This window comes from Ruditapes philippinarum, unplaced genomic scaffold (genome assembly GCF_026571515.1).
Source record: "Ruditapes philippinarum isolate M1 unplaced genomic scaffold, ASM2657151v2 ctg2780_1_1_1_1, whole genome shotgun sequence".
Taxonomy (NCBI): Eukaryota; Metazoa; Mollusca; class Bivalvia; order Venerida; family Veneridae; genus Ruditapes; species Ruditapes philippinarum.
In genome coordinates this window covers 1-135,420 of record NW_026859087.1, presented here as the reverse complement: position 1 = coordinate 135,420, position 135,420 = coordinate 1, and the positions used below count along the sequence as shown (strand labels likewise).

Genomic DNA, 135,420 nt, shown 5'->3' with positions numbered 1-135,420 from the left:
ACTTCCTTCTTACATTTAACATATTTTTAATGAGTTTCGATCGCGACTCTGTTAAAAATCGTGTTAAAAATCGTTCTCTTTCGTCCAATTACATTATTTTGAAACTGGACAATTTGCAAATTATATTTACTTATATTCTTATAGATATTCTAACATTATAGAATAAAAACATCTATGTAAAACCCATTGTAATGCTTAAGGAGTGGGAACATTTTGGAGAAAAAACGTTATCCAGTATTCAGGATTAAACCTGGCTGTAAAACTTTCAATGATTTTAAATTTATATCAAATACTAATGTCAGTATTTGGTGCGCTACATCATGCTTTTGATATTTTTACGATTTCTTAGAATAAAAACATATTTTATTTTCGAGTCGATTGAGAGCATTTTGCAGGTGCGCGAAAACGTATTATCCTATACCATTGATTTTATACGCTGATATAAATAGCAAATGTCGGGCGGGAATACTGCAGGATGACAGAAATCACGAGGACAGAAATATCAACATCTTCATCAATACAGGCTAATTATCAAGAACTGTTTTAAGATAATTATGTGCTGACGAGATATCAGTATCACCATGGAAATAAGATTATCGTAAGAAAACACTTGTCTTTACCTACATGTACATGTACTGCAATCAGGACATGCGACGACCTTGTAACAACTTGGGAAAACATCGGCGTCTATGTATGTATGTACGTACGTACATATGAAATAGATATTGTTTAAACTAAAGCATCATATACGAGACAATTTGTTTCTGAATTTTCAAGAATGTTTTCATACTTGAGACATTATTATTCAATGCTGGATCTATTTTTAGATGTTAAGATTATTACTTTCATAACATGCTATTTACACGGTCGAAAACCGCTAAATTTGTTTTTTGCATATTTCACTCTGAATAAGTTTCTGTCCTGCCATTTGTTGAAAACAATATATTTAAAATAAATCAGAAAAATATGAGCCTTCAACTATGTTTATTGCTAAATAATCATTGCAAAATGAAAACAGTACCATAGTGAATGGTCTTCAAATGTTCAGATGTTTATAAGGTAAAGTTTTAATATAGTCTCTTTGTCCATGTCATAATGAGTTAGATGCTTGAAACGATATTGGCTGAAAAATGTACAAATATAAATTGGCTTAGATTAAAAGTGATGAAAGATTTGCTAAGCCCTGGGTATAATTGTGTCTCCGTTACAATTGCACGTCCAGAGATTTAACACGGGCTTTGTGAGAGGAACCAATAAGGCTCAACACCAGTCCTCTTACGGTTGATTTTAGTAGAAAAATTTTGAGATCGAAAGAGGAAAAAGTTTATTTGTCCACTAACATCAACATATTCAGACTTTACATCAAAATTTTCACAGGTTTTACATCAACATTTTCAGATTTTACATCAACATTTTCAGATTTTACACTAAAATTTTCAGATTTGTATCAACATTTTCAGATTTTACATTAACATTTTCAGATTTGACATCGCCATCCTTTAATCGTCGGCTTTTCTGAATTTCAAATAAAATGTGGCTGATGAAGGTAATTTTATTCATAGTCGTTAATAATGGCCTCGGAGTCTGACAACCTGTAATACCGTAGTGGGTCATCCATTTATCAACATGTAAATAACCTGACACTCGGGACGTTTGTGTAGATTAATAAGTACGTGTATAAGTTAAAACAATTTCAGAAAATAACAATAGAAATTCTCTTCAAAAGAAAGTTTCGTTTAGTTGTATATGTTATTTTTACCATATGGCTGTAAGGTGTTAGTGTGTGAGGGGGGATGTTGAAGGTTAAACATCGTGTTTGTATGCTTTAGAAAATTTGACCTTTGTTTAGATGAAACATTAGTTGTCTTTGTCTTTAAAAATCAATCTTTATTTTTTCCTTGCATATTTCATTACCGTGATTTTCATTAAATTTTAGTTTTTTTTTATAAAGAATCTAAAGTGTAGTTAGTTAAAAGGATTTCTTCTATTTGTAGACCGTTTGATTAAAAAAACCGTTTAATTATATGATGTTTATAAGGCATAGTCATGCGGCTTCCGTAACTTTAAATAAAAAAATACATGTTTCCAAAAAGTTTTTTTTAATGTTCGACATGAAAATGAACACATTTTAATTTTAAACATGGTATTTTAACTCAATTATATTAGTTTAGTTTATACACATTTAGTTTAGTTCGATAATGTTGGCAGCTATAAGCCTATTGAAACACTATCGAATCCGTTTCTGGAACCAACCAGTACTAACCAATGAATGTAAAAATTCTTACTCAAGGAAACAACGGCTTGACCCACGCGGTCAGCAATCCTAAGAACACTCGCCACTCATTTATGTTCGTACGCGTATACTCAAACAAACCGTCTCGTGTCCATGAAGACATTGAATACTTTATGTCCAAAATATACTGTACTGTGTAATGTATCCATTTCAAAGGCTAATGAAGATTTCGTTACCAAAGGCGCAAAACAACATTATGATAAAATGAGTTCTTCACGATCATTACAACAAGAAGAACAGCCACAAAAGACAAGCTGTACAAATGATTATTACTTATTCCGACATGAAAAAGTGGACAAACATTTTCAGGAAGACAGTAAGACAATCTTTATTTATAGTCAGTTATAGTTAACAGTACAAGACATAATCATAATGGAAAAGTATTACTAAAGAATTTGGACATGAGAATGACTTATTCCCTGCGGTCTGGAGACCGCAGGGTATTGGTCAAGTTTAACTTTTGAGGCATGGAGGAGCACGTGACCTGTTTTCGGTACATGGAGGAGCATGTGATCTGTTAACCGTACATGATTGGTTAATTGACCTTTTCGAAAACCTAGCTAAATAACGTTTGCCGGTACGTTACGGATTTGCCTGTAGGGAATTAGTCCGAATTACACCTAATTAAGAACAAAAAACTATTGCGTGATATTTCTAATATTCTATAATTATTTTACCGTTTAAGGTGGAAAAACTTGAATGATGTGTTTGAAAATAATCAATGTTTCTTTAATATCTATCTCAAATTTTACAAACAATAAATTGTTTACACTGAAAATCTACAAAATTAAAATATTCGTAGTGGCATCTGCCATAATAAATAGATATTTTCTGCCTAAACTTGTGTGTTTACTTTATTTATTTTTAGCTCGGAATAATTCATAAAATGGTAGGCCTATTTAATCATTTTCTTAAAAAGAAATAATTGTTTTATGTTCGACCTTCTCCGGTCTTCAACGGTCACCAGTTTCCAAAGACCTTCTTCTATATTGATCGTTTATTCAATTGTCAACTTTATTCCTGATACAAACGTTTATTTATCCCCCCACCCCCAAATAATGTTGAAAATAGTTAAATGAAATATCTTTTTATCATTAAAATGTTCACCGCAGGAAACCATTTTACTTCTTACTCTACTTTATGTGGGTTATACAAACGTGCATGCACAGGCGCTAGTCACATAATCAAATATTTTACATAATCGGTCTATATATGTATATAAAGATATAAGGCCCCCAACGAAACAAAAACATCATGCAGAACAAACAAGAACACTACTGAAAGAAACGACCAGATCACGGTTATCTCTTTCTGGTCGCCATCTGAAAGGATCAATCCAAGCGTTAAAGCTTTTTATTTCATTAAAATTCTTCAAATAGCAAAGAAATGAGTAAAAGTTTCAGAAAATGCCAATATTTTCAATCCATGTCGTTTTCGACGTCCAATCTATTCATGTATACAAACACGATTTCTAGTCGATTTCTACGAAATAAATAGAAAACATCTAAAATTTCCTCATAAAATTCATAAACAAACTCTTTTTCTATCTATCTGCGAAGTCTAAATTGAACTAGAGCCCTCTTTGTACTCAAATATTTAAAAAATATTGGTTGTAGAAGCGGAGGTCAAGTAAAGTGCGCCATTTGTAATTTGAAGTGACAGATAAATGAAGCAAAGAAATAGTATTATACGATTGGTCAATAGTATTCCGGTAATTATCTTAACCAATCAAATCCTTATATAATATTCAGAGCGGAACAGTATATACATGCGCTATACATGGCGATAAAGTACTGTCACAAGCGAGATCCTTGTGTATTTTTTAATGAAATACATACGAAGAGGGCATTTGATCAGTGAAGACTTTGCAGATCGATAGGAAAAGAGTTTGTTTATGGAACGTACGTGGAAATTCTAGCCGTTTTTTGTTTTTTCCGTAAAAATCGATCAGAAATCGTGTTTGTATACATGAATGGACTGGACGTCGAAAACGACATGAATTGAAAATATTGGCATTTTGCGAAACTTTTCCCAATTTCTTTGCTATTTGAGGGATTTTAATGAAATAAAAAGCGTTGGCACTTGGATTGATCCTTTCAGATGGCGACCAGAAAGAGATAACCGTGATCTGGTCGTTTCTTTCAGTAGTGTTCTTGTTTGTTCTGCATGATGTTTTTGTTTCGTTGGGGGCCTTATATCTTTATATACATATATAGACCGATTATGTAAAATATTTGATTATGTGACTAGCGCCTGTGCGTGCATGTAAACGATTTATTACACCGCTTTCCGTTAGAACTGTCATTAATGGGGAATTTTGTATCGGTAGATCATCAATGAATAGTTTGTACACTGGAATGTTTATGAATATGTGCACGTATGAATAAAATTTATAAACACAACACACAAAAAAGTATGTTATTTTCTTTGTTTTATATCTTACAGACATTTGAACTTCAATCCAGGGTTCAAAATAATAATGGAAGCTGGCATTGTCCCCATTTTCATAAATTAGAGATATTTTCACCACATAAAATAAAAGTGTTTTGGACCGATATTCTAAATTGTGAATCCGTATTGTATTTTTTGATAAAATCGATGATATGTCTATATCGCAATATTCAAAGACAGCCCTACTTTCTGGGTTATAAATAAGGGCATGGACTAAATCTATGTTGTTAAAAATAAGGGCATGGAAATGATTTATTACACTGCTTTCTGGGTTATACACACGGGTAGAGAAATGATTTATTACACTGTGTTCGGGGCTATTCATACCGGTATGAAAATGATTTATTACACTGTTTTCTGGGTTAAGCATACGAGCAGGGAAATGATTTATTACACTGTGTTCGGGGTTATACATACAGGTATGAAAAGGATTTATTACACTCTTTTTCTGGGTTATACATACGAGCAGGGAAATGATTTAGTACACTGTGTTCGGGGTTATACATACGGGCATGGACATGATCTATTACACTGTTTTCTAGATTATACATACGGGTAGAGAAATAATTTATTTCACCGTGTTCATGGTTATACATACAGGTATGAAAATGATTTATTACACTGTCTTCGGGGTTATACATTCCGGTATGAAAATGATTTATTACACTGTTTTTCTGGGTTATACATACGGGTATGAAAATGATTTATTACACTGTGTTCGGGGTTATACATACGGTTATGAAAATGATTTATTACACTGTGTTTGGGGTTATACATACCGGTATGAAAATGATTAATTACACTGTTTTCTGGGTTATACATACCAGTATGAAAATGATTTATTACACTGTTTCCTGGGTTATACATACCAGTATGAAAATGATTGATTACACTTTGTTCGGGGTAAGAAAATGATTTATAACACTGTGTTCGGGGTTATACATACCGATACGAAAATGATTTATTACACTGTTTTCTGGGTTATACATATCGGTATGAAAATGATTTATTACACTGTGTTCGGGGTTATACATACCGGTATGAAAATGATTTTTTACACTGTTTTCTAGGTTATACATACGGGTATGGGAAAGATTTATAACACTGTTTTCTGGGTTATACATACTGGTATGGACATGATCTATAACAATGTGTTCGTGGTTATACATACGGGTATGAAATTGATTTATAACACTGTTTTCAGGGTTATACATACCGGTATGAAAATGATTTTTTACACTGTTTTCTAGGTTATACATACGGGTATGGGAAAGATTTATAACACTGTTTTCTTGGTTATACATACTGGTATGGACATGATCTATTACAATGTGTTCGTGGTTATACATACCGGTATGGAAATGATTTATTACACTGTTTTCTCGTTTGCTTGAAGTTTGTGTGTGTGTGTGTGTATGTGTGTGCGCCTGTGTGTGTGTGTTTTTTTTTTATGTATAACCTGTCAAGAATCTTTATAACTTATAAAATAATTTCGATATACATGAACATGTATACGGTTGCAAAAGGTTATGTCGTTTTCTGTACATGTAACCAATTATTGGAACAAAATTGAATCGCAAATTTATGGCACTATGTCGAAAATGTGAAAACTCCGAAGTATTTATTCACAAAATAAACAATTTATTTGTCTCACTTTATCTTAATGTCTGATAAAACACACTGACACAAACAAAACAGAATAAAATGTATAAAACACATAATAAATTACAAACAAGACAATTGGTTTATTATATTCTATACCTCAAAGTTAACTATATATATCTGACTGTTCTACATCAAATACAGGTAAGGTATGTGTAACAAGTGCATTTTTTTTTATTAAATTTATAACACATGAGTACGGTGTTTCATTAGGGCCATCACCTATGAATGAAAAAATATGAAATTCGAAAAGTCGAAAACACGAAGGAACGAAGAAGAAAACACGAAATCGCGAACGGATGATGACGAAAAAGCCAAGACACGATGACGAAAACGCGAAATCTCAATAAATTGAAGTCGATGATTATCGCAATTTTATGACCGTGTCTTAGCGTTTTTGTCATCGTCTCCTCTCGCATTCGTCGTCAACTAATGGTATGTTTATCCTTTCGTTTTATTCAAGGTTTTGTTCTTTCGCGTTGTCGTCATCGAACTTTTTCGCGTTTTCGTGTTTTCGCGTTTTCGTTTGCAGGGCGCCGACACGAAGTAACGACGAAACGATAAAATCAGGGCGCCAAAACGAGAATTTATATTTTTGTCGTCATTTCATTGTTTCGTGTTGTCGCCAAGACGAAGTAACGACATGGCAGAAATCAGCCACCATAGATATGTCATTTAGTCCAAATATTTCGGAAACTCGAAATAAGCTTGAAATAAATTAACAACTGTAGCCGCCACGCTGCTATTATAAATGTTACCCCTAACTTACTTGCTACAAGTCATTTACACAGAAATTGATTTCTTTTATAGGAAGTTGATATTTACTATATTTTATTTATTATTTATCGTTTTTGCCCATCAGAATTAATTTAGAGTTTAATTAATATGACACCAAGCCTTATCACGAAAATGGCTGACTAACAAATTGATATTCGAAACATCTGCTATATTTAGAAATACATTTAAATTGTCTTGTTTTTATAGTGATTAGCTTTGAATAATTTAGTGTGGTAGAATTCATAAAACATGAAACAAATACATTTACGCTGCTACATTACAATTAAAATGACACTTGGTAAGATCATATGATTGCACAGTGATGCATCTACGGCCCTCTTGAACTTCATCGAAAATAAGTCAGTACTGAGTATTTAAGCAGAACTCTGTTAACATCTTCAGAACGCTGAAACCAACTTTGTCGATTTTGAAAACAAAGTACGTTTGACCCCAAGGTGATATATTACACCGCTCAATTTAATAGAAATAGTTAGGCAGTATCTTTAGGCCGATTTTTATTTTATCATGAACATTTTCCAGTCAATCGCTATTATAAACTCAAACTTTTGAAATATATAGTCGACTCAACTTGATAACGAAAAAAAAAATATAAAAAAAAATAATGTCACTTTAAAGTTCTGTCGTGTAAATGAATGAAAAGTAAGTCTATTTACACGTTCAATTCGGATCACCTTTCCGATAAATCTTAATCAGCCCAGAGAGCAACACAATAAAATGAAAAAAGGAATGCGGTAATTTTGCCTTGTGACTCTGCATTTGATAACAAGGTACTTTAAGTTATAACCAAACTTTGGCGGAAATGATCGGAAGTTGCAAGTGTTAACAAAACAGGAAAACATAAAAGCCACATGTTACAAACAAACATTTTTTTTTGTATAAATACAAATACCACATTGACCACATATAAGTTAACATATAATACAAAACTAAAACTTAGCCAATGATATTTCCCTTTTTACATTCGAAGGAAAGAAGTTGACACATTTGATTAAAAAATGTATGGAAACTTGAAATTTATTTATGAGTTTGGTGTTTCCATTTACACTTCAATTCCATTGTAACGTTAACCATTCTGTCACTTTTGCACCATGTCTTTGAAATATCCGTAGAATAAACACTTTGATAGAAGTATTGTGCAATAAATCTTTATTTGACGTTAATGAGTTTAATAGTGTTTCTGTTTTCTTACTTAGTCTGTTTACATAACACTGTTAGTTATGCATGTACAAAGAGCCTCGCCATTTGCCTCCGCATATTTCACTTTGATTCCCCTTACATGGCGTGTTACATTCATGTTCCGGTTGTCGAGGGTAGTCTTTAAGCGTGTCACCACAGAAACACGCATAGCCGGCCTTTAAACAAGTAAATCAAATCTGATCAATTAACATAAATAGCAATTCATGAATAAATTATTTTTAAAAGGTATTAAGCAGTATCTTATGAAATATTCTAATACAATTTAGAAATCATGGTGAATTTATATTATTTCGATAATGTTATGGTCGTTCCTGAAAAGTAGTGTAATATAGAATTTAACACATATTAAAACTGTGTGTAAACAGAATAAGATGTTCCGAATCAAAATATTATGGTGCTATTTTATTAGGTTTTTTAACCTTTTCGCAATAATATTGTGCAATTACTATTCGCTCTTAAGGGAATATATAAAACATATTTCTTTCATACAGGAATATTTGAATTGTTATTTTTCAAAATTCAAACACAAATTTTGTGAATTACATGAATTACATGCATGTAAACTTGCAGGCAGCAGAAATATATCTTTATACACTTTCACCAATGATTTTGACGTGATTTTCTACAGCAATTTAATCAACAACAGATATGTGAAATTGAACCTATTGTTTGATTATTTGTACAGTTGTTGCTCTCTATGTATCGTATGAACTTTAGAGAATAAACTCATGGCTTGACCTCGCCAATACCAGATTTAATGTATGGTTAGGTTGCTGGTTGCCTAGTAAATTTGAGTTGGACTCACTCACTCACTCACTCACTCACTCACTCACTCACCAACTCACTCACTCACTCACTCACTCACTCACTCACTCACTCACCAACTCACTCACTAACTCACTCACTCACTTACTCTTCTCACTAACTCACTCACTCACTTACTCTTTCTTTCATTCATTCATTCATTCATTCATTCATTCATTCATTCATTCATTCATTCATTCATTCATTCATTTATTTATTTATTAATTAATTTATTCATTCATTCATTCATTCATTCATTCATTCATTCATTCATTCATTCATTCATTCATTATTCAATAACTCCCATACAAAACACTATTTAGATAACAGAAACTTAGTTATAGCTGGTCTTATTGACCTGTCAATTATGAAAACATTATATCACACCTTCGTTAAATATAACGGAAACAACCGTTCATATATATTCAAAAATTACCTCTGTTAATGAATATTTATGATCATATTCAATACACATCCTGACACACATGTCTGTTGTCAATAATGGCGGCCTAATATCGCGTTCATCTAGAATCCGGTCTTCTCGATCTTCAAAGCAACCCATGTATTCGTAATCTGTAATCAAAATATATCTATATTAATATATATTGATCCTTCATCATAACGTTGAGGACACTGAGAAAAAATGTATTAATTCAAGAGTTCAAAGAAATATGATAAAAGATAAAAGAACAAATACTTGGCATTGCCAACATACTGACGCACACGTTCGCACTAATTTCCCTTGTTCTCCATGTAATACATGTATATGATTAACTTATTTCTTTGTTTTTATTTCACACTTTATAAAATGTAACCTAAAATGAACTTCCAGCAATTGGGTCACGTGATCTTTGAATACAAATAATCATTGGATCCATTCTTTTTCAATTAAGCCTCGTTTTTATTTCCCGAGTCTTAAATCCGTAAACACCATCTTGCCTCGTTTTTATTTAATTCCAAAATATCCACATCAAATTCATCACATCCACATCATACTCGAAGTAAATGTATATTTAATATTAAATAAATAAACACACACGCACACACGCATGCACGAACGCACACACGCACGCACGTACGCAATAGTACGTGCCACCATTTGTTCAGTACGAAAATAGCATATGAACACGTGCAGCTTGACAGGCTCAAAACTATTTAATTCAAATTGTGTTGGAAGATAAAAACTTATAAACCTCAAGTCAAACCCGTCCCTGGAACTAATCAGTACTTAATAATGATTGTCAAGTTTTGCTCCGACCAGAATTAAAACGCAATTTTATTTCATGCCCAAAATGGTATTTTCAAAAATTTTACTTACGAAAAAAAAAATAACCACCCGATAATCCTTTTAAAGCGAGGTAAAACACAAAATTAAAATTTATATTTAGCAGCAAAGTCAATTCTCCATTAAATATAATGCCATTGTGCCATAAATGAAACTGAATTCGGTATGTTGAAGCTGATAAAGGAATACATGTACAAACATTTGTCTCTTAAATAAAATAAAAAATGTAAAATAGTTACTTGGAATGCAATTGGGATAGTGTGACCATGACCCATTATTCTGACAGATCGAGTGCGTCTTTCCTGACACTTCCTTGAAATATTTGTGACACGTGATTTCTACACGTGAACCAACTGCTTTCATATTGCCTTGAATAGCACCATCCTTAATATCTAGAGCAGCGCAAACTAAAAATAGCAAAAAATAAAGACATGCAAACGTTTTCATAGCAATATCAATAATTTAAATAGCATACACTTTTACAATAATCATTATGTACATGATAAATAATTACATGTATTTAGAATTTTGTTGAAACCATATATGACGTAAAGTACACGGACATATCATCAAGAATGAAATGTTTAAAAAAAATCTTTTAAATATCAAGATAAGCATGATTGTAGATCTTTTACCACAGCGTATTAAACCCTGATTGTTATTTAATTACTAAATTTTGAAGACAAAAATTGCAAATCTATGAACATGATTACCGAAGTTTTACATGAAAAGACTCAATCAAACACAGCTCGCAACATTTTTACATTTGTCATTTTGGGCGTTCTATAGGGATTCTTAATTTTGCAATCATAGTCTGCATGGTTGTTGATGAATTGATAGTAATTTCTTCAATTTTTAACCTCGGGTTCGAGTGAACTGAGTGCAATCAGCTACGTTATAATACTGGACAATACATCTACTTGGTTATATGTAAGACATTCCAATCTGTGACAACAGACGGTGTTGGTTCCTTTTCTTGCATATTAAATATAAATCATTTTTGGAAAGAAATTACGGGAACTTATATTTTCATGCCGCACCCTTTTCTTATATCAGCGTATGAATTTCCAACTTCATTCATAACCGTAACGGTTATGAATGAAGTTACGATTATGAATGAAGTTGGAAATTCATACGCTGCTATAAGAAAAAAGTGTTACATGAAAATGTAAGTTATATCATGAAAAAGAACCAGACACCGGCTGTCGTCACAGATGGGAATACCTGGCTCTCGGGTAACATTGTAGCGGAAAATCGAGCTAGATATTCCTGTCTGTACCTGCAGCCGGTGTAATATTCATATAAGACCCATTAAACCTCGAAGGTACAAATAATTTTATTGTACTAAAGCTGTCCTGTTAAGTTTTCACAGAGTTATTGGTCATAAAACTGATCATTTGCTTCTTTTTGCATTTTGGCAATTAGTACAGTTATAGTGGTATGTTGAATGGAAGTTAAAATGCCACTTTATTTACACCTTGCTTTCTATATCACAAATTAGCACATTCAGCGCTATTTTCAATTCTTCTTCGCATGATAACCATATTACATGCTTTAAATCTATTACTACAATACAATATTATGAAACGCATGCCTGCACTTTAAATGGACAATAGATAATAAAACTGAATATTCATGAGGCTTAATGAACCTTTAAAGATGATATTTTGATTTCCCTTCAACGAATCATAAAGAGGTTACACAATATGTAAAAAATATCGATGACAATAGTTTAATACTTATGGAAATATTAGCTGTATTTAAACTTACATTTTGAGTCACAAAGATTAGTTCCACAGTTTCCATCCCCACAAGTTTGACATACGTCAGTAGAGGACTTCAACTGCAAATGTATCTAATATTAGCTTTACGTTTCGTTCTTATTACAAATTAAATGTTTCTAATCTAGTAAAAATATTCTAGTTTAGTAAAAATAACAAATGATGAGAATTTACTTAATATAATGGAACTTCAATTCTCAGTTAAGGAAACTGTTCAAAATTAATGTCTGAGATGCAATAAGCCTAATTCACACGGAAACCGAATGGGATTATCATTTGCCAACAATGTAGAACCAGTCTAGTTCTTGCACTCTGACCAAGTACCACAGCCAGGAAAACGGCCAGGTACCACGGCCAAGTACCACAGTCAAGTACCACAGCCAGGTAATGTACCACGGCCAGGTACCAAGGCCAGATACCACGGTAATGTACCACGGCCAAGTGCCATAGCCAGGTACTATGTTAATGTACCACAGCCAAGTACCATAGCCAGGTACCACAGTAATGTACCACGGCCAAGTACCATAGCCAGGTACCACGGTAATGTACCACGGCCAAGTACCAAGGCCAGATACCACGAACAGGTACCATAGTCAGGTGCCACAATCAAGTACAACAACCAGATACCACAACCAGGAACCAGCCAAGTCCCACAACCAGGTACCACGGTCATGTACCACAACCAGGTACCACGGTCATGTACCTCGGACAGGTACCACGGCTAAGTACCAAAACTAGATAGCACGGTCATGTACCACAGCCAGGTTCCACAGCCAGGTTCCACGACCAGGTACCACGCCCAAGTACCACGGCCAGGTACCACGACCAGGTACTACAGCCAGGTATCAGACCAGGTACTACAGCCAGGTACCCACGGCCATGTACCACAACAAGGTACCAAAGCCAGATACCACAACCAGATACCACGGTCATGTACCACAACCAGGGACCACGGCCAGGTACCACGGGCAGGTACCACAACCAACCAGGTACAAAGGGCAGGTACCACGGGCAGGTACCACAACCAGATACCAAGGCCAGGTAACACGGCCAGGTACCACAGCTAAGTACCACAACCAGGATCCCACAACCAGATACCACAACCAGGTACCACGGCCCGGTACAACAACCAGGTACCACGGCCAGGTACCACACCGTTCTTTACTAACTCACTAGGTTTTTATTGCAATCTTCCCATAATTGGTATTTAATTAACAAAAAAAATTATGATTCTTAACTTCATTCACCTCTTCATTATGTATATCTGATCTTTTTATATATAAACAAGATTCACCGGAACGAGCCACGCGCGTTTCGTGCAGAATTGAGTGCAGTTCACATAGTTTATAAAGCCGTTTGTAGTTGACAGCTGAACATTTTGGAAGTATCGCACATTCCTCCACACATTGTTTGACAGAGATTCCGTTGATGATATATAAAGTAGTATCAGAAGATAAACATGTATGATGACTCGTTATCCTATAATGTACTAAAGCATTTTCTCCATATATTGTAAGTAAATAATCAGACACATAGAACAGAATTGTAAAAATATATGAAATTATATCCTTTTTTGCCATTTTCGGAATCACTCACAGCACCGAAGTCGAATGCTATTTGAAAGACTTGACTGATATGCTTTATTATTTTACTCTGCTGTTGTTAATAATTCATATATCTAAGCGTGTCGACATTGAGTTACAAACTGGCTTACCAAACATGTAAAGTCTATAGCCATGCATTTGGGAGAATGTCAATAAACATAATCAAATACAAATAAGCTATATTTTTTCAAGAATGTTAAATATACCCATATATTAAGATTCAATAGTTACAATATTTGTTTTGTGACGTAACTTTGTTAATAAACTCATATTTCATTTAACATCTTCTACAAATAGAATTGTAGTAAAAGAGATCAAACATGCATTGTATCAAACAAGACCGACTGGAATTGTTCCCGCTCTGAGAATAAAATTCCCGAGTGTCGTCCTTAATTGTTTTCGCAAAAGTGCGCAAAGTTTGTCTAAACAATGACAACTTACGCCAAATTAATTATTTATTGCTTCAGATATATACTCAGCACGTTTTTTGTTCAATAAAAAAAAAATCAGTAGACATCTAGTAAAGCAAGTCATTGTTGAAATTCAACAATCCCAAACATCAATAATATTACGTTCTTGATTTGAGCCGCGTCACGACAAAACAAACGTAATGCGTTTGCGACCAGCATGTATCCAGACCAGCCTGCGCATCCGCGCAGTTTGATCAGGATCAATGCTGTTCGCTAACAAACCCTATAACAAGTAGAGAAACTGATAGCGAACAGCATGGATCCTGATCAGACTGCGCGGATGCGCAGGCTGGTCTGGATCCATGCTGGTCGCAAACCCACTATGTTGGTTTTGTCATGACGCGGCTCATTTGATGTTGATTAATGTTATTTAGCATTTTTAATTTGCTATAGATGTTATAACGATGATTATATTTGAAGATCAGTCAGTTAAAGTTTCTCAATTCTCATATTATTATCAAAAATAATTTAATGAAGACGTGCGTAAACAATGTAATGAAATAGACTTGTATTCGGCCATTTGAATGACCCAATACCAGAGAATGGTTAATGAAACTATTATGTTAAAGTGACTACAGGACTGTATTAGACTTAAGATAGGTCTGTTAATTTAAATCCTTAGAACCGAACTTGTTGGCGGAATCATCATTAATTTGATTGATATTGCATTTGTCACAATGGAACATAATATATATCAGATGAACAGTAATGCATTGAATGACCACAAAGAACCGTTAATATACATAGTATCGTTACTCTTTAATGTATGTAACTTAGCCGCGTCACGACAAAACCAACACAGTGGGTCTGCGACCAGCATGGATCCAGACCAGCCTACGCATCCGCACAGTCTGATCAGGATTCATGCTGTTCGCTATCATATTCTCTACTTGTAAAAGGATTGGTAAGCGAACAGCATGGATCCTGATCAGACTGCGCGGATGCGCAGGCTGGTCTGGATCCATGCTGGTCGCAGACCCATTACGTTTGTTTTGTCGTGACGCGGCTCAGTTTATCATTTCCTAAACGGATTTATTGCTCTGGTGTTCAATTCATTGGCTAAAATTCATGTCAATATTAATTCTAAGGGACGCCATCTTTTGGTTGAAGGACTGAGTTATTGTAAGGATGAAAGTTAGACGTTGATGTTGTACTTAAATATTTAATGTATACATCTGTGTGTATATAAATGTAAGACATCCAATAGGATATTAAATAATTATTTTCATATAATAATAACAACGACATATTTTTGATGTAAGCAATTATATTACATGATATTTGTGGTAACTGGGTATGACCCAACATGAGTACAGGTGCCAATGTCTACATGTAGAACAAAAGTGAACAAAAATAACAAAATACAAGAAAAAGGAAACCAATATACAGCTATCCATGCATATTTTTCAGTCGGAACACCTCGGCTATTAATTATAATATTCTTCTCTGAGTTTCGATAAGATGTGATTGATTTTTTTTATCTGCTTTGTCCTATATACCATACCATGCTGTGAATTATCACAAGCGGCATTTTACAAACTTTGCATTAATGTTAAGGAATGTAGTAGTATAGGAATGGATGTATAACACCGCATCCAGTGATCATTATATCAAATAATCAAATTTATAATTCATTTAATCAATATGTTAAAAAATAAAAATAGTGATTTCGTGATGAAATGATTAATTCATAAACTTTATGGTAAACTGTCTATATCTGTTTTTCCTATTAACGATTGCTACAGCTTTCATGATAGATGTCTGTTCTCTGTTGTCATGTAAAATAATATATTATACTTTTTTATGTAATGAGATAACAGATTTCACGTGCATTTACACATGTTTCATACAATACGATGGTTAATGTTCGTGACTGATTTATTCGGTCGGATATGAACTGGTATGTACTAAGTGACATGACAATGCTATTTCAATTCGGTAATGACGTAACAATGCTAGTTTGTCGGTAATAACGTGGTTATGATAGTTTATGTCGATAATGACATAGTAATGCTAGTTTATGTCGGTAATGACGTGGTAAAGCTAGTTTATGTCGGTAATGTAATGGTAATGCTAGTTTATGTCGGTAATTACATAACAATGATAGTTTATGTCGGTAAAAACATAACAATGCTAGTTTATGTCGGTAATGACATAAAAATGCTAGTTTATCGGTAATTACGTGGATATGATAGATTAGGTCGGTAATGACATGGTTATGTTTGTTAATGTCGGTAATGACATGGTAATGCTAGTTTATGTCGGTTATGACGTGGTAATGCTAGTTCATGGCGGTAGTGACGTGGTAATGCTAGTTTATGTTGGTTATGACGCGGTAATGCTAGGTTATGTCGGTAATGACGTGGTAATGCTAGGTTATGTCGGTAATGACGTGGTCATGCTTGTTTATGTTGGTAATGACGTGGTAAAGCTAGTTTATCATGTTTATGTCGATAATGACGTGGTTATGCTTGTTTATGTAGGTAATGACATAACAATGATAGTTTATGTCGTTTATAACAAAACAATACTAGTAAATGTCGGTAATGACGTGTTAATGCTAGTTTATGTCGGTAAAAAACATGCATCATATTGAATCGCCGGTATTTTAAAAATTTTCAAATGGGGTTTAGTTGAACTGGAACGTGGAGAAAAATCAAAATGATATACGTTTAAACTTATTTTATCCAAAGTATATACAGAATAACATTAATTTACAAATATAATATAAATCATCTCATACAGTCAAGAAAATGACTTGGAAAAGTAGACATAGTCTTATATTGATCCTTTTTAAAAAAAATGATATTCCTTACTATATCAAATGCATTTTATATGTACATGTATATCAATTAACTAATGATATATGGAGTAAATGCTATAGTATATTTTATTATAAGATGTATGTTTTATTATGATGCTATTTTATATAGCTCTATCATAATAAACGGAATCTCTGTCAAATAATGTGTGTATGAATGTGCGATACTTGCCGACTGCTCAACTGTCACTGCACGAGAATCGAGTGTTTCGTTCCGTAAAATCTTGTTTATATATTTAAATATCATATTTGTGAAGGGAAAGAAAAAATGCTGTTTTATTGTTGTTGTTGTTGTTGCTGCTGCTGCTGCTTCTGCTGCTGCTTCTGCTGCTGTTGTTGTTCAATGACTTCTTCATCTTATCTTCATCTTCATCTTTCGTATCCGGAAAGTTTCATTTGGTATCGATTTCAAAGAATTGTTGATTCTTTTATGGTTCTTTTCTGTGTGAATAATTATCGCAAAGCATATATATATAAAGCTTTTTATTCATGAAAACAGGGTAATAGATACAATGTAAAAAGGATTCCGAACACTGTTCTTGAATGGTTTACAGTTGGTTTGTTTGTATAAATACATGTCAGATCCGGAACAATAGTTGTCTCTTTTTAAAAATTTAAACTGTGCTTTAGGCTTATTGGAATTACAAATATTGTATATAGCCTTAATACATATTCACGAAAGCGTTAGTATGTATCTGTATTGATAGATATCATTGTATAAATAAACTGCTAAGGAATAATGTTTCATGATTTATTTACTGAAAATAACGCTATTTCAAGATTAGATATATGGATTGGAACCACAATGTAGTTCAAATTAGGTTGTAGATCTTTATTCGCGAGTTATGAAATGAATAATAAATTGGGGAAAAAAGAGGCTTCAAAATTGTTGTTGCGGGCATAGTTCAGGCAGCAGTGTGTTTCATATATTCATTTGTTCGTTTGTTCGTAGTCCGTCCGTTTAGTAGTTCGTTCGTTTATTCATTCATTCATTCATTCATTCATTCATTCATTCATTTTCTGACTGATTGAGCAATTGGTTTATTGATTTGTGATCAAACTTTTCATCTTGCGACAGCTAACAAATCATCTTTTATTTATAGATTCTAAATCATATTACCTCTAGTACATTCACATTATTCAGGAAGACAATAAAATGTACATCAGCGTCCTTGTAACCCTTGGCAACAATGTTCTAAAAGTGTTTATACAACAACAATTTTAACTTTATCAGCCTTTTCGCATAGTAATGTCCTGTTCTGTTTCTTTGTATTAAATACCAATGTTTATATAGTCAACATTGGCATTATATTTTATTGAATATATTTGGTAGCTAATACATGAAAGATAACTTATACCATAATACTAACTTATGGTTTTACGAGTTTCTTCCCCTACAATGAACGTGTGTGTGAATCAAATGTGTATATGTCAAGTGATAATATGTCTTAAGTACTTGATTGTTGATTCATCGATTATGTTTATACTTTACACTTCATAATGACATGTTTTTTTTCTCAAGTGAAAAAGACACATATGAGCTGCGTCACGACAAAACCAACATAATGGGTTTGCGACCAGGATGGATTCAGACCAGGCTGTGCATCCGCGATCCATGCTGTTCGCTATCACTTACTCTACTTGTTATAGGGTTTGTAAGCGAACATCATGGATCCTGATCAGACTGCGCGAATGCGCAGGCTGGTCTGGATCTATGCTGGTCGCAAACGCACAATGTTGGTTTTGTCGTGACGCGGCTCATATGATATTCCGGATAATGTAATATTATATTCATTTGTATAACTACTACGACGGATGTTGATTATTACGCGGAAAAGTGTCGCTATTTCCTTATCTTTTAAGTAGACTGAATTAAACTTTATTTTATTAACACACATATTTTGTAAATAAACTGAATGTTCAGTCATGTATCATATGTTAGCAACGGTAGCTATGGAAACCATACATTACGATTTTTTGCTCACTTTCGTTTATTTATATGAATACATGTTTTATAATTTTGCTACTGCTACTGCTGTGCCACTGGTCCTGCCAATTTCACGTTTTATAATTTTGCTACTGCTACCTTCACGTTTTCTACTGCTACTACTGCTACTTTCTACTTCCCATACAAGTAGATTCATATTGAATCAACACTCATTTAATATCCTCTATTCTTCACATGTTTTTAAACCGTCTTGGAGAGACATTGGGTCTTTTACTGTTTGATATTTTCCCCATATTATGAGCTCTAGCTGTTTCATATTGACTCAAATATGGCTGTTTTAAGTCGCGGGATAAGTCAACCATTTTGAGTGTTTACAAGAATAGGCGAAATTCGACGAACTACCCTTTTATTGGGTGCCAACTTGTCGCACTTGGATGTGGTAGGCCTACGATGCGATGATTAATTCGTAAATGCAGTTAATATCCACTTTGGAAAGACAAGCCTTATTTGTTTTATTTTGCTTTATCTTATATTGGAGGATTTTCTTTTCTTATTTCTTATTTTCAAGACCGATTTTTTTACCTAATATTTTATTTACTTTTATACCATATGCGCATATATTCTCTTACAAATATTAACCGAGGCAATTGCCTCAGTTTACCTCAGTGTGGCTATGCGCTGCACAATCATTTGATTTAAGTTATGCATTTGATAAAAACAAACTCCCGTCAAACATTTTTTCAAAAACCAGAGAAAGTAATGAATTTCTGCTTTAAATATAAGCATTGCAAAAACTTGAATATGACGTGAACATAAACATGATATTCACAAACAATGTTAACATGCATTGACAGTTTATAAGTTTTAAACTAAAATTTTATGATGGAAATTGAACAAAATCTAGAAAACAAAACTTTTCCAAACAAAACTGACTTGTAATGGGAGGTAACTACTGTTAATATGTACATAATGCCAGGGTTGTCTCCCTTTTAATAAATAGCATTAATGAAATACAAGATTTATTATAATTCTTATAATTTACATTAATTTAAAACATTTCGAACCTTATAGGTATTTATTTCAAAATGCCCTACGGAAGATACGAATCTTGGCAAGTTTGCTCAATTCACAAACCTAATTGTACAGTAACCAGTGACAAAAATGAAAGGTGGTTGCTCCAAAAAGGACTGTTTGGTGCGACACAAAAGTCCTACCTTATAGACCGTCTATCTGTGTAAGGGGCGCACCGTCCTCGTCGGCCGCATATCTTCCGGCAATGCTCTGTGTCTTCTAAACGACGTGCGCGCATCGAGGGGAAGTGAGAAGTATGTCTTCTAATGGATTAGAAAATCTGTAATCACATTATGTCATAATTCTGTATTTGCTTGTTCTCTCATCATTATTTATCAAAGGCATCAAATAACTTTATATTGAAGACATACATTCAGGAAACATGTTACTGGTAAAGACAAACACTTCTGACATGTCTAGAATTACTTTGCAAGCAGTTGTACTCTTCCAAAAAGATTTTCTGAACTCCAATTGGGTTTAAAAAAACAAATATGATTTTCTGAAAAATATTCCTGCACTCTTTTAATGTGAAATGAGATTTAAAAACATTAATTTATTAGTGTTTTAATTACTTTCTAAAAAATAACTGAGTAAAAGCTGAATTCCAAATTTCTTAGGTCAAGATATTTTCCAGCAATATTTCTATAAAGAATGTACGAACATCCAGTTTTCCCAGGTTTTCCTATGTTCCCCTGAAACGTGTTGTAACTATAGCAATGTTGATGTGTTCTGAAACATTCAGGGACGTAACTTGGAGTCATACTTTCAGACAAATGAAACGTACGATGTAACTTTTCTGTTCTAGAAAGAAGAAGATGAATAATGCCTATATATAGTTTTACTGTGTAGTTTCCTACTGGAAAATTTTGACCTATAAAGATATAATAATGAAGTAAAAGAAGAGGGGTAGATTCCGTATTTTCAAGATATTGGTCTATGATTTTTATCCTCGAAATTGTGCACTTGACTTTTCAGTTCATTGTCTTCTAGCTTGCTTTCAATATTTTCATTGCAGTAAGCTTTAACTGTCTTGCATTGCCTTTGTTCAGTTTAACTAGCTTTCAGTTGTAGTTGTTAAGATTATATACTTTTCACGTGCATATCTATGTGGAATACGTTTAGGAAGTCTTGAACAATTGCTTTCACGATAGGTCCATTCATCAAGTAGTCCATCTAATACAACAAAGCATGTTTTAAACTTCAAAATGTCACCGGGAAGATTTTTGTATGAGTTCTTCTTCAATCATTTCATGATAATTACATATTTTAAATCTGAAACTCTCACTTATCACAAGAAACAAAAACCGAAAGTTAGATAAAGCATTTAACTCTACTTAAAATGCTTATAATTTTCATCCTTCTGATGAGCTTGACACCGCGTCCAGGCGGGATATTTTCAAAATGCTGTTTTCCCAAATTCAGCGACCGCTGATACATATATTTTACTGTGGAACCTTTTTACCCTAAACAGGTCCTGTAACTATTTGACTCTAGTTGTTTCTTTCGTAGGACTTCAAAGTTAAGCAGACTTCAACATTTAAACAAGAAAGCGGTAAAAATGAATTTCGAAACATGTGTTTATACTGCGGATAACATGGAACTGTCAATGTGATACGTATATTCCATTCGTTGAAAAGGGGCATATGATCCCCAAGTAAATGAATGCGTGTGCCCTAAGCGAGGAATAAATTTTTGTTACTGAATCAAATGGAATTGCGCCTATTGATGAAATGTATACGGCGGGAACTAGCATTATGGCCTATTATAATCCATATCATTTTTTTTATATTAAATACATGTTTATTCAATAAGGAAATAGAGTTAAATTTTGATTGTGTTCTTTAGGTAGGAGATATCAATTTTGAATGCGTTGTTGTAGAATAGTTCACTTTTACAGTTCCAATGCGCAATAATAAAATCACGAAGGCCAATAGGTCTGAGCGTTTAAATAATTTTGTTCATCTGGCGGGCGCAGTCGAGTTTTAAGGACAACATTTTTTTATCGAGCGATTGATTTTTGAAACATCAAAGGCACTCTGGCAGACATCGTCCGGGGCCCATTCGTCGTCCGAATGGACCAAGTTTGCGAACGATTATCGCCTAGTAACCATACGATATATGTACAGACACTGGGCAAGAATCGTGTTGCCGACCGGCGGCGGCCTAGCAAATTAAATGTCAAGGGTTTTCAGCCCTGCGCGGCGACCCTCCGATCCATTTATGAGGAGCATTTCATCGGGCAACTTTTGCCCGATCCTTTGAATGCTTTCTGATAATTCAGTTCCGTAGAAATTGTCCTGCGACCGTTCCTTTCATATGGTATCAGATTTAAACTCGCTCGGCGTCCGCGATACCGGCAAACCCATCGTTCAAATAAAAATTGTTAAATCGGGCGGTACCGTTTTATTTGTGAAAGCCAAAAATCATTCCCACTTAAGTAAGGTACAAATTGGGGATCAAATTCTTCCACTTTACTGAAATTATACAGAAGTCTTTTCCGATCAAAATTAGATTATGGTTCTGTAGTATATCGGTCTGCAAGAATATCATATCTTCAAATACTAGATACCATACATCACCAGGGTTTACGTTTAGCTTTATGTACTAACACCTCACATATAGAAAGTCTATTTGCGGAAGCTGGGGAACCATCGCTTCATCTTCGTCGAAAACAGCTATCACTTCAATATGCAACTAGAATTTCATCTAACAGCAAAAATCAAGCTAAAATATTATTTTCAAACCAAGTTATACTGAAAGATTTGTTAACAAACCAAAGGAAATTAAACCATTAGGCCTTCGTTTAAAAGATTTAGATAAACTTAAAATTAATCCAGACAGTTACCTTTAAACTGACGATGAGGATATTCCACCTTGGACTTATAATTCCCCGAAAATAAATATTAACCTGCATGTATCAAAAGTCATCAAGTTTACCTGAACATTTCAAAGAGAAGTTTCTAGCAATTAAGGAAGAACATGAAGATTTTATACATGTTTATACGGACAGTTCAAAAGAAGGTTACAAAGTATAGAAAATAATTTTACATCTAGTATGAGGTTACAAGATAATGCATCAATTTTTACTGCTGAAGCAAAATCTTTAAGTATAGCATTGTCATACTAAGTACAGCATACCCATGATTAATTTGTAATATTTTCTGATTCGCTTTCTGTTTTGATATCCATTAAAATAAAACATCTGACAATATCATGATAAGGAAACTTCTTTTACGATTCATGATATACTTAAAACAAAATCTGTTAAATTATATTGGATTTCAAGTCATGTAGGTATACGAAGAAATGAAAAAGTAGATGCGTTAGCTTAACAATCATTAAATTTTCAAAAACGTGACTTATTATTACCTGCTTGTGATTTTAGACCGGCAATAAATAAACTCGTATCAACTGAATGGAAAGCAAATTGGCCAAATGCCGTTTTTAATAAATTTCACGAAATAAACCCATCTCTTGATGTGTCACCATCGCTATCTCTGTCAAATCGCCATGATCAAACAGTTTTTCTTCGATGCCGAATTGGAAGCACTAAAATTACCCACCCTTATCTCCTCACAAATGACAATGCCCCTTTCTGTATAGCGTGTAATGAAAATTTTACTGTCAAGCATTTTCTTCTTGAATGTCATGACTTTTCACAGGCCCATAATAGATTTTATTGTGTAAATTCGCCCAGAGACCTCATTAATACAATTCCATCAAAAAACATCATTTATTTTTTTGAAAGAGATAAACTCGTATTCTAGGGTCTAATTGGCTCATTTTCAATGTCATTTACAAAATTTAACATAACATTTTAAGCCAATTATATCATTCGGCACGATATGGCCAGGTATGTGTGGAGTGCCGTAAAAATCCAATTCAAAAAAACAAAACTAAATTTGTACATAAGGTACTGATCAATCCTGTAAAGTGTCACTTATATTGGTGTGTAGAAAAGGAAATTGCTTGATATTATTTTTAATTACCATCGTACCTGACGTCTTATCACGTGAAAGTTTTCATTTTTTGTTTCGTGCATGTATAGTATCATTATGCACTGGACCTACCTTTCTGATATATAGGAGATTTATTTGAAGCATGTTAGAATTATGCTTTTATCACATTAACCCATATTTCTAATGAAAGCTTAGATCAACTGCCACAGAATGTACACACACCTGAGATTTGAGACAACACTACTAATATCTTGAGATTTAAGAAAGAGATTTAAGATATACATACGAATATCCTGAAACTTGAGACATACCTATGAATATCTTGAAACTTGATACATACCTATGAATTTCCTGAAATTTCAGACAGACCTATGAATATCCTTAGATTTTAGACATGTCTTTGAATATTTTGAGATTTAAGACAGACTTATGGATGTCCTTTTATTTAAGAGAGACCTATGAATAACTTGAGATATCGGACAGAACTATGAATATCCTGAAATTTGAGACAGACCTGAAAATATGTCCGGGTAAGTTTATAATTTCAATAAACATTTAACAAAAGTGATACTGATAACATTATATTACCATATTACCGACTATAAGAAAGTCACAGAACTTGTCACAAATTTTCCAATGAACATTGTTTGCAGGCCTATAAATATCTTAAAAGTTTAGACAGCTCTATGGATATCCTTTTATTTGAGACATACCTATAAATATCCTTTTATTTGAGGCAGACATATGAATATCCTGAGATTTTAGACAGATCTATGGATATTCTGAGATTTGGGACAGAACTAAAAAAATGTTATCTACCGTGCCATTCAATATGATTTGATGTGAACAGATGACACATTGACCGAGGCGATAGTCTGTCAATTATCAACACACTTTTCGTTCATGCTTCGGTGATATTCGTTTACTTGCAAGAAGTAATTCTGGAATAAACAGCCACCTGAAAATCTTTGCACCACCGGGAAATATAATAAGTCGATATGAGGGTCATCTGATACGGCGTTATGTGCGTAAATAGTAACGAATAACATTGGATAAAGAAAGCTTTTGATACGAGATATACGATTACGCTGTGGACGACACGTGCTCGATTTACTCACTTTTGCTCAAAGAAATAGTCAGCATTAACATTGCATTGGAACAGCATAAATCTGAACTTTACAAAGATATGAGCGTTCATTATCTTCCCAGTTTAGAAGTTGTATATTGCCACTAAGAATAGACACAAGTCGCTATATAGCAGAAACGATTCAGCAGAGATAAGTAGACTTCGACTTCAAACAACATAGAAAACGAAATGCATTTCTTCTTACAGTGTGTCATAGCTCTTGAAGAATAAATATATTTGGTTACATATTCGCAAGGCTTTGTTAACTTAAAAGACGATTGCAAATTAAAACATTTAATATGCGAATTTCCTAGAAAATGTTCTAAATTTGTTGGACTCTTTAAATTGAGCACCTTATTGACCTATTATTTTTTACTTCCTTTTTATGATTTTGCTACTTAAAGATGTTGATATTTAAGATCCTGGGACAACTTTATTCATATGTGATAATATAACCACAATAATAGAAAGCGAAACATACTCGTTAAACTATAATCAAGATGCATACATCTTACTTACTTAACGCTTTTATTAATTATTATTATTATTATTATTATTATTATTATTATTATTATTATTATTATATGAGTTCTGGTTACTTATATGCCAAAAAGGCCGGGTGTCATGAAATGATCTCTGGTAGCAATATATTGTAATTATATATATGCACGATAATAAAATAATGACTGACTTACCTGTACTGACTTACTGACTGATTTACCTATTTACTTACTTACTAAGTCACAAACAAAGAAAGAATGTGCGTGTTTTGAACAAATATGGTATGTTATTATAGAATCTATAAATACTATTAGCTTTGATATGCATTTCTCTCATTGGCTAAGAAATATTTTTTTGTAAAAAAAAACAGGTCAATATCGGAGTATATTAATTAATTTTCTTCATAAAATTAAAAAGTATATTCACTGTTTTTTCCTGGATAATGATTTTCTTAAAATCACCCAAACGATAAGGATATGACGTGACGTCATGCCAATTTTATTGTAATTGTTCTATTCAAAGTTTGGTGCCACGTAAATGAAAGTCTATTTTAGTTACAGTTTTTACATTTTTAAGAACATAACGAATTGATGTGTCTATGAACTCTTTTAAAAGACAGGGTCAAATTACGGAAAAAAAGTAGACAAGCTGAAAAATGTTGATTTGAATCATCTTAATATCTAACTGTAGATCTAGATCTGATAAGCCATTTATAAGTTCTATAATGTAACACATATATACTTTTTAGCTATCACAACTTTCAATATATTTGTTCAGTACATATCTCATCTTATTATATAATAAAAATGAATTATTGAGAAATATATATGAAATAAAATGCGTTTTAAATAAAACAATATTTTTACTGTAATGAAACATATTTTACCTATTTCAAATGGTGGCTTGCCGGACTATATTCTAATATTCTTCTAACTTCAGCCAATATACAGAATTTAAGGGGAAGTCGTTTCAACTGTAATGTTAAAAAAGTAAATGTATACAATAAACAGAAAATTCAAGTTTCATTTCTATATAACATGATTCATTTTCAATTTGTGGTAAGAAAAGTACCATATTTCACTTGTGGCTACAGCCACTTATGAACTATTTATTTTCCTACCACACAATGAAAATTAACTCTCTTTTTATAGAAACAAAAATCTTGAATATCCTCTAAATATTCACCAGCTAAAAAGTCTATATTTTTTATAATATATCACACTGAAAAAGTGAGAATATTTCTAAATTGTTTACGGTGAACATATTGATGTTTTATCACGTCGTTTTGTGATCAGATTAAGCAAATAAAAATTATGTTTTCATGCATAATAACGGAAGCCAATTAAGATCGCATTGAGTTAGAAGTTGAAAGACAACAATTCAAACTTAAGTAAGTTCTTATAACTGAGTTCTTGGTTCTTAGAACTAGAGTTTCCGTAAAGGCGTGAAAATGCCATATTGACTGCAATAAACAGATTTATGAGAGATAAACTTCTTATTATACGAGTGTTTATCCACAATTCGTGAAGAATTAATACATATAAAACACAGAAAAATTCATGTTAGTAGCTTCTTATATTACAACACTATTTAATTTTACATGAATAAAAATAATTTATTTATTTCAAATAATTAATTTTTCCTATTGCAGACTTTTCTTTATTCCTATTCTGGACGGCGTAAATGGTCTCTACATGGGTATGGATGTTTGAAATTTGGCTGTAACAATTAAAACACCAGTATCTAGTGTTATGATCATGGATTCATTCTCAGAGTGGTGCTTTACTAAGAATGAAAGTGACTAAGAATTACTTGTTTGTAGTTTACATATAAGGATATTAAACATATTGTGAAAGCTCACAATATGATCCAACGCAAAACACGTACGCCTGAAGACGAAGAAAGGGACCCCCTTATAGTAGAAATCCAGAGGAGTACAAAGTGTATTTGATCGATGTGGCAAAATTTGGTTAATTACTACCCGTTGCAACGTCTAGAAATTCTGAAATGAGGCTTATACCACAACTCGATCCGGGAGGAACTAATAAACGCAAAACATACCCATTATCTTGGAGAATATATGTCTCGAAAGTTCCCACTGTGTGTTGACAAAAAGTTAAAGCCATACAGATCCGACATCCACGGAGAGATCGACGGGTACAGTCGAAACATCTTATGTAAGCAACAACTCACCCGCAGTGATAGCGTCATACTACCTGGACACATTAAACGAATTAGGCAATTTACGTAAATATGCATCCCGGTTCTAAGATTACCATTCTAGTTTAATTTTCAAGTTCATGTGCATCTATATCTATGTTTTGAAAATAACTGACGGGTTAAACGCTATTTTCTTAAACTTTTAACATAACGAAACAAAAGTATTATTTTAATTCCTTTTTTTCGGTTTTGTAATTGATCTTAAGCATGTTAATAATAACATCCATCGTACACTTATCAGCCTTGATTTGGAGTTTCTTCTATATGACAGAAAATTGTTAGAAATGCAAAACATGTTTAAAATGTTTATTTTATTAAGATTTCATGTTTAAAATGTCTTGAATTACAGGTTCACAAACTGTGTATGATGTGATTTTGAGGTAAAATCTTTTTACAATGTAGATAATATTTGCCCGTTTCAATTTTGTGTTCATATAATTTGTCTGGTGGCACATTGTATTTTTGTGGTTTAGAAAACTTCATGAAGATTTCGTAAGAAAGCAATATTATTTCTTAACCTAGTAAACATAGAACTTTTCAACTACGATTCGTTGTTTGTGCCGTTATATATCTGAAAAACTTACAGAAGTAATGCTAGCGTTGAATTCTAAGTTCCTCAATCGCAACGTAGGACAATGCGTTATTCGTTAATGATTGTGTATGGGTAACTTATGACGCTTTCACTGCAGGCTAGTTGTCGCTGTTTGAAACTTTGAGCCACGAAAATGCGTCGACTGTATAGATCGTTCCGTGGATGCAAAATTCATCTAGCTTTAACTTGTCGTAAGCATTCACATGCCACACAAAGTTAATCAGTTCTAGTCTTGTTAAATACGCCTCTCTGTGAGTAACAGCTAAATCCGTGATATCAACACTAGCTACTGGTGTAATAAAAAACAGCCTAATTCCAAACCTCGATGCATATTAAAAGATCATTTTCGTCGTCCGAAAAAGAGATGAATTGGACAATAAATCATCAAATAATATAAATACACATAAGCAAATCGAGGTTTTATAAATTATTTTAAGACAAACAGTTCCACAATTTTTAATACTGTTCGAACTTTCATAATTGGAAAATACACAAAGACAGACAACAGTCATCAGTTTTTGACGTTTGTGTCTGTCATCGTATAATCTTTTCGGTAGCCAGGTTTGGCTAAAATATCTAGAACTGGCTAAATAACCACTTATGGAGTTTGTCCCAGCTTCTTGAAGATAGCATGGTCGACCTTTGTCTCCTATTGAAATTCGTTATTTTTTACTCGGCCCTCTAAGTGATACAGATATACTACTCAAAGGATCATTTTTTCTACGGTTCGTTACTTTTGTGTATTTGTAATAAATGTGAAAATTGATTAAAAGAAATTAAATATAATTAGTAAGGAAATGATTTATATGAAAATAATGACAATGGAAGTGTCTGACGTGTGCCTGTAGCGGAAAGAGTCTGCTGGACGAAAATCAACATTATGGAGATCAGATAGTGGAATAAAAAAATCTTGCAAATCAGGTAATGGTTGGCGTAGGCAGTTTAATCTGCAGATATTAATTACGGTCTGGCATCGCCGCCGGATGCTGCTAATGAGTCTGCGGACTTGGGATGAGGAATCTAGGCCCATTTCACTATGATTGCATGTCCTGGCTTCTGAACTGTTGTTGGTTGGACGTGGCGTGAAGAAATGGCTTCCTGCATATTCCAAGCATGCTCAATTGAATTAAAATTCGGGGACCTCGCTGGCCAATCCATGTGGACTATAGTTTCATTTTCGAGATATCGGTTTGTGATGTGGGCTCTGTGTACACGGGCGTTGTCCTCCATAAGAATGAAATCAGGGCCGACTGCGCCAGCGTACGTGCGTACATGGAAGTCTAAGATTTCATTGACATACCTTACTGCCTTCAGTGTACCGTTTTCAATGACGTGTATGTCCGTTTACCCCTGAGAGCTTATTCCCACACACCCACGCCAAAACGGTTGTGTTATGCAACGCATGCTTGAGCTTAACATTTATTTGGACTTCTCCAAACCCTAGCCTGTCTGTCCTCGAAGTCCAAACAAAACCTTTCCTCATCAGTGAAGATCCAGTGAGGGTCCAATCATTAACTGTCCATGTGACATGCGCCCATTGTAAACGCTCTTGAATATGGCGTTGTGTCAAAGGAATGCAAATTGCTGGCCTCCGTGACCTCAACCCAGCATCACGAAACCTTTTTTTTAAAGTTTGTGTGCTTACACGCACACCGTTGCATTCTGGAAGTCATAACGTAAGGTTGTAGCGTTCAAGAACCGTTTGCGCCTGGCCTGAAGGACATAAATCGGTCCTTGGCTAGTCGTTGAACGTTCCTTCCTCCGGCGTGGTCTAGCAAGTCATTTGAAATCGGATCCACATCCTGGAGACAACGCTCTGGGATACCCCAAGGACATGGATAAAGTGCCTTTGTGAACGGCCAGCTTCCAACATACCAATACCCCTGTTCATCTCATTTTCACTACGACAATATCTAACCTGTCGACTTGCTATAGTTTGTAAATTTCGAACACAGTTTTACAATAAAACGAGAGATTGTACACGTTAAAGTGAAAGCACATGGCCATGAAACACCAAATTTCCATGGGTATGCTTTTCCACGTGCTTTTCGTGCAAGGTGTACATTTAAGTACACGATTATGAGGTCCCATACAGGTGTATCGTTAGCGTTAAGGCCGGTATTCCATTCTACGGGAGCTCGACGTGAACCTTTAGCTTGAGCGTGAAACTTGAACGTGAGGCGTGATTTTTTACGCTCATACTATTCCATTTATACGGGTTAGCGTGAAAACAATTGTTTCGTCCATTTTTGTTGGACAGAAAATATGTCATTAGATGAGTGGTCGCAATTTATTACTCTCTTGGGTGGTTTTGCTTTGTCATGTCATAAGCATGCTTGCAAAAACTACACAAACTTAAATTAACATTGTTTTGCAACTGAAATTAATTTATGTTAGGTAGGAATGTTGAGAGAGTCAGCAATTATCTGCAACCTCTGGTCTTTGATGTCTGTGTCCCTGTTCTCCTTTAGGGACTGGTCGTACAGAATAGGGCATTTTCTAATTGCTTCAATAAGTTTTTCTTTTGCATCTGGCATAGACAGAGGACCTTTTATGGTGGCTTCTCGTCCATGAATGCAGTGCGTAAACGTGAAAAATCACTACATGTAGCGATCGGTTCAAAGCTCTCGTTACACGGTCACAAGTCATAAACTCGCGTTTCACGCTGACGTCACGCTCACGCCGATAAGGAATATATACAGTAGAAAATCGTTTGTTTGATTTTTCACGTTTGCGCTTCACGTTCAAGCTACACGTTCCCGTATAAAAGAATACCGGCCTAATATGCTTTTAATATGATGATAATAGGACTGAAATATGCAATGTCAAAAAGGTGATCCTTATCAAATTTTGAGTAGTTTATAATCACTTAAGGCATTAGATGTCTAATTGACACATTTTCAAAAGGCTTTTAAAAGTTAATATTATTAATGTTTATTATATTATGGACAACAAATTAAAAGAGCTTACCATCTTGAAGTTCAACTTTTGTATCTGTTTTAGAGAACAACAACAATAACAGCAATTATGTTTTCATTTTCTGTAGAAAGGGATGGGGTAAGAAAACCCGTAAGTTGTTACAAATGTAATCGGGACATAAAAAATATTTGATAAAATTTGATTATTTAGAAACAGTTACAATTCTTGACATTTTTGCAACATATAAAGAGAGTTTACCATGCTAATTTTAAATTATAATCATTTTAATTGGTTATGCCATCCAATTTCACACATTTTACAGAAAAAAATATACATGAACTATTAAACAAAATATATTACAAATTTTAGATGTAAATTAAAAAAAATCTTAATCTGACAAAACTAAAAGAGGAAAAAGGACAAAAATTGAAGAAAACAATATTGCATCTTCTGGTTTCTATCGAAACTCTGTCCCTTCACTGAAAAGAAAGGAGATACTACATTAGGCATCTAATACCTTAATAGTTTAACGTACTAACTATTTTTGCGCAATTCTTAAAATTAAAAGAATGATTAAAGAAAATTAATAATATTGATTAATAAGAAGTTTATCTCACTTACATCTTCTTAAAGTCAATATGGCGTGCTCCCGCCTTTACGGAACCTCTTAGTTCTAAGAGCTAAGAATAAGTTCAAATTGTTGACTTCTAACTTCTAACTCAAAAAGGTCTCAATTGGCTTCCGTGCATAAGTGATAAATTCATTAATGCACGGAAAACGGCTACGCGTAGGCTGCGCAAAACAAAAGACGCTGCAGGTTAGAGTAAGAATTGCGGTGATTTTTTATTATTATTTTACTACAGTTGAAACACAATCTTACTTATTAGCAATTATTATTACAACCATTTCACAGAGTATATCTAAAATAACAACGCAATATATTGCCATAATAAATCTCGCCATATTTCTACTGCGTGACTAATGAAGTAGGGGCTATTTGTCACCTCTTTTTTTTTGGTTACTTGCGTGGATTGTAAGTGCCGTTTTAAATTTTCACTTCACAATATCTACAGTAACTGTAAAATACGTTTTCCAAGTTGTTATGTGCCATAGCAAGGATCTTGAGGCATGATGTTTGAACGATATTATAGCATTATGTTTGATGATGTAATTTCAATGAAATTAAGATAACTTTCTCTCATTATCATATGAAGTCAGCATCACTCAATTTTTACTCACTATTTACATGATTATCACCCATTTCCCGCTTCTGATAACTACTTTAGATGTCAAATACTCAGTGCCAACAGTAACCGAAACTGTCATTTTAAATTACGAATTTTACACAAATATTTCGGTTCATTTATTTATTTGTCTTATTATTATAATTTGATATAAAGCGAGACGTCAAGCGTTTTACCCATCCACTTCACAGAACAATGCTCACTTAACTATATCCATTTAATTGAAGTGTCTTACATTAAAGTATTTATTCTAGTTTATATATCAGCCGGACATGTTACAATTGATATTGAGAAATACTTAGAAAAACGCCATAAAATAGGTTAAGTAAGTATTTCCTTTGCAAGGACAATACATAAACTGTCATTTGTAATAGTTACCGTACCAGGAATATGTGTGCATAGTATTTACAGATCCGGGTGGCGATTTGAAGACCGAGAGAGCGTAGCGATCCAGGTTTTTAAAAGGCCATCGGGTCTGTAAATTCTTTGCAGACCTATTCCGAGTGCGGTAACTATCTTACCTACATGCTCTTTTGTTTTTCTATCCATACACCAGTTTTTAACTCAGTATTTATTAATATTACACACAAGAAAAATATTATTTGTGTACATTATTATGTTTAAGAAAGCATTCCAAAGCCATGCAAAGATACCATCCGCTACGCTCTTGTAATTCATTCGTTCACAAATCAGGTGTTATTTGAATATTCTCGTGTTAATCGTGGGGTTTCATTATGTAATAAAGTCAGGTAATGTACTTGTTGAGTTGAGTCACAGAAAATGAATACAGAACTTGTCGAGTACACTTGGATTTTTTGATATATGAATACATAACACATTAATAATATAAAAGAAATATTGAGGAAGATAAAAAAGTTCTCTTATCATAAAAACGGAACACTTTATCTTAATATATAATAAATTTCATGGTATATAGATGATCAGGCTATTTCTAATATTATAATAAAGATATACTAGTAATATACTATACTAGACGGATAAGCCATGTCCAGGAGCTTCAAAGTCGAAGGTGGGCGTGACTTTGATTGAGAATAAGAAAAACCGGATAGAAAATGATCCCAATGTTTCTGTTCGTGAAAATAGTATCGAAAATAGTATCGAGTTTGATATTTCTTTTGATACTGTCTATGAAGTGCTACATGAAGAATCCGGTTTGGGAAAGATTTCCGCAGGATGTTTAACCCATTTCTCGACTCAATAACAAAAGACAAAACTGGTTTCTTGTGCCAGACAACTATTTGACATGTTTGAACAAATAGACCTAAACGTATAACAGATGTAGACGAAGGGTGGAAATGTATTTATGGGATCCCAAACAAACGCTCTCACATAATGTGGCTGACAAAATATACCCCGGTTCCGGAGTTTGTACAGTTGGAAGGGTCTTTTACAATATATCTAAACCATGCAGCTCCGTAGGCTGTTGATTTTCTACCAGAAAAAGCAACTATGACTGGTTGATATTAGAAAGAAAATGTACTCCTTTGTAAGGAGTTTATGAATAGTTGTATTCTAAACATATTTCTTATTATTCAAGTATGGAGTTATGGAACATTATTACGTTAGAAATAATGAATGCTACAAGTCTAATTGTTAAAATCACATTTTAAATATTTATTTTTATCATAAGATGAATTATAGACAATATACTTGTATCATATAAACAATCATGTATGTCTATCTATCTCTTTATTCGATAAAATATACAGAGTTTTATTATGTTTATAGTTACTTGTAATAATTCTTTTTTTGTTTATTAAAGGCATCGTGAAAATAAAATTTTGCATTTATTTTGGCAGAAAGCCATCTAAAATTTGTTTGATTTCATGTAGAACTCATTGGGAAGAACTGAATATACGCAGAATTTTGATTGGTCATTTTAAATTTCAAATTCAAATCTGGACATCTCATTGGCCATTCTAAAATACAATGTAAAGGGCAGTTTGTGCCACAAAGAAAAAAACAACAAAAAACAACAACAACAACAACAACACGCACTTATCATGTACCCTTAGGTTGTGATATATAATGAATGCCCAATCTATGATCATTGTTGTGTTCCATTGATATAATGTTTATAATTTGTATATATTTTGCATATCAATCAAGAATCGATAAATATAATTGCCTACCGACTGTTTGCATTAAATTAGAGATAAAAGTTTTTCAAGTAGTGTGTTGATTTTATAGTATCTATATCCTTTTATTTCTATTTGCTATATCCTTAGTGGTGATTCTTTGATGTACTGTCAATTTTGCATGAATAGAAAATTTATAACAATCACACGTAAAACAAGTAAAAGGGAATGCAAAATATTAATATCAATATGCTTATTAAGTTATTATTCAATTTCTGTTTACAAAATGTTTTTCCTTTAGCTAAAAGAAATGAGCGATATGTTCAGGTTACATATTTATTTGATGTTCGGTACAGTTTTATCGTATTTTGATTTACGTAAATTCTGAAAGGAAATTTGGACTACTTTATACAACGTTAGATCAGGAAATCTATAATTATCTTTTATTGAATAAACCCGTATTTTTTGTTTAACACATATATATGCATCATAAAGGTCTTTGAACTTAAAGTAGGCCGTTGCCAAATTACGCGCGTAACCTTTTGGGTTATTTAGGGATTCTTTGATTTGCAAAAAAGGGTTTTTTTAAATTAAACCCCTTGGGCTTGCTTTTAAACCTTTAATAAGTTTTTTGACTTTGGGCGCCAAAAAATTTTGGGGATAAATGGAAGGGTACGGGAAATTGCCCATTGAACTAATTCAGATCTCTAAAAACTCGACACATTTTTTAAATTTCCCTTTTCTAACTAATCCGGGGGTTTACAAAAATAAAATCGGAAAAATTTTATCGATATTAGCTTTAAAAAAAGGGGGAAGTCGTTCTGTAAACCCACTATTTTGCCACGGTCATTTTTGCTTTAAAACCTTTGCTCGGGGTTTTAAAAAAAAGGGTTCCTTCAGAAAGCGAGGGCAGCTTTGTTACGTTCATGTGGAATGCTGCTTAACGAGAACATGGATAGAATGGGCTGTGTACTGTGCCATAGTGAAATGCTTTAATGTGGCTAACTGTCTGTTATTTCGAGTGTAAATTCAAATCAATGACACCACCGAGGTTCAATGCCTGTGAAAATTCAATTTCTAGGTCATAGTATATAACTGTAGGTGAAAATGTTACCTTATATAATGTTAAATTATGAATGCATTTCTTATGGTTGTCAATTCGTTTTCTTATTAAAATTTATTTCATGCTTATACTAGATTACTGATTTGTCCGTGAAAATGACAAACAATAAAGCAATGACAGTCATCAGTCCGAAAAATAAGTAAACAACCCAGCGTTTGTAAGACAGCCTTTCAACAATACTATGTTTTTCAAATTCCTAGCCGCTTTTTCAATATTTCCTGTCAACAATTATTTATTGTCTCTTACATCCATATATAAGTTTTCTTTCTTATAAAAAGATGTATGACTAACAAATCAAAATGATATACCTCTGAATCAAACACAATTACTTTCCTTCCGTGAATACTTTTAAAAATGGCGACCGCTTACATAACACAAAGCCTGGTCTACTATAAAGTCGCCGTAAGTAACGGATATAGGCTCAAATGGCTATTAGCATTGTTAATTTTTATTGTTTAAAACAAGCGATTATTCATATTTTTTTAATAGAATGAATACTATCATCGCTATCTTGCGTTGATTGTGGAACTTATTTGTCAGCTCAAGACATGTAATATGTTATGAGAAATTCCACTAACATGAGGCTATCAGTGGGGAAAACAAATTTTAATATTAAAGTTGATGTTCAGGAAATGTCATTTAAACTTGTTTTAAGCATAAAACAGGAGCCATGTTAACATGGCCATCCCCAGCCGAATGTGTTTGTTCATTGGAAGAATATATGTATGTAGTAAGGCAAACTAATTCAATTTTAAGAGGTCTTTTGGTAATGAAAACTGATGGCTGAAGTGAGTACATTTTTGAAACTCATATGAATACTGATGGCTGAAAAATAACGAATGGCAATAACTGAAAAGTAATGCAGGGTAGGTTATCATTCTTGTGTGCTGCACCCCCCCCCCCTCAATGTGATATATCCAGCTATGAAAGCTTCAAGTTGATACCTCTAACAGTTTTTGGATTAGCTCCGGACAAAAAGTATGAAAAAAAGGCAATAACTCAAAAATTATAAAAAGTAGAGTTATCATTCTTGTGCACAGCATTCCTCCTCAATAAGATCTATCCACCTATGAAGTTCCATGTAGACAACTCAAAGAATTTTGAGTTATGTTCCACTCTGGTGAAACATTAAGTATGAAAAATTACAAAGGGCAAAAACTCAAAAATTATGAAGCGTAGATTTATCACTTTGTGCACTTCACACCTCCTGAGTGAGATCTATCCATTATGAAGTTACATGTTGTTATCTGAAAGGTTTTTTGAGTTATGCTTTGGTCAGAAAAAACAACAACAAAGGACATTTACTGAAAATCATGCAGGGTATAATTACCATTCTTGTGCACTGTACTCGTCCTCAATATGATATATCTACCTATAACATTTCAAGTTGATATCTCAAACAATTTTTGAGATATGCTCCGGACAAAAATGTGTGACGGAGGACGGACAGGCAGACGGACGGACGTTCCAACATTTTGGGTTTAGGGGCTATTTTCTTTGTTATTTTCTTTGTTTTCTTAAGGGCTACTAGCCCATAAACCCTTTGATCACGGACTGAACCTATTGTTCACTTTTGTTTCTCTTTACTGTTATATAGCCCCTAAACCCAAAATGTTTGCTCGGAAGGACGGATTTTCTAACGGGATAGTAATAATGTGGCTACTCTATTGTTCTCTCAATTGTTCTTTTAAGCCATACAAAAGAAAATAGCCACATAAAAGCATTACGAATGAATGAAATCAAAGAGAAAGAACAGTTACCTATTGTCCCTCTAGCCACATTATTACTGACCCTTGAGAGCGGAAGGACAAACGGAGGGAGACTATTCTATATCTCCCGCCGCCTTTTCGGCGGGGCATAATAAAAAGAAAATGTGTTTGTTTGTTGTGTAAAATGTAATCTTAATTCATCACATGAGCTTTGAAAATAAAATTCTCACTGGTGGCTACGCCATTCATGAGAATACTGTTAAAACCTCACTTCATGATATAAAATTTCATCTTACACACAAACAAACAACTATCCTCTATATAAACTGCATCATTTACTTTTTTTCAATTTGTCTTGTTAAGTGCTTAATAAGGTATGTTTACTAACATATACAAAGACCTTGTTCAACGATTGTTTCGAGAAGTGATATACAAGTACATCATGGGTGTGCATGACAGTAAAACAAATGAGTATTCTGAATCTAAATGATATTTTTAAGTCAGTGTCAAACCTAATGGGTTTGTGTTTTTGGAAAAATCATAAGATTCTTATTATTAAGTGGCATTTAATTAAGTTAACATGCATCAAATTAATTTCTGTCCAATCAATGGAGGTTTCTTGTATCGTCATGTTTGTTATTTATTTTACATACCGTCTATATATATTTTTACTCATACATTGATAAAAACATTGACTGAAGAGTTACAGTTTTCCTGGTATGTCATTGTTTCAACAAGTGACTTTGATTATATTAAGATGATACTCCTCTGAACCTATTTTGTTTCCTGTACAAAACTTCAAAAAGGTCAAGTGAGAAATATTTCATTTCCGGTTTCACATCCATGACATCAAGCATTTATTATTAAATTTATAGTTATACTAGTATCCACAACCAATTATGCCATATACGGTAAAAGTTGCATAGCAACAAAGTAGGCACGTGATCAATTGCGTGTAATATTTTAAAGCTGCATGATCACAAAACCATCCAAAATGTTTCGAGGAAACTAAGATTTTTAAGAAAATTAAAAATATTCAAAATTCAAGTTATAATTTACATGTTATTTGCGATAACTAACTGACTGCAGTATTTATCATCACATTTTTACTTCGTTACTGACGCAGAAATGTTAACGTTTGCATAATTATTTTGATCTCTTTTTAGTAATTTACATGGGATTGAAAGATTCTTTTGCATTGTATAAATTACTTTTTTTGTTCACTATGGTGGCAAATTTATAACCAAGGAGTTAGAACATATAATGTTGCGTTAACAAGTCTGACTAAAGCCTTAAGTTAGGTTTTCCGTGTTAACAAGAAAAGTAAAACAAGAAAATGTAGCAGACTTAAATAGAACATTTTATGTAAGATAAATAAAAAGCAAATAAGAATCTAACTTCAAAAAACACTATTTAGTGTCAAGAACTGCCAACACTAACCAGTTAAATAACAGATAATTATTTGGTTATCTATAAAACGTTTGTGTTTGTTAGATGAAGTATTTTAGAGTTTTTATAAGTTATATAACAGTCACCTATCTAACAGAAAAGAAAACTAAATAAGTCTGAGACATTCTGTTATTTGTCGTGTTAACACGAAAACTAACTAGTTAGTCAGATAGTTAACGTGATAAATATACGATTAACTGTTGGCAGAAATTGTTCACTTCACAATGTTTTATTCTTAAAACATTTTCAATCAATCTAGGTGCATGCTGCTTTAAACCCATCTTTTAAAGTTTATAAAATAACAATACCAAGTAATTTATATAGACTAGTTAATGTGTATACGTACAAGATGTGTTATAAATTGTGTATATCATAATGATGATTTATAACGCATAACTAGTTATCAAAATGACTATTTTCCAAAGTGAAAATATAATTTTCAAGACTGTTCGAGTGTGATTATTAGTGGATATTGCAGAAGTAAGAGGGTATTCATTGTAAAACAGGTACGTATTTTTTAACGTTTCTATCTTAAAGTCACAAGACTCTAGAAGAAAACAGATAAAAAATCTATTGTCATACTAATATTCAAAATCTCTCGATAAAAGCATAAAACTGAGGAAAGTATAAAAGTGTCGCTTTAATATAACGTGTCATTATGACATTAAGCTTCGAAATAATCGTGTTTTTTAAATCGGGATATCTTTTGCTTTACTTGACGAATGTCAAATAGGCCTTAATTGTAATATACATCGACATTTATTTACCTCGTGCAAAAGTTCATAGTTGGATTTCAAACAGAATTCAAGATTGCTCGGGTAGATCCAGCAAAAGTTGCAAGTACGATTGTCGTAGCTGTGGATATTTAGTTTATGGCTAGGGAGTATACTCTCCTACGACAGTATGAAGGCGATATTTTATATTGCCTCTGTATATATAGAAGTAGACAAAGAATTCGTTGATTCAACGTGATTATTATGTCACGTGACCGAATTATGAACTTGCGGTCCCGCTGAACAAAGGAAACAATGGACAAATTGTACAACTGTAGAGTAAAAAAACATATATCTATCTCTTTTGACTAAAACAGTTGCTACTGTCAAATCAGTATTATGTTTCACTAAAAATTGATTTAACACACATTAAATCTTTGAACCGAATATGACTGTCTCGAAATGGCAAACAAGTGTCGATATCGCCGTTCCTGGGCGGCGATGTATACAATTAACAATATCTAGAAGGTTCTATCTGTATACCGTCTGCCTTTAGCCAATCAAAACGAATACGTTGATATCACATGATAAAAAAATAAACGTAAAAGACTTCGATAAGGGATGTGTACATTGGCTCGCCTAACCGCCATTCACACAACCGAAAAATACCATTATCAATTTACAAACACAATACCAGTCTTTAGGCTCCTGCAGGATAAACACAACAAATTAAATTGTTTTGTTTTTTGTTATTGCTGCTGTTGTTGTTGTTGCTACATGTCATTTCCCATTAAAAATGTAGTCTAAATTAGAATACTTTTTTTTCTACTTAAAATGGTTTCTGCCGGTCGAATTTAATACTATGAGGAATTTTATTGCATCATACCTTTAATATAGCAGGCTAGTATAAGACCGTTTGAAAAGAATTTAAAAAAAGAAAACACACAAAAAAAAACCCCAAAAAAAACAAGAACAACACCTAAAAACACTCGACAGAATGCTTTACAAACATCAGTTTTTATGTGAAGCAAGATAGTGTTGTAGCTAATTATTTTTGCCGATTGATGCGATAATTTGACGCCGCGTACACGCGGCGGCTAGTACATTTTGTAGATATGCATTCGGGTAAAATTTTAGTCTTGCCTTAAATTATTTTCTTATTCATTTATTCATTTGTTTTGTTCATTTTTAATTTTTTGATTTTTGAAATTTAACAAAATTCCACTGTTTCCAGATTCTTTAATGAAAAAAGCTTTTCTAATGCACAGCACAGTCAGAGCTTAAGGACTTCAAATAAACGATTAAGTTAAGTGATAGTGTCATCTTTGAATATCATTTTCTTTTTACTTTTATCTTTTTTTTATTTAACCTATTAAATAAATTGCCAATGGCCAGTCCATATTCCTATAATGGGAACCAAATTTGGACAGAGATCCAGGGGTATGACTAAAATACGCAACGGAGTACATATTTTGCATACTTACAGGCACAACTTATTCATGAAAAGAGTTAACATGTAAGTGATAAAACAGATTAACTGAGTGAAAAAGTAAGCTTGTTTTATAATGTATCACAGATATATTCAATAGGTTATTTTTAAGGATTCTATGGCCACAAGATGGACATACTTTTTTGAATTTAAGTAAATTACTTGATAATATCTGCATAAATGCATTCAGGGTCAAATACGAAAGACCCTTAATGATGCATTCGATTACGGCATAAAAGCCTTTATAAAATTGCATTAGGATTTAACCATATATTGTATTTTAAGTGTGTTGAAATGCGTCAGATGAATATATCTTCCTTTAAGAATACTCTGTAAAGGTGCACGAAGTTTTGTTAGTGACATTATTAAATCACTGAACTCCTAAATATGAGATCGTGAATAAAAATTATTTTGGCAATCTTCTTTGGTTACTGATTTGGTACGCGTTTGTGAGTCTAGTTGGCGCTAAGGACAACACGATAAGCGCCAAACAGCGCGTTGGTGCATTGTCGTCTTGTTGTCCTGTCGCTAGCGTCAACACGTCAAAGAGCCAAACGGCGCAATGTCGCACTGTCGTCTTGTCGTCCTGTCTCTAGCGCGGCAAACTAAACCGCCCGTTGTCTTGCAGTGCGTTGTCGCGATGTTGCCCTGTCGCTTGGCTTATAAGCCAATCCTTAAACTTGAACCGAGCAACAATGTGACATCGCGACAACACGTCGCACGACAACGTGCCGTTTGGCGTGCCGCGCTAGAGACAGGAGGAGAAGACGACAGCGCGACAACGCGCTAAACGGCAATGTGACAATGTGACAGCGCGACAACACGCCGCACAACAACGTGTCGTTTGGCGTGCAACGCTAGAGACATGACGACAGGAAGACAGCGCGTTGTCGTGTTGTCGCTAGCGCCAACGAGACGCACAAAAGCGTTTCAAATCAGCTACCATAATATTCTATTTTATTATCATACTTTAAGGCTTTAATAAACGTAATTTAAAGTTATGTCATCCGGAAAAAAGGAATTTTTGTATGACTTCAAGCAGTAAATACGTAAAACTTGTTTTGATATCTATAACAGATACAGGAAAGTATGCGGAAATAACAACTTAATGATCCAAAAGTACATACATAAGTCTCCTGTTTAAAGTAAGTTTCTTTATACGGCTATTTCACAAGTGATTTAACTTGAAAATATAACAATAATCCGGACTTTGCATTTACCATCAATAAACAATTTCTTCATAATGCTAATTTAAAAACTAAACGGTATTTATATTACCAGTCATTGCAAACTAAACTTTATGTTAATAATGTATTTATTTAAATTTTCAAAATAACATTGCAAATCATTTTTAACTTATATGAAAAATCGATAGTAAATGAGCTTAAATAGCATGTTGAGAAAACCGGATGTATGTATGTATGCGTACGTGTGTATGTGTGTGTTGTTGTCATGAGTTTTTGTTTTTATTTGTTTGTTGTTTTTTTGTTGTTTTTTTGTATTTTTTTGTTCTTCGAAAATTCATGCGCATGACTTTACGGGATCCACACTCTTTTTGGTGGTATCGTTATTTTTAGACAACAGTTTTAACTCGATAATTAGATTTTAAAAGCGAGGTGAAACATCATTGTTGGAGGATATTTAAACAGATAAAAAAGAGAAAGAACTTAAAAGTCTAAGTAACTTCAGAGGAAAGTTCATTTCCGGAACTACTTTTGATTAATTAAAAAAGCAAGTGTAAACCATTTAAGAAAGATCTTTTATATTGTTTTGCTAATAATGATTTCGCTTTGTATTTTTAAAATGACCAATGGAAATTATATATACAGATAAACTTCGTTCGCTCGAACTCGAATCGCTCGAATACCTCCCTTCACTCGAACTCATCGCAAACTTCCTATATTATATATTGTTCTACCTCGGATCGCTCAAACACCGATCGCTCGAACTCTCGAACCCGATCGCTGGTCCCATGGGCAGAAATGTAGTTAAAATCACACATTTTCGGTCAAACACAAATAGAGAACAAAAGTTGCTAAATGACAGCCGGCGACACATGATTTTAACAACTTTTGATCGTGATAAAGGCGATTAAGGTTAATTGATACAAAATTAGAGGTGTTGTTACCAATTTGTTTGTTATGATAATATTGTTTATTTGTCGTCTGTAGTAACGATAAAAAGAAAATAACTTGTGAAATAAGAAAAATGTACAAGTCAATAAATAGATGACGTATACCCAGACGGCTTTAATAACAGCCGTGGTGCATGTAACGTGAATATCTATAGAATGTCCCTTGAACGTGTGTTATTTTTAGTAAATGACTACAAGTAAATGCTACTGTTAATTTTGTTTAAATAGTTAATTAAATTATTGTTTAAAATTCATTTTATCCCATAATACACATATTAATATATTTTGAATATTGTTCAACAAGATTGGAAAATAATGACCCAATCGAACTCAACCATTCACAATATGCATAAATATAGATTTACACAGTTTTCCGTTAATACACATTTGAAAACACTGGGATAGCAATTCGTAATATTTAAAAGAAATGATGTATCCGACGAACTGATGTACTAACAAACAATTATACTGACGTATGTATCATTCGGCCGGTGTAAGCTGGAGAAGATTTAGGCCTATGTCCTACCTGGTAATTTTGCAACCTCCGTTGGCTCGAACTACCGATCTCTTGAACACATTTGCACAGACCCTCCGAGTTCGAGCGAACGATTTTCGACTGTATATTTAGTTCTTCACAGCAAATTTTTATAGGAAATCGAACAGGTTTTAGACGATTTTCGGCCGAAAAAATTCAAAAGCTAAGTTGAGGATACTATGTGAGTCATTAATTTATTTCTTTTATCGGACAAGAAATGTGGTTGTTATGGTTACGGAAATGGCAAAACTAATAAAAAAATAAACAAAAAAAAAAAAACAAAAAAAAAAGATAAATAAAAAAAAACTTAAGATGAGTTTAAGCGGATCCTGTATCAAAATATATTTATCTTCTCGAGCTAAATTTTCGAAACAGACACAATTTTCATTTCTTCTATTTGAATTTTCTTTCAATATACTATAAAAGTCCTCGCAATGAAATCACAAAGCACTCAGAGGAACAAAACTTTTCTCTTTATAAAGAATAAAATGGTGGTTTCCAAATTTGACCGTCGTGGGTCAGGTTAGGGCATTTAGATTTCACAAAAATTGTTTAAGAGAACTATGGAAACTTTAAAGTATCTGTCAAATGAACGACTAATCCTCGCATGTATCAGTGCTATACACTTGGCATGTAAAAAAACCAAGGAATCTTTTCAATAAGAGCTAGGGACTGGTTCCCGGATTTCCTTGTATCTCATAGCTGTCTCTACAGTCTGCTGAGGTAAGGACCCTACTGGAAATAAGTGCTTGCACTTTCGTAGGTTATTCTTGACCGCCCGGTCTAATGAAAATCAATCAATCAATCTGTCGGCGTTTTAATTTTGTTTAACATAGAAAGATATAATTACGCTTCAATCCAAATATACATGTATATAGCATTTAATGTATAAAAATTCATGCTACGACTTTACAAATGTCATTTTAGTATGTTTTGAGTAAGATCAATTAAATATTTTTGGTATTTAATTGCCTGAATATCCCTTTAAAACATTGCACTACTATCGGACATTATGCACAAACAGGCTAGCTTCCTTATTTTTTATTGTCCTGTACCAGTTAATAACTATCTTCTAGGAAACGGAAGTTATGCGTCACTTTTAACGACGGCTTAAAGTTTTTATAATGATCTATCAAAGAAGAGTTAATTAATTGCATGTTTGAAAAGTTATTGTTCCCTAACCCAGAAACTATAAAGTTGTACATCTGCTTTTCATAGTGCAATGAATGTCATGTTTTTCGGCAAAATGATGTCTAAAATCACTTTAACTTCCTGTAAAATGTAAGATATTGATTGAATATAAGTAGAAATTCAATTGGTATTTTGTAAAAAAAAACTACTAACTGAAATATGGGAATCACATTGGTCACTCTAAAATAAGTGATGATATATGCAGGATCTTTCGGAAATGGTTTACGCGTCCATTGCTTTCAAATGCTCATAAATGAGTTTTAATTTTTGTCCAAACTAGACCACTAGTAATATTGACTTATGGCCAGGAAAATATTGGGGGTTGGGGACACACAAGAAAAACAAAAAGTGCCAAATACGTGATTTATGCGTTCAATTTATAAAAAAGCTATATGATTATACATTTTTGCCTTTAAATAAATATTTGTTAAACCAAACTATTAAATGGTTTGTCATTTAGATTACAAATTGAATTTACTTGGGTTTCTTCCGGATGTTTAAGTGTTATTCGGTATTTTGTCGGTGTTATACATAAGTGGAATTTAGTATCGACAAAACGTTCTCATTCATAAACTTCCTTTTAAATTTTGATTTGATTAAACTTCAATTAATTAAGTAGTTATCTTCAAATCTAAATTATAAGACTAAGTATTGCTAAATAACTACAACCAACCGAAACCGACATTCATAATTTAAAAACAATATACACGGAGGTAAAGATATGAAGCGAAATATTTGAGTATGAATAAAATTATGTGTACATGATAGATAGATAGATTTATTTCGGTATATAATACATATACGAGTACATCGACATTTAAAACAAAATGAAAGGTACAAATATTTAACATACATGAAAATAAATAATGACATGCAAATCAGCACAAAGGATCTTACACAAAATAGAGACTCTTATTTCCATTGTGGTCCTCTGTGTTGGTAGCGTAACATAAGGAGCCTTTATCTAGTGCAGATAAATACTTTCAATTAAATAATATCACAGTAAAGTTTAATTGTTTACCACGGTTAGTACTGGATTGTAATGTTACACATTATTCAGGAAAAAAAACAAACAAACAAAAAAACAACAAATATATTTGTGTGTGTGTGCGTGCGTGCGTGTGTGTGTGTGTGTGCGCTTGTGTGTGTGTATGTGCCCGCGCTATGAACTAAATGATAAAATTAATAAGAATTAGATATTTTACTTTATGATAAACTACAATTAAACAAATTATCATTATGTCACAGTCAAAAAGTAAACTTATTGCAAACTATTTGGAAAGATACCAAGAAGCAACAATACAAAAGTAGGAATGAGATTCTAAAGATGATTATAACTAAGACTAAAGAAACACATCGTTGCATATCAAATGTGTTAAATTGTTCAAACAATTCCTATACCGAAACAACATTATTTAAATTTAAAACACTCATATAAACATATTGAAAACTAGAAATGTGTCCATAGGACACGGGTGCCCCCATCGCGCAAATGTTCTGTCATTCTTATGACTCTAGGTCAAATAATTTTGAAAACTAAAAATATTTTACTAAGTAAAGGGCAAGAACTTTACAAATACTGAATAAATCCACAGGCAAACCCAAGGTGCATAAGTACACATGCTGGCCAACATTCTTGTTAACTTTCAGGCCTACAAGTGAAATACTTTTTGAGCTATGCATGAACAAGTTGAAAATTGCAAATTTATACTACTGTAAGTCAAGGGCAATAACTCTAACAAAACGGAAAAAAATCCACATGCAAAGTCCGAGGTGCATAGCTTCACAGTGATGTGAATCATTATTCCTGTAATTTCATGATTTTGATCATTATTCCTGCATAGTTCGTTTATTCTATGTCAAGCACCCAAGGAACAAATAACAACATAATGAAAAGGTTTTTACTAAGTCAAGGGAAATAACTCTACAAATACTGGATAAATCCACAAGCGAAACCCCAGGTGCAAAACTAAATATGCTGAGCAACCTTCCCATAAGGTTTTAATGACTCTAGGTCAAATTCTTTTTGAATTACATGCGACACAAGTTAAAAATTGCAAAAATCTTATAAGTCAAGGGCAATAACTCTAAAAATACTAAATAAATTCAGATGAAAATACCCGGTGCACAACTACACATGCTGATCAATATCCCTGTAAAGTACTTTTCGAGTTACATGCGACACAAGTTGAAAATTGCAAAATTTTACTAAGTCAAGGGCAATAACTCTCAAAATACTAAATAAATCCAGACGAAAATACCCAGGTGCACAACTACACATGCTGATCAACATTCGTGTAAAGTTTCATGACTCTATGTCAAATACTTTTGAGTTACATGCGACACAAGTTGAAAATTGCAAATGTTTACTAAGTCAAGGGCAATAACTCTAACAATACTAAGAATATCCAGTCAAAAATACCAAGATGCACAACTTCACATGCTGATCAACATTCCTGTAAAGTTTCATGACTCTAAGTAAAATACTTTTTGACACAAAAGGGAACGGACGGACGGAAGTTCTTACCAGAGCTACATTATGGTATTTCTTTTGTTCGTTTTAACCCCGCAATGCAGAAAATAACCCCACAAGAGAAACGGAATGAATGACATCAAAGACATCTATTGTTATGAGAACAATAAATCAAACCCCATAATGTAGCTCTGGTTTGAACGGACGGACGGACGGAAGGACATGGGTAAATCTAAATGCCCGCCACTAAAGTGGGGGCACAGGTACTTCTTAACTGATATTTTTAACGAAGGTAACATGCCAATGCTAGATAATGCAGCTGGCAAACTGTTCCGTAACAAACATCCCACAAAACAGAACGACTTGGAACAACACACTCTGACCTTTGGAATTGCAAGTGTACCCTTGTTACTTAACCTGGTCTTGAAAGAATGAACAATGTCCTTGGGGATGAAATATTGTTCCATGTTATATGGCGTCATACCAGTTTACTTTAAAACATGACGATAGATGATCTAATCTTCACGTTTATTGAGTAAGTAGAAGTGATTTGAGCCAATATATGACCTGGCAAAAACATGACCTGGCAAAAACCTAATCAGCTTATTCTGTGTTACTTTTAGTTTATTTTTAAGGAACTGGGACAGACTGTTATACCATATTGAACATCAGTAATCAATATGACATTGTATTAAGGTCATAGCCAGAAGTCTCTTAACATGCTGAGAAAGTAATACTTTTTGCGATCTAAATATTTCAAATGAGCCTTCTGCGACACTGATCTTGCCATTGCATGATTAAAAGATAATTGATTTATCAATGTTTGCTCCGAGCCATTTCATCGAAGAAATTGGTTTAATAGATGTGTCATTACATTTAATATTAAAGGATCTATTTGACCTAAGTCTATGTTTACACCCAAGTAAGATTATCCCAGTCTTGCCTAAATGTTATGATAACTTATCCACAGGCCACTGGCTTACAAGATGCAAATCTTTTTCTAGGGCATATTCAACATCAGCTTCACATTAACCTGAAGCCAGAATTCATGTGTCATCTGCATATAATAGCAACTTATTTTGATTACAGCTGACATGCTATTAAAATAAACGCGGTATTAAAAATAAAAGTGGACCAATAAGTGACCCTTGTGTAACACCACATAATTATAATCCTGTAATCCGAGCGGCAGATAAATGTGTAACTGAAACATCAACAAGCTGTTTCTAAACTTATCACCAAGACCAGCTCTAAATTTTATAAGAAGAATTAGGTAGTCTACAGTATCAAATGCCTTTTGGAGATCTAACAGAATCATTCCATCAAAAACACCTTTATCCATTTGAATTTCTTTATAGTCTGTCAAATGAATAAGACACGTTCTGTAGAAAACACATGTCGGAAATTTGATTGAAACTTATTTGATTTATAATAGGACTCAGGGTCTGCTCAAGATATAAACTATGTGATAATTGCCAACTGCATTTTTTTCATTTTTCTTACAAATAGGAATAACTTTACAGACTAGAGCTGATCTGGAACCTCCCCCTGTGTAGGAGACCAGCTTATTACATGTGTAAATAAATAGTTACTACCTTTGAAACCAAAATGTCCAACTTGTTTCCAGAAACCCTTTTTCATTTTTTTTTATTCTTAATTGTAATTTTAAATTGTAAATTGAAGTGTTAAAGAAATTTCCTTCTAAAAGGTAAGGAGACCTTCTATATACAAGTTTCATAACCTCTGGCTCCATTTTATCAAGTTCTCGTTTTGGGCACACACATGTTTTTACGTGGGGACCATATGCAGCTTTTCATGGAATGGCAAACGAGACAACAATGGGCGGAACTAAATAAAATTAAATTTTGAATGGGGATCAGAGGTTATGAAGCCTGCTCACGCAATATCCGGGTAACGTAAGATTGTCACCATATGGAGTTTTCCAACTTTCAACACCTGGTCTGTTGTGCTAAAACTGACAAAATAATTTTAAGATATAAAGGATATTGCATGAGTGTAGGTTTAGTACTTAACTTATGGAACGAATTGAATAAAATCATATAATGCGGACCTCTGGCGAGCTAAATTTTATTTTATTAAACGAATTTAGTTCATGGACCAAAATGCATGATATATTCTTTTTATCACATACCCAAATTTAAGTGCAGAATATTATAGTGTAACGTTTACATTTAAAGCAACTTTATACTATGTTTGAATTACATAAATAACGCCACGTCAAAATATGCACGGATGTGCAATACCGTTTTTTTATGGAGTCGCAAAAATTTCGAAGTAATGATATTATATTTTGACGAAAAAAAAACAAACTTATATGAACATTTATCTCATTCAGTTCATTTCATACTGTAGGCAATTAATATTGAATGAAGAAAATCAGCAAATCTGTAAAACCTATATCAGAATATCAAACCCTGAAAATAGAGGTAGCAATTGAAATTATTGTTGCTTCACTGCCTCATGTTCAGTTGAATAAAGCATAATCATAATTGCCTCTAACGAAGAAAGCCACACAAAATAAACAGATTTTGGAAATATTAATTTAAACTTCCTACCTTTACGACCATTAATGAAGCTTGTACAGTCAACCGTATTGATTTAAGCTGTCTTGTTTTCATTATATTTTACCTTAAATATTTTACATGTTACATTTTGATTTATAACCATACCCGTGTAGAGTAACTGTGATACATATGAAACGAACTGAATATTAGAGAAAAACACGCATATGAAACATGTTTTTTTTTAACGGTATAAAAATTTTTCGAATTGATGATTTCCTTCTAATGAAGTTAAAGAATTAGTAAACAAACCTGTACAGTATCGTATAATGTGCACATCAAGCATCTACTCATTTATTTTTTTATTTAAAGTTATCATTGCGGTGAAAATTGCTTAATATTTTAGCGCAATTATTGTCTTTGAAGCACATTTTAAGGACATTCGAGGCATCATAAAACAAAGAGGCCACACAAACAGTTTGACAAAGCTTTGTTCACAACGCCATGAGTGATATGAACCCAGTGATATTGGTTTAATCTCGCGAAATAAAAATAAACAACACATACTTTCCTTTATTAGCATGAACTATTAAAACGACTTGACAGAATACATCTAAACTATCAACGCAACTCGTAAATTACAAAATAAGATATCACTACATGCCTATTGCGGCACTAATGCAGTAGGGGCTATTTTGACTATTTTGACAACTGTTTTGTAATTTACTTGCAATTTAAGTGCCGTATGCAAAGTGTTATTTACTTCCTTTGTACACACTATTTTACTTCAAAATACATTTCCCTAATTGTTATGAGATAAGTATGGATCTTGAGCCATGCTGCGTTCATTATGATTAATAATGAAATTTCAAGGTAAATTTGTTGTCCCCTTAGTTTCATATAAAGGAGGAAGTGATTTCGATAATTTCAAGCGTATAACGTACTCACCCACTTCACTAAACAATTTTTTTTTCTCAATAGTATACTCCTGTTTGGAAGTGTCCGTTATATAAAACAATGATACCAAAATGATGTGATATCTTCCTTGTTACATCTACATTAAAGTGTTTATTCCAATTGAATACATACAAGGTTAGCTTTTTAAAAAGCAAGAAGTGACTCGCGTTGTCATTTCAATTTCCTGCTGTGTGTTTAAATGTCAAATTGACAGCTTCCTCAGTTTAACAGCAACCTGGATAATGATTGAATTAGCAACGAGGAAGGTGGCAATTGGCCTCAATGCGATCACCTGAGGACCAGGAAAGAATGAAGCCCTATGTATATCGAGGTTTGATCTCAAAATAGTCAAAAAAGCCTTCTTTATTCCATTTAAGATATTGCAGTTTTGCAGTCAACTCTCGATATGCACTTTAACTTTATTGCCCGTTGTATGTTTGTGATATATCAGGTCCCAGTGAACTTGACCTTTTGACCTGAAAATGTGCGTGGTAGTTAAAACTCATCAAGGTGACTCCACATATGAAGTTTAATTGTTATAGGTAAATTAGTATTGGAATGAGTGACAGCAAGCACAAGTCCTATACAAAAATCTGGATAAAGTGTGACTCCTCGGAATCATTAATCACACCAGCTTTACATGAAAATTGCACGGTCGGTTTGATTGAGTATGTACATTAGGGATAATGCAAAAAAGTGCAACATCCCACACGCCGTCTAACACCGACTTGAGCGGTTACCAATTTTTAACACTTAATAGTGTTGGAATCCATGACCCGAAGGGCCAGAAAAAAAGTCCATATTAATCAAGTACCCCCATAGGCTGGGCAAATATTTACTCATGGGTTATGAGTAACATTTGTTTGTAAAAGTTCACAAGCAATGCTTCATATCCAATGTTTCATGTTCAGGCATTAAAGTTTCATACAATAAGACTTTAATATATTTTCCCTATGAAGGTTAATATAAATCATGACCCCCTTAGACGCGGAATATTTTGACATGATTTAGATGCGTGTATATCTTGTTAGGGTCCACAAGGTAATGCCAAATAGTTAAGCTTTGGACATTTTAATTTGAGAAAATAGGGTTTAAATATATGTTTTTCCTAATATAAGTCCAGACGTTCCCTTGACCTACCGGACACATTTAAAAAAAAACTTTGAAAGGGGACCAACGAAGGATCATTCCTGCAAGGTTTGGTTAGAGGAGCTGTTCTTTAAAGCAAAATAAGACGGTATTTTATTGATAATTGGATCAAGAAAAAGATCATGAATAATGAAAATACATTTGAAAATAAACCAAAACTATCTAAACATTTAGTGGTATGTGCCTACATGTAAACTTGAACTGAACATGTATTAAATGATATGACATCATTGTACAATCCTTTGACTCTTTAAGTTACATGTATCATTTGAAAAAAATCCCTTTGATATTTTACATATTGTAATATCTAGGTAATTATTTGAATCTGAATCCAAATTAAAATTAAACCTGTATTTTATTTGTTGCAGTCGTGTTCTGAAAATTATCTTAAATCAAGTGACTCCTAAAAAGATAAATGTGAAAACCAAGTATTTGCCAAAATTTGGTGAAGAGGAGCAAAAACTATGTTAAAAATAAAGTGGTCTGACCCCAAATTTAAACTCAACCTGAAAGATGTATTTCAATCCATTGACTATATACAGAGTAATCAAGTGAAATTAACATTTTTCTTTGCTTAATTGAAGTTCAAAATGGGCCCAAACTGTGTAAAAATGTAGTAGAGTAAATCCATATTTGATCGTGATATGTATTTTATAATGTTTCAACAAACTGCTAAAAAATCTAATTGAAGTGAATTGACTCCCTTAAAGAAAACCATTTAAAAACATTATTTTGTGCAAACTTGAAGATAAAAAGGGAACATAACTATGTAAAATTGTAGTGGTCTAAACACGAATTCGAACTTTACGTGTATTTTTAAACTCCTCACAGTGATTTGATTGGCCACGTTTTGTGAAGCGAGGCGAAGGGATACTTCTTCGTCGGAATTTGCAGTACCGGTATTTTATGATATTATATAAAAACAGTAACAGTCCATGTTTATTTCAGTTGTTATTATTTGGAAACCTATTTGTTAAAAATGCTCTTTTTGGCTGCTATATAAGATTAAATTTGATTTGTCAAATAAATTTTTCAGTCCAGCTAAGACAGAAAGTTTTAACCGCTACAATATAGAAAAATACTTTGAAAACGTACTGACACTTGAAATAAAACAACAATCAAAATGGTACGTGTAATTGTTACTGAAGTATTTAAAGTAAGTAAGCCCTGAAAGTGTTTCCTGTTGCAAGGACAATATGTCAAGTGTGGTTTGAATACATGAAATTAGATTTTTCAATTCATATCTTCATTAAAATTTGTTTGCTTGGTACTTAAGATACGATTCAGCAAGTGTTTTGTCAGGGGTTCAAGGTTACCCACTTAATATTTACGCTGTAAAAATGAGTCGATTTAAAATGCGGAAAACGGTCATCAAGCGGTGATGATTTATATTACTACATGTATAGTGCAGTGACGAATTGTTTTTTCTTCTTTTTCTTTTTTTTGCTTACATACAACTGATGCACGTTCTGTTTAAAAACTGCACAATTCTGATTAGAAAAGCGCGACATATTATTTAAAAATGACATCAACTTTGACGTCACGTTTCTATAATTACGTCATCTGACCACTTTGTTGAAAATGTGATTTCACCGCACAATATTATATGAATTGCGATAGAAAAATAATTAAACTATAATACAATAATAATTATAACTGAACTCATAATGTTTATAGTAACTAAAAACAATAAGGAAGTTTTTTATGGTCAACACTGCTGAAGTTAGAAGCACTTGTCAAGCAAAAATATCAAAACATCTAATAACTGTCATATGTATTCAAAGTAAATGCCTAGTTAAAGATTATACATGATTATGCACACGCGTATAACTTAAAGGGAGAAAACTTCAATTATAATATGCAAAGTTCGTACAACAGTAATGTCATCTTAGTAAAAATGATATTCTTTGTGGTGAAATAATGTTTACAAATATATTCTATGTCTGAAATACATGTATAGTTTTTGTCATGTCTTTTTTGTCAGCTTTGTAATACTTTTGCTATATTGTTACAAATAAATTCTGCTTGAAAAGGTCCATAATCTAGTGTACCAAATGTACTTACCAACAAAACTTATCAGCTAACTAACTGTTAAAAATGCTACTTTATAACAATTTACACCACATTACATTTGAACTGTTTGACTATAATTGTATATCTACAATTGTATGCTGCATAAAGTAAAATGTTTCGTCAACTGTGTTAGAATGATATGCTACGTTATGCTTCACTAGACTATGCTGTTTTAGTTGCGCAGGGCTATGCTGTGCCTTGCTGTGCCGTGATAAAGACTTATCGCACAACATACTCTCCCCTTTTTACCTCTTAATCAAATATGACCAAAGTGAAAAATAAATAGAAAAAAAAGTGTTTGGAAATATGTGGTTTTGTTTCTCATGGCATATAATATAATTATAAAAGTTAATGAATATAAATGTGTCAGTTTCAGTTTGAATACACTTGCATGATTAAAATGTCGATCTTGTAACATTAAGAAACATTGTATTATCATTTATAAATATATTTTCATTCAGACTGACCTGTTTCAAAAATGCTATAATGGAAAGTGAGGAACTGGATTCAGATCTGTTTACGAATTGGGTTCGAGGCTCAAAAGGACTAGAATACTTACAAGAAGGTCTTCAAGAATTTGTTGGAGAAAAGGTACTGCAATGTCGTGACAATACCCTTCAAAAGATAATATTGACATTACCATCTGGATCACCACAGCAGTGCAACCAGTGTACGTCACATAATCTGTCTCCTGATCATTTCAACACTACAAAGGCATGTAACAGACGCACATGTACCCAAAAGAATCCGACCAACTGTTTTGGAAGCAGACCTGTCGGGCGTAGGAAATGCCCTGATGGCATTTGTAGTAAATTCTACGACTCAATTATAGACGAGCATGTATTTAAAGACCCCTTATGGAAAAACACTGACCCAAGTACGTGGTGTTCGGATCCTAATGGGTGGAGTTATGCAAAATGTTTCCAAACAACTAAAGGTCCAGGGACATCAGCTAAAGGTACAGATGCTGCTGGTCTCCTAAGCATTATTATAAACAACACGTCAATGCAAAACTTTGTGACCAGTATTAATCCTCATAACAATACTAGTTCGTTTCATTTGGTAAGTACAGAAAACCGCCAAAAATTAATAAATAATTTTATATCATCAAACATTTTCTTTAATTATTGAATAGACTAATTGTATAGCCATTTTATTTAAAAAAATAACCGCAAAACAAAATCAGTGTGTTGTATATTCAGAAAATTAATGTAAACATTCAACTGAAATATGAATTCGAAATGCAAGCTTTCTTCAGTTCTTCAGTAAAACATTAGAAGTATAAACACATTAAAGTACTTATTAAAACCAAATATTCCTTTACCATAAGTAGAAAAATAATGTTCTTTATGTTGATACATGTATTACAAAAATCAAAACAAAAACACACAAAAACAGGATATTATTATAGAAATTATGTGATTCCCCTTCTACATGAATGTATTTTAAAACTTCTTTCAGGCGAGAGATATCCGTAATAAAATCTTACATAGCTCAAAGCTAGAAATCGACGCAACAACTGTGTGTTCCTATTTGGACGCGTTCATTGTAGTTCTTCAAGATCCAAAGTGTCTGATTAACGATGAGGCATCAAAGAAAGCGGTTCATAAACTAACACAGGTACATAATTTTATTATAGAAATACAAATATGATATATTAATGTGATAAGTGAGTATATGCTTTGATTTCAAGTGCTCGTTGAACTTCTGAAGGGATGACATCCGGTTGTATTTGACTTAATTTGGTACATTACATTTAAATAATGACTAAATACAAAGGCCAAAGGAAATATTTTATTAATTACATTAAGCTTATTAAATCAATTTTCACCTTATCTTATACTCGGTACTTGGTTGTGCATGCACATTTTTTTCAAAACTGATCATTTAACATTGTACTACAAATGTTTTGATCAAAGGACAAGACAAAAGAAAAAAAATATGAGGAAAGAACAATCAGGGGTCAATGTCAATGTTGCTGAAATAGAAAATAAAAAAGTTCCAGGCTGATAATTTAATTTGTAGGAATATGACATGATAAGACCATAAAGTGCATAGCTTATTTGAAAAAAGGTATATGACTGCTATTTGACTCCATGGGGTTACGTTTAGGGTCACTGTTACTAAAACAGAACAATAATGTTTCAGATTAATAGCTATAGTTAGGGACTAAGTATGTAGCCAGCAGTTTGTATATTTAATCGATATAATGGAATATAGAAGTTGAATGAAGAACAATATAAATGACTTATACTGTGGGATATTTGACTGACAAATTGATATTCCGAATATATATTATTGTGATAAAGTGATTTTTTCTCTTGATTGATTAATAAACTTCTTTAAGAGCCATATCAAAATTGTTCAAAATAAAGTTATGGAAAACAATTAATTAAGTTTTCTTTTGTTGGGAAAAAGTATTGTTCACACTGGAGTTATTCAGTTTTTTATTGTGTAGTATGTTCTTGGCTACGGATAAAGGCAAAATATGGAGATAAGTAAATTTGCAAATGATAAATACTTAAATAATATGATAATACTTGATGTTTGCCAATAAAAAATACATCATATTACAATAGAATTAACTATTGTAACTATCATGACATACCTTATTTACAGAACAGTATGTTCTTTGTTTCCTTAATCACGAACACATACTATTACATAAGCATTTCCCGGGGGACTATTTTATGGCTGCATACATTTATCACAGCAATATATAATTATGTCAAATATGTTTAAAGCGTTTATGTTCCAGTTTTAATTATAAAAACCGATAGTTATTTGACTGATAGAATAAAGAAATGAGTATCATATTATAAGAGAAAACATCATAAATTGCACTTTATCCCGACCGAACTAAGCCAAATACGTTTTTTCATGAATCAAAGCCGTGAGCAAGAAAGTAAAACGGCAAATAATATATTTAATTTGGGTAATATTTTTTAAATATAGAACAAAAGTGCCAGTAATGAGGAAAACAATTATGTGGAAAATATGTGCTAATATATCTGTGTTGTGATGACTGAAATACTTTTCAAAATAAGGATTCCTCCTAAAAAGAAGCACTATAATTATCAATTAGATTGTAGTATAGTAATGTCTGACCGACCTTGTTTCTCAATAGCAGTGTATTTTTATGAACAAAAAATGTACTTATTTATTTACGAGTGCTGTTCGAAAAGAATTGCTAATTGTCCTCTATCTCATGATCCACATGGGACACGGTAAAAACCAATACATACCTGTATAGGGTAATTCAATACCTACACAACGGTGTATAAATGTACATGTTAGACTAAGTGTAAGACATACAATTTGCCATTTAAATACACGCAGTCATTGACCACTGTAGTAAAAATGGTTGGTAGAAGCGACGACAAAAAAAGATGAAATACGCGCTTACATCAAAGCTCGCTCAAAACTGGGTTGCTTTTTGAAGCAGTTGATTATTGAACTCTCAACAGCTTATGGGCATTCTTGTGTGTCTTATGGCACAATTAGGCCATGGAAAAGGAAATTTGAGACTGGTGCAGAGTGCATCAAAATGCACCAAAATCAGGTAGGCCAAAAACTGCATCTGGTAACGAAATCGTTTCTAAAATAAAGGATATCATTGAAGGAGATGCCAGATTTACTGTTCGTGATATTGCACGAAAGGTAGACATATCAATATCAACGGTTCACTTATTTTGAAAAAGCATTTGAAAGTCAGAAAGATTTCTACTAGATGGGTGCAACATCTGTTGACCGATGAACAAGAGAGGCGACGGGTTAAGTTGGCCAAAAAGCTGCTTCAAATGTTTCCAAAATATGACAAAAACAGTTTGCCAATGTCGTCACAGGTGATAAAACTTGGGTCCATTATTTTGAGCCTGTCAGAAAAGTAAGCAACACAATCTGGGCCACAAAACACAACAAACGCCCAATAATTGCTAAACGGTCTTTGAGTGCAAAGAGGGTTTTGTATGCAATTTTCTTCTCTGGTGAAGGAATCGCAATAAAAGTACCGGTGAAAAAGGGCAAAAGTATCATTGGGAAGTACTACAAAGACGTAATACTTAAGAAACTGAAAAAGTATTATAAGAAACGACGCCCTGTCACTGGTTTAAAGCATATCCTTCTTCTACATGGCAATGCCCCCGCTCATACCTCCGCAATAGTTTCGGCGTTTTTGAAAAAAGAAAAAGTAACTATTTTGCCTCACTCCCCCGTATTCTCCAGACCTTGCCACATGTGATTTCGTTTTGTTTCCGAAATTGAAATCCTTCCTTGTTGGGCGGAAATACAAGTCATGACAGGCACTTGGATCTACCATTCATCAGTATCTTACTACTGTGCCCAAATCAGCGAACCGTGACGCCTTCAAGAAGTGATAACATCGGCTGAAACTTTGAATTTTTAGCCACGGGGAGTAATTCGAGGGCATGAAATGAACACTTTCGAGCTAACTTGAAATTTAAAGTCTCCAGGTAGAAATAAGCAATACATTTCGAACAGCCCTCGTATAGCATGTATAAACTATTTATTCAGCGAAATATTAACTATTAAAATTCGACCCATACATTGAAATCGAATATTGTTTATTTCTTTGATTAAGAAATTATTCATTTAAAACCGTTCAATAACAAACATTATTAGCGAAAAGAAAAGCTACGACACAAGTCTGTTTTATTTTTTGGCATCATGAATTCTGTCATACTGGACTTCGTTCTATATTCTACACATATACGATCCGTACAAGTTATTAAACAAGATATTCAGGTTCTGCTAAGGTATGTCTCAAAATAAAGAGAAATAAAATTGTGACCATTATTTATGTGATTTTTCCATATTAACATACTTATGTGATACTAACAGGCAAGGATCCACCTTTGGGGCTAAAGATGCTGAAGCCACTCCCCCCCCCCGACAACCTGGCCTGTTTTTTGTTCTTTCGAAAAAGGCACACTGAGAGTAAAATGTTAGTAAAAACTAGCAGGGGGGGGGGGGGGCATTTTCTAAATCAGTATTTTACATATTTACTTCTCTCGCTCAAGCGATTGTTTAAGCGGACCATGGTGTATATACTGTGATAGTTCTATTAAAATTGTTAAATTAGGAACAATAAACAATGTTTAATATAGCATTTATGTATGCCTTTTTCATTACAGTTAAGAAACAACACAATACACATAAGCCAAGGAGACACAGTGTCACTTCTTGTGAACAGAAATAAGGCGTTAACCGAACTTGACGAAAGAACAGCAGAATCATTGCGTAAACTTGATGAGAAAGCATTAGCTGTACGTAATACATTAAAAAAAGATGTTGATGAATTTAAGAATGCCGCTTTAGTTGATGTTGAAAACGTTGGAACATCGGTTAAGCAAACAATTGTGGCAGAGGTTACCGCAGCCGGGGATCAGGCATTACAAGACATTGCTGGTAATACTACTGATGGTATATCTAAAATAAACACAGCCGGAAAACAGGCATTGCAAGACATATCCGAGGCAAAATGCGATATTGATGGACAGAAAAGTGAAGCTATCTCCGATATTTATAATGCAAAGGACGATGTTTTATCTGCAATCACCAAGGCTGGTAAAGAAGCAAAAGCAGAAGTTTTAATGGGAGCTAGTGCTGCTTCGTCTGATATTAGCGGACATGCTGTTACAAGAAAGTCACTTTTCCAAAAAGGTCTTATGAAGCTCAAAAATGTGTTCAGCTCTTCAAGTCCAAAGTCCAAAGTTAAGGTTCGTTTTCAACACTTCATAACATCTTTTATAACTTTCTCAATCAAGTACATTGTCTATGTGCCTCAATAGCTTCCAGTTACTCTTTTTTGTATTCTTTGTTTGTAAATTTGTTTGATTTGGTTATGGTTTTGTCGCACAGTAGAATAGAGGTGGTCATATAGTGTCTTTACAGCTTAAATGGTGGATTAAGACTTCAGGTTGACCTTTCGTGCAGTTTTGTCAGGCATATGCGGACACTTTAGTAAAATCACCAACGTTCTGAAAACTATCAATTTATCCAAAGTCCGTAGTTGAATTCGAACCTGAACTGTGATGGGCATTTATTTTAAAGTCAACGACATGAAGAAAGACTATTGTAATTGTGAATAAATGTGATGTAAGACCTATCACCTATAAGTGAGACTTCTGTTTCAATTTCTGTGATAAATTCATCTATATCGATACTTCATTAAATATATTCATGTGAGTATTTTTATAGGGGTTTAGTTCTGTAACGATATCTTTATTATTATTCAAAATTCTCTGAAAGTTTAAGTCTAAATGCATCGATGATGACATTGGTATTATATCAATATGTGGGCTATAACGTGCTTAAAATATATTGTGGGTGTTATAAACAAACAAGACAACGACGCCGTTACCCAGATCATTTTTCTCATTTGTACTGGAAAAGAATAGGATCAGTGATCATGCCTAATATTTACATTTTTGAATAAATATTTTTTTTATCCCTTTCTCTTTGCTAACTCGGCAATGTTTTATCAGTTTTAATTGCTTTGTAATCTTCTTCTTACTAATATTTTGTTTAAAAAAGAAAAAGTGTGATCATCCAAGTTTCAAGTTAACATCTCTTCTAGTTCCGGAGATGGAATATAACTCAACAGAATGATTCCTATATAAAAGCGCCCTCAAGTATGTTTGGAATATAATTAAGCAACCGAAAATAGCTTTAAAATATACAACTCTATGTAAAATAAGTGACCCCCAGGGCGGGGCCATTTTTAACCAAAATGTATACTTCTGTTATATAGGTCCACTATGCAATGCTACATTCAAAATATCAAGGATTTTGGCCAGAGCTGCATTACTGGTACTGGGACTGGTACTGCAGTACGTACTGCAGCGATTTTGCAAGTACTGGTACTGATACTGAATTACTCTAACAAAATTTTTCTACTACTGGTACTGGTACTGCATTACTGTCTTAAAAAGTGGTACTGCTACTGCATTACTCAGTACTTTTGGTTTTGATAAAAATTAAAAATAGCATCAATTTTTCTCATAAAATAAAGCTGTAAATTACATTAACTATATTTTATTTTTGTGAAAAAGTAAGTTATCAAATCTAAAGATAATTTGCTGCAATATTCCTTCAAATGTTAACATAGATTTCATCATAAAAAGCACCAAAGACTTTAAGTAAAAATTAAACTAAGATAAACAGACTCAATAACTCTTTACCCTAAAATATCCTTATTAAAATCTTTTATTACTTTGTATTTACTAGTAAAAGAGCAAAATAAACACTAATTAATTTCTTCTATTCTAAATAATCCCATTTCAAGTGAAAAAAGTGATATTGTTAGCACCATAAAAAGTTGTTATTTACCTTGGTATATATTGAACAGAGATGTGAAGGTGTGAAAGGCAACAAAAGACTGTTGTGTTTTAAATGAAAGACGTTTGCATTGTATTTATACAGTTGACTGGTTACTAAACAATTAGATATGACATGAATATATGTTGTAAATATTTTTTGTTAAACGTATGTTTAAACTATAAAGTTGTAAATATGTTATGTTAACTTTAAAGTACACTTTAAAGTACATTATGATTTTATTTCTTTGCTGATTAATATTTGCAATTATTTGTTTGACACTGTATTTATTCATACTTTGATGAATATATAAAAGTAATGGTACTGATACTTAATTACTTCACCAAAAAAAGTACTGGTACTGCAGTACCAAGCTAAAATCTAGTACTGGTACTGGTAATGGTACTGCATAATTTGCCAAGTACTGGTACTGGTACTTAAGTACTACACCCTTAGTACTGATGCAGCTCTGATTTTGGCTATGCAGTTTCTTAAATGAATACTACAATTTGTTTACGTTTATAAGTATAAAGACACTAAGTATACAAAGGAACTGATCAGTTTTGACTTGAACCAAGTCTGCAATGTGTATGCAATTCTGTTGTGATTAATGCTTCCGAGGGATCATTTTTGTTTCCAGATTCTATATAACTGTTGGCTTTCCATTTTCCAAAAAGAAGTTTTTAAGACTTATCTTTTTAATTTATAAGTCTATGTGTACTGAATAGTCAAAAAGACTGGGATTTTTTTATCAAAATGACATGAATTATAACAATTCTGTAGAGGTTCACTAGCCATTGTTGCATGTCAAATATTCAAGCTCCAAGCATTGTAGTTTTACAAAAAGACCTACATTAATTTTCCTATGTTTGTCCTTATAAATTAAGTGATCCTAGGGGCGGGGCAAAGATTGACTGAATTGGCATACTTAATATAACCTCTGTAGAGGGCCTCAATACAATGCAAAACCATACACTGCCTATTAAACAACCAATTTTCTAGCTCGCGACCACATTAACGTCTTGCCCTGGTCGCTGTCCCCCCGGATATTGATGTGATTTTACATGACTTGGATGATTTTGGGCAAAGAGTGAGGACACGTTACCAGATATATAACGTTAACGACCTCGTTCCGGTACTGCATGTAGAATGGCAGACCCTGTCTAACGCCTTAATCAGGAGTTACGTTCACTCGATGAGGCGGATAATTCGAACATGTACTGCCAGTTACGTGGGCGGCCACACACGTGACTGAGTTCTTCTGATAACCAATATTGGATTTAATTCAACGAATCAGAATATCTAATGTCTCGTTTACTATCGCCTTTCATTCCTAGATTTTTTGGAACCCTAGGTCAGAATTTGTTATAATGTGTATACATTGTTTCTTTTGGTTAGGTCAGTGTGAGTAAATCGAAGCAAAATCTCAAAGGAATAAATTGTTACCAGATACATTCGGAAATACCAATAAGAAATTGAAATATGACCATTTTCAGCCCATGTAAAGTGTTTATTATTTTGCTGAGTCCAAAGCTTTTGGGCCATTGTAATTTCATTTTAGAACACTATTTAAAAGATTTCATTTATAAAGACTAGTTTTAGATTTTGCAACCTTCTTATGTATAAAACTGGAAAAAATACATTTTATGTAAGTGGGTCATCTAAGGATAACATTGTATGTTTATGTCAAAATCAATATAATGGTTGAGTATGAAAACCGGCTGGCGACAAAAAACATACATTTTCATTACAAAAATTACCCTTTTTTGTACAATGTACTCTGGTGAACTTTAATGTTATCCCAACATCCAAATAACCTTTGTGTTGTTATCATCTACTTCGAATTTGGACAAACAAATCCTATTTAAAATATAAAAGGAATACTCCTATAACTTAAACGTATAATTTATTTACTTTACATCAGTCAAATTCGAGATATGAACTTGAAACTTCATAGATCTTAATAAGGAGGAGTGCCGTTTGCAAGAATAGTATCTGTACCTTACTATTTTTTATTTTTTCTGCAATGCTTATTATGTTTCTTTTAATGCTTTATTTTGTCCAGAGCGTATTTTGAAACGTGTTGAATCTTTCAAGCTATATAGACATGTTAAAGAAAGAGCGCAATGCACAGATATGAAAACTGTACCCATCATAATTTTGAGCAATTACCTTTGATAATTTTTATTCTTTATTTTTTCTGGACTTTAACTCGACAATTACGAGACAAATCAGTTTGAAATTTTATAGATATATACATCTTAATTAGACGGTGTGCTATGCACAAGAATGATAACTCTCCGAACTATTATTTACTTGTATCATAGTTTGGGGACCTTTCTGTTTAAAAAAATGTGACAGACTTAAATCGTATACATATACATGCACAGTGCGTTAACTGGAGTGCAGGTATTAATTACCCGCACTCTAGAGCATGCCCATCGATTGATTCATTTTGTCCGGGGTTTACATATTGTGACGACAGAGAAAGGGAAAGCGATAGAAATATCATATTCAGATGCTCGTTCATTGGTTACTTTTTTGTGGGGTTTGATATTGTGGTATCAGGGAACGTGTTTTTATGATTTGACTATGATACAAAAGAGAAAGAACATCAAAACACTCGGCAATCTGATTTATACTCGGGGGCTACGCCCCCTCGTACAAATCGTATAGCCTCGTGTTTCGATGCTCTTTCTTCTACTTATTTCCCTAAACCATGCTTATTTTTTGTCCAGAGAAGTTTTTAAGATATTTATTTCAAAGTTTTATGAAATGTGCCTTATTCGAGTGTTATAACGTTTAATATTATTTAGTTTTTCCCCTTTTTATGATGAATACTTGTTAGGAGCATGTCTGGGAATATCAGTTTGAACATTCATATGAAGCTCACTTTTTCATATTTGTTTCATATTCTTAGTTATTGCTCATGCTATTTTCTTGCTTAATGTTTGGACAAAACTCGATTAGTTTTGTTTTCTCAGGTATGTAATAGTTGAACTGTTCATCAGTTAACATAATCCTGCAAGTGGAATATATTATTACGTTCTAGCAGTACCAATGCCAATGGTTTCATTCTTTTCACACTTTTCAGTACAAAGTGTTTGATCGTGCCAAGTTATATAATTATTGCTGTCATTGTTTCGAAGTTTAAATATCAATCACAGTTCATGCTATAGGCAAGTTATATAACAGTGCTATCCATTTATTACATGTTATTCCCCTTTTACAAAATATAGGACCTGGTATGGTTAACCTATTCCGGCAAGTTGTTTTTATCTTAAATTTCTCCTAGTAAATTTATTAATTTATGATATCTCTCATAATTGGTATTGGTCCCCTAGCTTTAAGACAGTGCAATTTTGGATCACTTGTATCAATGTCCACGTTACTGTTGTAAATTTAACAATAAATTCCAAACAGTTATTCCTCAAGTTTAGGTTGAATTGGGGGACTGGGGTCAAGGTCAAATCCTTGCATGTGTGCATACTTGATTCATTTTTTGTTCTAAGCTAAATATTTTTATCAAATAGCAATGACATGGCAATTTACAAAAGATCATGACCTTCTCAAGTAGTATTACTGCCTACACTATCTTAACAATTTCCGTCCATAACTAAGTGAATGGGGAATTGTTTTGAAAAATGTGTTACTGACAAGAATTTAACCGGACAAATCATCATAATAATCATATAATAGATACAATAAAGTGGATTTATGGCCTTGTTTTTAGGTCAGTCCTATCAGAATCGATATCAATAATTTATTATAATTTTCAATGACAATATAATAATTGCTTTACATTTTGTAATATATAGCGCTTAAACAGTTTATCAACCATTATCATAAATATCATAATTTTATCTTTCATTCTTTTCACAGGGATCGCCAAGCCGATCAGAGGAAGTTACAAGTAAGTGAATTTATCTTTTATCGTTTTAATTTTAGAAGGAAGAAAATAGATAAGCCCTTGTCCGTCCGGTCATGCGTCCGTCCGTTCTCATATTGTGTCATAACATCTAAATCTACAAGTATTTGACCTATAGTCAAGAATCTTTACAGAAAGGTTTATCAGCATGTGTAGTTGTGTACGTATGGTTTCGCATGTGAATTTGTTCAGTATTTGTAGAGCTTTTGTCCTTGACTGAGTAAAGTTTACAATGTACAGCTTGTGTCGTGCTTTCTTATCAACAAATGAAAGAAAAATAGCCAAGCTTGACACACATGATCTTTTGGTGGGATTTGATGGTCATAATGCAAATTATTTCGGTTGACGTCAAAACAAGGTCACAGGGCATAAAATAGATTTATCAGATGAGCAATTTAGTGTCCTCTGGACCCTCTTGTTTTCTATTTTTTGTAGTTATTGAGGTCAAAGGTCACAATTCCTTGCTCTTGAGTTTCGTAAAGTTTAAATAATGCTTTAGAGCATGCACATAGTAGAACTGAGTAAGAGAATATATGTCATCAAAGAAGCAATACTTTATTAAGCAGTATTTTGCCTGTGTATGTCTTTAAACTGTCAAGATGCAACGAAGAAAAAGATGGTTGAGGTAATTGGACTGTGAGTAACGTTTTGGAAACTATATCACCACTTCAAGAAAAATAATATGCTTTTGAGAAACTGAAATAAAAGGCATTTCTGGGACATAATGTGCCTTTTAATGAACTTAAACTAAAGTTTTACATTATAGTGTGTATTGGGATATCAGCCGGAAATTCAAGTTTTGTTTTTATATTTGTTTTGGTTTTATGGTGGAAACGATATCAACAGCAGATCTGGTGATAACATGAACATGTGATGACAATAAGCAGATCATAACCACAAAAGGATCAGATGTTCTGAACAATAAACCAATAGTAGAAAGTAGTAGAATATCTCCATGTACACATGCAGAAGCAGGTAGAAGGCCTTTACTTTATGTTGCTCATGCTGCAAGGCTGAACAATATAAAAATCCTTGTACGCACTGTTGATACTGATGTTGTTGTCATAGCTACAATTAACAGCCTTTCAACATATGAATGTACAAGAGCTATGGATAGCATTTGGCACTGGAACACAATTATTTAGATATGTACCTGTACATACACTCTGTATCTCTGGTAAGGATATTGTAAGTGGTTTATTGGCATTCCATGCGTTTACTGGATGTAACCAAACTTCATCATTCCCTGACAAAGGTTAAAAGACAGCATAGAGGACCTTAAAAGCATTTAGTGTAGCTGTCGAAGCATTTAACGTTCTTAGTCAAACTCCATCAGATGAGTCTATTGCCACTGTTATTCCAACGTTGGAGCGATTTGTATTACTTTTACGAGCGATCAAATGCTGCTTAAAGAGTCAACAAAGCGCGAAAAAACCTCTTCTCACGAAAAAGGAGATCTATTGATGGAATTCCACCGACACATGCTGCCCTTTTAAAACACACTAGACCAACAGTATACCAAGCTGAGTGCTTCTGAGGAAAAGGGTTTTTGCCCTCCCAAGAACTACCTTGTCCAAATAACTAAGGTCAGGATAATACTCGGGAGCCATTCTGGACAACACTAAAACAGGCATCCGAGTCTTGCCAGGAGTTACTGAAGTGTAGCTGTAGTCTCGAGATTGGTTGTCGTGAGAGGTGCAAATGCTCTTTGTCTGTGTGGTGGAGACTATGACCGAGGGTAAACTTACAGGCGAGGTTCAGGGTCGGTGTAATTTTTGGTTTAGTAAAAAGTTAGTAATATTGGTATATCTTTGTTAGTTAAACCTATCAAGTGATACACAATCAAAATACAGTAAAAACCCTCAATTAAGACCTCCATCGGGACTGGACCGAAGTGGTCTTAAATGAAGGGTGATCTTAATTGTGAATATTGTTATCATTGCTTACACACGTTATGACCAGGGCCTATTTTACTCATTTTGTATGAACAAACAATATGTATATTAACCTGCAAATACAATATGAAAGTATGTTATAATGTTACATCTTATTTCTGAAGAAATTTTTTAATATCAAATTTTCTTTGCTCTGATTTCAATATTAATTATGTATGATGTACATTATTCACATATCATGTAAGACATTATTTCTTCACAAAATAAATGTGCATAAAGTAACATTAAACCACTCTGAAATTAACTTTCTCACCTTTTCATGAAATATCCCATAAATAACAGTTTTTGACACATTGTGTAATCAAGGGTCATGCCTAAGAGCAATCAAGCAGATAATAATAACATAACAACACATCTAACATAGATAAATACAGAATCCCCAAAGAAAGCCCAACACGGCAAAATTGAAAATGTTGCAGGCTCGGTTTGATTGAGCCTGTTCATGGACGGTAGTGGAAAATGCACGTTACCGTCCACGCCCCCTAGCACCGACTTAAGCAGAATTCAACATTTAAACGTGAAATAGTAAAATTTTGAATTTAGAAACATCCGCAGATCTGTTCATACGGCGGTTATCATGGAACCTTCAATGTGACACAGTAGTGCCATTCCATGAAAAACGGCGTATGGTCCCCAAGTAATAAAAAGCGTGTGCCCTAAAAAGATCGATCTAGGGAGGTGTTGATTTTAATATCAGTGGTCTCAATAGTGAGGTCAAATAAAGAACAAAATAATGAATTGGTACTGAATTTGGTAGTCTTAAAAGTGGATAAGTGAGGTGGTCTTAATTCTGGATCATGTAACCATTGACATAAAGAACAGAAAATTCCGTTCTTTTAAACACTGGTCTTAAAAGCGAGGTGGTCTTAATTCCGAGGTGGTCTTTAGTAGGGATTCTACTGTAGAAGTAATAAACACATCAATTATACCTGAAACACAAAAAACACTTTTTGTGCATTTGGCGGCCATTTTGGAAGCCATTTTCAAATAAATGCAGCTCTTGAATTTAAATCATATGAGAGGTAAACACGTATTTATATGTGTGCAACATGAAATTAATAAATTTGATAACCCTTTATGGATTTATTGAACATTATTCATATAGCCAGTAATTATTTCATCTTATGGAAGCACTCTTGGCGGCTATCTTGAAAATGGCGTGCATTTTGAAAATTGAAGATGGGTTCTTAGCAAAAGTTAAACAAACTTAGTTCATCAACAACGTGACAAGTTTGTAACTTTTATCACAAAGTAAACAATTATTTCACCATATGATTCCACAATAATTAAAGGAATAGTCAAACACAATGCCACTTGCGTCGAGCCTAACGCGCTTATACGCGAGAATTTGAAAGGCTATTCACTGTGCAGTACAATGAGCAGGAATCCAATAAGAGCACTCATTTCGAGTGTTCAGAACTTTTGGCTACTTCAAACACAAACCACAAGGTTGATTGAAATGTTATTCAACGTTCTAGTCAGTGTTCTCATTCCAAGTTTTCAGAACTTTAAACTACTTCAAAAACAAACAACAATTTGATTATAACGCAAGTCAACGTTCTAGTCAGTTTTTTGTTTCAAACATTCAACTCATTCAGAAACAAACCACAAGGTTGATTATAATGTTACTGATCGTTCTTGTCAGTTTTCTTCCTCCAAGTGTTCAGAACTTTTAACTACCACGAGTTTTATTATAATGTTATTCAACGTTCTAGTCAAGGTTCTCATTACAAGTGTTCAGATCTTTAAACTACTTCAGACTCTATCCTTTAGGATGATAAAAGTGTAAAAAATTAACATTCTTGTTCTATTAATATGAGCTTACTTTATTAAATTGATAGTTCATCACATGTTTCTGATAGTGATCCTGTTAATATGTTACATGAATCAAGATGCAAAGTATTCCAAATAGGTTGAAGCATCAAATTCTATTTATTATATAACGATTGTCACATATCACATATGTTACATAAACACGTTTGTAAACTTTATTTCAAACCGCATTTGTTTCTTCAAACCGTCCGCCAGGCTGCTGTCAAATGAAATGGAAAGTTTTCATATGCTAACTCAATGCGAATGCCGTAATGGTGGCAATATGTACACATACAAGAATGTGATAAAATTGCTTTTAATTGCATAATTGAGAGACGGCATATTTCAGTTGAAATTCAATTTTTTAGCCTGCTTGGAATACTTTCTTACGAATGACAAGCAGCTAAATGTATGTTTACCTGTGGTAATTTTGAAAATGTGTTGGCACAAAACATGTCGAACAAGTAAGTTTAAGGTATTTTTTCACGTTTGATAATCCATTTATCGTAAAGAAACATAGATGACTCAATATTTTAAAGGTTACTCAAAGATATGTCTATTGTGCTATGTTTGCAAGTGTAAGTATGAAAATATGTCTGATATTAAAAATTGTGACAGTAAAATGTTGACTGTGTCGGGTAAACACGCTACGTCGAGATATATACTTTTTATAAATTGTATATAGTAAACGGGTGGTGGATAGTAATTTTGTTCTTGATGACCAAGGGGTCATTATTTTATGATAATTTGATCATTTTTGACAAGGCAAATGTGCCGAACGCCTGTGCCTAGAGGTTGGAGATACCAGGTTCGAACACCGTTCTCGGTAAATGGTTTGCCTGCCTGACGGTACTGATAATTATTTTAGTTGCATGATGGTTGCCTCTGCAGTTTAAGACTTTGCGGAAAGTTATTTAGACTTCGATGATAGCAAACTAAAAAGTTTTATAAATGTGTATAAATAAATTAAACACTTTTGTGGATTTTTTAGTGATCCTTTTATGTTTTTCAAGGAATGTCTTAACGTTAAATCGGCATAAATACCCAAAAGCTTGGAGCACACTATTTTGTGTAAAATTCCAAAGATGTATGCCACCAACTACATCAACTGGAAATGGGATTGGTTGTCCCAAATTAATTTCATTAATTTTGTTGCGATCTTTATTAAAAAAGTTACTACGGCCTAAGTTAACGTGTGAAAATATCTATAACCTCAAATGCTATTATTGATTAAGTGCTTAAATGTTCAGCACATGTTAGGAAGATCATTGCATTTAATGATATAAAAATGAAATATTTGCAGAAAAATGCCAATACGATTGCTTTTCGAATGGTACTTCTCACATCATATACTTTTATATCAAGATATACAATGTAAACACTTATGAAATGATAATGTTTGTCCATGATTTACTGCATATTTAACCACAATTGCATGTTAAGATGCATATGAAAAAATCAACAAAGGCCAAATTGACCAATTGAGATTGGTGCATTGATGTTAGTATTTCCAAAACGTTTAAGTCTCATAGTTTTCTTCGAGGAAAACGAAATTATTAGTGTTGCAAATTCATTGGAAGTTGTCTGTGTCAGCCAACAGCAAGTTTCAGCTCAAGTCCGATGCGAAGCTTAGAAAACAAAGATGGCGTCGAATATGGCCGCAAAATCCGTTAATATCCTAAAATATCAATGTTGGCTTATATTTTTTTTCCACATATGTATTTTAAAGTGAAATTTTGCACGGAAGATGTCATTTAAAGCGTTTTATATTATACAGATAAGATTAATTTGAGAAAACAAATTGTTTTTTTTTAAATAAATAAGCAAAATATTGCTAAGCATAAGGGTTTTTGCTACGATTCACTGTTCTATGTTTAAAGAGATAAATATGTATTACTTATTCTGTTATTCAGCTAAGGCAACTCATGAGAATAATGCTTTATTGTATTCATATAATATCAGTAGAAAGACATATAAATTAGGAGGCGCTACTATAAAATATCTTTAAAATGTAAGGTTGTTACTCGTACTAATTTGTTCTATCAAATATTTGCATCTAGTAAAATATTATATGCATCCATGTAACATATTAACACAATTAACAAGGAATATGGTAATTTGTTACTGGTTATTCGGGGTCTTTCAAATAAATTGGTCTGGAGTCGGACCAAATTTACGAAAAAAGATGCCTCGGCTGAGTCACGTGATGGTTCACGATTTATGATGATTATAATCCATCAAAAAATACTGAAAACTAGTCCTAGCTACATTACATTATCAGTTGTTACTTAAAAAGATACAATTTCATAGATTTCGATGAAATAAGGAATTTGTGTTCCCGGTGTAAAGATCAAAGTCTACTCCTCATTTTTGAAAATAGGTTCGAGTTTCATAAGATTTATTTTAATCTATGCATTGTTCAATGACAAAAAAAGAAATATTTCACAAAGACAAATGTTATTTAATCCGCATCCTGTAAAGATTGTATGATATTTTTAGATGTAATATACAAATACTTAATCTTATATTCGATCAAATTAAAACCACGGAACAAGTGAAAGACTTATAAGGGTGAATCTTTATCATTTTTTATATTTGAAGCGTATGCCACACAAATACAACCTAATGGTTTTATACTTTAAGTTTAGAAAATAGTGACAATATGATATAAAATGCATTACTAATCGTTTGTCATTGGAGGCAAGCTATCACACTTATATGTCACTGACTGTTTTGAAGGAAATGATTTACAACTGTCCATGCCAGTAGTGTGCATGTGTGTTTGCTCAATGCAGAGTCCCACTTTTTTTTCAGATGACACAATTATTTTACTGGTGCGGAAAGATTTGTCATATACGACACAAAACTTCGACCAGCAATTTTAACCATTGATGCAAATTGAAAATGACAAAAGAGCATGAAAAGATTTATTTTTGTACATGATTTCTTTGTTAAGTAGTGTACTAATATACTCAATGATTCTCTCTATTTTTTCCTTTGGCGGTCTTGCTTCAACTTTTGAAGAATCAAAAATGAAGCCTAAATACTCAAGACATGTTGTATGTCCAACGGTATTCAAAAATGATATTATTGTTGCAATCCAACAAATAGCAATTGATAGTTTGTCATTTTTTTGGCGAGAAACGACTTATAAACACTAACTGTGTATACACGTTTTTTTTGCTCCCCAAGGGATAGCCTTAATTTGCCACTGTGTCCGTCTGTCCGTCCGTCTGGTGGCCCGTCATTGCTTCGCTTTTCTTGTCTGGATAGATCTTATTTGGTACAAGAGCAATGCAAAATAACCATACCCTTGCCTTGCTTAATTTTTGAGTTATTGCCCTTTGTTTATTTTTACTCTTTGAACTTTATCCGAGACATAGCTCTGATACTATATGTCAACATGAAACGTTGTAGGAAGATAGATCTCAATTGTTAGAAGTGCAGTGAAAAAACCTAACACTGCCTTGCTTAATTGTGAAGTTATTTCCCAGTGTTCATATTTGCATTTTGACAATTGCCCGGGACATAACTCGGACACTATAAGAGATATAAATAAGAAACTTTGTAGGTGGATAGATCATTTGGTGTATGAACAGTGCAAAGAACAGTAAATCTGTCTTGCCTAAGTTTGAAACTATTGCACTTTGAACTTTGTCCGGGATATAACTCTGAAACTACAAGAGGTATACTTTTCTGTGTACAAAACCTATTCGGGGATCATCACCCGATTCAACCGGTTCTTGTCAGTATAGATAATACTGCATCGTCAATTTTAACATATGAAAGACGGCACTGATCGTTTTCTATTAGTTCATTTATACTCGAATGACTTTAATCATTATGAATTGATGATAAATCTACGATTAGTATTTTCTTGACAGAATATTCTTAATGCTATTCAAATTGGTGAAACTCTATAATGGTCCATGAGATAGTTTTAAAAGGGCCTTGGAAAATGTTGTTATCTTGCTCTGACTTTAAAGTTGTCCACTTGCTCTGCCTGTTTTTGCAGTTCTTACATATTAAATACTTGACAAAAAAATTGTTGGGATGACTCCTTAGTTCTTCTCTTAAGCTATTAATGTTAACTGGTGTAGATGCTCTAAAAAGTAGTAAGTCTGATTTCGCTGGATGTTTGTAGCATTTTTTGTATTCAAATTTCTGGCAAGACGTTTTTGAATGGCTATCTGATTTACTATTTAAACATTAGAAGTCTGGGTCAGTCTCGTCTATATCAGCCCTTTTTGTTCCTATTAATGTTACATATCAGTTCCTCTTTGTGTCACGATTCGCCTGCCGATTTTGAATTCGTTGTGTTCCATGTAGGAGAGTTGGGAATGACCTTGTAGTTGTCGTTCTTGATTATGATTGAGCACGAAAATTTGAATCGTGATGTACGGACTGGCAGTGAAACATTGTTAAGTCCGGGTAGCTCACAGTATCAGCTGAAAATTTTCTTTATCACGGATTGCCCAATTGATAGGTTTGCGTGTCTGACTGCTTCCGAGGCGATTCTAGAGTGGTATTTGTAAAACTGTTTCCCATAAAATGCATGAATTCGTCCTATATCAATTTTTTAGTCAAGGATTCCGTTACAGTATCTAAGTTCAAAATTGACTTGCTGGAATGCAATAAGGAGACTGAGAAGCTAGTCTTTAATTTCATCTAGATGATGATGTTGAAAATGTATTTCTGAAGATTTACCTTTGTAAATGTCAACTAATGTTGCTTGCTGATCAAGTTTCTGTTTCCGCCTGCCCGGATCCTCTTGATTCAGATAATGCATTCACCGTCTCAGTGAAGGCTGACATAGCATTATTAAGGGTCGTAATACATAGACTTGTGTCTTTGCCGTTTCCTTGTTGACACAGTGGCGATCGAGGTATTTCTGTTTGGACACGGAGCTTCATTTGTTTTTCCTTAATGTGAATTTTCTTTGTACAGATTTTTCATTGTACCTTTGTTCATAGATGCAGAAACATTAATTCCTTAATTACATAGATTTTCTCATTATTCCTGTACGCCCAAGTTGTCTGGCGATGACATGTCAAAAAGTTTTCGTCGCGATGTTCAGTTTTTCGACGCAATTTTTGTCCGATTTTTAAATCAGGCTCGACGTTAAAAGTTTTAATAAACTTCGGTAAAATAGCTATGAATAATGTACAAGATCGGCACTATACGGAATTTAGGTAGTCATTGTTTGTGCTGTCTGTTTAGGATAATTATTTAGTGACGCGGCGGTCAAGTCCACTATTACGGTGTAAAACAGTTATCATATTGTGTTTATTATCTTTTGACTCGCAGGCTTGCTATATAAATTAAAATATTGAAAAATTGATCAACTGTCAGCGTAGCGCAGTAGGTAACGTTGTCAGTTAATCTTCTAGTTAAATATCAATGCAAGACTGGTTCGGGTTGTACTTTTTTCTAAAAAATTATTTCTATATACAAATGTTTATATAAAAAATACGAATATGTTAAATTTTTTCTTGACGTAAAGAAGTGTAAGTGTTGTGTTAATTTTTATTAACTTCTCATTTCACAATTTTTTGTTACCAAAAGTAATATCTTGTAAGTTGGTACATGTACATCCTTATACCGAATACTAAACGGAATGAATACATGTACACAAATTATTTCAATATAGTTCAATTGGCACGAAATACTCGTACACGAACAAGTACTATGGCTAGTGCATTTGTCACACTACACAGGTTAAAAATGTAATAACCGGTATATTCAAATTATTTTAATAAAACTACCTTTATTTTCCAATTCATTTGCATCTTCAGTAAAATTGAAAAAAGGGGGAAACAAAAAGAAAGGAAAAAGTTAAACAACTTGTGAGGCTCGAACTCGTAAAAAAAATATTTGTATTGCATCCCAATGACTTTACCAACTTTGCCATGATGGCATTTAAAATTCTGACTTTTATCAGGTTCTATATTCGCTTCATAAAACCCTGTTTTACCTATTCAGATAAAGATTGTAAACTATTGTCTACACAAAAAATGCAACGTCACTTTCACATTATCATAGCGGCACAGTATTTCCGTTGTTTTTTATAGTAAACAATATTTTTGTACAGATATTTTAAATGAATGAGCGTGTAGACAAAGAGCGCTGTGGAAATCGATGGGCTATTTACTAATTAGCTGCTGATGCGGGTCCTACTTTATTGATGAGGGAGCTTGGTTGATTCACGTGATATTAGAAACCGGATATTTGTCATTTTCTGATGATGTTTACATTAAACCGAGAGTAGAAATAATTTAGATCTTGCATAAAATGCATTTACTATGTAAACTTCCATGAATTTGGTGCATTTTCAAAATTGCGCCAATTCTTGGCATATATTCTGAACAAGCAGTCTATGTGTTTCAACAGATCATGGCTTTAGTTTAAACAATATTGTATTTCTATTTATACAACATAAATATATACAGTAAGAATATACAATCACACAGATATATTTCGTGGATTGGAAAGCAAGTTAAATGTGACTTATGTAAATTCCTTTCCACACATAAGGTACTTGCAATAAAAAAACAACATATGCACATATTTGGTTAGAGTTATACAGGAAAAAAGAATTCTGATAAATAATTAAAATGAGTAAATTTGTTAGAACATTATTATCTAGAGTAGAAGAATAAGAAAACTTCTGTTTCAAGATTATTTCATAATATTGGGAGATTACTCCAAACAATTTATATTACAAAGTAAAATAGTGTTTTTAATTAGTATTCAATTTAAGCATTCAGAATGTATATAAAGCGCGCCGTTGTCATTTTGCGTGTTTAAACTTTTTTTTCGTTGTATGTCAATACTTACTGCTCCCACTTCAAATCGGGCGAGTCCATTTGTTTATTTCAGAAGAAAAGCATCATGTTGTATGGAACGTCAAAACTGCCTTATAATTTTAAACACTTCTAAAGTGGTCATGTCCTTTTGACAGATAGTCCTGTGGTTTTGATAAATGGTTATGAAGTTTAAATAAATGGTGATGTCGTTGTGATAGAAAGTCCTGTACTTTAAATAAATGGTGCTGTGGTTTTGATACATTTTGCTGTTGTTTTGATAGATGGTGATGTCGTTTTGACAGATGGTGCTGTAGTTCAAGTAAATGGTGCTGTGGTTTTATTAAATTGTGATGTCGCTTTGACACATGGTGCTGTAGTTTTGATAAATGGTGCTGTGGATTTAATAGATGGTGCTGTAATTTTGATAAATGGTGATGTCATTTTGACAGATAGTGCTGTAGGGTAAGTAAATTGTGCTGTGATTTTGATAAATGGTGATGTCGTTTTGACAGATGGTGCTGTAGTATAAATAAATGGTGCTGTGGTTTTGATAGATGGTGCGGTCGTTTTGACAGATGGTGCTGTGTTTAAATAAATGGTGCTGTGGTTTTGATAAATGGTGATGTCGTTTTGACAGATGGTGCTGTAGTTTAAATAAATGGTGCTGTGGTTTTGATAGATGGTGATGTCGTTTAGACAGATGGTGCTGTAGTTTGAATAAATGGTGCTGTGGATTTTATAAATGTTGCTGTGATTTTCATAGATTGTGATGTCGTTCTTTCAGACGGTGCTGTAGTTTAAGTAAATGGTGCTGTGGTTTTGATAAATGGTGATGTCGTTTTGACAGATTGTGCTGTAGTTAAAGTAAATGGTGCTGTGGTTTTGATAAATGGTGATGTCGTTTTGACAGATGGTGCTGTAATTAAAATAAATTGTGCTGTGAATTTTATAGATAATGCCAGGTTTTTGATGAATGGTGATGTCGTTGTGACAATTGGTGCAGTAGTTTAAGTAAATGGTTCTTAGGTTTTGATAAATGGTGATGTCGTTTTGACAGATTGTGCTGTAGTTAAAATAAATGGTGATTTGGACTTAATAAATGGCGCTGTGGTTTAGATAAATGGTGATGTCGTTTTGACAGATGGTGTTGTAGTTAAAATAAATTGTGCTGTGAATTTAATACATGTAAATGGTTTGATAAATGGTGCTGTAGTGTAAGTAAATGATGCCTTTGGTTTCGATAAATGGTGATGTCGTTTTGACAGATGGTGCTTTAGTTTAAGTAAATGGTGCTTAGGTTTTGACAAATGTGATGTCGTTTTTACAGATTGTGCTGTAGTTAAAGTAAATCGTGATGTGGTTTTGATAAATGATGCCGTCGCTTTGACAGATGGTGCTGTAGTTTAAATTGTACTGTTAATTTAATAAATGGTGCTGTGGTTTTGACAGATGGTGGACTTGCTGTGGACTTAATAAATGGGGTTGTGGTTTAGATAAGTGGTGCTGTGGTTTTGACAGATGGTGGTGTAGTTTAAGTAATTGATGCTGTGATTTTGATAAATGGTGATGTCGTTTTGATTAATTTTGATGTCTTTTTGACAGAATGTGCTGTTGTTTAAGAATATTGGTCCTTTGGTTTTTATAAATGGTGATGTCGTTTGAATAAATGGTGCTGTGGATTTAATAAATGGTGCTGTGGTCTTAATAAATGGTGATGTCGTTTTGTTTTGACAGATGGTGCTGTAGTTTAAATAAATGGTGCTGTGGATTTAATAAATGTTGCTGTGGTTTTGATAAATTTTGATGTCTTTTTGACAGATTGTGCTGTAGTTTAAGAATATTGGTGCTTTGGTTTTGATAAATGGTGATGTCGTTTTGACAGATGGTGCTGTAGTTTAAGAATATTGGTGCTTTGGTTTTGATAAATTGTGATGTCGCTTTGACAGTTGGTGCTGTAGTTTAAGGAAATGGTGCTGTGGATTTGATAGATAGTGCTGTCGTTTTGATAAATGGTGATGTCGTTTTGACAGATTGTGCTGTGAATTTAATAGATAGTGCTGTCGTTTTGATAAATGGTGATGTAGTTTTGACAGATGGTGCTGTAGTTTAAATAAATGGTGCTGTGGATTTAATAAATTGTGCTGTGGTTTTTGTAAATGGAGATGTCGTTTTGACAGATGGTGCTTTAGTTTAAATAAATGGCGCTGTGATTTTGATAAATGGTGCTGTCGTTCTGACAGATGGTGCTGTAGTTTAAATAAAATGTGCTGTGGTTTTGATAAATGGTGCTGTCGTTTTGACAGCTTGTGCTGTGTTTAAATAAATGGTGCTGTGAATTTAATAAATGGTGCTGTGGTTTTGATAAATTGTGATGTCGATTTGACAGATGGTGCTGTAGTTTTAGTAAATGGTGCTGTGGATTTCATAAATGGTACTGTGGTTTTGATAAATGGTGATGTTGTTATGACAGAAGATGCTGCAGTTTAAAAATATTGGTGCTGTGGTTTTCATAAATGGTGATGTCGTTTTGACAGATGGTGCTGTAGTTTAAATAAATGGTGCTGTGGTTTTGATAAATGGTGCTGTCGTTTTGACAGATGGTGCTGTGTTTAAATAAATGGTGCTGTGAATTTAATAGATAGTGCTGGGATTTTGATAAATGGTGATGTCGTTGTGACAGATGGTGCTGCAGTTTAAGTAAATGGTGCTGTGGTTTTGATAAATGGTGCTGTCGTTTTGACAGATGGTGCTGTAGTTTAAATAAATTGTGCTGTGGTTTTGATAAATGGTGCTGTCGTTTTGATAGATGGTGCTGTGTTTAAATAAATGGTGCTGTGAATTTAATAGATAGTGCTGGGGTTTTGATAAATGGTGATGTCGTTGTGACAGATTGTGCTGTAGTTTAAGTAAATGGTGCTGTGGTTTTGATAAATGATGATGTCGTTTAGACAGATGGTGCTGTAGTTTAAATAAATTATGCTATGGATTTAATAAATGGTGCTGCGGTTTTGATAAATGGTGATGTCGTTGTGACAGATGGTCCTGTAGTTTAAATAAACTGTGCTGTGGTTTTGATAAATGGCGATGTCGTTGTGACACACGGTCCTGTGGTTCAAATAAATGGTGCTGTGGTTTTGAAAAATGATGATGTCGTTTAGACAGATGGTGCTGTAGTTTAAATAAATTATGCTATGGATTTAATAAATGGTGCTGCGGTTTTGATAAATGGTGATGTCGTTGTGACAGATGGTCCTGTAGTTTAAATAAATTGGGCTGTGGTTTTGATAAATGGTGCTGTGGTAATGATAAGTTGTGATGTCATTTTGATATATCGCGGTGACACTTTGGTACCTGAAGGTGTCATTTTATATATAGTGCTGTTGTTTTTTAATTGGTGATACTATTTTGATATATTGTGATGTTCTTTTTATAAATGGTTATACTATTTTGATGTATATTGATGTTCTTTTTATAAATGGTTATACCATTTTATGTATGGCGATGTTCTTTTTATAAATGGTTATACTATTTTGATATAATTATGGTGATGTTCTTTATATAAATGGTGATACTGTTTTGTTGTATGGTGATGTTCTTTTTATAAATTGTTATAATATTATGATGCATGGGGATGTTCTTTCTATAAATGGTAACTATTTTGATATATGGTTCTGAGATTTTTTTATTACGATGATGAAGAACTATTTATAGATGACCTGTTTGTTTGACAATTAAACGAAGTCAATTTAATGAATTTGCGGTGTAACAACAATTAGAGACAGGATACGGCTCAGAGAGGCAGTGAATATTTTCGCGTGACAAAATTTGTGTTGCAACTGCATGGGAAGCTAGTATCCCCTTGCCAGTTCCTACCCAGACTGTCCATTCCCATTCTTCAACAGATGTTTTTAATGTATTTTAATCAAGTTTATATATTTTGACATCACAGTTTGAAAGACTTTCCCATAAATTGTGTGCATTGGCTGAATTTAGCAGAAAGTAGACCGGCAAGACACTGCAGTAAAAAACGGAATATGTTTCACTGCAGTTAAAATACGGGAAATATGCTTCACTGCAGTGAAAAATACGGATAAAGAATATATGCATTTTATTTCATCAGTATTTTATTTATAAGTATATAATAAAAGTTTTGAGAGATAAATGAGCTGGCTGATCACTGATTAGGTTTCCGTTTTATAGGCCCTATTAACAACTGGTATAGATAGTGTATTTAAACCACAGGGAATCGGCACAGTGTTGGGATAGTGAAAAAAGTAATTCTAGAAAAAAATATATACTGTATATATAATATTTAGTCTATATAATATATATACAGTATATTTATTTTTTCTAGAGTTACTTTTTACACAATCCCAACACTGTCCCAAGTCTCTTTGTTGAAAGGCACAGCTTTGATAAAAAAAGTTTTCCAGCAGTCTTTTTGTGCTTTTTAAGAGTCCTTATATGATTTTGAGAAATATTGGTCCAGCACTGTTAGTAAAATTATTTCCAAACAATTGTTAAAATAAAACACAACTTATAACCTACAAAATTTAATTACACACTGAACTCTGCCTGGAGAAAAAAGCATTTAAAGGAGGTTTTGCCATTTTTTCTCTCAGAAATATGTAAATGACCATCTTCATAGTTCAGAAAGACATCACCATCTACAAAAATCACAGCACCATGTATTAAATGGCAGCGCCATATACCAAACGGCATAACAACATTTCAAAACGACATTACCATTTATCAAAAACACAGAACTATCAATTAAAACGACCTAACCATTTATCAAATTCACCGCAAGACACAGTCTATTGAAACAACATAACCAATTATCAAAATTACAGCACCATCTATAAAAACCACAGTACCATGTAACAAAACGACCTTACCATTTATCGAACCCACCGCACGGTCTATTAAAACGACATAACCATTTATCAAAATTACAGAACCATCCATAAACACAACAGCACCATCTAAATAAACGACATAACCATTTATCAAAATTGAAGCACTAACTAAAAACGACAAAACCATTTATCAAAATTACAGCACCATTAAACAGAACGACATTACCATTTATCAAAATTACAGCATCATCTTACAAAATGACATAACCATTTATCAAAATTATAGCACTATCTAACAAAACGACGTAACCATTTATCAAAATTACAGCACCATCTATAACAACCACGGCACCTCTAACAAAACGACATAACAATTTATCAAAATTACAGCATCATCTATAACAGTCATAGCATCATTTAAAGGAACGACCTAACCATTTATCAAATCGACATCACCATCTAACAAAACGATATAACCATTTATCAAAATAACAGCACCATCTATAAAAACCACAGCAGCACCATCTTACAAAACGAGATAACCATTTATCCAATTCATAGCACCGTCTATTAAAACGACATCACTATGTTTCAAAATTACAGCACCATCTTCAAAACCCACATCACCGTTTAACAAAACAACGTCACCATTTATCAAAACTACAGCATCATCTATCAATTTGACTTCGCCATTTATCAAAACGGTATCACCGTATGTAATACGACAACACCATCGATCAGTACTACAGCACAATATTTCAAATAGACCTTACCAAGTATTGAAATCAGAGAACCATTTGTTAAAATGACATCACCATATATCAAAACCACTGCACCGTTTATAACATGACATGCATCATTTATTTAAATTATATCACCATCTATCTGAACGACATCACCATATATGAAAATAACATCAACATCTTTCAAAACCATAGCACCATCTATAAAAACGACATCACTCTTTATCCAAAGGACATCACGACTCGATAAGAGTGAATATTAGGCAGCTATGGCGTTCCATAATGTTGTTTACTTCAAGGTTAAATTGTCCGGTCAGTTAAAGCCGTTTCAAGTCAAAGGAAACTCATCTCTTTGTTGCTGCTTTACAATCGTTATCGGTTGATTAATTATAGAATGAATTAAGGTAGCGAGTGTTGGCTAACGACCATTAGTTCCTCATTGTTGCGCATTTTACACACAATTCATATATCGGTTACAAAAATCAATCTCTCAAAGGGCGGCATCATGTTTGTACTATCTTATAATATATCATCAGCAGCATTGTTTCCTACGATTTTGTTTCTGAGCACCCTTCTAAGCTTTTATAAATGTATATCTTTAATATGCTAAAGATACATGCAAATCTTTTTTGTTCCAGCTTCTGGAGTCCTGTTTATAACCATATTTTTATTAATGTAGTATTGCCCTAGAAAAAGGAATTTTGGTAAGCTTAACTTGTAAGATATAATAATCTATCAAAATGTTTTACCAATAATTAAAGACGCTTTCGGTAGTATAATGTGCGCATCGTTATGCGCATCCAAGAAAGATAACTACGAATAACTACAATAAGAAAAAAAGTTGAATAGTACTCGGATAAATGTATTAAATTTCGGTTACAAACAAATAACGAGTAATTAATACAGAATAAATAGTTCTAAATGTTCAGAAAGAGATCGGGTCAGAACAATATATAAGAGAATTGTTTAGTCAACTTCAGATAAAGTATTTCTCCTACCATTAGTATCTACAACATTAATGATGATTACGCGCGCGTTCCCACGCCCAATAGTGGTAGTGACGAAAGTGCGACGCCACTTATTTACTTGGTAGACATGTGGGCACAGAAGTTTTAGCGAAATATTAAAAGATGATAAATAGAAAAAATAACATCTAAGAAATGTTCCAATTTGTTTTTCCTGTATATTTGCTATGATGATGAATAGAAAGAAAAAAAAAACATAAAAACATCTCAGAAATGTTCCATTTTTTTCCCTGAATACTTGCTAATTCATATGTTATCTGAGTAAAGAAATGATATCGTGAAGTTAAAAGCTTGAAAAACTCACATTTTAAAGAAACATATTCATTTATTGTAAACAGGGACATTAGATAAAGTTATCCTCACAGTGCCACTATTTTGTCAGTTTTGATATATACGGTTACCATGGAAACTGCCATTTTACAACAAAAAAACTAACAAGTAAACATATAGATTATCTAGTTTTCTTTTTTCTTTGAATTCGCTATTCAATTTTACTTATCAGAAAAGAAATTTAGAAAATTCAATGAAAGGAATTTTTTTTCATAAAACTGTAGTAAATGTCTTTAATAAGCATTATTGTGTTTTAAGGTCATATACGGATTTGAACAATTTGCAATAGACACATTTTCTACGTCAATTTAAATGTAATTGGTTTGGTAAAGGCGCCGAAATCGACTAAACAGTCATTTAAATTTTGATATTTTTATCTACATGTATTACTCTGTTATGAAACATGCACAGTAATCGGATAAAAATATTGTTTATTTGAAGATCGTTCAGCTTGACATTATTATTGTGTTGGTCGTATTTTAAAATCCCTCAATTTGACATTTTTAACTTCACTCATAGGACGGATAGCGTCTGTTCTTCGCTATTCCATAAATGACGGCTTAAGCGTTCTATAATAATATATATTAATGAATAATAATGATAATAATAATATAAAAATATAAGAATTATGACTCTTAATAGATTATTAATATACTGAACAATTTGTAAACATTTAGTTATTAAATGTACATATACAAATAAGTAATAATTGATATTTTATTACATTTAATCTAGAAAATCCTTACATGGCAAATAGGTGAACACATGAAATCGTATAATCTCTTGGACATTTTTAAATGCGTGTTTGAGTCTCCTACATAAATACTGTATAATAACTATTTGAATATGTTGCCTTCTCTTGAAAATTGTCTTTTGACCTTTAATCCAGATCATTAATATAGCGCATTGCTTTCTCGTTTAAAGTTGTCTACCACCTGGGGAGAATGTGCCGTTTTTCATGGAATAGCACGAACACTTTACATTGAAGATACCATGATCACCAGTGTATGTGTTTCTTTACTTCCTTTAAAGCAGCACGCCTCCAGATTCATGTTAATTTTCATGAAAAGTTTGAAAATGTATCTGAATGTGTAATTTTGTGAAGTAACCAAAAGGAAGCAAGTTTCACATTATTAATGGCACTTAGAAACCACGTTAATTACCAAAAGTGGTCTTTATTATTTTGCTGTTAAAGCAGCACGTCTCCAGATTTATCTTAGTTTAATGAAAATTTTGAAAATCAATTTGAATGTGTAATTCTGTAAAGAAACCATCAGAAAGCAATTTACGCATTATCAATTGCACGTAAATTACAAAAAAAAAAATGATCAAAATGTGCATAAATACCCTTAACTGCGTTAGTAACGCAGTAGAAATATATATAAAATATAATTTATTAAGCCGGTGCTAGGAGTTACTGCAAGTTACCGTCTTACCGATTACTACAATCACGTTCCGGGAAAAGTTGTCATCTCACTAAAAGCTCCATAAACTCAACAATTAACTTGGAAAAATGATTAACAAATTTGCTCAGATAAATATAAAATGAAACCTCCCTCATAATGTATATTTAAATTCACTCACTATACCTTAGTGTGATCAAATGTTTGCCATGAAGAAAACACCGGATTTTATTATTGTGTAAACCAATAAAAAAAAATACTTGCGAATCAGATCAGTTACTGGAAAAAAATGACAACTTAAGTTAACACATTTAATGTTTTAAGTGCATGTTTTGATCACTGCCCACAAATGATATTTAGATATGTTCGTGTTGAAAGCACACCGAAATGTATTGAAAAAAGTCTTCGAACAAAACTATTATGTATTGTAATATATTATACTTGATAATATCAAAAAGAATGTATTAATTTTGTATTTTTGTTGTTGATTTTTTTATTTTATCTTCGCAACGAGAAAAAGTATTTAAGTATATATTGATGTATTTCCTAACCAAAAGACAAGCCGATAACTTGTATTGTTATTATTATTTATTATTGTGGCCCCACTTTAGTGGCGGGCATTTAGAACCGCCCGTCCGTCCATCCGTCCGTCCGACCGTCCGGAGGACGAACATTCTATGGTCTATGAGCTTCATTCCGTCCATAATTTTGGTTTAAAAAAGAAGAAAATCCCATTAACTGACTGGTTTATGTGGTTATTTTACCTGTTCATGGGGGAAAATGCCACATAAAGATCAAAGAAAAAGCACATAAACCCCAATTATTGGCATGTCCGTCCTTCCGTCCGTCCGTTCTCTTTTGTCTCGCACGTAACTCAAAAAGTATTTGACCTAGAATCATGAAAATTTACAGGAATGTTGATTAGCATGTGCAGTTGTGCACCTGGGTATTTTTGTCTGGATATTTTAAGTATTTTCAGAGTTATTTCCCTTGACTTAGTAAAATTTTGCAATTTTCAACTTGTGCCGCATGTAACTCAAAAAGTATTTGACCTAGAGTCATGAAATTTTACAGGAATGTTGATCAGCATGTATAATTGTGCACCTGGGTATTTTCAACTGGATAATTAATTTTTTTTTAGAGTTATTGCCCTTGACTTAGTAAAATTTTGCAATTTTCAACTTGTGTCGCATGTAACTCACAAAGTATTTGACCTAGAGTCATGAAACTTTACAGGAATGTTGATCAGCATGTGCAGATGTGCACCTGGGTATTTTTGTCTGGATTTTTTTTAGTATTTTCAGATTTATTGCTTTTGACTTAGATAATGTTTGTAATTTTCAACTTGTGTCGCATGTAACTCAAAAAAGGATTTGACATAGAGTCATTAAATCTTATTGGAAAGTTGCCAAGCATATTTTGCACCTGGGGTTTCATTGTGGATTTATCAAGTATTTGAAGAGGTCATTGACGTAGTAAAAACCGTTTCATTATGTTGTTATTTGTTCCTTGAGTGCTTGGGTTAGAATCAACCAACTTTACAGAAATAATGATCAACATCACTTAATAACAGGAATAATGATTCACATCACTGTGAAGCTATGAACCTGGGACTTTGCATGTGGATTTTTTTTCAGTTGTGTTAGAGTTATTGCCCGTGACTTACAGTAGTATAAAATTGCAATTTTCAACTTGTTCATGCATAGCTCAAAACATATTTCATTTGTAGGCCTGAAAGTTTACAAGAATGTTGGTCAGCATGTGTACTTATGCACCTTGGGGTTTGCCTATGAATTTTTTTCAGTATTTGTAAAGTTCTTTTCCTTTTCTAAGTAATTTTTTTTTTAGTTTTTAAAAAAATATTTTACCTATAGTCATAAGATTGACAGAACAGAGGCGCGGTGGGGCACCCGTGTCCTATGGAAACATTTCTAGTTATTATTATTATTTTATTATCATAAATAATAATAATAATAATAATGTTGTTATTATTATTATTATTATTATTATTATTATTATTATTATTATTATTATTATTATTATTATTATTATTATTATTATTTGGATTAGAAAATGACCAACATAAATGCTGACATGACTGATTGAAAATAAATGTCGAATAAAAACTGTTTAACAGATTTTTGCTTAAAAACACGAGTATATCAATAATGATGATTTAACATGTCATGTAACATACACAATATTTTGCAACATTAAATTATTATCACTTATTTACCGTCTATCTTGAGCTGTTTTTGTATTTTCTGATCGCAAGATCAGTCAATACAAAGCTAACATCCACGGTCTAACACAAAATTTCCTTAAGGCCTCAACAGACGGTAGGATTTTGAAGTACAACACCAAATAAAACTAAGATGTTCAGGCAAATCTTAATGCGTGAAGGCTACTAGTTCTTGATTTCGGAAACCTTAAGTCTAGATGTAAGGGATAGGACATGTTCTATTTTGAAAATCTTGTCGTACCGATTTTTACAGACCTCTCACAATGACAAGTAACAGATAACCAAATTATCACCTGATAATGGGTGTAATGAATGAAATTCCAGAGCAATTAGGGCTAAAAGGTAAACATAGTAGTAATATGGGGTAAAATGATGTTGAAAAACTCTCCAGGAGACCCAAAGTTGTGTTATGTTCGAATCCCAAATTATTACGAAAATGATTATGTCACGGTATTGAATTGTTATCTGATTAGGGGAGGTGAGGTAGTTTGTAGGCGGCCCGATAGCTTAGTCAGTAGAGCCGCAGTACGGTATTCCGAGCCGAGGGTCCCAGATTTGAGTCTCGGTCAGGGTTCACATTAAAAAAAATATATATATATATTTTTTTAAAAATGGAGGTGTTTCAATCATTACTCATGGTGAAAAAAGTATTTAGTGAGAAAAGTATGTAAAGGATCAATGTAAAGGGATCCTTTTTAGGGGAAACCTCAGATGATTCTTACAGTGTAGAATTACCGTCTGAATGCAAGTGTTGTATAGCTTTGAAAATTGTACATCTTATCTCTAATTAGTGCTGTACAACTAAATCCTACCGTCTGTTGAGGCCTTTACAGACCTAACAACGCAAAGTAGTTCTCACTCAAAACTGCTTATAAACCAGCAATTTAAAAGAAAGAATAATCTTTAATGTAGGCATTTAACGAATTTCAGTGCATTAAAAGTTTAGATTAGTCAATAGAAATATGAGGTTACAATCACAAATTTTTGCCGATGAATATCTTTTTCCCAATGAAAAATAATCGGCTATTTCCGTAAAGCTTTATCAATGAAAATGCTATTTTTATCTATGTCGAATACTCCAGAGCGTAGTACACAAATAAAACTGACTGTCGAGTAGTGGAATATATACATGTCGGACTTTTTTGGCGAGAAGATTTATCATGAACAAAATACCTCGAAATTAATAAGGATTACAAACGCGAAATGGAAATTCTCAATTTAGAAGTACAATGTATTTGTTTTTATTTAAGCTGCATATGTATTACTTCACCACGGTGCAGAGGTTGCGCGCTCGTTTAGTGTGTGAGAGACCTAATGTTCAAATCCTAGTCGAGGCAACTTTTTATTAAGTATTTTTTTAAGGAAGTAGCCACGATATGCAAGGATAAAGTGTTGCTGTCATAAAAAATGAAAAATGATTTTTTGATGCAAGTCTAGTCATGCAAAATTCCATATGTATCAATCTCAAACTGTTACAGAAAAAATCTAAACGCAGTCGCTGCGTAAGATGAATTATTGTATATTAAAATAAACATATACAGGAAAAAAAACGATAGTCAATATGATTTAGATTGCAAAGATCAGAAAATACCACAGAGCTTACAGCCCTTTGATTATTCTCTGTTTATGTGCAACAGGAACGCAACAATGTGACATAAAACGCAAAACAGCGCATTTTTGCCTTGTCGTGTTGTCGTTCTGCGCAAGCGCCAAGAGAAAATATGGCTACAAATCAGTCATTAGATATGCACTGAGCGACAAGGCTGTATAGCAGTAATACGACGAGAAACAAAGCGCCAATAAGCTAAGTCTTCGATTCGACAAATAACGTGGCGATATAATGTGCTGTTTGGCGTGTTTCGCTAGCGACCAGACGACAAGGCGATAACGATTTTTGTTTGGCCCTTTGTCGTGTTATCCCAAGCGACACTGCGGTTCGCAAAAAAAATCACGAATCAGTCCTTTGATGTGTTTGACTTAAGAAATAAGAAAATGTTGAGGGTTGTGCGCCAGGCGGTTTAGGAAGTTTGTTATCGTCTACAAGAATGTTCCCTTGACATAGAGTGAGCACAGTTCAAGCGTTACAAGACATATCAAGTTATATATGTTCAAGACTTTACATGTTTGCGTTGTTGTTATAAATGTTATATTAACATTTTGACTTGTGTAATCTATGGTGGTACACAGATGACATTTTGCACCTCTTTGTATATGTCGCAGGATTTATCTCATTATCGTTTCCTCGACATGTGTCTCGTCAACACGATATATCACTACGTTCCCATCACTGTGACCAGGAGACATTATCTTTGTCTTAAGAGAAAGATCAAAATTTGACATGTTATATCTTAGCCACCATTACGTATTCTTCTTTTGGCCATTAGGCAATATCTCAGGGGAACAAGAGAAAATATCTCCTTACCAAGAGATAATTGTGCCGTGGGAACAAAAAAAGGAAATCTGTCACCTCTAAGCAAGCTTTCGTAGACAAACAAAATCAATGATATTTAATATGAATGCAAATGAATCTTTCTTATATACATATGAGTTTGCATTAATGACAATAAATTGACGCGTGTGCGTGTTTAAAGTAGGAAGAGTGCATATATAAGCTCCAGTCGCAATAGGTGTTTCCAGTAAAACATTAAAACATAAAGTAAAAATTAGAAAACAGCAAACGGCCATATTTTTATCCAACGCTTCTGCGACGAATTCTCCACCGCCGTTGCGATGGATCCACCGCTTCTGTGAAAGCTATTGCTAGTGTGGATTTAGCTATGCCTTTCTAATTTAGGGGTGTTCGTCGAAGACAAGTTCGAATTATCGTGATTGCTGCGACGCCGTCGTCGTTATCGTCGTGCAGACTCTTTAATGTTGCCCATTGTTAAAATATTTTACAGTATCGACATGAAACATCGAATACTTACCTACCATGACAAGGTGCAGTTTTTAGACAATGTGCATAATTCTGAAAAGAAGTTTTTTTATTAGCTATGCCGCTTTTAACTTCAGATTTGTAACAGACGAGCATGAACACGATGCTTGCGGTGCTCCTGTTGAATTACTGAGACTCCATAACTGCGATGTTAGGCCACACCCACCGCCTTGCCATGTTCTGTTGGCTTAAAGGCCCATTATGCCTCAGAAAGACTTTCATTTTTATTTCTCAATAATAATTTTATTTTTGGCATCTTTTTACAGTTTCCAAAAATACTCATTTGCCATATGCATAAATTATCTTTTGCTGTTTTTTTATGTTGGAAGGTGGTACAATAAGAGTGAATTAGAATTTTGTATGGAAGTCAATATACTGCATTGTTTACATTTTTCTTCTTTTATGACTAAGAACTACATGTTCAGTGCTATTTATTTGGTAGATAGACTTTACATACTGTTGGCCCATTATCAAAACATTGTTAAACACATGTTTTACATTTCTAAAGAATTTAAGAAATATGGATTTCTAAGGCATAATATGCCTATAAATAAGTTAACTATTTTCTATAATGATTTGATTATGTCATACAGTATATATCTCATATTTTTATTTTTATATTATCTTCAAACAAATGACAATAAAAAGTCCATACCTGCCTTCTATATAAACATCCTCGTAGTGATGTCCTTTTGAAACATGGTCATGTAGTTTTAAGGGGGCGTCCGTGGCCGAGTGGTTAAGGACTTCAAACCACTTGCCCCTCACCTCTGTTTGTTCGAATCCCGACAGCGACTTTGGATTTTTTCATGTGAGGAAGCTATCCAGCTAGCTTAAGGAACGTCGGTGTTTCTACTCAGGTGTCCGTTCGTGCCTGAAATAATGCACGGAAGGGCAACCGAGGTCTTCATCCGCCAGTAAAGCTTGAACGTCGCCAAATGACCTATACTGTGTCGGTGTGACGTAAAACCCAATCAATCAAACAAACAAACAAATACGTACATATGTAGTTTTAATAAATGGTGTTGTGGCACTGACTAATATGGTGCTGTAGTTTGATAAATTGCAATTTCATTTTGATTGATGGTGCTGTGGTTTTAATAGTTGGTGCGATGTGATGTGATATTGATAGCTGTTAATGCCGTTCTAATAGCTAATGCTGTTTTTATCACGAGTCGATTTTGTTCATGTTGCCGTGTGTTTTTTGGCAATTAGGCATGGCAAACGTATACTTAATATGGATCCGCGCATGCGTAAATTGTCGTTTGTTTCCGTGGCGTCTGTTATCATCTGCTATTGTTTTGTATCGAATGGTTTCGTATGTAGAAATTCACGTGTGACCCCAATGTCTTTTTGCCTTGTATATATAAAAGAACAAAACTGAGGGTAATACTGGTTCTTCAATTTAATTTGTAGTGGACACTATTTATTACAGGTTACAAAGTACTTCTCCACATCAAACATCATATATCATACATCGTACAACATAAACATCATATCGCATCAATCACAGTTACATCCCTGTTACATCACAGTTACATCACATCTACCAAGCCCTGAAAGTATAAATACCAAACATCCCATACTATCATGAAATATATAGTTTTATACATTTGTATGACTTGTATACACTACAGTACCTTAAATATACTTAATCAACAGATCAGTCTATATGGATAGACCATTCATTTTATCTCATGTAAATAAATCATGTACACATAAAATACATCTTTAAATGTATTACATCATATTGTACCTGCATCTAGTGACCACTTAATCATTTACTTAAAAAACAATATACAATTATGCTCAACTTAAAAATATACATATAGCTCCAAAAATATATAAACAATGACATATAAATATAATATACCAATTGTGGATCAGACTCTGTAAATATACCTCTGTCACTCACACCTGTCTCACTGTGCTGTTAATTATGCTGTAAACTGTAATTTACAAACATCAGTGCAATACAAATAGAAACAGTGATTTCTAGGAATAACTATAAGATAAGAACATATGCTGCCATCTTGAATTCTAACACTCAAGAACAATACAAATTTATCAAAATAACTGTTATCAAATCCACAACTGTATTTAATTACTATAAGTCTTCATTGAGTTGACATTAGAACTTTTAAGAACAAATGAATAAAACATACAAATACCAATTCCTCAATCCAAATCCTTATTAATAATATAAAATCAACACATCTTCATGTCACAATGACCATGCAATAACTTCTTTAACACAAAGAATGGCCTCAAGTGATCCTAACTTTAGGAGGGAAACGTTATGGTTGAGCAAATAGCAAATGTGGTCAAGGGGACATAATCACACAAAGTAAAGATTAAAATCAAACAAGGCCGACAGAGTTACCTTTCTTGAAAAATAGCAAAAACCTTAAAAATAGCACTTGGTTACACACGTCCGAGACAATTCAACTATTTTCCGAGGGTATTGGGTTCGAGACTCGGTCAGGCTGCACATTTTTCTCACCAAGTGACACTTTGATATATGGTACTGTGATTTTGATAAATGGTCTGTGGTTTTCAGTTATTGTTATGTGGTTAGATAAATACTGCCATTTTATATATTGTGCTGTTAGTAAGATATATGGTAATGTCGTCTTGATATGTGATGGTATGTTATATTTTCGATCCTTGAAGATCGTTCAGCACGACATTATTGTTGTGCTTGTGGTATTTTTAGTTTCAACTTTTCGGCATTTTCTAGTAGGGTGGTACCAATATTCCTACTTGAATAATGTTGAATCACCCTTAGAATATGTTGCCTGCTTTTTAAATTTGTCTTTTGACGTCTTATCTGTGATACGCAGGCTTCATAACCTCTGATCCCCTTTCAAAATTCCATTTTATTTAGTTCCGCCCATTGTTTTCTCGTTTACGGCACACGCTTTTTATTACTTGGGGACCGTACGCCGCTTTTTCATGGAATGGCACGGAAGTGTCACATTGAAGGTTCCATGATAACCGCCGTATGAACACATCTGCGGATGTTTCTAAATTCAAAATTTTACTATTTCATGTTTAAATGTTGAATTTTGCTTAAGCCGGTGCTAGGGGGCGTGGACGGTAACTTGCACTTTCCAGTACCGTCCATGAACAGGCTCAATCAAACCGAGCTTGCAACATTTTAAATTTTGCAATATCTTTGTAATATATAGAAATGGGCATTTTAGTTTTGCTGAGGGACAAATTGTTATAATTGCTAGAAATTGTAAGTTTCTCTGAGATTGCTCTATATATTTACAATATGGTTTATGAAAGATAGGTCATAAATGGTAATTAATAATGGTAGCAATTTTGGAAACACTTGGAATGAATAACTTGTGTTTCTTGTTTTGAAAATGAAAGTTTTGTTTACAAGCGCCTGCAATTTTATGAAAGCTATTTCTGTAGGAAATGAAATATTTTAGGAAAATAATGATACTCAGATCAGAATTAACTTATATTAATATTGGGGATGCACTGTATGTAATAATATTATGTATTGCTCACTGCATAAAGAATATATAGACTGTGAAAAACCTTTGGGTAGATCTATATTCCGGGCACAGGCGCTTGAAACAAACTTTTTTATATTGTATATGGGCTATATTCAATAATCTTAATATTAAGAGGATATTTTTTCGTTTGAGTGAAATATGGAATATATTTTCACGAAACATGATAAAATGCCACATATTTTCACGAGCCGGGACGGCGAGTGAAAATATGTGGCATTTTATCATGTTGAGTGAAAATATTTACCATATTTCACGAAAAATGAAAAAATAACCTTTTTATTTAATTTAATTATGAAAGAAATAAGGTTACGAACACTCTTGCTTGATACGCAACTGCAATTGTACAGCGCGCAGTAATATAGATGCGTCTTGTTTTGCACGCGATATTTGGCGCTACATTGTGACGTCACGTAAACAACCCTTTAAACGCCTGTATTAAAGATATTGACGTTCGGATTTATTTTCTTAGTTAGACCATTTTCCATCATTCTAGATAGTTTTCAAAACGAAATTCAACAAAAAGTTGTTTTGTATTTATCAGATTTTTCAAACAAAATGGCGAAAGAAGTCCCTTAAAATAAATATGAGTTTTGACTCCGCCCACTTTCATATTTATATTTCATATTTATTCTTAAAAAATATGAAATATATTTGACTGATATAGCACCATATTTCATGGATAAGATTAAATAAACATGTATATCTAGGCCTATTATGTAAAATATTTGATTATGTGACTAGCGCTGGTGATTCCGGGAGATTGTCGATACTGATTCTAAGCTTAAAAAAACATCCTGTTCGTCAATTATGTTATATTTTCTATTTTTTTCAGTCAATACTGCAATATATGTCAAATAGTTTTTAGTAACGCGAAATTTGAATTAAATTAGGGGAATAACACTTCAAATAAATATAATAAATATGTAACGGACCGACAGATAAGGCCAAAACTAAATGTCCCTCCCCACTACGCCTAGTGAGGGGTAAAATTATTCAAATCTGTAATTATATTAAAATGTACACAGTGCAGTATAAAATCTAGAAACGACCTTGAAACATTTTTTTAACACGGCAGTGTATCTTTTCAAAATATATTTCTTGTTTCTTCACTGTCAGATGACAGTCTATTTTTAGATTGATGTTTATTACAGTTCAGCCAGTGCAAAATTTCCTTCCTTGCATTTTCATATTTACTGTAGCATTGACAGCAGGTGGCTGCCTAGAAAAAACGTATTTATATTTTCATGAATTTGTAAGATTCAGATAGAATTGATAAAACAAACCAAGAGAGATGCTACAACAAAGAGGTATTCTAAAAATATTTTGTATGGTAGATATCTACTATGGGGTTTTAAATGAAAGATGTGTTCGTCTGCTACTGTAAATTTAAAAGTTTGCAGACGAACAGTTGCAGTTTCAAAAATTTGTATTTTCTACCGAGTGTTCTATTTATCTGTTGTAAGTACATGTATATGAGGTAGAACTTAAAAGAAGATTTTGTATTTAATTTCTTCATTATTTTGTTTCCGTTTTAATGTAGCTATACAGTACTGCAGTTCTACATGAACGTCATGATTCTATCTAAATAAAAAAAATTGTAATATTTTTCTATTTCAGAACTGAAGAATGAACTAATTACATGGTACAAAACCTATCAGAGTACAATTCCTCTTTCACCACTCACAGATGCTGTCCCTACCCCTCTAGCCGGATTCTACATTATGCCAGAAATTGACATACAGGCTTATCAGGCTGGTGGGGGGAAAGAAACAACTAGAGTCAAGTCGTTACAGGACCTGTTTATGTCGGGTAGAAATATTTCACAAGAAATATACTTATCAGCTGTCGCTGGATTTGGGAAAACAGCATTTTCAAAATATCTCGCATTGACGTGGTGTCAAGCTCATCAAAAGGATGAAAATTATAAGCATTTTAAAGAAGAAGAGTTGAAGGCGTTATCTTGCTTTGAGTTTTTATTTCTAGTGCTATTGAGAGATTCAGCTAAAGTATGTGATGTTGACGGCATGATTGAAGAACAACTCATACAAAATCTCCCTTGCTCATCATCAATGCCAGAAGGTCTTTTAAAGGACATTCTACATGATAAAAAAAGTCTTGTGATATTAGATGGACTAGATGAATGGGTTCATCCTGACAACGATTGTTCAAGACTTCCTAAAAGTATTCCACATCGATATGCACGTGAAAAGTGTGTAATCTTAACAACGTCTCGGCCATGGAAGCTTGGAATGCCAGACTTGAATCAAATAGACAAAACAGTAGAGCTAGTCAAATTAAACGAAGTCAGTGCTAGGCAGTTTAAGTGTAACGCAATGAAAACATTGAATAAGACCTTAAAAGATAGAGAACTGAAAAATGAAGTGTGCAGATTTGAAGAAGCAATCAGTGACCATGACCTTGAGGATATGGATTCCACCCCTCTCCTATTACTTTATCTTATATGTTTATGGGTTGAAAAAATTCCAATAGGAAATTCAGCAGTAGAGTTATATACAGGAATTATTCAGCTCCTTCTATCTAGAACAGAAAAGTTACATGGGAAGTTTCATTCATCGTGTAAAACACCTCCGAGTTACGTCCCTGAATGTTTCAGAAAACATAAACATTTCTGTAGTTACTACACGTTTCTGTTGACCATTGGGAAACTAGCGTTTTATGCATTGTTCAGTAAGAAAAAGGAGCACACATTAGTTTTTGATGAAAATATTGCTGAAAAATATCTTAACCAAGAAGATTTGAAATCAAGCTGTCTATCAGGAATATTATCAGAAAGTAAAGTGAAAACATTAATAAATGAAAGTTCTAAAATCTCATTTTCACATAAAACAATGCAAGAATTCTTTTCAGCAATATTTATAAGTTTTCAAAATACAAGTGAAGTCCAGAGAATTCTTTATGAAGAGTGCCAGTGTTTACAAAATATTCTAGACATGTCAAAAGTGTTTGCCTTTATTAGTGGCATGAACCCTAAATTAATGTCTGCAATATCACGTGATTTAACGCCTGTGATAAACAATGATGAAATAACAATCAAATACAGAACTTTGACATATGAATACATGTACATTAAACCATTAGAAGACATACAAGACATGTACATTTCTTGTGCAAAAGAAGGAAAGGAAAACAAAGACCTCAAATTGTGTTTACAAGATTTCATCATTAATGAAAACTGTAAACAAGAAAACTACTTCAACCAATTACAACAGCTGTGTCAACAAAATAAAGAAAACATAAAATCAATAATGATAGAAAATGAAGGTATTTGTAGTCTACAAGAAATTATCCATTTGTTTACACTCTCTGACCTTCCACATATAGAGAAATTATGCTATCATGGTGAAATTGTAGAAGGGGAAATAATGAGCCTGTTATTGAAACCTTTAAAATGTTTAACTGTGAAGTCATATAAATGGGAAAATCATGAATTTGTAGTAAGATGTTACCCGCTGTCTGCAGAGATAAATGGACGACTGGTAACATTACAACATCTGGAGCGTTTACGTATAGACGGTTTCACTATGACCCACCAGGTAATGGAGACATTGTTAAATTTTCTCACTAGTAAAAAATCAATGAAAGAAATAAAATTGTATGGATTATACTGTAGTGATCATGATACTTCATGTAGGGGATTCAACCTTGACCTGTCTCAACATTCACAACTAAGATGTTTAGGATTTGGCACGATACCTGTGTCACAATTAAACATGGATGTATCGTTGTTAGAGGAATGTAATGTAGGTACATTATATAAACCTGGTGTTGTGTCATCTTATCTCAATCAACTACCAGCAGCCAGTAAACTACAAACATTGTGGTGTAGTTATCTAGAATCTCCCAGTGATATAGAAACAATGGTACAAACATTACCATTGTTACATCATATAAAAGAAGTTAGGTTGTATAGAATCAATCTAGGTGAAAGATCATTAACACTGTCACCTCAAATGATCAATATTGAAAGTGTTGAGTTGTATTATATAACAATGTCTTGTTCAGTGTTACATGATCTCATTACTGTTATAAACAAACTACCACATACAGTGACAGTATATATGCAAGGTTGTGATATAAAACCAGAAACAGAATTTAAAAAGTTTAAAACATTTATAAAACAATCAGACAATTTTGTGGTCACCTATGATGGCACCTTGAAGTCTGGAGAGTACAGGTTTGTGTTCAAAACAACAACAAACTTGAAGTAAAATGTACTGAGTAACCTTAAATGAACTTGGAGAAACAATTTATAAATAGAATATGAGACAAGTGACAGGTGAAATAGACATTATTTTTTATTATGAATCAGATACTTACTTTTAAATGTGCACACATATTTGGACAACTGGGATTATCTTCTGGAAGTGTTTAGGATGGACTGATATTTCATTATTTAAAAAGTAAGTTATATTTTTATATATTTTTATTTTCTTTATATATTAATATTTTGAACTGAGCACATTTTAATGATTACAGATTATTATATTTTAATGCATCAACAATAAATTGATTGTTTTAAAGTCTATCTTTTTTCTTTATATTAAACTTCATAGTTTTTTAATCTTCAGAAATACAGTACTTTATATGTATAACTTACACAGACTAATTAGCCCCTGTACATGTATAATTTTGTCCTTCTGGAATCACTGCCTGAACTTTAAGATGAAATAATATCTTAATCTGCACCAGGAAATTATGTTATTTATCCTTAAAATAAAATTTAGATTGGATTCAAATTTTAAACAATTAACTGAAATACAAATAGATCTGTTAAAGGCCCATTATGACCCAAAAAGCTATCATGTTTAGTATTTACAGACTACTACTCGAGCTTTATTAAATGTTAAGTCACACATTTATCAGTGTTGAGGTCCCTGTGGTTAAGTTGATATCTCCAGAACTTCTGTAGGGAATGGATTGAAACTTCACACACTTGATCTCTGTGATTATCTTACATGGCTGGCACAAGTCCCATAACTCTGATTTGCCTTTTTGTATATTATTGCCTGGGCTTTTTCGACTTAGAAATTTTTGGTTAAGTTTTTGCATGTAAGCTGCGTATCTCCATAACTACTGAAGGGAATATATTGAAACTTCACACGTTTCTTTTCTGTGATAATTTAACATGATTTGGACAATTCCCATAACTCTTAAATAACCCAAATAGCTAGAGCTTAGATATTCAGCATGAAATATTTTCTTGTGAGTGTTATTTAACAAAATTCGTTCAAAAAAGTCCTTTGGTCTAAATTGGCCCTGTCCCGGGGAATCCCGGATAATTGCTTTTCCTAATATGTATATAGTAAAAATTAAAAAACTTCCTTTTAAAAAACCCAAATAACTAGAGCTTAGATATTAAGCATGTAACATCTTTTAGTGCTTGTCTACCAAGTTTGTTGAAATAAAAGCCCTGGGGTCAAAATTAGTCCTGCCCCAGGGGGTAATTTTCTTTATATGTATATAGAAACAAAAATCTTCTTTACGCAATTAAAGCTTATGTCAGCTTAGATTTTAAGCATGAAATATCTCCTAGTTGGTGTCTACCAAGTTTGTTCAAATTAAAGCTCTTGGGTCAAAATTGGCCCTGTCCTGGGTGGTTTTTGATAAATTCCCCCTCTAACATGTTATAATTGATGTTTGAGAAATGAAAAGTCCTTTAATTAAGTGGTTAAAGGACATTTTATTAATTTATTTACATTGCAAAGCTATCATAGAACTTTCCATATGATCATATGTATCTACATTAAGTAAGGTCATAACATGGTATCACCAAATCACAAATATTAATAGGAGAGAAGACAACTCATGCTATTTGTAGTAATATTCCTTTATTGGTTATACAACTTTTTTTAGCTCGACTATACGAAGTATATGGAGTCTCAGCTGTCCTACTCGCCCCGGCGTCGGCATCGGCGAGTCCAGATTTCAGATTAAAGTTTTGGTGCAGTAAAATATTTTGCATTATAACTTTTTCATCTCTTAAGGTATCAACTTCAGACTTCTAATATGTGTTCCTTATCATTAACCACATCTTATGTGACAAGGTTCATAACTCTAGCAGCAATATTTTATCTCCCCTTGTACTTTGAATTTTCCTTAAAAAATATAATTTTTTAAAGTTTTGCTGTAACTTTTTTATTGTCCCGCGCCTTTTCGAAGAAAAAAGCGGGCTATAGAAATAGGCTCCGTCCGTCTGTCTGTTTTTCCGTCCGTCTGTTTGTCCGTCCGAGCAACCAAATAGGTTAGGGGCCATCTAACAGTAAACAGAACAGAAGAGAACAATAGAGTTCATTCCTTAACAATAGAATAAGGAGCCATGGTCCTCTATTAAACAAAAGAAAATAACAAAAGAAATGGCCCTTTAGTCCATTAAATTGGCATGCCCGTCTGTCTGTCCGTACAAACCAGAGCTACATTATGGGGTTTAGTCTATTGTTCTCATAACAATATATGTTTTTAATGTCATTCATTCCGTTTCTCTAGTTGGGTTATTTTCTGCATTGGGGGTTAAAAAGAACAAAAGAAATATCAAAAGAAAACCCCATAATATAGCTCTGGTAAGAACGTACATCCGTCTGTCCGTCCGTCACACTTGCTTGTCCTGTCCATAATTTTGTCATTTATCAAAGGAATCTGAAATAACTTGGCACAAATATTTGTTATAATAAACGATGTGTCATGCACAACAACCAGACCCCTACCTCCAAGGTCAAGGTCCCACTTGCTCACTCAAGGTCAACATTGTCTATTTGAGGGTATATGTTGTGTCCGGTCCATAACTTTCTTATCTTTAAAGGGATTTTGTAAATACTTGCCACAATTGTTCACAATAACAAGACGGTGTGTCATGTGCAACAACCGGTCACCTACTTCCAAGGTCAGGGTCACACTTGGAAGTCAAAGATTAACATAGTCTGTTATAGGTTATATTTTGTGTCCGGTCCATATCTTTTTCATAGATCGAAAGATTTTGTAAATACTTGCCACAAATAGTCACTATAATAAGACAATGTGTCATGCACAACACCTGCATCCCTACCTCCAAGTTCAAGGTCACACTTAGAGGTCAAAAATTAACATAGTCTGTTTAAGGGTATATTTTGTGTCTGATCAAGAACTAATTCGGGTTTTTAAAATAACTAGACACAAAAAATCACAATAAGAAGAAGATATGTCAAGTACAACACCTGCACCCCTACCTCCGAGGTCAAGGTCACACTTTAATAGAGTCAAAGATTTACATAGTCTGTTATAGGGTATATTTGTGTCCTATCTATAACTTCTTCATAGTTCAAGGGATATTGAAAATACTTGGCACAAATAGTTACAATAATAAGACAATATGTCATGCATAACACCTGCACCCCTACCTCCAAGGTCAATGTCACACTTAGAGATCAAAGTTAACATGATAAATTTTTAAATTCCGTTTTTCATTTTGTTTCTTTAAAACATTTATTTTTGTTTGCAGATTTAGCATTGATCATAAGATTGGACTAAGATCGATACATCAATCTTTTGAAATAGCATAATTTTATGCTTTATATAAAAATTCCCCGAGACGGGGGACGTTGGAAACTCTGTTACAAATTCTTGTTTCTTTAGAGATCAACCTCATGCTTTTATTATATGTTTCTTACCATCAACCACATCCTATGCGACAAAGGTCATAACTCTAGAACCAATATTTTTAGATTTATTTCCCCTTCAACATAGAATTTTCGTTAAAAGATATTATTTTTTACTGTAACTTCTTTATTTCTTAAGGGATCAACTTCATACTTCAAATATATGTTTCCTAGCATCAACCACATCTTATGCGACACAGTTCATGACTCTAGCACCAATATTTAAAGATTGATCTCCCCTTGAACATAGGAAACCAGAAGTTTCCTTAAAAATATTATTTTTTACTGTAACTTATTTATTTCTTAAGGGATCAACTTCATACTTCAAATATATGTTCCTTACCATCAACCACATCTTATGCGACAATGTTCATAACTCTAGCACCACTATTTTTAGATTTATCTCCCTTGAACTTAGAATTCTCCTTAAAATATATTATTTTTACTGTTACTTCTTTATTTCTTAAGGGATGAACTTCAAATATATGTTCCTTATCATTAACTACATCTTATGTGTCAATGTTCATAACCCTAGTTCCAGTATTGCAAGAATTATCTCCCTGTTAACTTAGATTTTTTACTTGAAAAATGTTATTTTTACTATATAAAACTTCTTTAGTTGTAAAGGTATCTACCTTAAACTTTAGATACATATTTCTTCCAGATCTAATCATCTTTAGTGACAAGGTTCATAACTCTTGAATCAATATTTTCAGATTATCTCCCTTTGAACTTAGAAACTTCATTAAGAAATATTATTACTTCTTTACTTTTTAAGGTATTTACTTCAAACTTCAAATCATTACACACATGTTGTGTGACAACGTCCATAACTCTAGTGTGACTATTTCCAGAATTTTCCCCCTTGAACTTGGAATTTATGTTAACAATAATAACTTCTTGTCATAAGAAGAAATATATTAATATCATATTTGATTTTTCTTTCATAGCTGTCTTCCTTACTGCGTCCAGTATTTAATAAGTCGAGCTTCGCTGTCTACTGTGACAGCTCTTGTTCCATATTATTAAAAGTATTATGTTATTTTTGTAGAGATTTACTAATTTATACTCAAAATAGGTTTAATTGGTAACATCTTATGTTTATAGATCTGTTTCTTAAGTAAATTTACATGTAGTTTCTCTATTGAAAAATCAGTATCAGGTCCATTTCTAAGTTACTTCCCTTGTACTGTAAATCGCCATGATGAGTAATAATGCAGATTCTTTATTAGATTTATATATCATAGGGAAATGGCCATATCTTTTTTATTTTTTGATGAAAATTGGTAGGGTCTTCTTATTTAAGTCAGTCGTATATTACTGTTAATGAACATAATAATATGAAATTAGTTAACAATAAGCAGTTTCTTGTTGGAGAGGCTAAATTAGAGTTATTTTTAAATTGACTATTTTTCTTATAGTAGATAATTATACTATATAGGAAAATCACTATAACTTTTGTATTAATTCACAGAACTTGATGGGGATTTCTTACTTTAGATCCTTAATGAGGTTTGTTAATTGTTATTGTATAATTGTATAGATGTTACATTTCCATTTTAGTTTTATTTGAGGTTTTTTTTGTTAATTATATTTTCACTGACTTTCATAGGAATTGTAGATATTTAAGTTGTTTGATAATAGATATGATCATTATGCATTTATTGTAAGTGGAATAGCTATTGACCAACACACTATTCTATGTTTTCGGTTATCAATTGATATTTAATGCAAAAGTAGAAAAAGTAACTATCTGGTACGGAAAGAGCTTATGAATATTTTAAAGTTAGAAAAACCGGTGATAAGGGACTTAAGTAATATTTTACATATAATGTGCCATTAATGACTTTTCAGTATTAACATCTTGGTGTAAGCTGGTTACAATCTCCTTAACTACTGAAGGGAATGGATTGAAACTTCACATGTTTCTTCTTTGTGATTAATTATCTAGCATGATTGGCACAAGTCCAATAACTCTGATTTGCTATTTTGCTTATAAACGAGCCTTTTTCGACATAGAAATTATCGGTGAAGTTTTTGTGGGTAAGCTGGTATCACGATATCTACTATAGGGAAAGGATTTAAAGTACCATAACTCTGATCTGCTTTATTGCTTATTTATGCCCCTTTTTCGACTAAGAAATTATTGGTTAAGTTTTGCTGGTAAGTTAGTATCTCCTTAACTACGGATGGGAATGGATTGAAACTTTACACGCATTGTTTGGTGATTATCTTACAATATTGGCCCAAGTACCATTAATCTGAGTGTTTTTTTTCTTTTTTTCATTTTAATGCCCTTTTTTGACATAGAAATTCTTAATTAACTTTTTACGTGTAAGCTGGTATATGTGATTATCTAACATAATTTGCACAAATACCATAACTCTGATTTTTTTTTTTGCATAACTTAGCCCCTTTTTACTTTTAAGTCTTGGTTAACTTCTTGCTTGTAAGCTAATATCTCCATAAGAAATTAAGGGAATGGACTGAAACCTCACACGCCTCTTCTCTGTGATTTTCTAAAATTATTGGCACCAGTCCCAATAATCTGATTTGCTTTTTTATCCCCCGTCAAAAAGGCGGCGGGGGATATAGAAATACTCTCTGTCCTTCCTTCCATCCGCCCGTACTTCTGTCTGATATTTTTGTCGGATTGTCACATTGAAGAGGAGTGCAGTGCACAAGAATGATAACTCTTAACCCTGCATAATTTGTCAGTTATTGTCAAATTTATTTTTTGTCCAGAGCATAACTCAGAAAGCCTTTGAGATATTAACATGAAACGTCATAGGTTGATAGATCTCATTCAGGAGGTGTGCAGTGCACAAGAATGATAACGCTACCCGTCATAATTTTAGTTATAATGCCCTTTGTTAATTTTCTTTCTTAATTTTTCATTTGAGAAGGAGTGCAGTGCAAAAAAATGATAACTATACCCTTCATAATTTTTGAGTTATAGTCCTTTGTTATTTTTCATACTCCGACATTTTTGTCCGGACTATATCTCAAAAAGCATTTGAGGTATCAACTTGAAACTTCATAGATGGATAGATCGTATTTGAGGAGGAGTGCAGTGTATAAGAATGATAACTCAATATTAACTCTACCCTGCATAATTTTTCAATTATTGCCCTTTGTTATTTTTCAAACTAAATTTTGTCAAGAGCATAACTGAAGAAGCCTATGTCTTGAGATATCAACATGAAACTTCATAGGTTGATAGATCTCATTCGGGAGGTGTGCAGTGCACAAGAATGATACATCTTCCCTTCATAATTTTTAAGTTATTGCCCTTTGTTATTGTTCATACTTTATTTTTCACCTCAGTGGAGCATAACTCAAAAGTCTTTGAGATGTCAACACGAAATTTTATAGGTGGACAGATCTTATAGAGTAGGAATGCCGTGTTTAAGAATGATAACTCTATCCTTTATAATTTTTGAGTCATTACCCTTTGTTATTTTCATACTTTTTGTCCACAGCTTATCTCAAAAAGTGTTAAAGGTATCATTTTGAAACTTCATAGGTGGATAGATATTAAGGAGGAGTTCAGCAAACAAGAATGATAACCCTACCCTGTATTATTTTTCAGTTATTGCTCTTTATTTTCAGCCATCAGTATTCACATAGGTTTCAAATCTGTAATCACTTCAGCCATCAGTTTTCATTACCAAACGACCTCTTAAAATTGAATTCACTGTACTGCTCTACTGCATATACATTCTTCCAATGAGCAAACACATTCGGCAAAGGTTGGTCATGTTAACATGGCTCTTTTTTTGCATATGTATGTCTGACCTTTTTCGACTAAGAAATTGTTGGTTTAGTTTTTGTGTGTAAGCTGGTAGTATCTCCATTATCAATTACTGAAGTTTTTTTTGTGACAATTGTAATGCATTTATCATAATCAAACAATGGTTACCTGAATACCAGCTTTTGTAACTTTTTGGGACACTTTTATGTATCCATATGGGTAAGCATTATTATACTCAATGAAACACCCTTGTGACAACTCTTTCGAATTGTCGAGCGTTGCTCTCCTCCGGCAGCTCTGGTTTGTTCGTTTTTTTGTCTCTTCTCAAAGTTTCAAAAAGTAATTTTGTGTCCTAATAGATCACTCTTTCAAGTCTTATGATCTGTTGGCAATAGGAATAACTGTATTGTCAAGTAGGTTTTTGGAAGGAAGTCAAAATATTATTTTGTTTATATGTTGCTATCTTTTGCGACACATTACTGCATATTCAGTGCTACTTCCATTAATGATGGACATCTAACATGCTCTAAATCCATCACTTAAACATTATTGAATATGTGTTTTACATTTCTATTAAAGAATGAGAAAAAATGAATTTATGTGGCATAATGTGCCTTTAATATATAAATAAAAGACCCATAATAACTAATAAGGCTTTGTATAGTATGGCTTACCAACGGAAGCAGTTGATAATATGTTCAGACAATCAGTTTTGGCCCTAAATTATATTTAAGCTGCATGCCTCCAGTAAAGTCAAAGCATTTCATTAAAATCAAACTTGGGACTAATGTACTAAGATCGGAAGAATAATAAAATATCCAAGATTCATGAAACAATTACAAAAAATTTAGTGTGCGATTAATGACTGCTCTAATAGTATAAATAACAATAATCCCACTGTTTTAGTAACGCAGTTAAGGCTACTTTTGCATGTTTTGACCTCTTATTGGTACATAACGTGGATTATAAGCGCCGTTTACAATGTGTAAATAAGTGTATCTGCTCTGTTTCAAAAATATTTTACTGTTCAATAATTTTTTTCTTTTTCATGAAAATTAGTACGAATCTAGGAGCATGCTTCTTTAAAGGCATTTAGTAAAATTTAGTAAAAATTTCCAATCGCTTGAGATATTTGTCTGTAACATTAATCTAAGCAAGAATGTTGAACAAGAGTACAAACAGTAATCTACTTGCTGGGCACAAAAACCGGACAACCATCAAACCCGGACAGCCCTGCATTGAATGCCTGATTTAGTGTGTTTCTTGTTCAGTAGATGTCTATCAATCAGTCGCGTTTTTAACCCCAAAAAATATGTATGCTTCTTGAATCAAAATTTAAATAATTATTTTTTAAACAATCCTAAATGCTTATATTTATGCTCCCTGTAGGGAAGCATATAGTCACCGCTATGTCCGGATGTCCGTCTGTTTTTCCCTCCCCTTTTTTCCCGAGACATAACTCAGAAAACCAAGAGGTATCAACAAGAAAATTTGTAGATACATAGGTCTCATTGAGGAGAAATGCACTCTAAAAGAATAATAACTCTTCCTTCCCTCATTTTGGAGTTATTGCCCTTTGTTCATTTTTATTCTTTAAACATTGTCCGGGACATAACTCTAAAACTATAAGTGATATCAACATGAGAAAAGTGCAGTGCAAAAGAACCATAACTCCACCTTGCCTAATTTTGGAGTTATTGCCCTTTGTTCATTTTTACACTTTGAACAGTGTCCAGGACATAGTTCTGAAAGTATAATAGATATTAACAAGACACTTTGTATGTAGATAGATCTCATGTGGTTGATGTGCAGTGCACAAGAACCGTAATTCTACATTGCCTAATTTTGGAGTTATTGCCCTTTGTTCATATTATACTCTGAACTTTGTCAGGCTCAATAACATTAAGATTATTAAAGATTTTAATTTGAAACGTTGTAGGTAGATAGTTCTTATTGGTTAGAAGTGCAGTAGAAAAAAATATGTAACTCTACCTTGCCTAGTTTTGTAGTCATTGCCCTTTGTTCATTTTTACACTTGGAACTTTGTCCGGACAAAAACATCGAAACTATAAGAAATATCAACATGAAACCTTAAATAGTAAGTCTGTCTTGCGTAAGTTTGGATTATTACTCTTTTAACTTTGTCCGGCAAACTACAAGAGGTATACTTTTCTGTGTCCAATACCTATTTTGGGAGCATCACCCGGTTTTTAGAACATTCAGATTGACGCTGAAAATTTGGACATCAAGGGTACAATATCTGACCTCTTATACTAGCTATAATCATTTGCAGATATTAAACTTCAGCATTTGTGTTGAATTGTTAATACATGACATTTTATTGACCTTCATCGTCTATTTTTTGGTAGTCTATCATTACAACAATATTCTTCCCCTGATGAGTTTGACTTCAGAAACAAAACAAAAAAATGAATGTGTTGGATTTTGTTTTAAATCAAAACAATCTGACTTAAGTTCTGATCTACTTTTTTATGTTATGAGATCTGATAATAACCGTATATGTTTTGCTTTCTTTTTAATTCGGATTTCACGAGAATGCTAATTTAGCCATGTTATAATTTAATAATATCTAACCAGTTTTTACATAGGCATTAGAAGAAGTATTAAAAAGCCCGTTATCCGTGGAAATTAAACAAATTGTTGTTAGAAAAAAATGTTTAAAGTAATTGTTTAACAAATCAACTTGCAATAATAGAGTCAAATTTAATGGTCGAGATTGTTTTGACACTTTACTATTCGGCTTTATCGACAACGCCGTGTGTGCTTTCGAAATCGTGAAAATTACGTGAAAATTACCTACTCAGTAATTGTTTTTCTAGGGTTAAAATTAGAAACCACATCGCTTTCAAAATTATAAAAGCTCGCCAATAATTGGCTGTGTGAAAGCTTACCAAAATGATTTCGCATTTGGTCACGGTCAGATCTTAAACTGGTCGGAGCATTATTAAGAGCTGATTTTAATCATATTTGAATCTTAATGTCCTATTTATTATAAATTTTGAATTTTGATAGATTTATTTTTTTCTATTTTCAGTTTTTCCTCTATGCAGGACTTCACTGTTAATCAGAAGACCCCAACTGCTATCTATGAGGTAATATCTTACAATCTGAGACACAACAATGGAAAGAAATTAAATGTTATACACCACCTGTTTATATTAACTTTAAGCTTAGATTTGTTAATTGATTTTAAGTATTGTTAAGACTGGCCAATGGTTATTTACAAAATAGATATCACATATTTTCAAATGCATGGCTAACTAGGAAGTACATTGTATATGAGATATACCTGTGATTAACATCTACCTCAAGTTTAAAACAGTTGTCACCATATATTGTAGTTGTTTTAATTTCTATGTCGATAGTTCTTAGCATGTATTACTTTATTTTGTATGATTATGTCATATAAAGTTAACACTTTCATAAAGTGGTCTTATTTTTTTTGATGCAAGTACCACTTAAAAATAAAATTGTTTTGCTCTACGTCCGTTTGTCCGTAATGGTAAACCTAAACAAGCAATTTGGATTTATCTTTAGTTCTACCTGTACCAATTGCTTCACAATTTACGCACCTACTAATATATAAAAAGTACATGATCTTGGCAAGTTACTATGTCTTCCATTATTCCAAATTTAATACCTTATTTTAGCACTTAAACACAAAATTGTTTTGACATGCTAACTTATATTTTTTACAAGAATTAAAAGTCATGACTCAATCAAGTTATATAAACTGTGTTTTTGCAAATTTCTGTCTATATATAATAAGGTGAGTAAATAGGTAAACCTTTTTGAAAATTTGTTACTGACAATAATCTGGGCAGGGGCATTTTTTACCAAACACGGTTTTGTGCTTCTGTATGTTACCCATAATCTTCTTAAAACATGTTTTTCAACCAAAAGTTTTAGTTTTAAAATGTTACATTTTACTTTTATCATCTGTTATCACTGGAGTGTAGTATTTATCACATTGTTATCTTTTTCCATTAAAGCATACAAATTGCTGTCAATATTTTCTATTTCACATTCATTGACATAGACAGGTTTATGTTACAATTCCTAGGAAAAAGTTGAACATTTGACTGCTGGTAGTGATAAAAATAAATAGAATATTTTTTTTTTTTCATTATAAGTTTTGAATTATTCTATCTAATATTAAATAAATCTAGTGTGGTGTCTTTTCTAACAGCTCTTGTTATACATAACAGTGGATAATATGAATTTAATCAGGCAATTTGCTGTAGGATGTTATGTATCTTATAATGTACATTTCACAAAACCTGTATCCTGTATCTTACTGCCTTAAGTTTACATTAAGTTGTTTAAGGTTCAATCTTCAAATGGCTTCTTGACATGAACAAATTGATGAAATAACTTTCAGCAAATCATATTATGTTGTCACCATGATTCTAACAGAGCTTTTGACCTTGTCATTAACTTTAATACTAATGAATCTTTTACATTTAAACTTCACAGTTTGTATGTTGCACGTTTTATGAGTTATAGCTTTCACATTCATTTTTACTTCTTTAGATCAATTAAAGGTCAATTTTACTTGAACCTGTAACATGTGAACATGTAATAATTTAAGGATCATTGTGTCAAAAACTATAAAAGCTATTCTCTACTTGATTTATGACTATCAAAATGTAACACCATATCAGTAGGCCTGGTTATATATTCTCGTTGTATTTTGCAAAGTTATTTTTGACAATGATGTTTTTTCTGGTTAACTTTTATGTTAAGGTAAAAAAAAATAAAGTTATTAATTCATATCATGTACCGCATTAAACGTTGTAGACTCATTCGCTATCACAAAAGAAATGCATTTGTTATGGGGCCATTTAAATGCAAATAATATAGAACCTATTATACCCCCGAAATTAAGTTTGGAGGGTATATAGGAGTCACTCTGTGGTCGGTGGGTTGGTTGGATGGTTGGTTGGTTGGTCGGTCGGTCGGTCCAGCAGTCCATTGTATTTTCCTTGTCCAGAGCATAACTTGAAGACTAATGATTGGAATTCAATACAACTTAATACAATGATCAAGCACATTGAGAGGAAGTGCAGCGCACAAGAACCATAACTATGTCTTGACTAATTACAGAGTTATTGCCCTTTGTTACTTTTACTTGTCCAGAGCATAACTTGAAAACAACTGGTTGGAATACAATACAACTTCATACAATGGCCAAGCACAATAAGGGAAAGTGCAGTGCATAAGAATCATAACTCTAACTAAAGTAATTACAGAGTTATTTCCCTTTATTACTTTTTCATAACTTTCTTTTGTCCGGACCATAACTTGAAGACTAATGTTTGGATTTCAATATAACTTTGTACAATGGTCAAGCATATTGGGAGAAAGTGCAGTGCACACGAACCATAACTCCATCTTGACAAATTACAGAATAATTGCTCTTTGTTACTTTTCCTTGTCCGCAGCAAAACTTGAAAACTACTGATTGAAATTCAAAATAACGTCATACAATTGTCAGGCACAATAACAGAAAGTGCAGTGCACAAGAACCATAACCCTATCTAAAGTAATTAAATAGTTATTGCGCTTTGTTACTTTTCCATTGCTTTTTTGTCCGGAGCATAACTTGAAGACTTATGGTTGAAATTCAATACAACTTCATACAATGATCAAGAAAATGAGAGGAAGTGCAGTGTCCAAGAACCATAACTCCATCTTCACCAATTACATAGTTATTGCCCTTTGCTACTTTTCCTTGTCTGAAGCATAACTTGAAAACTACCTGTTGGAATTCAATATTACTTCTTACAATCATCAAGCAGATTTAGAGGAAGAGCAGTGCAAAAGAACCATAACTCTATCTCGAATAATTACAGAGTTATTGCCCTTTGATACTTTTTCTTTAATATAACTTCACACAATGATCAAGGGCAAAAAGAGGAAATGCAGTGTACAATAACCATAACTCCATCTTCAGTATTTATAGAGTTATTGCCCTTTGTTCATTTCCCTTGTCCGGTGCATAACTTGAAAAACTAATGTTTAGAATTCAATGCAACTTCATACAATGGTCAAGCGCAATGAAAGCACAGTGCTGAAAAAGCGTAACTCTTTCTGGACTTATTACAGAGTAATTCAATAAAACTTCATCAATGGTCAACCACATTAAAAGGAAATGCAACATACAAGAACCACAACTATCTTTAATTGCCCACAACCATAACTCTATTTCAATTCTTTTGCAAGGTACTCTGTTACTAGTAACTTCCTCATTCCCGAAAAGTCTTGCGGGGGTATTGATCACATTACATGATAGTTCTAGTCACTTACATTTTGACTTTCTTTACTTTTCTTACCATCTCAGAACGTTTTCTCAAGTTGTATTTTCTTGAAATAGTTTTTGTTCATGTACATATTACAGGACTATATATCTGTTTCAATTGTTCCGGTTTAGATAATGTTGTATGGAAGATAATATTATAGTGAATGCACTCATTTTAAATAATATTATATACTAAGAATGTAGATATACAATGTATTCAAATCAAGTGCCAATGCAGAGCAGATGATGCATTTTAAAAAATGTTTTTTATGCAAATGTAAGTAAATTTTATATGTTCTGAACATGTCATATATTGTATGTTTAATTTGTTTTTCTTGTTATATGTAATTATAATGGAATTTTTGTCATAACCCAATCGTCTGCATGAGCATTTTTAAAGAATTGGTTAGCTTTTGTATACTAGTATGTGTTTTTTTTTATAAAAGTATGCACTTTACAAAGTGCAGATAATCCTATCTTTTCGCAAATCTTTGCCCCCTTTTTAACTGAGATTTAAGCATTTTTTAACCTGTTTGTTAAGGTCAATTGACACTCAGTTATTTAATTCAAAATTGTTCACTTTTAATTTATGTCACCATTTAAGAAGGGATCATAATCCTAAAATTAATTTTACAAAGTCTCTTTTTGATTTATTTTTATTTTCTTGAAAATTGTCAAAGTAAATCATATCAACCTTTTTTCAATTTTTCAAAATTGGACTCAATTTTAAAAGACGGGTAACTACATTTTTAATGTCTCCCAAAATGTTTGGGAGACATAATATTTTTGCCTTCGTCGTCTTTCCGTCCGTCCGTCCGGTTGTCCGTCCGTTGTCCGTCCGTCCGCATTAAGCTTGTCCGGCCTTCACAGCTCAAACTACTGTTGGGATTTCAACCAAACTTTACAGGAGTGATCAATACCATCCCTTGTTGTGCACATCACTTGCAAGTTTCGCCTCGCTGCACAAAATGGCCACCAGAGATAAAAAGAGAAAACTTTTGTCCGGCCTTCACAGGTCAAACTACTTGTTGGATTTCAACCAAACTTTACAGGAGCAATCAGTAGTGTCACTAGTCATGCACAAAATGGCAGCCAGAGCTAAAGACAGAAAAATCTTGTCCGGCTTTCAGAGGTTAAACCACTAGTGGGATTTCAACCAGACTTCACAGGAGTAATAAATACCATCCCTAGTTGTGCAAATCGCTTGCATATTTCGTTTGAACGGTGCACAATATGGCTGCTAGAGCTTAAAAATAGAAAAATCATGTCCGCTATCATACTTGTCACAAACTGCTGGCGGGATTTTTACCAAAATTCACAGGAGTTCATTACCATCCCTTTTTATGCATATCCCGGCATGTTCCGCTTTGCTGCTCAAATGGCCGTTAGCCTTACGTTATGCATGCTTTCATAAGTAATCGTACGTTGTGCATGTTTTCAGTTTTCAGTAAAATCCCAACTTTTGGCCAGATATTCAGATTTCAGATGTTATACTAAGGTAATATTCAGGAATCAGAAATACAATAAGTAATAGAAAGAGCATCGAAATACGAGGCTATCTAATTGTATGAGGGGGCGTATCCCTTTTTATTATGTACATGGAATAAAGAAACACATGACAGTACAAATTATTGATTATTATTAAAAATTATCTTCTACAATTTCCTGCTTTTTCTTATACTTATTATTAAACAAAATTTAAAATGCTCAAAAATATATAGTGTGTGTTTGTCTGTTTTCCAGTATAAAATGCAATGTAAATACCTTATTATAAGTTTTAATTGTTAAACATAATGTTTAAAAAAGCCCTTTATCTTTAACTTTATCTTAATTCAGATATGGAAAATAATAAGAAAAAAAAAACAACAGTAAAAAAGGCTACATTCGTAATACGTCCATGATGCCCCAGAAATGCTTTAATTTTAATTCGTCAAAATCTCTTTATCTTTTGTATTCTTTTATAGTTTTCAACAAGATACTCATTTGCAAATTATCTGCACTTTCTTGTTCTTCTGTCCTTTTTGGTAATAAGTACATTTATAGTGATTTGGTATTTTGTATGGAAGTCAAAATACCACTTTGTTTACATTTTGTTACTATTATGACGTATAATGTTACATTTAGCGCTATTTTCTTCAGGAAACAAGCATGTAACGTGCTCCAAAACCATTATTCAATGTTGTAAAACACATGCTTTAAATTACTAAAGAAGTAAATTTCTCATTTCTTAGACATAATGTGCCTTTAAATATGCAGCCATATATTAATAAAGGGAAGTGAATGCTATAAATAGTTGTTATGTAAGTTACTTCAGTTATTTCCCTTCTTTTATCATAATTAATTTATTTTTCATTGAAACTTGGTTTATATTTTGGGAATTATATGTGTAGTCAGTACAGAAATTACCCAATATAAAACAAAATGTATTGTAGTTAAATTGTGATAATGTTAGTAAATGCTTTCAGATTATTGAACATTATTTATATATTTTACATAACTGTATATATTCAAATGTTTTCAAAGTAATGCCCTGTCTTATTGGACATTCTCATATTTTTCAGTTATATCTCTTTATGTAATGATGATGTTTTTTCATGTATCATAATTATGTTGTATATAGTATATGGTAATGACCTTATTATGCTTAATAACTGTTCTGTTATTTTATTATTTTGATTCAAACAAATGAATGTACATGTTACATATAATAACGTACATATATGTTTAATTGAACAATGATTATGATTGGAACCTTCTCAAAAAATAAATTGTTATTCATACAAGTTAGTGTTTGTTTTACTATAATGTTTTATACAAGAATAAGGTATGTTGTTAAATCTAGGGGCTAGGCTCGATTAAAAAGGTATTGTTATAGTCCTTGCGGCGTTGCCGTTGCTGTTGCCGTTGCCGTCCACAAACTTGTACATGGATCATAACTTTCTAAGTTCTTGGTGTATTGTCTTCATACTTGGCATCAACAACCCTTGGGATAAGATCTTTCATTAGATCAGACTAACCTTGACCTTCATCCATAAATGACCTTGTCCTTCAAGGTCAAATATGCAAATTTTGCTTGTTCTTGATATTATTGGCTATAACTTCAAACTTAAAAATAATAATCTTCAAGGATAGCCCTTTAAATTAACCAGACAGACATTGACCTTCACTCATAAATGACCTTGGCTTTGAAGGTCAAATAATTGAAAGTTTCGTTGTTTTTAAGTGCCCCCACTATAGGGGGGGGGGGCATTTAGATTTACCCTTGTCCATCCGTCCTTTCGTCCGTTCTCTTTTTGTGTCGCACGTAGCTCAAAAAGTAATTGACCTTAGGTCATGAAACCTTACAGGAATGTTGATTGACTGGGTATATTTGTGTGGGTTTATTTAGTATTTTTAGAGTTATTGCCCTTGACTTAGAAAAAAATTCCAATTTTTAACTTGTGTCGCTATAACTAAAAACGTATTTGACCTAGAGTCATGTAACCTTACAAGAATGTTACTCATCATGTGTAGTTGTGCACCTGGGTATTTTTGTGTGGATATAGTTAGTATTTTTAGAGTTATTGCCCTTGATTTTGTAAAAATTTCCAATTGTCAACTTGTGTCGCGCTTTAAATAAACTAGAAAAGTATTTGACCTAAAGTCATGAAACCTTACAGGAATGTTACTCAGCCTGAGTAGTTATGCACCTGGGTATTTTCGTGTGGATATATTCAATATTTTAAAATTATTGCCCTTGACAATATTCAACTTGTGTTGGACGTAACTCAAAGAGTATTTGACCTGTATGCCAGAAAGTTTACAAGTATGTTGGTCAGCATGTGTACTTATGCACCTTAGGATTTTCTTGTGGATTTATTTCAGTATTTGTAGTATTTGCCCTTTACTTAATATAAGATTTTTAGTTTTCAATTTGGGCACATGTAGTAATAAAAAAAAATTGACCTAGAGACATAAGATTGACAAATCGGTGGAGTGTGGGGCACCAGTGTCCTATGGACACATCTCTAGTTTTTGCCTGTAACTGGCTGCAACTTTGCTATAATCAAATGGATTGACTACATATTATAACAGGACATTCTTAAGGACAAGACCTTCATGTATATCAAACTCAAATTGACCTAAGCTCTTTAATGGCCTTGCTGTTGAAGGTTAAATTATTGAGTTTTCACTGATTTGTGCATTTATTGTACATATTTATTTATTTATTTATTTATTTATAATACATCCCTGAGGAAGACATAATACGCCGAAAGTACTTTGGTATTTTAGCACGGTTTGAACGTTTATTTTCTCCCAATTTATTGTTATTCTGTCAACGTTATATATACTTTTTTCTTCTTCTTGACTATATATGCATACATATAATATATTTTATTCTTCTGAATTTTGATAATATTTTCTTTTTATTGTCATTTATTTATGGAAAGGAATTATACTTTGACAAAACTAGTAATACAAGACAGACCTATTAAAGTTATGAAAAGGAAACGTTAAGGTTTGTTCAAATGTTTCATAATTTGCTTTTAGAAAAAGTAAAAAGTCGAGCGTTACCCTCGCCCGGCGGTGGCTCTTGTTGGTTCAATTGATACCATGTTCATTACCATTGTTCAATGTTGGCACCAGTATTGCAGGAAGCGAACTCTAACATGGTTAAGCTCCGAGAACTTGTTTCTCAATCCAGCTTAATAAACATGTGTTAAACTGAGTGCTAGAATTATAGTTACCTTGACCTTTGATACCTTGACCTTGACACTATGCTAAAAGGTCATAGTTCTCAAGGTGTTTGTCTCTCAATCGAGAGCTGGAAGATTAGAACCCCGCTTGGATCATCATCATGACATCTCATATGAAAGACTGGGTAATACAAAGGCGCATACTTAGGAATAACAGACTATTCTTCCTACCCCCTGACGGCTATACCCTCGTCTAATTCCTCCCCTAAATGTTCTCATCAAAGTTCTGCTTCCCAACAATTTTCTTTAATTTGTTAGTCGAACACGATATCGTTCTGATTATTCGGTGGAACCATTATGATATAATAGGTTGTGCATTTTTTTTTTAGTATTACATTTTGAATTTGTTCAATGCAATACAATAAAGATGAATATTGACAAGTAAGTCCGAGTAGCGTAGTGGTTAGAGCGTACAAGATACAGTGTAACTTCTGAAATCCGGAACTTCTGAAATCCGGAAACTTCTAAAAACCGAACATTTTTGTCGGTCCCGATTTTTTCCCTTCTATTTTCTATTAATATAATACTTCTGAATTCCGGAACTTCTAAATTCTGAATTCCGGACGATATTAATCTCCCTATCGATTGTTCAATTGCAACTACTCGGCCCTTTCCGTCAGTCTTCGGATAAGGACCTCGAACACAATAGTATGAATACACAGAACGGATGCGGTATTTCGGTCTAACCTACGCTAAGAAACTAAACATGTAAACGATTAGTAATTTGATGCTGGGAGTTCTTGACATGTTTATTTCCAATATATGTAGTAAAAGTCGACCTAATATAAGTGAATTCATAGGTACAAAAGCAAACAATACAGTATTCATATATTTATTATTATGGCTGTAGAACCGAAAGTACAAAAAACAAACCTGTTGACATTTAGTCGGATTTGTTTAAAATTGAACATCAGTGGGCATGTTTAAATAACAAATTGTTGTCAGACATATTTTCAAGTATAAGAGTACCGGAACAGACATTAGATGTCAAATATATACATTCGTTTTACATTGTCTCTGTTTCTGTTTACATCTGAAACCACGTGGTAGAACTACTTTTAATCTGTATTGTTTCCGAGGTTATTATAGACAATAGCCGAGGCAGTTCCGAATGTCGATTGTTTACTAATTAGCGGTGATTGTGTAATTTGACACGCGTTAAAATCACAAACTGTGAAATGGTATGTTTGAAGTGATGCGGTTAATCAAAGTAATTTACGGCGGTCAGTTAATTTGAAGTGTTTATTAGCGGATTAAATAATAATTAATTGGACAATGTATGCACCAAACGTCTTAAGGATTTTATTGCATTTGATGTGATAATTAATTAACTAGCATCGGACGATATGTAAGTTTATGCAATTAACAACATTTCTACAAACTGATAGAAATTCAAAAGCATTTGCAGCGAAGATAAAAATGTACTTGCATTCACATCTTTATCTTGCTTAAAAGATATTACAGTAATGGTCACATCTTCCTTGACATTTAGTGATATTAGGTGGCATAGTCTTGTCCACATTATCATAAACCTCTGAATTCCGGAAACCTCTGAAATCCGAACTTTTTGACAAGTCCCATGGGTGTTCGGTTTTCGGAAGTTACACTGTACCTTATCACATCATATGTGCTCGCAATAAAATAGATGATTTAAATTGTAAGCCATTGTGTCATATCATAGGAACTCGTGAACGGGACCGCAGATTGCTGCGCATATTTGCGATTAACGTAACGGTTTTTAAAAATGTTTCTGCTACATCTAAATATATTTTGTATTATCCAAGTATACGACCTCAAAAAATATATTATCAATTGAACAGTTTTTGTTATTTTCAAAAGTGGTCAAATTTTTCGGTTTTATAAAAAAGACAAGGAGTGACGTCCGTCATCTGCCTCAATGTTCGGCATGAGTTTTCTCCCTTTGACTACATTTTTTTCAGAATTTTGTTCCCGTTGTCAACTATCAGGTATCGTCTGGCTATAAATCATGGTTTATTATCGCCGTTCCTGGACAGCGATAAATACAATTGACAAGATTTAAACAGGTCTACCTGTACACCGCCTGCCTTTAGCCAATCAAAGTGAATAATTCAATATCATATGATAAGAAAATGGATGTAAAAAAACTTTAATGAGGGATTTTTAAATAGACTCGCCCAATCGCCATGTTTTGTCGGGTTACTTATTCGTAAAACAGAAAAATACTTTTATCAATGTGAGAACTCAGTACCAGTCTTTAGTCTCTTGCCGGATAAACACAGCAAATTGCAATAATTTTTTCTACATGCCATTTTTGATAATAGAATCTTAATAAAGTCTTAATAACAGTATATTTTGTTTTCTTTCAAAAACTGGCACTTAAAGAAATGCTTTTTCCAGGCGAGTTTAATACTATGGTTGTTTTATTGCATCATTATACCTATGATATAGCAGGTCAGTTATAGTCCGTTTCAGAAAAAAAATCGCAAAACAGTCGACGGAGTATAGAACATAAATTCCATTTAAAGAATGTTCACAGACATCATTTTTAATGTGTAGCAAGTAACTGTTGTTAAAAATTACGCAAGTAGCTTATTATTTTTGCCGATTGATGCACTGATTAAGTAGCGCATGTAGTCTAACTAATTGAACTACGCGTTTAGTTAGTGTGATATTTTTGTTATTGGCAATATCTCCTACATTCTGACCCAGAACAAAAAAAATATTAGAATATAACTGAGCAAGTCTAGAACGGAATGGTAGAGTAAATCAAGTTTTGTTGGCTTTATGCGATGACCACACGAAATAAAGGTATTTGGCAAGAAATGAAATATTATTTCTATAGTCATGGCTGAACGGCGATTCCAAGCATTTTTGGAAATGCTAATACTTGTTGTGTACACGTGTTGACATGTATAGGCGGCATAATAACGGGCGTATTCGTGTGGGCGTATTCGTGTTTTGATTTTTTAACATGGAGAAAACAGACACTTTAGTAATATGGTCCAACTGTGAAAAAAGGAATATTTAAACATGATCCATAGATAAATATTTTAGGCACTCAATCTGGTATTCATTATTAGGAAATGTGAAAGTTTTACATGTATTGAGTGGCATAAAGATAGTATGAATCAGTCAACAGTTATTTGCCTTTCGTTGACAATAAGGAAGTAAATCCGCATAAAAGAGTGCCTGTGTTTAATGCCAGATATAAATGAATAATTGAATAAAAGAGATAGAAATGGGACATTTTCTGACATAATTCATTTCAAATAGTTGTAAAATACCAATTTTGATTCAGATTTTATGTAAGTAAGTATTTTTTAGTGTTTTTCCTACATGACAGAATTCACATGGTTCCGGCCGATTCCTGAAAACTGTCAGACTGATGTATTTTGCACTGAAATGCTGTGAAAAAAATTCTGCATGACCCCTAGTTTGCTATAGCTGGAATTATTTATCTTAGATGATACTATAAGTACAAGTGACTTTGATTTGATTGAAGAGTTAGTAAAATTGCCACAGGGTTTAATGTTTATAGAACATACATGTATAGTGAAATTAATTCAGGTCTGAGGCCAGTACTAGAAAAATTAAAACAAAAATCAAGCATATCGAGGGGGTAACTTATGCCGAACGTTGCGGTAAATGGCGGATGTCACTCCTTTTTTTTTTCAATATACCGTAAATTTGACTGATCTTTAAAATGAGATTATATAATTAATGACCACCCACTCGCATAATATGAAAAGATATTCAAAGGTCGGACAAACACTATGAAAAGCCGGTTAGGATTCGGATTTATGCGCCGCATTATACTGTCCTGTTCCAGAGTTCCTATGGTGTCATGCGTAAGACAAAATATCAATTGAATTGTTTTAAACTTGAGATGTGAAATTTATATGCATGACAAAAACACAAGGTAAAAAATATATTATTTTATAAAATGTAATGCTGGGAGTTGAACCAGCACCATTATAGTTGAAATACCAGCTCACAACGACTACACTACAAAGTATATCTTGCAAAGAATATGATCAAAACGTATAATTATACTATCCATACACACATAACTTACAATTTCGAAGTGTACTGATCCATGATATATTTACAACGGTTACGAAATAATGAGCAATGCTAAAAAAGACTTTAAGTTACTGTCCCACATAAAACGGGTCTTAAAACATCAACATATTTTACAGGCATTAAATATGCATAGAAGTCTTTGAATTTTTCATGATGTAACTGTGACAGAGCGGTTGTTATGTTTTACTTGACATATATGTATATATCCCTTTTATCTCATCCGTTAACTTGTAGTGAGAAGTAGAAAATAGCCATGATATATTGTGCAGCAATCGATTGCAGGGGGGGGGGGCACACCAAGCGCAAAATTAAATTGTTCTACTCGCAACCAACTGATCTATTTGCAACTTATCAACGAATGCGTTTATAATTTAAGTCAATATTTACAAAATAAAATTATTGTTATTATTGTGTACATAAATTAAATACAATATTAACTATACAATTTTGTTCTGATTATAGAACATGTTGTATTCTAATTGTCAAGAGCAAATAACACTTTGTCTTGTTTTAGTTTAATACAACGTATATTTATAGATTTCCTGTCCCGAAACATTATCTTTTGCACCAGTGTTAAATATTAGTATACTTTGCCCTTAGATAGAATGATACAAATGCATGCATATTAAAACCATTTGTTCAGCTGTCTATGTAAATAAATATAAAAACATATTAAAAATGACATATTTTACAAACGTACGAATAAAGTCTATTACAACAATTTAAAACGCTATACTAGTTTATGTTTTTTTTATTTCACAATTATTCCATTCATTACCATTTAAATATTAATACAAAAGACATACATGTACACATAAAATTATGAAATATTATACAACGCTATAAGCGGCTCAAATTATAAAAACGTTATAATTCACATTATTTTATATATTTGTTTAAAGCCCCACGTCGTCCAACTCTCTAGACATCTGACAAATTGCGCAGGGTTCACATAACAAAGTTGTTAGAAAATCTTCAACAATGGAACCCTGCAAAGATATTAATTTTAAACATATTTATTTAAGCTAGATTGTGAAACAAGTTCTTGCAACTTACATTAATCACTTTTGTGCCCGCTTCCTGGTACCGACCAGTACTGGTGGAATATGAAGAAACATTGTTTCACCAGGTTTGGGCTCGAACCCATGATCCTGTGTTAAGAGACAGACACTTTAACCACCAGGCCCCACCGCTTCCCTTGAAAAGATATTGAATATAAAGATATGTGTCACTTATTCGATGCATGCGCCTCTATGTTTTAAAATAAACAAAGAACGAATAAGTTATACCAATTATTTTCACCTTTCGATAACTCAGTTTTCATAAAATTGAGTGTGACAAGTTTTTGCATTTTATAAAGATCCAATATAAAACAGAGTTGGTTAAAATCTGTATATAACGTGAAAGTGAGCTTATATTTTGGATAGTTTAGTATTTTTGTTAGAAATTTAATGCAACGGGCCTATATCGTTTGATTTCTACAATACAAAGTCAAATGTTTTGTACTTAAGGACGAAATTTTAAATATGCACTCTTCAGTGACAGTCACTTCATAAAGAACGGACACAAAGTTCGGCAAATATACATTTTTTGGACGTAAGCATTAGTTACTTTAGTATGTAATAATTTTATGATAGACGTCATTAAAATTAAAAACATTTTTTTTTAAATCTGTTAACTATGTAAAGCTTTTAAAATGGCATTTACTTTATTTGATGAATTAAATTGTTGTAAGGGATATACTTATATCTAAAATTGAAATGTCTTGAATTTGTATCACAACAACAACTACTGTACACAATATCGAAATGTTACGCATTTAAATATAGTTAGGTATGTTTTAAAGGTTTATCATTTTGACGGTATCCCTTTTTTATCGCATGGCTTTGAACTACTTACCCATTGTATAGTCTGATTTTATTGACCTGTCAATTATGAATTCATTATAGGACTCATTGAAATATTCGATCCCACTTCGGTTTGGTCCGTGTAGTTTACGAGAATTAATGTGGAGTATACTAGTTATGGATTGAAAGTCACGCCAGCTTAATGTGAAGGTTTTCGTTAATTCACAATAGGACAGTCGGTAAAGAGAATGCCTGATAATTGAGAGGTCTGTGGTTCGATCCTCACTGTTGCCATTGTTTTAGTATTCTTTCTTTATTTTTGCAGTATATTTTAATGAAAGAGATTTGTAGTGTGTTTTACGGCATTGAAAAGACATTTATTGATTTTAATCCGTTTTAATTTTAAACATGAATTCTTTAAAAAAAACTTGTTATTTGAAAATAGTATATACATAAGAAATTAAGTAAAACATAATAAAAAAATGAACAACATAAAATAATCATATATAGATTCAATAATGTATTAATAAGAAAAAAACATGGACCAACGCGGCCTCGAACATAAAGCACGTGTGGCACTTAGATTAAAAACTCGTGATTTACCCTATTGCGCTATAACGCTGAGTACACTTAGTTTACAGATACAAATTAAATTAAAGTCCATCGTACAGCGTACATCTCACGGAACTTACCGAATATCTAGCGAAGATTAATATAATATGTGCATCGACCGTGTAATCAGTATGTAATTGACAGGTTAATAAAACCAAACAATACTCGGTACACTTCAATGAGCATTTGAAAACTCTATTGATATATAGCAGTAATGACTTTTCATTTATTCATATAGGAAAAAACTCCACTGCTATATAGCTGTTGGTTTTTTTTCGCACCTTGTATATGAAATTTTCTCTCATTTAATCAAAAGGTACATCCGCTGAATGAATTATTTCCACTGAAAAAAGCCCTTTAATCTTGAATCAATATTGGTAACAGGTAACAATCCGCCTCTGACATTGGATGTCTTTTGTATATCTTTTCCTTTTTGCGGCAGCGAAAACAACTTGAACAAACTGCCTTATCATAAATAACTGTAATGAAGCTTACGATTTATTTATTTATTTCTATTACAACAATGAAAACATAATGCCATTGCGATAAAACAGTTATATATATTATAGTATATGAAACTCGTTAGTTAAGGGGAATAAAACACTCGGCATGTTTCTGCAAAAAATTATCTCTGCCTAACGGCCTTGCCATTTTTTAGCAGAAACATGCCTTGATGTCGCCCCAGCCAGTGTTTTATCCTCGTAACTAACTCGGTTTATATACTATAACTATTACAAATAAAACCATTAGAAATTGCAGATTTTGAGATAGTTCCAGATTGGGGAAATTATGCTCTATGACATAGCAATACTGTCGTAAATGTCATTTAAAGGCACGCCTACTGCGCTCAGGACTTAAGCCCGCCAAAACATGATCGTCTGATGAAAACATATGAAATGAATCAAAAGTTTTACAAAGTCTAACCTTAATTCCAAATAACGTTCTAACTTTCACCCTCAATGCAAATGTTGCACAAGGTAGGAATCCCATAAATGGCGTCTCCCCTAGACGTATTGCTGCCATATATTTGTGATAACACCAACAGCAGTACAAACTGCATTCTGAAATATTAAATGTAATTGTAGGAGTAATCGTGTTCTCGCTCCGCGACCCCGCCAAGCGAAAAGTCGAGAATTGACGAGTTTAAATGGCGGGGGCGCGGAGCAAAAAGTCACTAATTCGCGAGGCGCGGGCGAAATTTAAGAAATTAAACTTCGCCCGCGAAATTTAAGAAATGAAACGGCGGGTTACGAGCGAAAACACACTTATAAGCGGAGGCGTGGGACGAAATTTAATGAATAAAACTTTGCCCGCGCCCTTGCTTATAAGCGTGCTGTCGCCCCGCGACCTCTCCAAGGGAAAAGTCGAGAAAAAACATGTTCAAATGTCGAGGCGCTAAGCAAAAACACGCACATTAGCGAATACGCGTGGCGAAGTTTAAGAAATAAATGGGTGGTGACACCTGGTCTTACATAATTAAACCCTACAATAATTATATAAGTAAAATTTAACACTTTTTTGCATAAGAGATTTGAGAGATACATAAATGGTGTTAAAAAGAAAGTAAAATGGGATAAAAAAGAAAACAAAGTTGCCCGTTTGGAGGTTTGAACCCAATCCCCTCAGTTTCAATGCAGTGGACAGTGATTCTAGCCTATTCAAATACTCTTAAAAGTTGAGGTTATGCATTAGGAGTGATCTACATTCAGTCGGCACCGCCTTGCTCATCATTTTACCAGTAAGATGACAACTGTGTCACAGCGACTGGCTTGGTCGAAAATATGTCCTTAATGTTAAAACATCGACTTTTATTTCCGCACTCTGAATGGGGGGATTTAAACTTTTTACTCATCGTGCGCCTGTGTCTGCATGTGTGCGTCTGTCCGTCCTGGAATCTATAGTGTTTCTCCATGAATGATTACGGTCATGAAATTTTACATGAACGATGGTCAGCATTATTTTATTGTGCACCTGGGGTTTCGCTTGTCGATTCGAACAGTCATGCCAGAGTTATTGCCCTTGACTCAAATCAGAAATTGTCAACTTGTGTCGCGTGTAGCTGTAACAGTTTTTTTAACTAAGGACATGGACATTGAACTTAACATGAATGTAGTTGTTGCTGACACACATGTGACGTATATGTTTATATTTTAATTTGTTTGCATTTTGGTAAGTCATTTTTATGCGCATATTGGTAAGTGAGAAACACGTTAAGGTAAGCATAGAACAACTCAATTCAACCGAATGTTCCTTTTCGGGTGGAAGGTGTGCCATTTTCGACCGAATAATGTCACACGTGTTACAAATTCGAACCGAGTGTCACACGTGTGACATGTATACAGTCCATGATATATAAGGCCCACACGGCGCAATCTGGTATTTTCTTATATCTCCGTGTAAATGTTGCTTGATTCAGTACTATATATGACAGTTAAATTCATTTCGTAATTAAAAACACATTTTAGTTTACTTTATGCCAATAATATAACGCTTATAAGAATATATGGAATAATGATAAAAAACGACTTATTTCGCTAGAAAAAATATAATTGAGTGAAAAGATATCAAAAGTTGAAACAGTTTTTTTTATAATACCAAATGCGGCAATTTGAGTTCAAACTCAATCACTAGGAAAATAAAAGAGAACTACTTAAGGAATAGCATAAAACACATTTATAGATGGGATAAATTGTTATATGTTATCATACTTGTTGAATTACCCTCCTCACAAGAATACAGTTTTGTTTTCCAGTCTCTTTCACTTAATGTGTCATCAAAAGACGCCGGTGTTACCATTCGACCTTGAGCTTTACTGTTTGACCTTTCTGTCTTAGGTTGAGCTGTCACAGGGATTTCATCACTGGCTGTAAAAGAACCACCTGTCATCACAACTGTTTCGTCATTTTGAGCTGAAACGATCATTTGCGGCATATTAATATTTTTTCTGGCCAACCTCCACAAGCCTCTTTAAATAAAGGGACTGAGTTTATTTTTACATACTAACACTGGAAATATTTTTCCGAGTTTTAAAAACCATTTGATGTGAGTCCATACCAATACATGTAACGTGCGTTCAATGTTGTAGATCATTCCTTTCTTCCGAATGGAGCTCGTTTAAGTTTGCTGTGTTTTGAATACATTACTTTTTAATGAATTCTTTTTTTTTTCGGTGTTATCATTTATTGTTGAAAACATGTTTTAACAGTTTTTCATTGATTTATTTTAAAGCTAGGTAGTGGAAGTCTCCCGGCCCCTTTTCTTTTTAGCTCCGTAGTTTAGAATAATATCATTTTTCTAGGAATTTCGTCTGTATTATCTTCATAGTATGTTATGAAGTACGAGTTTCGTCAATGCAAACTTGTAATCGAATCATAGTAAGCTTTTGCAGGTTTGCTTGCTCTTAATAATAAAACAAATTTATTAAAATTCGTTTGTAAAATTTTGTTAATTTCAGGTGGGCCATTTAATAAATAAAAAAATACAAAAATTTTATTCCTATTTTCCCAATTTAGGGTTTAAAGAGGTAAATTAATATACTTAAATTCGTTCTTGGTTTTAAAGGGTGGGCATCAACGGGAAACCCAAAAAAAATTTAAACAAAAGCAAAAAGTGGGGGTTTTTTTAACAATTTTTTAGTATTTTTTAAACCCTTTTAAATCTTTTTGAGTGCGCGAAACATAAAATATTCACATCATCTAAACCTCAAGTTATATACTTCTTCCAAAACATCTGTTACGTAATCAGTATCAAAATAATCAGTCTGATTCAGAAAACACCCTTTTATCTTTAATATAAACTATAGATGTTATCTATATAAGTATATACAGTGTCTGACTTTATTTAACCATTAACTGTCTTAAGAAATGACGTAAGAAGACAGTTATCTTTATATTAAAATATAATAGAATTTGTATTTCAAAGTCATTTCTACACGAAAACTATAAAACATAGTTCGTTTCCTGCCAAGAATTTATATTTCGCTGAGTCATACATATGTTGTTTATATCTTCATCACTGGCAGTATATACTTAAAACACAGAGAGCTTCACCAGCCTTTAGGCTTATCAGTAAATCTTCAATGAACAAACTGAATTGTTTCCTATTTAAATCATTAATCGAGTAAACAAAAAGTGGGGTAACTTGATTATTAGTTTAAGGAACATGTTCTTCAATTTATAAATCAACTAGTACAACCAGAATAATAAATAATACAGTCAGGCATGTCTTCTAAGACTCCTGTTGGATTTGACTCCATCTCAAAATTGTTCAAATGCACTTGAGAGTTTACTTCTTGATTTAGGAAAATCCTGGTTTTTACATAATGAATTGTAGAGAAAATGAGATGAGAAGGTAAAATATAGTAAGGAAAAACACCAATGTTCGGAGACTTTTTACTGAATTGCGTTTGAATTTAATATCTTATGATCTATTATATTGTTGTAAAGCCAGACGACCGATGAAGACATATCTGTAATATTAACTGTAATGCAATGTTTTGCCTTTAAAAAAAACTACAATGTTATGCATTAAGGTTACTGTGTTATAATAATGATGTTTGAAAAAAAAGTATTTAAATTCAATTTGACGTGTTCAAACGGACGCAAAACTCACTCTGCTGCCCATAAAACCAGAGTGTTAAAATACATTTTAGCGTACTGATATATGTGATACATGTACACATAGGTGCCGGAACGGACCACTGGTTTTGTAATAAGGCATTACAAATCATTCACTTAACCGGCGGAAAATAGTAGCGACGTGTTTCCGCTAGCGATAACAAATTAAATGATAGCTTTCTCTCACAGTGATATTTCTCAGAATTAATGACGAATGAAACATGAAGGATATTGAATGACAAGCGTTGGTGGTAAAACGGCCCTAACATCAACAGGAATATTTCATCATAGAGAGGGAAATTGCACGCGCGTCTGCTAAACATATTAATGCAGGAAAAACACCACTGATGTTTTACAAGCGGAACTATTTAGACAAGTGTATCAGGATACATTTTAATGTATAAAAAAAGAATTTGTGTACACATTTTGATAAACGTCTGAGATAAAAAAGGCTACTCGTTGTTTTCTTTCGACGATTAATTACTGTTCCTGTACATGTAGATCTTTCTTGTTAAAACCTACATTTTCTTTATGTTTTTCTTCTTTTAAAGGTAGAAATACATTAAATGCAAATGATGAATACTGAATGACTGGCTTAAGTTTAGAGGAAGTGTTACCATTTGAAACACAGATTTTATCATAAAGCATAAATTGACAAAATTACCTGCCATGATCTTGTCTTGAAATAGTTGTAAAGTCCTCAATTCACGTACAATGGAATGGTGCAGAGAAACAAGGTTATCGCCGAGTATGATGTAAAGAAATACAAAAAGTCCGACATACAAATTCCGGTCTTATCCTTCAGTTCGCATCGTATTTTATATCCTCTGAAATATAAACACTACGTCTTTAGAATATATGGTTAACTATACGATATCAATTTATGCTAGATGTAGAAGAAAAAATGAAAAGAATACACACGCGTTTTTGTCCTATAATCCAGTGCAAGTGTACACAAAAGAGAAGAGAAAAAAGAAATTTCTATCCGCACATTTCGCACGTGTTAAGAATGGGAGAGTTATACGGGCCAGTTATATGCGCTGGTAAGTCAAACGCTTACAGGTAATCATATCGTATCAGACGCTCGCCAGAACATTCCAGGCAAAGAGGCCTTTGAACTAATCATTTTATATCTGTTTTATTTCATCTCTTACGAGCGTTCTTACAAAATTTCGGCTGCTTGCAAGCCGAACGCAATCGTCATATTTCACTAGAATAACTACATGTTACATGTAAATTTTTCTCGGAAAGTACAAGCCATTGTAAAGACAATATTACATGAAACACACATTGTTAAGCTGTTTACATTAATAAATGTATGATTTATTGCGTATTCTTATAATTATAAAAAAAAATGTTTGCATTTGTTTAAACTCAATGCACAATCATGTAGCTAATTTTAAAACCAGGAGATACTAAAAGTTTTGTGTTTTCGAGATAATATTTTTTTCGAGAAAAATATATCATTAAATCACGAATTTTAAAGTAGAACTGACAGATCTATACAAGCATCTATTTTGTATTCTATGTCAAAATATTACGTAATAAATAAATATCTTATTAGTGAAATATCTCTACTTTTAACAGTAATATAATTTATATTATACCGTGATGGGATACCGAGCCATAAAGAACCACAAGCGGTTGATACGTTTGGGCGTTTAGACCAAAAATTAATCTTTATCAAGCTGTCTTGACAAAATCATCCGTCATATTTCTGCAAAATAGAAATTACTTAATGAAAAGCGAACAACAGTGCAGACCAAACTGATGTGGGTGGGGTTTTTTGGGGTTTTTTTTGCACTGGTCGCATGGGCAGAATGAGTTTCCGTCAGCAAGCATATTTTTTGTAAAGTATTCACTTTTGAATCTCAATATAAAGGGAAAGGGTTTTAGAAATAATTAAGTGTATTTTGATATGAAATGTTTAAACAATATTAAACATCCCAATAATCAATTTTCCCTGAATTGAAGAGTTACTTATACTATATCAGGAAGTGCTCCAATCTAAAATATACAAAGAGTATACTTACTGAGAATGAAACTAGTTCAAACATACATATAATATATGTCTTTAATACATATGTTCAAATAATGCCTCATCATCAAGTAGAAATTTCCGAAATATGCTTAGACACGGCAATCACAAATGTTGCTTCTATTTGCTCATACATGTATGCAGTTATCATATTGTATAAAGTTGGTTCTAATAGTGTGCATTATATTTTATCAGAAATAGTACATTTGTACAATGTATGTTTATATTTCATTCAGGTGAATTATGACAAACAATAAATTAATGTTAAATGTCGATTATGTACAAAACTGCTGATCTTTTTGTATCTCTATGCATGTATTCATTTCATGTATATTAAATTGTTGCTTATTTGTCAATATGTTATCCTCATGGATGTAAGACATTCTGGAATTAACATAAATAAAATCATATAAAAGCATTTGATAACGCCGAGTAGTGACCGGATCCCAGAAGTCAGCGGCGTAATCCCTTGACATAAAACGCGGTTTAGGGCCGTTTAAACTGTTGAAATGAAATGATATAAAAGAAGAAAAATTTCTACCAGTTTGGTCATTCTGATATTGAGTGTCAACAATTTTCATTTATTAGTATATTTATTCACGGTAATAAAATAAAAAAGAGTGACATATTTTAGAACAGGGAAACTTAAATTCACCGTATTACAACAAAGCATTTTGTTTAAAAGAAATAGTTATAAAGTGGATAAAGCTATAAATGATCTCAAAATATTGAACAATATTTTATGTAAAGCAACGCATAACAAATAGAACAAATGTAACCAATATTCGATTTTCTTGATCATTACTATGCAGCGAAATATTTACTTTTATCTAGTTTTAAGTGCAGCCGTCAAATTATTTGTAATCTAATATGTATCTTATTTCGTATAACTCATTTTCTGCACAATTTTGATACAATAGTAACGCTTGTTTCAAATGCAAATATATTTCAAAAATCACTGACCAGGAATTGAGATTATTTCTATTACTTCAAGCCAACCAACGTTTTTAAGTTTTAAAGGGGGAAACAGGCAAAATTTTCGTTGCTTCATTTTGAATTTTTCATTCGTTATTCTGTAAATGTTCTCAAAATAAATACACATGAACAAATCTTTTCTCATTATAAAGTATCAAATGATGGTTTTCTAACCTGACCCACGTGGGTCAGGTTAGAGCGTTAAGATTTCACAGTCAACTTAAGAAACGTTAAAGAACATCTCAAATGAATGACTTGAACTTGTTTCAATCATACAATATCCACAATATCTGTTTGTTCAAGCCACAAAATGTGTTTTAAAACTACTCGGTGATTGCCGGCTTCTAACTTTCGTTCAATATAATATATGGATAAATTTACGCTTCAAACCCAAAATATAAAGAATAAATACAAATTTTCATGCTTGGATTAAAAAATGTCATTTTAGCGTGATTTGAGATCATAAGATCATTTTGATATTTTTGTCATTAATTCATGGTGGCTGATTTGTGCCATTCGTGTTTTCGCCCCGCGACCCCACCTAGCGAAAAGTCGAAAATTAACAAGTTAAAACGGCGGGGTCGTGGGACGAAAACTTCGCCCCGCGCCCTCGCTAATAAGCGTGTTTTTGTCCCGCGAACCTGCAATTTTATTTCTTAAATCTCGCTTCGCGCCCATGCAAGACGAAGTTTTATTTATTTAAGTTCGCCCGCGCCCTCGCTAATTTGCATGTTTTCGCTCCGCGCTCCCGCCATTTTAACTTGTTCATTTTTGACTTTTGGTTTAGCGGGGTCGCGGGTCGAAAACTCGAATGACACAAATCAGCCACCACATTAATTGGCCTGATTATCCCTTTAACATGATATTTGTAATCTGTCACACATAACATAATCCAGGCACATTATTTTATGTGATATATCAGCTTCATCTCCGCTGTGGTCAGGTCTGGTGCTACTGTTCGGACATTATATTTTGGACAACATTAGTAAAGTGTGATCCGCAGGCAATTTTCTGTTCATGTCAAGTTTAGTTTTAATTGTAAATTTGTTAAAGATAAAATCAGATGTTTCTTTAATGCGTCCGTTATCTGGGTCTGCATCAAATACTATCTTTCACACTTACCTGACCACCACCATGTCCTCAAGGCTTTGAATGAATATATCCGAAACAATCCGAACATATCTAGTCAGAGGTTGACTGCATTACATCTTAATAAGGACTCACTGTTGTTTTAAAGAAGGAAAAAACAAACAAAAAAGCAACAACTTTAAGTATTAGCATGGATTTCCGAGTATTACAATCGTTTACTTTCATCGGATTACTTAACTGCATTTTAGCGTCTAAGGTAAGTTTATATACTCTCTTGATGATATATTATACATTGTATATATGAAAATATGATCAACAATAGTTTATTTTCCTTGTCAACGGGATCAGAAGACAGGCAGTGTTTATTGTAAATAATTAAAGATATTTTTTGCTTAAATTTGATTCAATTGTTACATTTTTCTTTGTAAAAATAAAATAAACATGTTTTGACTTCACATAAAGTAAATAAGTTATGTTTAAATTTATACACACTATAGGTGGCCATAATATGACTATATATAGTGTCATTACAAAAACTGGCAGTTTTTGTAGTTCTTTTTTTAAACGAAAAGACCCACTTTACATAGCCTGTAAAATGGAAAGCAGTTACATACATGTAGTTTATTTATTCTTTTATTGAAATAAGACATAATTATAAAGTATGAATTTGATTGATTTCAATAAATTTGTGATTAAAATATTTTACTCAAGGATGAGCAAAGTATATCAGCAGCGCTTATATCTTTAGATAAAAAATAAAAAATAAGCACTAGCATTTCTATATCAGTGAAAACCAATGTCCTTTTCTGATAGCTAGTATATAATGCTCCGATATATTGCTCAAAGCTTAAAGAAAATATTAAGAAAAATATTCCATTTTTTGTCATTTTTAGCAAATCGCTGATAGAATGATTATATTTTATCGAAGATATTAAGTAATAAAGGGACATACAAATTATACTTTAGACAAAAACAGAATCAGAAAGAATACATAGTTTGAAGAAGAAAAATCGTTTACAAAAAGGCTACCTCTATATAAAATATAACTTGTGTTATATATAATTATATATTATATAAAGATTACTTACGTTATTCTTCCTGCTATGTGCATTAAGATGTCATATCTTATTCAGGTTTATGAGTGGCAGAATAATTGGGGTTCAGGCTTGTCGACTAAGGAGTTTGCTCAAATTCATGAACTTGACAAAACTATTACCCACTATGCAACAGATGAAAGCGCCTCGGCAAAAAGTTCCCCGGCTGTCAGCCTTTATGATCTTAACACGCGAGAAGATGATTTTAAAAAGGTACGTAAAATTATAGAAAATATTTTTCATTTGTTTCTGTCTTTGATTTTCTTGGATTTTAAGTAACATCGACACTGTCAAGATCATATAAAGGCTTCCAATGTTTTCTTTCTGAACTATGACCTCACTATCACTTTCGTGCATTATTTTAGGCATGCTGAAAAAAGGGCTTACCAGATATAATGTTAAATGCATGTCATTTGGATACGTCATTATACGTAGCATGACGTTGACGAAAATATAATAACATGTAAACCACTGCTTAAAATATTACCTAAAATGATTCCCCCGATTCCTAAAATCATTTAGATTTGACAAGCAAGCCGCCAAACATGATCATATAGAAAATATTTAAAAATGTGGCTTCCAAGATTTACTTCTGAACCAAGGCATCACGTTCCCTTTCGTGCATTATTTTAGGCATGTGGGAAAAATGTCTTACCAGGTAGAATGTTATAGGCCAGTTGGTAACGTCATTATATGTAGCATGACGTTGACGAAAATATAATTACATGTATACCACTACTTAAAATATTACCTAAAATGATTCCCCGATTCCTAATCAAGCAAGCCGCCAAAACATGGACATACATGTATAGAAAATATTCAATAATGTGGCTGATTTGTGCCATGTCGTATTTTCGGAGCAAAAATACAAGTTTGCACAAATCAGCCACCAAACAAATATGAGAGTTTACATCATTAAGGACACCGCCGTTCATGATACGTGTTCCTCCAAAATCTGATCATTTAATACAGTGTTATTAATAGCTATGAAAATTACAGGGAGTTAGGATAAATACATTTGGGAACGCGGGGGTTGAAGGGTAATAGAAGGGATTAGAAGAACAAACTTACAGAAATGGTGAAATATATTTACAATTTAAACAAAGGAACCACTACACAAAACATTTACACGATTACAAGACAGTCAATGTTTCTTGTCGTATCTCGTTTTCTTTCTTTTTTACAAAGTTCCCCAAAAAGGCATATTTATAGAGAGTGTTTCGATAACAAATATGCATGTTTAAATACGGTATTACATTCAACAGCGTATTATACTGTACACTTCTTAATATATTCATTCTAATAGAAACGGTACAGTTTGAAAAGTTTCGACGTAGTTAACTTATAGCAATGCAGTAAAGAGTTATTCTCTCACATCTCACAACTCGAATACTAATTAAAAATTACACGAAGACGTCTTAATTCGGCCGTCCAGTTTGCTCAGCAGATAGAGCGTTTTCCAGGCTGTGAATCGAGCGACTCGGGTTCGATTCCCGGACGGTGCATGACACATTCTTTGTGATTGAGCATAAAATCCGTTCTACGCTCATTCGCACTGTACCTCTGTTCTGGCTTGTACAGAAGTAATCAGTTCCCTGCGAAAGTGAAGGCAACTGGTACTGGTAAACTTATTGACAGCCTGTCCAGGGATGAGGCGGTGGTTAAACTGCGTTTGGTTAATTCAGAGTGGCTTACTACCAATACCACCGCAACCATGTCTTGATTCATCACCATTTACAGTACATGTTGTATTATTTTTAACATAAAAATATGAAGAGTCTTTTTTGTTGCATTATTTTTGTTTAATCTTTCAGGGAATAGTTGCTATTAGACCACTTGTGGCAAAAGGCAGTCAAGTCTGTTTCATTTCACAAGTGGTAAAATACTGGCCTGGAACCGAAAAAGCTGTAACTAACCGGCATGGGGTATGATATTGTGTGCTTATATTATTCAATTTAAGTTTGATACGTACATTATAAAGTAAACACTAAACTATTATTCGCTTTAAGTTTGATAAGTAAATTGTGTAGTAAACACTCCAAAAAATATTTTAGAATGTTTTTAGCCTACTTCAAGAGTTTTAATCGATCATTGGCGTCGTGATAAGACATCTGTTTTAATTGGTTTGAAAAGGTTTCAGGTAGTTTTAAGAATCGACCTTTAAGAACCGGCTGCCGTTACAGATTGGAATATCTAGCTCAATGGTTAGTGTATACGGGGTTTACCGAATTTTCGCTATAAAAAGTTAGCCGAGGGCTAAAAATATTCCCGTCTGTACCGACATACGGTGTTTGAATCTTTTTTGCATATTATCACCGTGTATATCCAGTAACGCAGGAATGTGTAAATAACGCAGGAATTGTGTTAAAGTAAGGCATAATTGTGCAATTTATTGGCTAAAAACGAGCACCGCGATAAGTAAATGTATCAATATTTTGTCTTGATAAGACACCTTTTTTTATTGGTTTGAAAAGGTTTCAGGCAGTTTTAAGAATCGACCTATAAGAACCGGCTGCCGGTACAGACTGGAATATCTAGCTCGATGGTAAGTGTATACGGGGTTTACCGAGTTTCCGCTAAACAGTTAGCCGAGAGCTAAAGATATTCCCGCCTGTACCGACAAACGGTGTTTGAATTTTTTTCTTGTATATTATCACCTAGTATATCAAGTAACGCAGGAATGTGTAAATAACGCAGGAATTGTGCTAAAGTAACGCATTATTGTGCAATTTATTGGCTAAAACGAGCACCGCGATAAGTAAATGTATCAATATTTTTTGTGCACCAAATGAGAAGAAATGAAGCGCATACAGTTGCTAAGACATTTTACTTTGAACCTCATTAAAATATTTCCATGAAAATGTTTATTTTTCATTCGTATATGTGTATGTATAAATACAATAACGTATATATTACTTTATGATTTTTTTTATATTCCGTTTACCTGAAATACTTTCCAATCTATTCGTGTCATGTTACACAGAATTTAGCAGATAAAACGTAATTGAGACCTTTTTTACGAGGTAACGCTGAATGAAGCACTGAAGTATCGGCGGTTATCTACGAAAGACCGGTGGGGACATTTCAACTTCATAAATTCCTGATTTCATCTTCGTGAATTCACGATTTCAACTTCACGAAATTACGATTTCAACTTCAAAGTGAAATCGTGTATTCACGAAGTTAAATTCGTGAAGTTGAAATTGTGAATTCGTCAAGTGTTGAAGTCGTGAATTCATGAACTTGAAATCGTTGAATTCGTGAAGGTGAAATCGTGAACTCATGAAGCCGAAATCATGAATCCCGTATGTTGAAAACATGAATTCGCGAAATTAAAATTGTGAAAAGAAAA

General features: G+C 33.1%; 4 protein-coding genes and 1 long non-coding RNA gene across 5 annotated transcripts; 2 read left to right on the top strand and 3 right to left on the bottom strand.

Moving 5' to 3' along the window:
* Positions 1-8,060: 8,060 nt before the first annotated feature.
* On the bottom strand, positions 8,061-14,307 carry LOC132755160 (uncharacterized). Its single transcript, XM_060745966.1, has 5 exons — positions 13,519-14,307; positions 12,261-12,333; positions 10,730-10,897; positions 9,642-9,778; positions 8,061-8,556 (listed from the first exon to the last, which is right to left on the bottom strand). The coding sequence occupies exons 1-5, from the start codon at positions 13,849-13,851 to the stop codon at positions 8,416-8,418; spliced, it is 852 nt and encodes a 283-aa protein (XP_060601949.1). The 5' UTR covers positions 13,852-14,307; the 3' UTR covers positions 8,061-8,415.
* Positions 14,308-39,404: 25,097 nt separating this feature from the next.
* LOC132755155 (uncharacterized) lies at positions 39,405-109,540 on the top strand. Its single transcript, XM_060745962.1, has 7 exons — positions 39,405-39,632; positions 54,824-55,424; positions 55,824-55,982; positions 59,516-60,100; positions 65,583-65,613; positions 94,889-97,692; positions 107,730-109,540. Exons 2-6 carry the CDS (start codon positions 54,849-54,851, stop codon positions 97,498-97,500), a joined length of 3,963 nt encoding a protein of 1,320 aa, XP_060601945.1. The 5' UTR covers positions 39,405-39,632; positions 54,824-54,848; the 3' UTR covers positions 97,501-97,692; positions 107,730-109,540.
* Positions 91,129-93,373, bottom strand: LOC132755154 (uncharacterized). Its single transcript, XR_009629169.1, has 3 exons — positions 91,904-93,373; positions 91,612-91,687; positions 91,129-91,294 (listed from the first exon to the last, which is right to left on the bottom strand). It is a non-coding gene; the product is annotated as an uncharacterized LOC132755154 (long non-coding RNA).
* Positions 109,541-120,530: 10,990 nt separating the features above from the next.
* On the bottom strand, positions 120,531-127,779 carry LOC132755159 (placenta-specific gene 8 protein-like). The gene is made up of 4 exons (XM_060745965.1): positions 127,537-127,779; positions 124,965-125,165; positions 123,181-123,317; positions 120,531-120,786 (listed from the first exon to the last, which is right to left on the bottom strand). The coding sequence occupies exons 1-4, from the start codon at positions 127,541-127,543 to the stop codon at positions 120,694-120,696; spliced, it is 438 nt and encodes a 145-aa protein (XP_060601948.1). The 5' UTR covers positions 127,544-127,779; the 3' UTR covers positions 120,531-120,693.
* A 3,151-nt stretch (positions 127,780-130,930) lies between these two features.
* On the top strand, positions 130,931-134,011 carry LOC132755157 (uncharacterized). Its single transcript, XM_060745964.1, has 3 exons — positions 130,931-131,230; positions 132,108-132,281; positions 133,883-134,011. Exons 1-3 carry the CDS (start codon positions 131,165-131,167, stop codon positions 133,997-133,999), a joined length of 357 nt encoding a protein of 118 aa, XP_060601947.1. The 5' UTR covers positions 130,931-131,164; the 3' UTR covers positions 134,000-134,011.
* The last annotated feature ends 1,409 nt before the right edge of the window (positions 134,012-135,420 follow it).

Excerpts from the sequence above, each read along its gene's own strand:
- LOC132755157 (XM_060745964.1), top strand. The coding sequence starts at position 131,165 with ATGGATTTCCGAGTATTACAATCGTTTACTTTCATCGGATTACTTAAC. Across the intron at positions 131,231-132,107 it reads ACTGCATTTTAGCGTCTAAG|GTTTATGAGTGGCAGAATAA; the intron begins GTAAGTTTATAT and ends TATCTTATTCAG. Across the intron at positions 132,282-133,882 it reads GAGAAGATGATTTTAAAAAG|GGAATAGTTGCTATTAGACC; the intron begins GTACGTAAAATT and ends TTAATCTTTCAG.
- LOC132755159 (XM_060745965.1), bottom strand. Across the intron at positions 123,318-124,964 it reads TGAGGAGGGTAATTCAACAA|AATGCAGTTTGTACTGCTGT; the intron begins GTATGATAACAT and ends TTAATATTTCAG. Across the intron at positions 120,787-123,180 it reads GAACGTTATTTGGAATTAAG|GGTTCCATTGTTGAAGATTT; the intron begins GTTAGACTTTGT and ends ATATCTTTGCAG.
- LOC132755155 (XM_060745962.1), top strand. The coding sequence starts at position 54,849 with ATGGAAAGTGAGGAACTGGATTCAGATCTGTTTACGAATTGGGTTCGA. Across the intron at positions 55,425-55,823 it reads ATACTAGTTCGTTTCATTTG|GCGAGAGATATCCGTAATAA; the intron begins GTAAGTACAGAA and ends AACTTCTTTCAG. Across the intron at positions 65,614-94,888 it reads CCGATCAGAGGAAGTTACAA|AACTGAAGAATGAACTAATT; the intron begins GTAAGTGAATTT and ends TTTCTATTTCAG.
- LOC132755160 (XM_060745966.1), bottom strand. The coding sequence starts at position 13,851 with ATGGCAAAAAAGGATATAATTTCATATATTTTTACAATTCTGTTCTAT. Across the intron at positions 10,898-12,260 it reads TAATCTTTGTGACTCAAAAT|TTTGCGCTGCTCTAGATATT; the intron begins GTAAGTTTAAAT and ends TGCTATTTTTAG. Across the intron at positions 8,557-9,641 it reads ATAAATATTCATTAACAGAG|GCCGGCTATGCGTGTTTCTG; the intron begins GTAATTTTTGAA and ends ACTTGTTTAAAG.